The following is a 138,880-nucleotide window of genomic DNA, read 5'->3' as shown; positions in this document are numbered from 1 at the left end:
AAATGGGTCGTGTTCGGGTTAGGCATTTTTGACACGATTATTAAACAGGTTGACACGAACACGACCCACCAACCTGAATTGCCAGGTATAATATGTAGTAATTGGAAGACTTACCTGATTTATAGAATCCCAATTCAAAGACCTCATTACCGGAGACAATGGTTTGATCACCGGAGAGGGATTGATTTGCAAAGATTGTATTAGGACCAAGGCATATATGCGTCTTGAGAAATAAGCACGAAAATAGTGTTTGCAAATTTTAAATTATATTAATTAAATTTTGAAATTAAATGGAAATTTAAAAGGTGTTTTTTTAGAAGACATAAATTGCATAGATTTACAAAAAATGCTATCTTTTGTAAGGTATTAATTCACAATAATACTACATTTAAAAAAGCATCCTTCATTGATCTATAGTAGCTCTACTTATAAAAAAGATATCTTTACATTAAAAAGATGTATATATAAACAAATATGTCTATTGGTTATATATTTTTTAAAATTCTATAAATAGATTTATTCTATTTAGTTTTATTTAATCAATTCAATTATTATTCAATTTTTGTACTGACAATATTAGAGAGTATAAATGTTGCATGTATAGAGAAGGTCAAATCAACTGTAATTCACTAACTTTGATGATTAGAAATATTATTATAATCAAAAGAGATAATTATATTTTGAAAGATAATTGCTATAAAATCATGAGCTTCTAAGTGGGGGCAACTTCCTAAAAATATAAAGTGCAACTTTAGCCTTAATCTAATACTGACTTTTGTATAAATTTTACTTTTATTATTATTATTATCATTATTTTGTTATTTGCACAACACTTGAATAAAAATTACATTTGCATCCATAGTATTGATTGGTTATACAGATGTTTAAGGTAGATATGTGTCTTGAGAAATAAGCATGAAAACAGTGTTGGAAAAATTTAAGTTATTATAATTAATTTTTCAAAATTCAATGGAAATTTAAAATGTATCTTTTAGTAAAATATAAGTTGTATAGTTTCACAAAAGTTATTTTCTTATATAAGATACTAATTCACAATAAATGCTATTTTTAAAAAGATATTTGTGTATTAATTTATAGTATTTTTACTTATAAAAAAAGTATTTTTATATTAAAAAAAAATATATATATATATATATATTTATAAATGGGTATACTTTCGGTTAGATTTTTTTTTTAATTCTATAAATAGAAATCTATTTAGTTTTATCCAATCAATTCAATTATTGTTCAATGCATATATTGACAAAATTTGAGAATATAAATGTTGTATATGCGTGGAAGTTCAAATTAACTTTGGTTTGCTTTGATAATGTAGAATGCTATTATTATGAAAAGAAATCATTATATTTTGAAAGGCAATTACTATAAAACCATAAACACATAAGCATGATAAGTTCGCCTTAAATACATAAAGTTTAACTCTAATCTCAATTTAATACCAATTTTTTTATAAATTTATTATTATTATTATTATAATTATCATTATTTTTATACTTGCATAATACTTGAATAAAAATAACAGTTTCATCCATAGTAGTCATTGGTCATACATATTTTTACTACACCCTAATTTTCTTATCGAAAAGAAAAGCAAGCATTTATATCGGGTTGTTCTTCATATACATGGCCGCACAAAAATTTTGCAGAAAAAAAGAAAAAAAAAAAAAAAAAAAGCCTTGCTGCTTCAACGTCGTTGAGAATTGCTATATATTAGTCTAATGAACTAGAAGATAGACAATTAACTAATTAAGCTAGATCTTAACATGTTGCCCAGGTCATGCCAAGATTTAAGATTTTATTTTTGTAATTTTGTATTTATATCCGTGGCATTGTCATCTGATCAATTTGGGCCATTTCTTTTTCTTTTAGTAGTTGTACTCCTTACCCCACGGAAAGGGGAATCACTAAAGTTTTATACATCAAACAGGAATAAAAATGATTGGAAGAGGTAGTGATCAATAAAACTATAATAAATTAAATCTTGCATATTTTATGGGAATTTGGGTAATTCTCTATTGAGTCCTTGGAATCTCCTTATCCGGTTTCCACCATTGCTGAAAAGGTCTCGCAGACTTACAGTGACTTCAAACTTCCAAGGGCTCCGATTTTACTACCTGCATGTAATTAATCAAAAATTTCCTTGTAATGCTGTAGAGGACCTAATAAACTATAGGTCGATGCTTGAATATAATTTGGCTGGTACCGTTGAATGTCTCATGGTACAGTGGCTGCATGATTCTTTTATGTTCGCAGAATAAGGCTAGCTAGCTTTCAATGACCGTGCCCTTCCAAGTGGCCAATACATTATTCATGTCCCTGTTTCCCAACTTACGACTGTAACTTTTCATTTAGATTTTTTTTTTTTTTTTTGGGGGTCTATTTCTTGTGTTCTCACTCCCAAGGTTATTTTTTATTTTTTATTTTTTTGTGTCATTATTTTTTATGTTGTTTTCCTTCTTAACACAACTGATTACATAGTAGCAATTCAACATGAACATCAATAGAGTTAAATACATTTAACCCTTTTCAATTAGAGTTAATTTTATTTACTTCTCTTAAAGTTTGGTTTAAACAATTTAATTTCTATGGTTTAAATATCATTTATTTCATGATCAGATTTCAAATAGTTTTCATTTTTTTCTCATGTTATTTTATTTACACTTCTCAAAATAATTTTATCTATTCCTTTTGTAAAGGTGCCTGCTATAATTTTCAAACCATAAGAGATTAAATTGAAATTAATACAAATCTTATCAGATCTAGATGGAATATTCCCTTTATACATTTTCCATTTTACATTTAAATTTCAAAAAGTGTCACATGGTCTCCTCTATTATTATTATTATTCATTTTAGTTAAATTCTTTAATTGTGTTTAATAAATTTGACAAAATTAGACTTGCACGTCAGTTAAAAATAAAATAAAATAATTTTCCAATTGCCCCCTATTGGTTGCGTATGACCAACTTTATAAAATTCAGTTTTCAAAAATGCAAAATTAGATCAAAGTGACTGAAAACATATTAGTTCAGAGAGAAAAAATAATAGAACTCGTTGGCTTAGTTTGGTTATAAATTTACTTAAAGAGTACACCTTCATGTCCAAGTTTCAACCTTGACTTGGATGAAAATCTCCCTCTTCTATTTGTAATAAAAGAAAGGGCAATATAATACTTTTTATAATATGAGAGATAAAATGCAAAACATGTATACTTCAGAGTGCTAAGTGTATTAAACCTTAATAGAATATTATATACCGTTTTCCTTAAATTTTACAGTTTAATTTTGGACTTCCATTTCTTTTCATTGTGAATTTCGAGCAACATGAATGTGATCGGTAATGCCATCAGTCAAACGCAAAAAGGCCCTTTAGAAACCAACGTATCCAGCGCTCGTTCGGTTGTGCGTTTCATTTGAAAAGTAGTATTAGGATGGAGCATAAAACCTGATTGTGAGAGCTTCATTGTACTATGCTGAACTTGGCTTAGTCATCGCCCAGCTCACCAGCTAATAGTCCAATAACTTATGTCCAAGGTCTGGTGCTACAGTATTCCATCCCAATTAATCTGAAAAATGGTAGTTTTGCATTAAAAAACCTCGACCTTCGATGCTAAGAGCAAAAGGCCAACATAAAATTGAATTGGATGTGTAGGTATAACAATACACCATGGACCAACTGGATTGAAATATTTTAAAGTACAAAAGGCATATTTCTAATTCATATCTGACAAATCTGTTTGATTTTGCCGAAACATAGTCTTGCTTGGCTTATATATATATATATATATATATTTTTTTTTTTTTTTGTCGTTTGCTTATATGTACATATTAGAATTCCACGAAGTTAAACTCCAATTGATGAAATATGTTTAGTAAAATTTTGGCAATGGAACATATTCAGGATTTCAATTAATTGGTGGAAAATTTAAATTACATTAATTATTTTTTTCAAAATTGAATAGAAATATAAAATGGTGCTTTTTCATATACTATAAGTTGTATAGCTTTATAGTGGTTGTTACCTTTTATAAAGTATTAATTCACAATAACTGTTACTTTTTAAAAAAATAGCACTTTTTGATGGGGAAAAAAAAAAAAAAGTAGCACTTTATTACTTAAAAATATCTTTATAGTTAAAAAAAAAAAAATTATCTTTACATTTAATATTTTTTATGAATAGATATGTTTTTAGTTATATATTTTTTAAAACTTTATAAATAGAGATATTTAATTTTAATTATTATTTATTTTTTAAATTCAATATAATTTATACATTCATAACATTTAGAAAGTTAAATGTTGTATATGTGGGAGAGTTCAAATCAAATTTAATTCACTGATCATGATGATTTGAAGTGCTACTATTATCAAGAGAGATTTTTATATTTTGGGAGATGATTGGCATACAACTATGAGCATCTGAATGCTGTAAATTCATCTCAAGGACATAAAGATTTAACTCTAGCCTCAATTTAAACTGGTTTTTCTATAAACTCTACTTATTATTATATGTCATTATTTTATTTGCATGCTTGTTGAATAAAAGTTTAATCACATTTATGTTTAAACAGTATTTAATTTAAAACTTAGTTTCATACACACTAATTTATTCCAACATTAACAATATATTGAACTAAGATCATATTATGGGACAGAGTAGGTTATGCATAGAGAAATATAAGAAAATATATAATTTACATATATTCTCATTTGAAATTGAAATCTTTCCAAGGCTGACTCAAGATGTAGTAGTGGCCATCCCTGTTTCCAAGCCGAGAATGCTCTGGATTGAGGATGATTCTGGAAAAAAGATATCACTGGGGTCCGAGTTGTCAAGAAGAATATCGAAAGATCTTGTAAGTGGAGGTAAGTTCACATTTATAATTCCCTCTAGGATTTGAACAATCTGGCCCATTGAAGGCCTTTGAGTTTCTTCATATTGGATGCACCAACAAGCCACTCTACAAACTCTTGTTAGCTCTTCTGGATCAGCATTTCCCTGCAACCTCTGGTCTAAAAGGCTAAAAACATCACATCCTTTAATTATTTTGCTTGCAGCCCAAATCGGGAAGAAACTTACTTCACCTTCTACATGGTTTTTTGAATTTCTCCTTCCTGATATTAATTCAAAAAGCATCATTCCAAAGCTGTATACATCAGCTTTTGCTGTTATGGCTACCCCTGAAATCCACTCTGGTGCAATATAACCTCTTGTCCCTCTCATGGTTGTCAAGACCCTGCTAAAGTCCCTTCCCACAAGTTTTGCCAGCCCAAAATCTGACACTTTTGGACAAAATTCAGCATCTAAAAGAACATTGTCAGGTTTAATGTCACAGTGGATTATGCACTCTCTGCACTCCTCATGGAGATAACATAACCCTCTTGCAGTCCCCAGAGCTATTCGATACCTTGTTTCCCAGTTCAACACCTCTGAATTCTTAGTTTCGAAAATGTGAGAATCTAAAGAGCCATTCGGCATGTAATTGTAGACCAGCAACTTTTTACTACCTTGTGAACAAAATCCATGGAGCCTAACAAGATTAACATGTTGGATTGTCCCAAGTGTACTTACCTCTGCCCGAAATTGCTTCTCTCCTTGGCTAACGCTATCAAGCTGCTTCACTGCAATGACCGTTGAATCGTTTAGTTTCCCCTTGAAAACTGAACCAAATCCTCCTCTTCCTAATTTTTCCGAGAAATTGTTTGTTGCAATTTGCAAGTATCTGTAATCAAAAGCCACCAACGAAGCCTCCGCTACTGCTTTTCCAGGCCCAAATATTTTCTTTCTTTGCCTCAATATTACTAAAATAATTAGGCCAAGCAAAACTGTTGATCCTACAGCTCCACCCACAACCTCAACAATAACTCCTCCATTGCTTTTCTTAGGACTTCGTAGTTCTAAAGCTGCTAGCCTAACATACAGAGTTTCTCCTTTTCTTTCATCTACCGAGACTTGTTTCAGATTCAACAGTTCTCCTATCCAAATTGAACATCTATCGCTGTCGAAAGCATATGCTGTGCAAGAGCAGTTATTCAAGCAGGTTGATTCACATTCTGCTTCACTCCCTGCAGTTACATATTGTCGAGCTTCAGGCAATGACATGCTAGACATTTCTACGAATTTGTCCCTCTCACCGTTACCAGTACCATTGACGTTGTCGCAGTTCAATTTCGATTTCCTCTGGCAGCCATTGGAATAATCTTCCAAATCCCAATAGCTCTTCGACTTTGGCACAAACCCCATCAAACAGTTACAGAAAGGCAGAGATTTTTCGTTGCAGATTCCATACGCCCCACAAAAATATGGAACTTCACATTGTTGTCTCGGTTGGGACCAAAACGCATCCCATCGTTTTGTTGGCGACAAATTCAGCAGCTTAATCTGTCCCGAAACATCCATGACAGCTCGAGGGTACTTAGTAGAGCTACCCTTGACATAATAGATGAAATAGCTTTCATTGATATTGGAAATATATGTACATTCGAAGATGGGACTGTCGGTCATCTCGGGGACCAGATCGAAAATCTGTCCAGTCCAGGGTCCACTGGTCCAGTAATCCTTAGACCTATTCCATAGTATTGTGTACGCGCGGTTAGATGTGTCGAGCTCAAGAGAGTATAGTCCTGGGGATGGATCTTCTGCATTCTTCCATGAAATTAGACGTTGACTTGTTTTGGTTATGTTGTTGTATCCGAATTTACAACCAGGTAACCAAGTGTTTGTTGGATGTTCAAAACTCTGCCATAGAATTCTAGGCGAATTAGATCCATCTTTTAAGACAAAGTTCCCATCATCTTGAAGAACAGCGTTTACAGAGACAGAGGTAGTGGAATTCTCAATATTTGTTGACCAAATTGGGATTTTGGACTCATCGAACAGTACTAAATTAACATCTGAGATTCTTAACACTGAAGAAAATCTGTCGGAGATTGGTCTCTCTCTGTTTGCCACCCAAACTGTGGTCGGCTCTGAAATTTCTTTGTACCAAATGCCAATGTAATAGGAGTTTGAAGAATTACCTGGTTTGAAGAATCCCAATACAAATACCCCACCAGCGGACTCGATGGTTTGGTCACCGGATATGGATTGGTTTGCAGAGATGGAATCAGCTCCAAGGCATGTATGGGTGTTCAGAAATAGGTACGCGAAAAGAACAAGTACCATGTGTCTTGGAATGTTTTTCTTATCCATGGCCACAACAAAATTCTGCAGAAAAAATTAATACTTCAACGCACCAGAACTACTCTTATCAGACTTTCCAAAAATAAATAAAAAATAATCTAGTCAACAAATGTTACTTGTCCAGGTTATCAAAAATATCATTTTTTAATACTTTCTCCTCTTAGTGGCATATCATTCCAATAATATATATATATATATATATATAATGGTTTTCTTTTTTTCCAAGTAATTGTAATTTTGTGCAACTTCTTTTCTGGCTATTGCTTTCAAATAATGATTTAAAAACTAGACAATTATTAGTTAATGAGGCTCTAATTCAACAAAATCCGCATTATATATGTTTTTTTTATTTTATTTTTATTTTATTTTATTTTTTTTTAAATGAGTATCAGCATTTTGGTCATCTTAATTTAGAAAGAAAAAGAAAAAGAAAATATATATATATATATATAGTCGCTTTCAATGAGGTCGGAACCCTTGGCATCCAGGCGTCCAGTAGATCAGTATCCAGCATCGCTGAAAAGTCAAACTTGGACATGCATTGTAGAGAAGCATTTTTTCTCAAACACCTTTCTGTCTTTAAATTCCAAGGGCAGCGCGTTACTAAAACAGAACAAATATGATTTATCAAAAATATATATATATATATATATGAGAAAAAAAATTTAAAACATAATTAAAAAATAAAAAATAAAAATACTACAAGTTTATAATGTTTTTGTTAGAAAAAAAATAAAATAAAATAAATTCAGCGTTCATCTGTACAACAATTCCTAAAATTTATCTTCTCCGCAGGCTTTCCCTCGCAAGTCAAATAAATTTCAAACAGAACCTTACCAACATAAGCCTACATCGTTACGCATATAAATTTAAAAATATAGATTAGCAAATTTTCAAATACTAATTTACCAAGCCACATCAATATAGAGTTCCATCTCTCCCCTGTTATTACATTTTTAAGAATACTCTATAATATTAATAATAATAATAATAATAATAATAATAATAATACAGAAATATATCCCACCAATTAGAAGCCACATAGCAACAACAATAATTGTATTTACAAATAAGGCATAATAGATGCTTCAAAGCTGTTACACATCTCAAGTTGTTCATAGTTTTCCACATAATTCAATTGTACTATCAAATACTGTATGCAAGGCCGAGAATAATTACACAAGCATTATCTACCAAACCATCACTCACACACAAAACGAAAGAAAAAAAACGCAAAGGAGATGATCAAGACAATGAGCTCAACATAGAGGATGCGCTCTTGGCCTGATAAGAGGAAGCAGTTGATGTGTTGCTCTGTATTTGTCAACTCTGGCTTGAGGACGACTCTCCGAAAAAAACTAGAGTCTCTTGGTTGTCTACGAAAACTCGTAGAGATCTCGGAAATGGTGGCACTTTCACATCTATGATCCCCTCGAGGATTTGAACAATCTGACCCATTGATGGCCTGCGAGTTTCATCATCTTGAATGCACCAACAAGCCACTCTACAAACTCTAGTAAGCTCCTCCAAATCAGCATTTCCCTCCAAACTGGGATCTAAAAGGCTCTGAACATCACCACCATCGATTGTTACGCTGGCAGCCCAACTTGGGAAGAATGCAACTTTTCCATCTGCAGATGGCTCTGAGTTTCTCCTCCCGGATACAAATTCGAAAAGCATTATTCCGAAGCTGTAAACATCAGCTTTCGGAGTTATTGCTACACCTGAAATCCATTCAGGTGCAAGATAACCTCTTGTCCCTCTCATTGTTGTCAAGACCCTGCTGAAATCCCTTCCGACAAGTTTTGCCAGTCCAAAATCCCCCACTTTGGGACAGAATTCAGCATCTAAAAGAATGTTTTCGGGTTTAATATCGCAGTGTATAATGCAGTCCCTGCACTTCTCGTGGAGATAAAACAATCCTCTCGCCATCCTCAAAGCAATTTGATATCTTGTTTTCCAGCTCAAGATGTTCGAATTCTTTTCCCCAAAAAGGTGAGAATCTAATGAGCCATTTGGCATGTAATCGTAAACCAACAGCCTTCTCGTACCTTCTGAGCAGAACCCACGAAGGCGTACCAGATTAACATGTTGGATTGTTCCAATTGTGCTGATCTCTGTCCGGAATTGCTTCTCTCCCTGGTTAACACTCTGCAGCTGCTTGACCGCTACGACTGTTGAGTCCTGCAATGTTCCCTTGAAAACTGAACCAAATCCTCCTCCTCCTAACCTCTCTGAAAAGTTATTTGTTGCATTTTGCAGATATCTGTATTCAAAGGCCACCAATGAGCCTTCCACTTCAATTCCTGTTCCCACCGTCTTGTTTTTTGGTCTCCAAATTAAAATCACAACAAGGACAAGAAACACTGCCAACCCTGCAGCTGAGCCCACAAAAACACCAATGTATATTCCTCTATTTTTCTCATCATTCCTTGAACTCCCAAACTCAGAAGCTGCCAGTCGGACATAGAGAGTTTTTCCTGTCGTTTCATCCTGTGAGAGTTCTATAAGATTTAGGAGATCGCCAATCCAAATTAAACAACCACTGCCGTTCAAAGCATAAGCTGTGCAAGAGCAGTTCTTTAGGCACATTGATTCACATCCTGCAGAACTCCCTAGTTGCACATATAGTTTAGGGTCTTTATATATAATATTACGCAATTCTACAAATCTCTGCTTCCGATCATCATTTTCATTAGTCAGAAGACTTTCATTCTCACAGTTCACATTGGTTTTCCTTCTGCACCCACCAGAATAATCTTTCAGATCCCAAAAATGCTGTGACTTTGGCTCAAACCCCATCAAACAGTTACAAAAAGGCAAAGACTTGTCATTGCAGATTCCAAATGCGCCACAAAAATTAGGAACCCCACATTGTTGAGGCGGTTGAGACCAAAACGAATTCCAACTATCCTTAGGCAGCCAACTTAGCTGTTTAATCTGTCCCGAAACATCCATTATAAATCTAGACATGGTAAAATTATCTTTGACATAGTAGACGAAATAGCTTTCATTAGCATTCGTAACATATTGGAAATTAAAGAAGAGGTTGAAACCCATCTCGGGTACCATTTCGAAAATTTTTCCATTCCAAGCTCCACTGGTCCAGTAACTCTTGGAACCATTCCACAGTATTTTATAAGAGTTGGTTCCAGATGTGTCCAGCTCAAGAGAGTAGAGGCCTGGTGCTGGATCTTCTGAGTTCTTCCATGAAATCAGACGTTGGTTTGATTTTGTCCTGTTGTTGTATCCAAGTTTACTACCAGGTAACCACGTGTGAGCTGGATGATCAAAACTTTCCCATAAGATTTTTGGTGAATGATTTTCATTCTTCAATACAAGGTTTCCATTGTCCTGAAGAACAGCATGTACGGTGCTCGAGTCGGTGGAATTCACATTTGTGGACCAAATTGTGATTTTCGACTCATCAAAGAGAACTAAATTACCATGTGAAATTCTTAACGCTGACAAAAATCTATCAGAGACTGGTTTCTCTCTGTTTGCCACCCAAACTACGGTCCTCTCAGAGATATTTTTGTACCAAATGCCGATATAGTAGTTTGAAGAATTACCTGGCTTGAAGAACCCAAGCTCAAAAACTCCACCAGCCGAGACAATGGTTTGGTCACCAGATACGGATTGGTTTGCAAACATGGTATCAGCTCCAAGTCCAACACAGAAATGGTTCTTCAGAAATAGGCACAGCAAGAAAACAACAAGCATGTATAATTGGTTGTTCTTCATTTCCATGGTCGAACAAAAAGTTAGCTACTGTTTACATACTAAAACTTTCAATCTCATTAAACGAAGAGAGAGAGAGAGAGAGAGATGAAAAGTTTCAATCGTCAATATGTTGTCCAGGTCATGTTATAAATGGTTTTACAGAGCTTTCATTTCACGTTAATGTTATTTCTTTAATTTGGTAATTAATTTAGTAAAATCTTTTATTAATAAATATTAAATATCCATGTCATTGAAATTGTTGTGGTGGTCTGCTGGAGTGTGGACCACTACTTTTCAAGTTGTCCTGTCACCATAAAAAAAGCTGTCAGTGATATCAACCACCCCGATATTAAAAATTAAGAAAAAATATATCTATCAACCACCCTGCCGAGTAACCGATTGAAGCAGTTTGTACATATATAATTAATGGAGACCGAATTCAAATTCAACTAATTAAATCTGTATTTTATGTTGTTTCTAAATGAATCAATATATATATATATATATAGTAATTTATTCTAAATGAATCAATATGGTGTTACCAAAAATAAATAAATAAATATGAGCATTTGGGTAATCTAGATTTAGATAGCACTAACTAACCGTTGTTCGAGTCTCTTTTTTTTTACGAGCATGCATTGAGAAAAATTGTTATTTTAATAATTACAACGACCAAAAGTAAATTGTAACTTACAATACAACTGATTCTTTTTTAAATGAATTAACAATATAACTGATTCTGTTTATGTTTTGGTTTTCTTTCAGTATGTGATTTTGGCACTGTTATATCCTCTCTTGATAATGTTTCCTTTTTGGTAAAATTAAAACATTTCAAGAATTAGAGATACATGATGCGCTCGGATATAAATGAACCATATATACATTGTTTTAAGGCCATTATTATATTCAATATAAGGTAGATCGATTCATTTTCAAATCTTAGCATATAATCTTTTGAAATATAAATTATATAATATTAATAGAAAGAATCACCATATGAGGTTTGACAAAAAAATACATTGTTTTAGGAAGTTTGAAAAATAATCTTCCAAAATTTGGAAAATAATCACTTGACGCCTATGAGTTAACCATGGTTAAAAAAAATATATCACTTATTAACTAAATTTAACTTGTAGAAAATCTTTTTTTTCCCAAAAAAAAAAAGAAAAAAGAAAAAAAAAGAAAAGAAAACTTGTAAACAACCTTTTTTTGATAATTGAAAACTTATAAAATATCTTTGTTTGATAATCAACTTGTGAAAGCCTATTATACCATTATGCAACAAAATAAATATTAAATTATTGCTTTGCCTTTTATTTTATATAATAATTAACATACATCAAAACGGTGTCATTTACTAGCTTTTTTCTATTTAAATTGTGTACTTTTCTTCTTACAAAGATCAATCCAATGCTAAAAGCTATTGTTTCCTATAATAATCTAAATCCTCCCACCCCAATATTCAAGAAGAAGAAAGGAGAAAAAAAAAAGAAAAAAGAAAAAACAATGTACGGTCATTATATATATATATATATATATATATATATAAATATATATCTTGCAATTTAAAATAAATAATAAAGTATATATATAAGGTAATGGTTTTTCAAACTTAAGGGGCCAGTTTTCGTGTATTTTTAAGGGTTTAGTTATATTTTTCCAAATATTTTTGGTTTACTTTTCAACTTTAAAATATATAGTAGGAAATTCATGCAAATAAATATATATATATATATATATATATATATGGTAGGAATTAAATATGATTGAAATTTGATTACTCTTTTCTTAATTTCGTGATAATCTCTTTCTTTTCTTTCCCTTTTTTATTTCCTGTAATGGTTAGATTTTGGAGTTCATTTATTGACGTTGATTGTGGGCCTTCGAGTAACATGTGATCTGCACATACCAATTAGACGGAGCATTAAATGCCTAGTATTTTGTTTAAGGATTGGGAAATATATATATATATATATATATTGATTAATTTTTCTAAATTGTGGATGTACAACATATGAATTTAAACACGTTTCTTGATCATATCCATAAATAATTTACAGGTGCATCGCAAAAATAATTTCAGAATTTTTTTTTGATGAAAAATAATTTCAGAATTATGTCAACTGAATAACATATACACTTTATATTCTTAATGAGTTGCTATATTTTTATTTTGAATTCATCAAAATCTAATTGGCCAAAAAGTTAAACTTCATAATTCCAACAATACAAGTCTAGTTTACAAATTTCAGTAAAAGCCATGAAATATAAGGAAGCTATTGCAATAAGAGCCATTACATGATTTCATTAAATTTAATTTTGGAGTTTATGGAAAAAATTGGGAAAAAAGAAGAAGAAGCAGAAAGATGTTCCTGCTATTGGAGTGTGGCTGCTAGGGACCATTGGAGAAATGCTTTAAAAATATGGCCCAATAAATTTCAAAAATCCAATGTTGAAGTTGCTGAATGTTTTGCTTTAAATGGATTGTTGATGTTTCAATCTCTCAAGGATGGCATGAGGTGGTTTTTGAAGGTGACGTTTAACAATAACACCTGATTAATGCAATCTTATCTGGTAAATTCTCATCCCCATTGCATGATATATACAAAAAGCTTTCTAATTTTAGTTGTTATAATTATTAATGTAGGGTCGGTTCCAAAGAAATGTAATTCAATTGCTCAATTTTCGTACACGTGGGCTGATTTTTGTATTCTTTTTCTCTCTTCTTCTACAACAACTTTTGTTTAGTTGTTTTAGAAGTTTTTATTTTTGTTTTTTTTTGAAACATTTTGTTTTGGAGATAATAATAATAATAAAAATAAAATAGATGAATTAGATATTTAGGGTGACCAAGGCTAATTGAGAAGGGACCAAAAACCAAACCATACTTTTATATAGAGTCACGTGGCCAGGTATTGGTCAACGATGTATGTAATTTGAATACAAGGCACACATGACTACATGAGACTTTAAACGGTCTGGTCTGATTAGCAGCGATTCACACATTAGCGGTCCACACATTGGTTTGTTTGTAGAGACCTCACAATGGAATTCTAAAGAAATTAGTATGAAGATCTTTGGGCTCTTTAGGAGGGAAAAAAGTGGAAACAATCATATTTTATAATATTAAAATGAAATTTTCTTTGAACTCAACAATAAAATTGGAAAAAAAAAAAAAAAAAAGGAAGGGAATTCAACCTTTAAACCTGTAAATTCCGTTCGTTTTGCCTCAAATGATCCTATGCTACTAAATCTGTATGGTGTAGGATTTCGACCTAACTTGACATTATTAAAAGACATCTTTTTTATTTAAAAAAAATAAATAAATCAATTTTAATTTAATCTAAACCTAACAGAAGAAAAAAAAAAAAAAAAAGACTTTAGAAAAGATTTGCATGCAAAATCTCCGTAAAGATGGCTCATTGTAGGCGGTGGGATGGTTTTTTACTGGCGATATAATCGTTTTTTGCCGAATACAGGATAGTTAATTTTGAGGCAACGGTTGGAATTTAAAGCCAATTTTATATTCTTAAAAATTATTATTATTATTATTATTATTATGTATAAATTTGAATGTTTAGAGAATTTTTTTCATTGTTTTCATGAAAATCGCTCCCAATCATGTGTGTGAAAAAATTTCTAGCGAGGTTAAATTTTCTTATAATATACATCAACAATGCAATAGAAAGAATTAATGAAGTAATTAACTTAAATGTTAAGCAAAATTATTGTTTTAAAAGCTAACAAATAGTTGATCTACAACTTAATTAAATAGTTGATCTACAACTTAATTAAGTTGTGAATGTCCTTACTTGAAAATTATTATATTACCCAATAAAATTATAGCATCTAACATAAATTGGATCGCCAAAACTGTTATAAATAAGTTCTTTTAAAATACTAAATTGATAATAATTATTAATAATAATTTAAGATTCTGGATTTAAGTACCAGGATGAGAATCTAGTTTACCACTTGATTTCATTACTATTGTAAATACTGATTTTATGTAGCCTACAATACAGATCAACTCTTAGCATGGTTGAAATCCCATAGTTGAAATGTTGATCCAAAAATATTAAAATAATAATAATAATAATAAAGTTATGTACGCAGTGGTCGGTTGACTGAGTCCTCACAATGATCGCTATTTAATCGCCACTAATGATGCATTCGAGGAACGCTGAGTATTGCTGACAAGCCTTTAACATTCAATGCGGCACCAGATTGTAGAAGGAATAGCCCATAGTTATGATGCTGTACTGTGGCTTCGGCTATAAAGATCATCAGCCACAAAATACTAGTTGCATAAAAATGAGAAATAAATTATAAACAAATAAAATAAAATTTCCAAATAATACCACTTAATTATAAATGAGATATAAAGCTCTAGTACACACAAATAATATAAGTTTTGCAAAAATACTAAAATTTTACTTTTTACTAAACAGGATAGTTTACAAACAGAAACTACTTTAATGCGTTCGGGACAGATAGATAATTAACAACAATAATGCTATGGGGATAGCTATAAAAAAAATTCATAATGTTACATTATTAATTTAAATATTTAATTATATTTATTTGCTTCAAAACGTTTTGAAAGAATTCCATCACGTCAGAATCGAAATAAGCTATCGAAAAGGAGGAAAAAGTTATGAAACCCCCTGCAGAAAACCGATGAAATAATACTTGTAACATTTTTGCATTGGCATTAGGTGAGCTATAGATACTTGGAGCTTAACTCATGCGCTCACTGCCCGTTAAATCTTCGGCTATCTTAGGCTATACAAAGATTCTGTAAAGAAAATAATTTCATCCCCTTTTAAAATAAAATAAACTTGGAAAAAAATTTGGAAGTGGCAGCAAGTTCACGTTTACAAGTCCCTCAAGGATTTGGACAATCTGAGATTCTGACCCATTGATGGCCTATTAAGTTTCATCATCTTGCCATGGATGCAGCAACAAGCCACTCTACAAACTCTAATAAAGCTCATTTGCATCTGCATTCCCTTCCAACATTGCATTTGCCGCCCAAATTGGGAAAAAATTCACATCCACTACTGCATTGTGCTCTGAATTTATCATCCGTGATACAATTTCAAAAAGCAGCATTTCAAAGCTGTAAACATCAGCTTTTTGCTTTTACGGCTACTTCTGAAATCTCCTCTGATGCAAGAGTTAACTCTTCTCCCTCTCATGGTCATCCGCACCCTGCTGAAATCCCTTCCCACAAGTTTAGCTAGTCCAAAATCTGACACTTTTGGACAAATTGGCATCTAAAAGAATATATTCTGGCTTAATATCACAGTGGATTATGCATAATCCCTTCAAAGGATTTGAACAATCTGACCCATTGATGGGCTGTGAGTTTCATTATCTTGAATGCACCAACAAGCCTCTCTTACAAGCTCCAATGAGCTCGACTTCATCAGCATTTTCCTCCAACCTCTGGTCTAATAGGCTGAGAACATCACCCTCCTTCAGTCATGTATAACGCTTGCTGTCCAAAATTCAGATTTGGGTTCTAAACTCTAGTGCAAGATGACCTCTTGGAACAAAAACCACAAAACCAAGCTAAAAAATGAATAAATAAATAAAAATTAGAAACTGCTTTTATACTATATTTATCCTCATCTAAGAAACCAGGCTGAAAGTCTTTTTATTCCAATATTTACTGCTCCAAAATCTCTAAGCTATACCTATTCCACAAAACCAAATACAAGTTGGTTCCAATTAAGAAACTCTTATTAGTAGTATATCTTATTAGGCTAGGCGATGTAATCTTGAAAGATAATTGTGTAAAACAGGTTGCTGATCAGAGAAAACAGCAACCACAAATTAGCCCCAAGAATATTTGATAAAAATTCTTTATACATTTTGTACCATTTTTCACTATCATCTCAGATGATATTCTGAGTAGAATTGATGCTGCGTGCGGCTTATAATATGTTACGCTTTTCAAGCTATACCCAAAGCATTTATAGCTAAGAACTAAGAAGCATAACAGGTGTCACTACAGACCTTTATTCTGAGCACATTTGAAATGTGAAGCAAAACATCATTTCCCCTAGTATCAATCCCAATGATGATATTGTGGTCAGAATGGGAGGCAATGATATCAACTGATGCAGACAGAAAAGGAAAATTTAACCTAAAGAGAAAAAGTCATGAGGAAGAAACTTTCTGTATTTATTGAAAATGCTTCTATGATCAATCTTATTGATGGAAAGCTATTTATCCAAGATAAAGAAAGCAAACCCACTTATCCTTCCTTAGCCGACAAAGCACTTAACAGCTTAACAGCTTTAGACAACTGACCTTGCCAACTCAACACAAAAACAACTGTCATAACAAATAGTATAGCTCATTAGCTGTGTGAAGTTTAATCCTCAAACTTTATTTGTGATGCTGCTGTGCTGCTGTGATGTGCTACCGAGGTCTGGTGCAGAATCTGGTTTGAAGCTTCTAATGGTCAAAACGGTGCACTTCATTAATCTGAAAATAAAGAGTGGAAAAATGGTTATTTTACTCTTATTTTAACAACTAATAGAATAGCTATGTGCTCTAATGTCATTGGTGCAGTAGTTAAGTTGAACTACGTCGATTTGAGGAAGCATTCATTATAAATAGCTTTCTTCTTTACTAAAGAGCAGAAAAAGTCTGGGAAAACCAATTTCTGGAAGTTGCAGAGAGCGGGAAAATTCCTGAAAATTGAGCTTTTCTTTTGAGTGTTCTTTATTGTTGGGTTTTGTGGTTCTTGGTGAGAGTTCTGAGTGAACAAAATAAAGAACAAGAAGAAAAGAGGTGTAATTGGAAATTGGGTTCGAGAATGTGTATCTGTGTAGATTCATCATTGTAGTTTCGATCTGTACACAGTGGTTTATCAATAAAATAGTAGAAGCTTTCATTGGAGCAACGAGGACATAGGCAATCTTGGCCGAAACCTCGATAAATCTTGTTGCTGTTTGTGTTAGTTAGTTTTTCCTAGTTTTGTTCTCTGATTTTCCAACAGTGGTATCTGAGCTATTGGGTATTTCCAATTCTCAGTAACTTGGGTATTCTTCCTTTTAATTCTTGGTGAATTGGGTATTTTCAATTCTTGGTGAATTGGGCACTTTTCGGTTCTTGGTGAGTTCTTGATTAAAAATCTTGGAAGAAAGATTTGGTTCTGGCTAATTCCAAGGATGTCTATGAAATTGGAGATTGAGGTCTTCAATGGCAAAGGAGACTTCTTGCTCTGGCGCAAGAAGATGAGGGCTGTCTAGGTCCAGATGAAGGTGGCAAAGGCGATCGATGGGTCACATGCAGCAGATGTCATCGAAGAAAAAGAGCATGAGATTGATGAAATTGCAATGAGCACAATAATCTTTCATCTCTCTGACAATGTGTTGAGGCAGGTTGACGATGTGAGTACTATTTCATAGATATGGCAGAAGCTTGAACAGCTTTACTTGGTCAGATCTTTACCTGACATAATTCTTTTACTTGATCAATTTTTTGGTTTCAAAATGGATAGCATTAAGGACTTAGATGCTAACCTTGATTCTTTTAATCACTTAATACTGAGTTTTGCAAACTGTAATATTGTTTTTGATGATGAATATCATGCTATGGTATTGTTAAACTCCTTACCTGAAACTTATAGAGAAGTGAAGAATGCCATCTCAAACTCGATATAGGGAAAAGGGCATTAGCTTATACAATCACTTCCTTGATGATAGGGATAATGCTTAACTTCGTAATTACATAGACTTTATTTAATTAATATATATTATTATTGATATAGATAAGTAAGGAGTTCCAACCAATCTTTCCACTTCGTACTATGGAGGGTACAGGCCAGCTGGTTCCTACACTGGTAGTCTCTAGCATAGATGGGCCGGATTCGATGAGTCTGCAGTAGCAGAGAAAAAGACCTACCTCTTATTATTGAATATGGTAGAGACTCTTTGTCCTTAGAAACTGTAGTAAGTGCCCTCAAGTCTCGAGACTTGGAATTGAAATCTGAGTATAAAGGGGAAGGTCTTATAGTAAGGGTAGAAATACCACACTAACCTGGGGTCAAGGTGACCATAAGAGCAAATCTAGGGAGAATCCTAGATCTAAGTCTAGGACAAGAGTTAGGAGGTGTTATTATTGTAAAAGATAGGGACATTTCATTAAAAATTGTTTTAAGAAAAAGAAAGATGAAAAGGATAAAGGCTAAGAAGTAGGTGACTTAGCAGTAGCTTATACAGGTTTGGAACCTTCAGAAGTCTTGGTTATGTCTTCCAGTCAAGACCAATCTGAATGGGTGTTAGATTCTAGTTGTTCTTTTCATGTGTGCCCTGATTTAAGTTGTTTCTATTCATATACTAAGTGTGATGGAAATCAAGTTCTCCTTGGAAACAACCGGTCATGTCAAGTAGTTGGTATTGGAAATGTACAACTACAGATGTTAGATGGTACTGTTAAGACCCTTACTTCTGTACGACATGTTCCTAATTTGAAGAGAAATTTAATTTCTCTTGGCATGTTAGATGAATCTGGTCTATCCTGTAAATATGAAAATATACTATGAAAGTGACTAAAGGCTCTCTTGTAGTTATGAAGGGTGTAAAGAAAAATGGCCTATATGTCTTACTTGGTAAGACAGTGACTAATGTGAGTAATGCATCTGTTAGTTCTTCTATAGACAAAACTGCTTTGTGGCATAAAAGGTTCACATTTGTGAGAAAGGCCTGTATTATTTGGACAAACAAAATATGTTTGGTAAGGACTTAATCAGCAATTTAGAATCTTGTGAAACTTGCATTTTTGGCAAACAACATAGACTTAGTTTTAACTTGGGTTCGAGCAGAGCTAAATCTATGTTGGAATATATTTATGTTGATTTGTGGGGTCCTGCAAAGGTTCAAACATAGGATGGAAATAGGTATTTTTTATCCATAATTGATGACTTTTCTAGAAAAGTCTGGGTTTACTTCTTGAAGACTAAAATGAAGTGTTTACCAAGTTTAAGGAATGGAAATTGCTTGTTGAAAATCAAACTAATAAATCTGTAAAAACCTTGAGAACCAATGATGGCCTAGAATTTTGTAATAGAGATTTGATAATTTTTGTAAGTCCCATGGTATTATGAGACATAGAACTGTAAAGTACACACCACAACAAAATGATGTGGCTGAAAGGATGAATAGAACTTTGCTTGATAAGGTGAGATGTATGCTGATTTCATCTGGTTTGCCTAAATTGTTTTGGGGTAAGGCTGTTATGATAGCTATACATTTAGTAAATTTATCACCATCTACTATTTTAAATTTTAAAACTCTTGAACATGTGAGGCTTAGTAAGAAACCTGAATACAGCAAGCTTAGAATTGTTGGTTGTGCTGCATATGTACATCAATCTGAGGGAAAACTTGAACCTAGGAGTATAAAATGTGTTTTCTTAAGTTATCCTTCAGGTGTTAAGGGCTATAGACTTTGGGATAGAGGAAGTCAGGGTTATAAAGTCATTATAAGTAGAAATGTGATATTTGATGAAACTTCTATGACTTGTAAAGTTATTAACAGTGCAAGAAATGAAATGAGTAACAAGCTGGAAACAAGGAGTCTTAACTTACTTCCTGAGGTGGAGAGTCATGAGGATGAAAATCTAAGTGATAAGTCATATGATGAAGCTGTCCTTGAACCTGCAAGTGTTGATGAACCAGAAAAGCATACACCTGCTCAATCAGATGAAGATTTAGAAGATGAACAAGCAAGGTAACAATCCTTAAGTCCAGGACACAGAAACATAGCGTTACCAGGATATTTGTTAACTCGAGATAGAGCAAAAAGGCAAATGAAGCCTAATAGGAAATACAGCTATGTAGATTTCATGGCTTTTGCCTTGGTGGCATTTCAAGATCTTATAGATAATGAGCCAAGAACTTATTTGGAAGCTATGAAATCAAAGAAAGCTGCACAATGGAAATAATTTATTGTTGAAGAAATGGAATCTTTATATAAAAATGAGACTTGGGATCTGGTACCAGCTCCTAAAAATAAGAAGATTATAGATTGTAAATGGATCTACAAAGTCAAGGAAGGAATGATAAAGTCTGAACCAGTGAGATTTAAAGCCAGATTAGTGGCTAAAGGGTTCACTCAAGTGGAAGGCATAGACTACAATGAAATCGTCTCACCAGTTGTCAAATATACAACCATTAGGGTCATGTTGGCTTTGGTAACTCAGTTTAATTGGGAGTTAGAACAGATGGATGTTAAGACTAAGTTTCTTCATGGAGAATTAAAAGAAACTATATACATGAAGCAGTCTGAAGGTTTTGAAATTAAGGAAAAAAGTGGAGATCTTGTGTGTTTCCTTAAGAAATCATTACATGGACTTAAGCAGTCACCAAGACAGCGGTATAAAAAGTTTGATTCATTTGTGGTAAAAGCTGGTTTTGTGAGAAGTAATTTTGGCAGCTGTTTATATTTTAAGGACACTATGACAGACAAAGCAGTGTATCTTTTATTATATGTGGATGATATGCTGCTGGCAGGTCCAAATGATAAAGTTATACATATTGTGAAGAATTTACTCAAGTCTGAGTTTGACATGAAGGATCTTGGACAAGCCAAGAAAATTCTGGGAATTGCAATTGAGAGAAATAGATCAAGGTATCAGATGAAACTAGCTCAATCTTCATACAATCAAAAAGTGGTGTCCAGATTCTCTATTGAAGGTGCAAAACTTGCTAGTGTTCCCCTTTGTGGGCATTTCAAATTGTCAAGTGAGCAATGTCCAGCTACAAAGCAAGAGAAGGAAGATATGGTGGCAGTACCATATTCAAATGCAGTGGGATCAGTAATGTATGTTATGATCTGTACTAGGCCAGATTTAGCTTATACCATTAGTGTCTTGAGTAGGTACATGGCCAATCCTGGTCGAGATCATTGGGAGGCTGTGAAATGGCTACTAAGATATTTGAAGCACTCTGCAAGTGAAAGATTGGTTTATAAAGGAAATTCGAGTGAAGTTGAGTTAAATGGGTATTTGGATTCTGATTATGCTGGTGATAGAGATAGGAGGAGATCCATATCGGCTTATATGTTTACTTTGAGTGGGAATTGCATAAGTTGGAAGTCTCAATTGCAACCTGTGGTGGCCATATCAACCACTGAATCTGAGTACATGGCAGCAACAAAGGCTGCAAAAGAAGCTATCTGGCTTAAGGGCTTACTAACAGAACTTAAAGCTCTAAATCAACAGGTTGTTTTATACTCAGATAGTCAAAGTGCTATTCACTTGTGTAAAAATCCAGTTTTTCTTAATAGGTCTAAGCATATTCAGGTTAAATACCATTTTATCTGAGATGTGACAGCTCAATAGGTGATTAAGTTGAAGAAAATTCCTAGTGAGTTTAATCCTTCTGATATGGGTACAAAGGTGCTTACCGTTGGCAAGTTCAATACTTGCAAGAATCTGCTCCGAATTGGAGCAGGCTAATTTGATGATGGTTGTTTTTTGCTAGGATAGTGATGAGTTTCTACTAATTTTGAATTTGAGGATTAGGTGGAGATATGTGAAGTTTAATCCTCAAACTTTATTTGTAATGCTGCTGTGCTGCTGTGATGTGCTACTTAGGTTTGGTGCAGAATCTGGTTTGAAGCTTCTAATGGTCAAAACGGTGCACTTCATCAATCTGGAAATAAAGAGTGGAAAAATGGTTATTTTACTCTTATTTTAACAACTAACAGAATAGTTACGTGCTCTAATGTCATTGGTGCAGTAGTTAAGCTGAACTACGTCGTTTTGAGGAAGCATTCATTATAAATAGCTTTCTTCTTCACCAAAAGAGCAAAAAAAGTATGGGAAAACCAATTTCTGGAAGTTGAAGAGAGCGGGAAAATTCCTGAAAATCGAGCTTTTCTTTTGAGTGTTCTTTATTGTTGGGTTTTGTGGTTCTTGATGAGAGTTCTGAGTGAACAAATAAAGAACAAGAAGAACAGAGGTGTAACTGGAAATTGGGTTCGAGAATGTGTATCTGCGTAGATTCATCATTGTAGTTTTGGTCTGTAAATAGTGGTTTATCAATAAAATAGCAGAAGCTCTCACTGGAGCAACGAGGACGTAGGCAATCTTGGCCGAACCTCAACAAATCTTGTTGCTGTTTGTGTGTGTTAGTTTTTCTTAGCTTTGTTCTCTGATTTTCCAACAATCTGACATGGCAGATAATTAGAGACCTCAATATTCCTCCTCAAACTCAAGTTTTACTGATTGACTAATCGGATAACAAAGAGCTCCTCAAGTTTTGGTGAAAATATTTGCAATTTGTTTCTCAGTTGGAACATATCTGATCTCCATTGGCTTATCTAGAACCTTATCTCTTACAAAGTGACTGTCTATCTCAATGTATTTAGTTTGTTGATGAAGAACTAGATTTAATGCTAATACTGCTGCACTCAAGCTGCCTCTCTTGTAAACGTGCAGCAAATACAAAATTGGTATTTGGTAACAAAAAATTCTACTTTAGCAGTAACTTAAAGAGTTCTTTCATTATCGAGCAAACAAGTGAATTTAATTTTAACTGTTAAAACTTGCAAAAAGATGTTGGGTGCTGGAGCCAACAAAAATTACTACATTTTTGTCATAATATTATTGTTTAATCTCTCTCATCCTCATGGATTGCAGTGGGTGCTTTAATGCCAATAGAGCTCCTTGTCTAAGCTCTGTCAGTCCCTTTACTTCCAGGCAGTACATAACTCCTCAGATTGCTTAAACTGATACTGAATCTCTGCAAGTAAGCTAAATATGCATGCTACTCATTTGCTCAAGAAATGTTTTGAAAGAACGCCATCATAGCTAGAATTGTAATAAGCCCTTTGGAAGGACGAGGAGTTATGAGACTCCATATTGACAGGCTAACCCATAAACTTAACAATATATGTAAAACAAGTTTCCATTGGAAAACATAGGAAATCTTCCAAGTCGTCAAAATAATACTATGTAAGATTTTTGCATGGTATTAGGAAAGCTAATGATAGATAAACAGGGTATCAAGTGACTGGTAACGCATATATTTATTATCTAACCACACAAGTTTTAGTCATGCAAAGAAAATTAAAAAAATGGCAAAATGATATTCTTCGGTGGAATTGCAATGTCCTTTATGACATCAATAATGAAGAAGATTCGGTGCTTTTTACTCTAGATGAAGCTGTGGACATGCCGCTGCCTGCTTGTGAACTCTCTGGGCTAGAGGACAATTTGGTAGAGGAAATAATTTCATCCGGGTTATCAACAAAAGCCTGGAATAACCTTGGAAGCGGCGGCAAGTTCACGTTTACAAGCCCCTCGAGGATTTGAACAATTTGACCCATTGATGGCCTTTGAGTTTCTTCATATTGGATGCACCAACAAGCCAATCTACAAACTCTGATTAGCTTTTCTGGATCAGCATTTCCCTCCAACCTTGGGTCTAAAAGACTGAAAACATCACCTCCTTCAATAATTATGCTTGCTGCCCAAATCGGGAAGAAACTTACTTCATCTTCGACATAGTACTTTGAATTTCTCCTTCCTGATATAATTTCAAAAAGCATCATTCCAAAGCTGTAAACATCAGCTTTTGCTGTTATTGCTACTCCTGAAATCCACTCTGGTGCAAGATAACCTCTTGTCCCTCTTATGGTCGTCAAGACCCTGCTGAAATCCCTTCCCACGAGTTTTGCCAGCCCAAAATCTGCCACTTTTGGACAAAATTCAGCATCTAATAGAACATTGTCTGGCTTGATATCACAGTGGATTATGCACTCTCTGCAGTCCTCATGGAGATAACGTAACCCTCTTGCAGTCCCAAGAGCAATTTGATATCTTGTTTCCCAGTTCAATACCTTTGAATTGTTAGTTCGGAAAATGTGAGAATCTAAAGAGCCATTTGGCATGTAATCGTAGACCAACAATTTTTTGATGCCTCTAGAGCAAAAACCATGAAGGCGAACAAGATTAACATGTTGGATTGTCCCAATTGTGCTAACCTCTGCCCGAAATTGCTTCTCTCCTTGGCTAATGCTATCAAGCTGCTTCACTGCAATAACTGTTGACTGAGGCAATGTCCCTTTAAAGACAGAACCAAATCCTCCTCCTCCCAATTTCTCTGAGAAGTTGTTTGTTACATTTTGTAAGTACCTGTACTCAAAGACCACCAGCAAACCCTCCATTGATTTTCCAGCTCCGACCATTTTCTTTCTTCTTCTTCTTAAAGCTACAAACACAAAAAGGCCAAGAAAACCAGCAAAACCAGATGCTGAGCCCAACACAATACCAATATGTATTCCGTTTTTACTTTTTGGACTCGGAAACTAAGAAGCTGCTACTCGAACATACAGAGCTTTTCCCCTGCTGTCATTCAGTGCCAGCTGGTTTAGATTCATAAGATCTCCATTCCAAATTAAACAACTATTGCTCTCATAAGCATAAGCAGTGCAAGAGCAGTCATTTAAGCAGGTTGCCTCACATTCTGCAGTGTTTCTAACTAGCACAGTTTTTTCTGCTCCAGACAATGACATGCCTGGATTCTTTGTAAATCTGTCTGTGTTCCGGCACTGCAGTTCAGCTTTCCTCCCGCACCCCCCAGAAGACTCCGTCAAACTCCAGTCACTTGGCGACTTTGGTTCAAACCCCGTCAAACAGCGGCAATAATCGCGCAAGCTATTCCCAATGCAGCTGCCATATGCCCCGCAAACAGCATAAACTTCACATGGGTTTTTTGGCTGAGACCAAAATAAAATCCATCCACCATCCCGCAGCCAACTCATTTGCTTAAGCTGCCCCGAAACATCGATTATAAACCGAGAAATTAAAGAAGAATTATATAAATCGTAGGTGAAATAGCTTTCGTTTGCGTTTGAAACATAGCTGTAGTTAAAGATATAATTGAGCCTCATCTCAGGAACCAAGCTGAAAGTCTTCCCGTTCCAAGTTCCAGTGCTCCAGGAAATCTCTGAGCTAGTGCGACTCCGCATAACAAAATACACTTCGCTCCCAATTAAGAATTGCTCGAGAGAGTAGTCACCTGGGGCAGGATCCTCAGAGCTCTTCCAAGAAGTGAGAACAATTTTATGTCCTTTGTTTATCCCTGTGTGTCCAATTCTACCACCGGGTAAAAATGTATTACATGGATAATCAAAACTTTGCCATAAAAGTGTTGACGGACGAGACCCATCATCTACGACAAGGTTTCCATTATCTAGAAGAACTGCCTGAGTGGTGGCTAAGGTTGTGGGTTTTACATTTGTGGACCAAATTGGAATTTGGGATTCATTAAATAGAACTAAATTACCATTAGAGATTCTTAACGCGGAAGAAAATCTATCTGAAATTGGTCTCTCTCTATTTGCCACCCAAACTACTGTCCTCTGAGGAATTTGTTTATACCAAATACCTATATAGGAGTTCAAAGAATTACCTGGCGTAAAGAATCCCAGTTCAAAAACCCCACCTGCTGAGACAATGGCTTCAGCACCGGAGAGGGATTGGCTTGCAGAGATGGTATTAGCTCCGAGGGAGACACTGACTTGGAGAGATAGGCAGAGGACGGACATGGCAGTAGCAACCAGTAACCTCGGTTTGGTCTTGGTATCCATTAAAAACATGCCTCCGAATTCGTTACAAAATTAATTATGAGCTCCATGAGCATCTGAACTGGCGGCTTTTTGTATTGGTCATACCATCACTAGTTTTTCAGCAACTACAGTCAACGGTCCAGTGCGCGGCAGGCATGTAGAAGTTTCAATTAATAATTTAGCTTAACAGCAGCTTTTTTGCATTTATTTGCTTTTACGTATTTGATTTTGCTTTAAGTTGATGGTGTTGTTTTATTTTATGTATGCATTTATTATTATTATTATTATTATTATTTGGTGTGCTTTGAGGTAACTTGTTTTGACTCATTCAATATAGGTACTAGTATTGTATTGGCATTTCTAAATCCTGAATCAGAGATTTAAATTTTTAAAAATATTTTAAAACTCTGTATACAAAAATTTTCAACTTTGCAAATCACTACAAAACACTTTGTTTTAAAATCAATACCGAACCAAATATACAGGTATTTTCAAGTCACATATCAAATAGAAATAGGTAGAGGTAGAGAGATATTTATCTTCTTGAAAATTTGTTATATTTTGGTCAAATTTATTGATTTAGTTCTTGAAAATAAATGAGAAGAGTCAGTTCTACATAATAAAATTGTCAAATGTTGAGCATCTTGAAGATAAAGTACTTTTTTTTATTAAAATTTATGGTGAAAAACATTTTTTTTTTTTATGGATTTATAACAATTTTTTTTTTCCCATTCCCATTAAATTGCCTATTTGCTTTTTATTAGTCAACTTGCCCGCTATACATGGGCATCAAATTCGAAATCCCTTACTTTTATTTCTCTCATTTTTTTTGTTTATTTATTAATTTTTTTCCCCATTCCCATTAAATTGCCTATTTGCTTTTTATTAGTCAACTTGCCCGCTATACATGGGCATCAAATTCGAAATCCCTTACTTTTATTTCTTTCATTTTTTTTTGTTTATTTATTTATTTATTTTTCTGAAAGCCCTACCGTTAGCTTTAGGAGGATGGCTATCACCATCGGATTGCGCTTTCTCCGCAACTAAGCATCCCAGAACCTTCAGAGGTCTATATGATTGACTACGTTTCACACCTCCAGGCCGAGCAAAGGCATTTGTCATGAAAGAAGATGAGTTTGGCCCAAGATATGATGTAGCCCAAATAAACAACCAAATCCAGGCCCAAGGTGGGAGATTGGGATTACCTTCCAATAGGGGTGTGGATAGGTTGGTGCGGTCGGTTTCGATCAGTTTGAACATGTTTACCGGTGAGTCGACTAATGGATCGAAAGTTATATCTTATTAGCTATAAAAACCGAAAAAGTCGGTTTTCCAATCGGTTCAGTCAATTTTTCCAGTTTAGGCCAACTTGTATTGGGCCTACAATTTGAATTTTTTTCAGGATAGAAATTTTATTTTGGGCTTTATTTTTTGTTTGAACACAACTTAATTTGGGCTTTTGGGAGATGTTGTCGACTTAATTTCTTTGGGCCTATGTGTGTCATATAAATATAATAAGAAGCTGCATTTCAAAATATATATATATATAATAAAGAATAAAGATTAATTTTAATGGTTGAATATATATATATATATAGATTTTGAATAGATTCTAATTTAGATAAATGGTTAAATATATATATATATATTAACTTTATCAAAATATATATATATATATATATATATTATCTTGTTTAATTATCAAAAAAAAAAATTGAAAAAAGCTTTTTTATATTACAAAAATAAACAAAAAGAAAACAGAAACGAGATTACAGACACACCAACCAACCCCAGATCTCAAAAACCGGGAAGAGAGAAGACCAAGCAAAAGACGAGATGATCAGGCAAAACAAACTTAAAAAATTAAAAAAAAGAAAAATTAAACCTAACTCTAAACTTATTTTTGAAGCTGAGACCAAAGACCGAAAAGAGAGAAGGCAAGCAGCAGAGATGATCAGTGAGAGGGAGAAAGGTGATCATAGAGTTGATCAAGTTGTGGCATTGTGGGAGATAGATCTGAGAGTGAATGAAATGTTAGACCTGATCTAAGTTTAGATTTTAGAGTGAGAGAGAGGTTGGATCTTATCTGAGTCTAGATCTGAAAGTGGGAGAGAGGTTAGATATGATATGAGTGAGTGAGATGGGATTAGAGAAGAAATACCCAAAAAAAAAAAAATCCTTATTGTATTCGGTCGGTTTCTGTCACCGACGGTAGTCGAACCATGGAAACTGCTACTGACCAAATGTCTTACATCGATGCCGGTTAACCAATCGATCAGACATCGGTCACCGGCACGTGCTGGTCGGTCCGGTCGGTTTTCTGCACAGCCATACCTTCCAAGGTCTTACAATCTATTCCACGTGCGAAATAATGCATGAAGACAAATTCAGAATGTCCAAAACAACTGCTAGCAGCATGTCCAACGCCGAAGTTTCCCTTCAGTCTAGGGATATAACACTAGTGAATCTACCTCAAACCTTCCTCGAGACCATAAATCCCATGCATATATGCGATGGAATGGCCACAATAAAACAAAAAATCCAAGGCTTGCTACTGGCCATGAACACTAATGCCAAGTATAAATACGGCCATCTTTCATCCCGTGAGGCAAGTTCTCTTCTCCATCTTCATATCATCTAAAAATCCATCTCTATCAAGCCCTCTAATTTGAAGCAGTGGCAGATCCAAAATTTTTTTCTAGCGGCACTGTGTTTTATTAACATTTGACTATCTTCCAATTTATGATGAGAAATAAAAACATATAAAAAAGATGCAACATTTGTTTTACCATGTTGTAATCTAATTAATTAGATTATTCACTAAACAGCAAAGATTAAATCTTTTATTTTCTTTTTTTTTTCCAATTTCTTTTCAAGAATATATGATTTTAACACTTACACATTACGCAAGAAATTGATTGCAAATATACATATATATATATATATATAAATTCGTCCAGGCAAAACTAAAAAAATAACAATTTGGTTAATTTTAGGATTTAAAAAACTAAAAAAAATAAATAAATAAAGGCCAAAATGTGTAATTAAAAAAAAACATATTAGTTCCTCCAAATTAATACAAAATTTAAATAAAAATATTATTATAAATATTGTTTTATAAAATAAATATTTTGGTTATTAAATAATTACACTTCTATTATATTAAGAAACTTAATTGAATAGCTACTATATTGTTGAAATATTATTTAGATAAATAAATAGTTATAACCATTACATCATATAATAAATATGAATAAAAATATAAAAATATAAGTTAGAAAAAGAAATATATATATATATATATATATATATATATTAATAAAACAAACATAAATGTAAAGGAAAGTGAAAATTCAAAACCCAAAAATACACCTGGCTTTGAGAGAGAAGGAAGGAGCAATAAATGGAAGAAATGGTAAATGACTATACAAGAGAGAAGGAAGGTGGGATAAGGGGGGCATATATATATATATATATAAATATAAGATCAAAATAGTAAATAGACAAATATATATTTTTTTTATTTAAAAAACCAAAAATCTAAGGGCCATTGTTGAAAAAATATCACAGGGAGGGGGGCACATATACATATATATATATATATATAAGATCAAAATAGTAAATAGACAAATATATATATATATATATATATATATATATAGAGTTCTGCTGCAGAATGAGAAAGTCCACAGCTTATGGAGTGAGATTCGTGAGATTCAACGTTTCCCATTAATTTTACCTGCAGAGCCTTCCATTTACAGCTTAATGAAACGGTGTGCACCCATTTAACCAAAAAAAAAATAATAATAATAATAAAACTGCAAAGTCTTCCTTTTACTGGTTTAGTGAAATAGTGCATGGCATCCATTTTCAACAAATAGTGCATTGACTCCTAAGTCAATGCTTTAGAATCTTTTCCAATGTTGTAGCACGTTAAGGAACAAGTATAGGTAATTTTATTGCAATTTCTATATAAGTGCCCAACAATCAAAACCATCAATTATTTGCTTATCTGCTAAGCATTCTTTCTTCTGGTCTATCATCAGCATTTAATTTTTTTGGTGATACTCAAAAATAATAATAATAATTTGAAAAATAAAAGGATGGAAATTCAGCATCAAAGTAGAAAAAAACATACGAAATTAATCACATCAGTCATATCCTATGAAATTAATCACACGAAATTAATCTTTTCTGTGTTCATATCTAAGCATTATTTTCTTTCTGCGTTCATATCTAAGCATTCAGCACGAAAAAAAAAAATCTAAATATTCAAATCGAAAAATGAAGAGTGTGAGATGAAGAGAAGGAACCTAAAAGTGGCTATGTTGCTAGAGGTGCTAGACGGCTACTGGAGGTGCTGGGCGGCAAAAAGGAACACGCTGGCAACAGAAAAGAACGAGGGTGAGCTTGAGCTGGAGCTGTTTTAGGGATTTAGGAAAGGTGATTTTGGAGCTGGAGCAGCTAGACTTGCGGGTTCTTCTTTGCTGTTTTTTCTTCTTTTTGTTTTTTTAGTTGAAAATGGGTGCCATGCACCGTTTCATTAAACCAGTAAAAGGAAGTCTCCGCAATTTTTTTTTTTTTTGGTGGTAAATGGGTGCGCACCGTTTCATTAAGCTGTAAAAGGAAGGCTCTGCAGGTAAAGTTAACGGGAAACGTTGAATCTCATGAATCTCACTCCATAAGTTGCGGACTTTCTCACTCTACAGTAGAACTATATATATATATATATAATAAAAATTTTAAAAACCAAAAATCTAAGGGGCCATTGTTGAAAAAATATCACAGGGAAGAAATATTTGCTAATATAAATATCACCATAAATAAATAACAAACAAATAAACATAATTAAATAAAGCATAGCTTGTAAATAATGGATTGAAGCACGTATAATGCACTATCTTTAAAGAAGATACACATATTCTGCACTGACAATATTAATACATTTCTCTCTAGAGATATAATGATCTTCCATAAATTTTTAAGATGCAGCAATAAAACTTCTCATAAATTATTTTTAGCATCCATGTAGTGCTCAAAGTTTATATTAAAAATAATAAAAATAAACGTTTAACATACACAAAAATAATAAAAATAAACATTTCACATACACAAAATAATGATGATGATGATAATAATCAAAATTTGAAAGAAAGAAGTTTCTCAGCATAAAAGCTTTTGTCGTGTTTTTCAAAATGGAAAGGAGCACCTATTATAGAGTTGTAAAATATAGCCATTGTTTACTTAACAAAATTTTAAAAAATAAGCTACACAAATTTTGCAACCAAATTAACATTATAAAACAAGAGAGTAGGTGCTAAAACATAGAAGAATTAACTTGATGAAAACCCTAGTTGATATCTAACAATGCTAAAAAACCATACGTACTATTGAATATGACTTGTCTTCTAAATTAAAACCCAAGATTTGTCTTCTAATTTAAAATCGTCTCCTTCTGTATAAAATATATTTAGAAAAGAAAATATACAACTAAAATAAAATGTTAATTAAAACCAACATTAATATTTTGAATTTATACGTTAATCTACATGCTTAAAAAAATCTAACAAAGCAAATAACTATTATATATTCAATTAACAAGAAAATGATTTGACTGCAGCTATAATTCTTAGTCAAAATCTATTTAAATATAATTAAATCCATTTAAGGTGTAAAGAAAACATAAACAATATAATTTTAAATAAATTCTAACAGGCACGTCCTCCCCGGCCCAACGTCGGTCTAGCCATGATTAGGAGAGACGATAACCAAACACCAGACTTAAGGGTGCCCAGGTTATTATGCTTTTGCAGATATCAAACATTGGGACCTCAAAGAGAGATCGATACACGAACATTGGTGCCATCTGTGGGAACGACATGTGTTACTGCCATTTCTAAAAATTTAAATAATTGTTTTTTGGCTGATACAAGCCACAAATTCTACCGCTGTGGTAAAAACTGACTGCTGCTAGCCGCGTTGAAAGATAGCCACATATAATACTCTCAGGTGAGCTTTTAGCTAGTAAGCAGTAACTGTAATTAATCTAGTCCCAGCTTCTACAGCGCACCTTGACAATTGATAAGTATATTCTGGATCATGAATTTATTTTAATGCAGTATTTTGCAGCTCCTATTTCAGAGTTTTTATTTTAAATTAATCTTGAACACAAAAAGTTCTGGTACTCTAATCACATTCTGGCCATTTCTTTAGAAAGTTAAATTTATATCTCTACTTGCTTTCAATAACTAGCGAAATGCTACTTCTGCAAGACATAAGCAGAATTATAAATCCACTTGGCATAAATTTTCACACGTATGCTGCATCAGTGTTATATCAATTGCTATTGCACCGGTCATATCTGAAAACGCATGACATATATTTTTCCTATGACTCATGTATCATATATAAATCACTACTACTACCTATTTATATATATACATATAATAATAATGAAGAAAAAAACAGAGCCCCCTGTGTAAGCTCTCCATATGCATCTAATTGGAAAGTTAAAGAACCAAGCTCAGAAAGCTTTTAAGCTTTTGCTGTTATGTTACTCCTGAAATCTACTCTGGTGCAAGAGTTAACTCTTATGCCTCGCATGGTCATTAGGACCCTGCTGAAATCCCTTCCCACAAGTTTAGCTAGACTGAAATCTGCCACTTTTGGACAGATTGCATCTACAAGAATATTTACTGGCTTAATATTACAGTGGATTATGCATAATCCCCTTAAAGGATTTGAACTATTTGACCTATTGATGGCTGTGAGTTTCATTATCTTGAATGCACCAACAAGCCCCTCTTACAAACTCCAATGAGCACGACTTCATCAGCATTTCCACCAACCTCGGGTCTAATAGGCTGAGAACATACCAAAATTCAGATTTGGTTGCTATACCCTAGTGCAAGATGACCTCTTGACGCAAAAACCACAAAACCAAGCCCTAAAAAAAATTTTCTTTAGGACATCAGTAATGAAGAAGATTCGTTGCATTTTACTCTAGATGAAGCTGTAGACATGCCGTTGCTTGCTTGTGGACTCTCTGCACTAGAGGACCATATGGTGGAGGAAATAATTTCATCCGGGTTATCAACAAAAGCCAGGAATAATCTTGGAAGCGGCGGCAAGTTCACGTTTATAAGCCCCTCGAGGATTTGAACAATTTGACCCATTGATGGCCTTTGAGTTTCTTCATATTGGATGCACCAACAAGCCAATCTACGAACTCTAATTAGCCTTTCTGGATCAGTATTTCCCTTCAACCTTGGGTCTACAAAACTGAAAACATCACCTCCTTCAATTGTTATTTTTGCTGCCCAAATTGGGAAGAAACTTACTTCGCCTTCAATATGGTACGTTGAATTTCTCCTTCCTGATATAATTTCAAAAATCATCATTCCAAAGCTGTAAACATCAGCTTTTGCTGTTATTGCTACTCCTGAAATCGACTCTGGTGAAACATAACCTCTTGTCCCTCTTATGGTCGTCAGGACCCTGCTGAAATCCCTTCCCACAAGTTTTGCCAGCCCAAAATCTGCCACTTTTGGACAAAATTCACAATCTAATAGAACGTTGTCTGGTTTAATATCACAGTGGGTTAGCACTCTCTGCACTCCTCATGGAGATAACATAGCCCTCTTGCAGTCCCCAGAGCAATTTGATATCTTCTTTCCCAGTCCTATACCTTTGAATCGTTAGTTTGGAAAATGTGAGAATCCAAAGAGCCATTTGGCATGTAATCGTTGACCAACAATTTTTTGGTGCCTCTAGAGCAAAAACCATGAAGGTGAACAAGATTAACATGTTGGATTGTCCCAATTGTGCTGACCTCTGCCCGAAATTGCTTCTCTCCTTGGCTAATGCTATCAAGCTGCTTCACTGCAATGACAGTTGACTCTGGCAGTGTCCCTTTAAAAAGGGAACCAAATCCTCCTCCTCCCAATTTCTCTGAGAAGTTGTCTGTTGCATTTTGCAAGTACCTGTACTCAAAGACCACCAGCGAACCTTCCATTGATTTTCCAGCTCTGACCATTTTCTTTCTTCTTCTTCTTAAAGCTACAAACACAAAAAGGCCAAGAAAACCAGCAAAACCAGAAGCTGAGCCCAACGCAATACCAATATTTATTCCTTTTTTAGTTTTTGGACTCGGAAACGAAGAGGCTGCTACTCGAACATACAAAGTTTTCCACTGCTGTCATTCAGTGGCAGCTGCTGTAGACTCATAGGATCTCCATTCCAAATTAAACAACTATTGCTCTTGTAAGCATAAGCAGTGCAGGAGCAGTCATTTAAGCAGGTTGCTTTACATTCTACTGTGTTACTAACTAGCACAATTTTTTGGGCTCCAGACAATGACATGCCTGGACTCTTTGTAAATCTGTCTCTGTTCCGGCACTGCAGTTCAGCTTGTTAGAGTTGGGCCTAGGCCCACAAGTGTGAATGATTTGGGTTTTTGGTTGTTGAGTTTTGTTATAATAATTTTAAATCAAATAATATTTTGATAATAGTGGGAGAGAGTTTTACGGGAGAATAACTCCTTATGAGAGTTTGAAGGTTGCACGAACTGCAACGTTCTTTTCAATTTTAATTATTGGTAGGAAATACAGGAAAAAAAAATAGTGGAAAAGTGAAGGTACACAGAGAGTTCGAAGAGAAAAGCTTCAGAGGTGCTGAATCTGAAAACTTTTATAGCCGTTGTATCCTAAGAGACGTTCGCTACAAAACTCCTGCACCGGTGGGCGTAAAACGTCTTAAGGACACTGTGGTATCACACAGGCCTCGGTCAACCTTTCTAGAAAGTAGATCAATTTTAAAGACCTACAGGTTCTAAAATGCTTTATTTATTCTGTATTTATTTTTATTTATTTTTTATTAAATTGTCCACATGTATTTACATATATTCATCTATGATATTTTTCCAACAATCTTAAGACGTTTTATTAATTTTTATATATGTAAATATAATGTGGAAATTTAAGTTGTTTATTATGTTATTGTTTACTGTGTATATATTGCATTTTTATGCTTATATATATATTGATTAAATATTTCCATGTGTGTTTCACCGTTGAAACAAGAGAAGAAAAAAAAAAATTATTAAACCCGTGGGTATAAAAATTTATGGGTAATTATTAATTTTTTGTTTTTGATCAAAAATCTTTCCAAAATTGAATTGCCCATAAATTTTTAAACATTTTGGTGTATTTTTGGTAATTTTTTGGCCACTGGGAGAGTGGAAAAGAGAAGAAAAATTGTTGCTGAGTCGTATGACTCGTTTACCAGAGAAACTGGGTCAAAATGACCCGGTTGAAAGTTGAAGAAGAAAAGTAATAGGGTTTGGGCTATATCTAAAAGACTGGGCCGGTTTTTCTAATGTTATTGGGTCAGGCCCAGTTCGAAAGCCCAGACCAGGTTAGAACAGGCTACTGTTCAACCCAGGACCCAGGCCCGATTGAGATCAAGGCCCAAGAGAACCGGTCCAATGGCAAATGGGCTTACCACTTGTCGCCAAAACAATGAGCCACGTGTCGCCCAACGGGTGGAACACGTGTCGACCTGAGACAGATGACACGTGTCTCATTCTCGAACGGCCACGTTTCATGCTCTGGACAGTCCACGTGTCGACCTGCTACAAGTGACACGTGTCTGTCTCTAGTAGAGACACGTGTTGTAAATAGTGCCAACAAGATCGCCACGTGGCATATCCACGTCATCAATGTGATGACGTTGCCTGATGCCATGTCAGCATGGTTATGATGTGGCAGTGACACATCACCAAGATGATCACGTGGCGGGGCACCACGTCAGCGGTCTGATGATGTGGCATGGTGCCGCGTGCGACGAGCGCTGATGTGGCGTGGTGCCACATCAGCACTGTGGTTATGTGGCGGGTACCACGTCAGTGGCATGATGACGTGGCAGGGGTGCCACGTCAGCATGGTGACACATGGCATGAACAGTACTAGTGAATAGTGACTATGAATAGTATTTTTGGGGTGTATACAGTAATTTTTTGTTGTGTATTCAGAAACCCTAAAAATCACTTTTTATGTGTTTTCCTTATGAAAATTGCATATAATTAGTTTGTTAATATAGAAAATAACAACTAATTGATTTCTATTTTGTGATGTTACAGAAATGGCAAGTGGAGACAACAGGACTGTGCCCACTCAGACTTCTAGAATTCAGATGTCTCCTTCTGCTAGTCATGTAGAGAAACCTGAGAAGTTTAATGGAGCAAACTTTAAAAGATGGCAGCAGAAGATGCTATTTTATTTGACCACCATGGGACTTGCGCGGTACTTGACTGAAGATGTGCCACCCAGTAATGAAGAGAGTGATAAGGAGACTCTCATGAGGGTGGATGCATGGAATAATTCCGATTACTTATGTCGAAATTATGTCCTAAATGGCCTGTCTGATGCCCTGTATGGTGTATACTGTGGCACGAAATCAGCAAAGGAGCTGTGGGAAACACTGGACCAAAAGTACAAGACCGAGAATGCGGGTTCAAGAAAGTTTATTACAGGCCGATTCTTGGATTACATGATGGTGGATGCAAAGCCAATAATGAATCAAGTACATGAGTTGCAAGTGCTGATTCAGGAAATGCTTGCTGAAGGGATGATAATGAATGAAGCATTGCAAGTGGCCTGCATGATTGAGAAACTACCTCCGAGTTGGAGTGACTTCAGGAATTATCTGAAGCACAAAAGAAAGGAGATGGATATGGAGGTTCTTATTAGCAAGCTTCGCATAGAAGATGACAACAGGAAGTCTGATAAGAGAACTTCGAAGGCCGTGTTGAAGGCTAATGTTGTGGAGCATGGTCAGGGCTCCAAGAATAAGAAGCAAATTGGAAAAGCTTCTAAGCTAGGGCCAAAACGAGGAATCTCCAAGAAGGCCAAATTTCAAGGCAGATGCTTCAACTGTGACAAGATAGGTCACAGAGCTACTGAATGTAGGTTGCCAAAAAGAAAGAGGAACCAGGCACAAGTGATGGAGGACATCACTAAAGAGGTTGACGATATTGACCTAAGTGCTGTGATATCTGAGGTGAACTTGGTGGGATCTAATCCTAGAGAGTGGTGGATGGATACTGGTGCGACCTGCCACGTGTGTTCGGATAGGAGTATGTTCACTTCCTTCGAACCAAAGAAGAATGGGGAGAAGCTATTTATGGGTAACTCTGCTACCTCAGAAATCCAAGGTGAGGGCAAAGTAATCCTGAAGATGACCTCGGGGAAAGAGCTGACTCTGAATAATATATTGTATGTTCCAGACATTCGCAAGAATCTAGTATCTGGATCACTGCTAAGCAAACATGGTTTTCGCTTAGTGTTTGAGTCAGACAAGGTTATTTTGTCTAAATTTGGGATGTTTGTGGGAAAGGGCTATGTAGTCAATGGTTTATTTAAGCTGAATGTAATGACTGTAAAGCCTAAAGAAATGAATATAGCTAGTAGTTCTTCTGTTTACTTGCTTGAGTCTTCCATTTTATGGCATGGTAGACTAGGACATGTTAATTTTAATTCTCTGCGGAGATTAATTAACTTAAATCATATTCCCACATTTGAAATTGATTCCAATCATAAGTGTGAAACTTGTGTGGAAGCAAAATTAACGAGGTCATCATATCAAACAATTAATAGAGATAACGAACCTTTGGATTTAATACATAGTGATATATGTGATTTAAAATTCACACCGACTAGAGGTGGTAATAAGTATTTTATCACCTTTATTGATGATAGCACGAAATACTACTATGTATACTTGCTTAAAAGCAAGGATGAGGCTATAGAGAAATTTATTCTCTATAAAACGGAAGTTGAGAATCAACTCAACAGGAAAGTTAAAGTGATCAGAAGTGCTCGTGGTGGAGAGTATGTAACTCCTTTCGGAGAGTATTGTGCTCAACATGGCATAATACATGAAGTTACTCCACCATATTCGCCACAATCAAATGGTGTGGCTGAACCGAAAAATAGAACCTTGAAAGAAATGATGAATGCAATGTTGATAAGTTCTAGAGTACCTCAGAACTTGTGGGGGGAAGCCATTTTATCGGCAAATGACCTTTTAAATAAGGTGCCCCGGAAAGATAAGGTAAAGACACCTTATGAGGTATGGAAGGGAAGACAATCCTCCTACAAATATTTACGAGTGTGGGGGTGTCTAGCTAAAGTAGTAGTACCTACACCTAAGAAGGTGAAGATAGGTCCCAAAACTGTTGATTGCATCTTCATAGGATATGCACAGAATAGTAATGCATATTGGTTTCTCGTGTATAGGTCAGAAATTTCTGATATACACAAGAACACAATAATGGAATCAAAAAATGCATCATTTTTCGATCATATTTTTTCATATAAAGTGGAAGAAGGACCGAGTACGTCTAAACGAACTTATGATACTATTTATGATGATAATCATGATAGTGATCAAGAACAAGAAACTGAAGTTGAGCTTAGACGTAGCAAGAACTGAAAATTCCTATGGTCCGGATTTTCTTACTTATATGCTAGAAAGTGAACCTCAAAGCTTCCAAAAGGCCATAAATTCTCCTGAAGGGAATTTATGGAAAGAAGCGGTTAAAAGTGAAATTGATTCCATCCTGCAGAATCACACTTGGGAGTTGGTAGATCTTCCTCCAGGTTGTAAACCTTTGGGTTACAAATAGATTTTTAAAAGAAAGATGAAAGCAGATGGAACAATAGATAAATACAAGGCAAGACTTGTAATTAAGGGATACAAGCAAAAAGAAGGCCTTGATTATTTTGACACTTATTCTCCAGTAACGAGGATAAATTCCATAAGGATGGTACTGGCAATCGCAGCATTGCGGGATCTTGTAGTACATCAAATGGATGTGAAAACAGCTTTTCTAAATGGAGATCTAGAGGAAGAGATCTACATGGAGCAACCTGAGGGTTTTACTGCTCCAGGACAAGAAAGGAAAGTTTGTAGATTGGTAAAGTCCTTATATGGACTTAAACAAGCTCCAAAGCAATGGCATCAAAAATTTGATAATGCCATGCTAAAATATGGGTTCAAAATAAATGAATGTGACAAGTGTATCTATGTAAAAGATACAGAGAATGGATATGTTATTCTATGTTTGTATGTAGATGACACACTCATAGTAGGTAGTGATGACAATATGGTTCGAACTACAAAATCCATGTTAAATTCTAAATTTGACATGAAAGATATGGGGCTTGCAGATGTGATTTTAGGTATGAAAATCACGAGAACTTCGAATGGAATCATTCTTAGTCAAACTCATTATGTAGATAAAATACTGGCTAAGTTTAGTAATGATGATACTAGTATAGCCAGAACACCCATAGATATGAGTTTACGCTTATCCAAAAATAAAGGAGAAGGTGTATCTCAAGTAGAATATGCTAGGGTGATTGGAAGTCTGATGTACTTGATGAGTTGTACCAGACCAGACTTAGCCTACGCAATAAGTAGACTAAGTAGATACACGAGTAATCCAAATGAAGATCATTGGAAAGGGATCGTTAAAGTACTAAGATATCTACGATATACTTGTGAATACGGACTGCACTATACAAGATATCCTGCTGTATTAGAAGGATACAGTAATGCAAATTGGATATCAGATATAAAGGATTCAAAATCCACTAGTGGCTATGTATTCACATTAGCAGGTGCAGCTGTGACATGGAAGTCCTCGAAACAAACTGTGATAGCTCGATCCACTATGGAATCTGAGTTTATTGCTCTAGATAAATGTGGTGAAGAGGCAGAATGGCTACGCCAATTTTTAGAGGACATTCCGAGGTGGCCTAAACCTGTGCCAGCAATAAGTTTACAAAATATTATGTAAATATTATGTATAAATATTATGTATTATGTGCCAGCAATACCTGTGATAGTCAATCTGCGATTGGCAGGGCACAAAATATTATGTATAATGGAAAGTCTAGACGCATTCATCGTAGACACAATTCCATTAGACAATTAATCTCAACTGGAGTTATCTCAATAGACTATGTAAAGTCAAAAGATAACATTGCGGATCCGCTAACCAAATGGTTAAATAGAGAACTAGTTGAGAAGTCATCGAGGGGAATGGGATTGAAGCTCGTGAATAAAGTCAATACGATGAAAACCCAACCTAGTTGACTGGAGATCCAAGATCTAGGTTTAATGGGACAACTCAATTGTAAAGACTAGTATGGATAACTGTGGGGGATTAATCCTCTGCCCATTCCTATGATGAAACAGTGATAAAAAGAGGTTAAGCATAAAAGTATGCTTTTAATGATTCCTATAAGCGTGTGTTTAGTAATCTATGCATAGGTATGCTGATTATAAAAGAAATAGGAATCACCTATGTGAGAGAGAAGAGTGGTTGCTTCAAAGGAGAATTGTTTAGGGCACAATTCTTTAGAAACTCTCGTAGAACCAGGGAGGTGTTCAGGGCCAAAAATGAACACAACAGTGAGAACTGAAGTGTATCAGGAAGGAATCATGTGTGGGCTATGTTGTCATTTACACAAAAGACGAAATGGTTCAAAGATATCGCTTCTACCATAAGTCAGTAAAGAAAATGTAGTCTCTCAAGGGAAGGTTCAAAGAGTAACATCTACCTATCCTATGCAGGTTCCAACTGTAGAGCTTTACTACTAGAGTCATGTTTGTATTTTTAAATCAAATCATTCATGTGGGGGATTGTTAGAGTTGAGCCTAGGCCCACAAGTGTGAATGATTTGGGTTTTTGGTTGTTGAGTTTTGTTATAATAATTTTAAATCAAATAATATTTTGATAATAGTGGGAGAGAGTTTTACGGGAGAATAACTCCTTATGAGAGTTTGAAGGTTGCACGAACTGCAACGTTCTTTTCAATTTTAATTATTGGTAGGAAATACAGGAAAAAAAAAATAGTGGAAAAGTGAAGGTACACAGAGAGTTCGAAGAGAAAAGCTTCAGAGGTCCTGAATCTGAAAGCTTTTGCAGGCGTTGTATTCTGGGAGACGTTCGCTACAAAACTCCTGCACCGGTGGGCGTAAAACGTCTTAAGGACACTGTGGTATCACACAGGCCTCGGTCAACCTTTGTAGAAAGTAGATCAATTTCAAAGACCTACAGGTTCTAAAATGCTTTATTTATTTTGTATTTATTTTTATTTATTTTTTATTAAATTGTCCACATGTATTTACATATATTCATCTATGATATTTTTCCAACTTTCCTCCGGCACCCACTAGAATACTCCGTCAAATTCCAGTCACTTGGTGACTTTGGTTCAAACCCCGTCAAACAGCGGCAGGGGCACCAGCGGTTCTCAATGCAGCTGCCATATGCCCCGCACAAAGCATAAACTTGACATGGGTTTTTTGGTTGAGACCAAAACATCGACCATCCATCACTCTGCAACAATATTAATTCCTTAAGCTGCCCCAAGACGTCGATCATAAACCGAGAAATAATAGAATAATTGTAAACATCGTAGGTGAAATAGCTTTCATTTGCCTTTGAAACATAGCTGTAGTTAAAGATATAATTGAGCGTCATCTCAGGAACCGAGCTGAAAGTCTTCCCGTTCCAATTTCCAATGCTCTAGGAAATCTCTGAGCTAGACCGATTCCGCATAACAAAATACACTTCGCTCCCAATTAAGAATTGCTCAAGAGAGTAGTCACCTGGGGCAGGATCCTCAGAGTTCTTCCAAGAAGTGAGAACAATTTTGTTGCTTTTGTTTATCCCCGTGTATCCAATCCGACCATCGGGCAAAAACGTATTACATGGATGATCAAAACTTTGCCATAAAGGTAGTGTTGGTGGATTAGAACCATCATTTAAGACAAGGTTTCCATTATCTAGAAGAACTGCCTCTGCCTGAGGTTGTAGGGTTTACATTTGTGGACCAAATTGGACTTTGGGACTCATTAAACAAAACTAAATTACCGCTAGAGATTCTTAACGCGAAGGCAAATTTATCTGAGACTGATCTCTCAGATAAATTACCGCCGGAGAGGGATTGGTTTGCAGAGATGGTATCAGCTCCAAGGGAGACACTGACTTGGAGAGATAGGAGGAGGAGGAACATGGCAGTAGCCACCAGTAACGTCGGTTTGGTCTTGGTATCCATTAAAAACATGTCTCAAAATTCGTTACGAATTGAATATGAGCTCCATGAGCTTCTGTCTTGGCAACGTTTTGTATTGGTCATGTTATCACTAGGTTTTCAGTAACTAATTGCAACAGTCAAGGGTCTACCACGTGGCATGCATTTTAGAAGTTCCAATTGATAATTTAGCTTGACAGTGACTTTTTATATTTGATTTTACGTATTTGATTGCTTTAAGTTGTTGGTGTCGTTTTATTTTATTTATATATTTTTTTGGTATGCTCTGAGGTAACTGGCTTGACTTATTCAATATAAGTATTATTGTAGCATTTGCATTCTAAAGGCTGAATCATATATTTAAATTTTTAAAATTATTTTAAACTTCCGTATACAAAAATTTTCTAACTTTACAAATCACTACAAAAAAAATTGTTTTAAAATCATTACTGAACCAAATATACAGGCATTTTTAAATTACATGCCAAATAGAAAATAGATGCAGAGAGATTTTTATCTTCTCGAACATATCTTATATTTTGGTCAAATTTATTAATTTAGTTCTTAAGAATATATAAATGTGAACGGTCAATTTTATATAGAATTGTCCAATGTTGATCATCTTCAAGAGAAAATAATTTTTAATTAAAATTTATGATGAGAAACATTTGTTTTTTATGGATTTTATAACAATTTTTTTTCTTTTCTATTCCAATTAAATCCTTCGATTAAAACTCAGTTTGTTTTTTGTTTTTTGTTTTTTGTTTTTTGCTTTTGCTTTTTTTTTTTTTAACTGCCTATTTGGTTTTTATTAGTCTACTTGCCTGCTATACATGGGCTGAGCATCAAATTCGAAATTCCCTACTTTTACACTTTCTTTTCACAACTTTCATATAGAATTTACTTTTACAGTAACGTAAAGTTCTTTCATTATCATGCAAACAAGTGAATTTAATTTTAACTGTCAAAACTTGCAAAAAGATGGGTGCAAAGCGAACAAAAATCACAATATATTTTCATTATATTATTGTTTAATCTCTCTCATCCTCATGGATTGCAGTGGGTGCTTTTATGCCAATATAACTCCTTGTCTAAGCTCTGTCAGTCCATTTACTTCCAGGTAATACAGAACTCCTTAGATTGCTTAAACTGATTTGAATCTCTGCAGGTAAGCTAAATATGTATGCTACTTTTTTGCTCAAGAATGTTTTGAAAGAACGCCATCACAGCTAGAATTGTAATAAGCCTTTGGAAGGACGAGGAGTTATGAGCCTCCATATAGACAGGCTAACCCTTATAACTTAACAATATATGTAAAACAAGTTTTCAAAGGAAAACATAGGAAATTTTCCAAGTCATTGAAATAAGACCAAGTAAGATTTTTGCATAGTATTAGGAAAGCTAGTGATAGATACACAGGGTATCGAGTAACTAGTAAGACATATATATATCATCTTACCACACAAGGTTTATCGACTAATTAGTAATACATATATTTATCATCTTACCACACAAGGTTCAGTCATGTAAAGACAATTAAAAACTGGCAAAATGATATTCTCATATGAGATTGCAATGTTCTTTAGGAAATCAGTAATGAAGAAGATTTGTTAGTGTAATGACATTTTTGTTGGTGTCTTAGTTCCTTTTTGATGTTTAGTTACTTTATATTTAGCTTTTTGGTAAAACACTGTTGTATTACCAAAGTATGACTTGTCTTTTGATGATATGATTACTGCAATAGTAAGTGAAAAGTAGGTGATTTACTGTTGTAAGCTTATGTTTATATATTTTTGTCCAGAAATGAATGATGCAAGTTTTTCACACCAATTTAAGCTCCTTGTTTTCTTTCCTTTCCTTTTGCTATGTTTTTTGTTCCAAAAATCCAACAAATGGTATCAGAGCTCTAATGCTCTTAGTGGGGCTGTGAGTGATAGCAAAAAGTACAGAAACCTTCCTTCTACCGTTCCTTCCTTTTTTAATGGCTTCAACTCATTTTTCTGTTTAATCACCTCCTATATTTTCTGGAAAAAATTATGCCATGTGGTCTATAAAAATGAAAGCTTACCTTCAAGCTTTTTTGACTTGTGAGAAGTTGTAGAGACCAATAGAATTCCTCCCCCTTTGACGGCAAATCCCATTATTGCACAAATAAAGCAACATAGTGAGGAGGTTGTAAAAACATTTAAGGCTTTATCTGCTTTACATGCTGGTGTTTCAGATGTGATGTTCAACAGAATTATGGCTTGCACTACAACCAAAGAGGTCTGGGACAAGCTGAAAGAAGAGTTCTAGGAAAGTGCAAGAACAAAACAGATGCAGATATTGAATTTGAGAAGGGAGTTCGAAACTTTAAGAATGAAGGATTCTGAGTTGGTAAAAGACTTCATTGACAGACTAATGAAGGTAGTAAACCAAATCAGAATTCTTGGAGAGGAGCTGAGTGACAGAAGAGTTGTGGAGAAAGTGCTGGTCAGCTTACCAGAAAAGTTTGAATTAAAGATTTCATCCTTGGAGGAGTCAAGAGACTTGAATCAGATTTCTTTGTTAGAGCTTGTTAATGCTTTACAAGCAACTGAACAAAAAAGATCTATAAGACAAAAGAGGCTTCAGAAAGTGTTTTTCTAGCACTACAAAAAGACAAGTCTCCAGCAAACAATAACCAAAGGAAGCAGCAAGGTGGAGGAAGTAATGACAAAGGACAAGATGGTGTTGGTACAAACAGAGAGGGTGAAAGAAAGAAGTTTGTGATGTGCTCTCATTGTAAAAAGGACAACCATTCTGAAAAATATTGCTGGTTTAGGCCTAATGTTCAATGTAGAGCATGAAAACAACTTGGACATGTTGAAAAAGTTTGTAAAAATAAAGGAGAGCCAATACAACAAGCACACCAAGTACAAGTTGCTGATGAAGCATGGCAAAGTGAGGAAAGGCTGTTTGTTGCTACATGTTATGCAGAAAACTGTAGCAAAGAAGCTTGGTTGATGGATAGTGGTTGTACTCAACACATGACACATGATGCTGATCTCTTCAAGTGCTTAGACAAAAGCTTTGTTTCCCAAGTCCAAATTGGAGATGGAGACTTTATTCTAGTTCAAGGCAAAGGAGATGTGGCTGTGAAAACTTCAACAGGTACTAAACTCATTTCAAATGTGTTATATGTACCTGAAATTAATCAAAGCTTGTTGAGTGTGGGACAAATGCTTGAAAATGGATATTCTCTTAATTTTCAAGATAAGTCTTGCACAATATATGATCAACATGGAAGTGAAATTCTAAATGTTGGAATGAAAGATAAAAGCTTTGAAGTAGAATGGAATTGGAAAAAGAGGAAGTTCAAGCCTCAGAAGAGAATTTTATCCAAGAACATGACGAAATTCAGGAGGAGGCTGATTCAGATGATGAAAATGTCATTGGAATCAGAGGTAAAAGATCCCTGTCCGATGTATATGAGAGATGCATCCGAGGTACAAGACCCTTGACTGATACATCCGAGAGATGCATCCGAGGTACAAAACCCTTGACTGATGCATCCGAGAGAAGCATCCAAGGTACAAGACCCTTGTCTGATGCATCTGAGAGAAGCATTCAAGGTAGAAGACCTTTGACCGATGCATCCGAGAGAAGCATCCGAGGTACAAGACTTTTACTCGATGCAATCGAGAGAAGCATCCGAGATACAAGACCTCTATCCGATGTCCGAGGTAAAAGACCCGTGACCGATATTCGAGGTACAAGACCCCTGGCCGATGTCCGAGGTAAAAGACCCCTGACTGATGTACGAGGTATAAGACCTTTGTCCGATGTGCGAGGTAAAAGACCCCTAACCGATGTCCGAGGTAAAATACCTCTGACCGATGTCCGAGGTAGAAGACCGTTGACCGATGTCTGAGGTAAAAGACCCATGACCGATGTCAGAGGTAAAAGATCCCTGACCGATGTCCGAGGTATAAGACCTTTATCCGATGTCCAAGGTAAAAGACCCCTGACCGATGTCCGAGGTAGAAGACCGTTGACCGATGTCCGAGGTAAAAGATCCGTGACCGATGTTCGAGGTACAAGACCCCTGGCCGATGTTCGAGATATAAGACCCTTGACAGATTTATATAAGAGATGCCACCTAGCATTGTGTGATCCAATTACTTTTTATGATGCAAATCAGTTTAAAACACGAAGAAAAGCCATGGAAACTAAAATCAGCATGATAAACAAAAACAAGACTTAGGAGTTGGTAAAAAAACCTCAAGGCAAAAAGAAAATTGAAGTGAAGTGGGTCTTTAGGACCAAGTTCAATGCAGATGGTACTATAAACAAGCGTAAAGCAAGATTGGTAGAAAAGAATTGTGTGCCGCAATCAGGTATTGATTGTGGAGATACGTTTGCACCAATTGCAAGGCATGAAACAATCAAATTTCTACTAGCTCTTGCTGCTAAAGAAGGTAGGAAAGTTTACCAGTTAGATATAAAATCCACATTTCTAAATGGTTACTTGCAAGAAGAAGTGTATGTTGAAATCAAACCTCCCTCTCTCCCTTACGCTGTGCTACCTCTCGCTGCCTGCCTTCCTTCGTTGCTTCACTCTTCTCTACTCTACCTCGCACTTATCTTCCTCCGCTGCTCTTGCTTCCTTCACGTACTGGCTTTGTTGTTCAAAGAAAGGAAGACAAAGTTTATAAGCTGAAAGAAATGGTGAAGTGAAGCTGGTTCATTGCAAGTCTGAGGTCCAGCTTGCTGATATTTTGACAAAAGCCTTGCCAAGAAAAAGGTTTGAAACATTAAGAATTGATTTTAGTGTTTCCAGCAAAAGTGTCAAGGAAGAGTTTAGTGTAATGACACTTTTGTTGGTGTCTTAGTTCCTTTTTTAATGTTTAGTTAATTTATATTCAGGTTTTTGGTAAAACACTGTTGTATTAGGTAACCAAAGTATGACTTGTCTTTTGGTGGTATGATTACTGCAATATTAGGTGAAAAGTAGGTGATTTACTGTTGTAAGCTTATGTTTATATATTTTTGTCCAGAAATGAATGATGCAAGTTTTTCACACCAGTTTACGCTCTTTATTTTCTTTCCTTTCCTTTTGCTGTGTTTTTTGTTCCAAAAATCCAACAAGATTTGTTGCTTTTTACTCTAGATGAAGCTGTGGACATGCCGTTGCCTGCTTGTGAACTCTCTGCACTAGAGGACGTACATACAGTAGAGGAAATAATTTTGTCCGGGTTATCAACAAAAGCCTGGAATAACCTTGGAAGCAGTGGCAAGTTCACATTTAAAAGCCCCTCGAGGATTCGAACAATTTGACCCATTGATGGCCTTTGAGTTTCTTCATATTGGAGGCACCAACAAGCCAATCTACAAACTCTGCTCAGCCTTTCTAGATCAGCATTTCCCTCCAACCTTAGGTCTAAAAGACTGAAAACATCACCCCCTTCAACTATTATGCTTGCTGCCCAAATCGAGAAGAAACTTACTTCACCTTCAACATAGTACTTTGAATTTCTCCTTCCTGATATAATTTCAAAATGCATCATTCCAAAGCTGTAAACATCAGCTTTTGTTGTTATGGCTACTCCTGAAATCCACTCCGGTGCAAGATAACCTCTTGTCCCTCTTATAGTTGTCAGGACCCTACTGAAATCCCTTCCCATAAGTTTTGGTAGCCCAAAATCTGACACTTTTGGACAAAATTCAGCATCTAAGAGAATGTTGTCTGGCTTAATATCACAGTGGATTACGCACTCTGGATTATGCACTCTGTGCACTCCTCATGGAGATAACATAATCCTAATGAAGTCCCCATTGCAATTTGATATCTTGTTTCCCAATTCAACACCTTTGAATTCTTATTTGGAAAAGGTGAGAATCTAGAGAGCCATTTAGCATGTAATCATAGACCAACAATTTTTTGGTTCCTCTATGGCAAAAACCATGAAGGCGAACAAGATTAACATGTTGGATTGTCCCAATTGTGCTGACCTCTGCTTGAAATTGCTTCTCTCCTTGGCTAATATTATCATGCTGCTTCACCGCAATGACAGTTGAGTCGGGCAATATCCCCTTAAAAACTGAGCCAAATCCTCCTCCTCGTAATTTCTCTAAGAAGTTGTTTGTTGCATTTTGCAAGTACCTGTACTCAAAGGCCACCAATGAACCCTCCATTGATTTTCCAGTTCCGACCATTTTCTTTCTCCTTCTTAAAGCTACAAACATAAAGAGGCCGAGAAAACAAGCAAAACCAAAAGCTAAGCCCACCACACTACAAATATTTTTTGCTTTCCTACTTTTTGGACTTGAAAACAGAGAAGCTGCTACACGGACATACAGAGTATTTCCCCTCCTGTCATTCAGTGCTAGTTGCTGTAGATTCATAATATCTCCATTCCAAATTAAACAACTATTGCTCTCATAAGCATAAGCATAAGCAATGCAAGAGCAGTCATTTAAACAGGTTGATTCACATTCTGCACTGCTTGTTACTAGCACAGATTTTTTGGCTCCAGACAATGACATGCCTGGATTCTTTATAAATCTGTCTCTCTTGGGGCACTGCAGTTTAGCTTTCCTCCGGCACCCTCCGAAATAATCCATCAAATTCCAGTCACTTGGCGACTTTGGTTCAAACCGTATCAAACAGAGGCAAGGGCAAGAGGGATTCCTCGTGCAGCTGCCATATGCACCGCAAAGAGCATAAACTTGACATGGGTTTGTGGGTTGAGACCAATGCATCAGCCATCCATCCCCCGAGGACCATTTTAATTGCCTTAGCTGCCCCAAAATGTCAATAATAAAAACGAGAAATAATAGAAGAATTGTAAATATCATAGGATAAATAGCTTTTGTTTGCATTTGAAACGAGACTGAAATTAAAGATTAAATTGATTCTCATCTCAGGAATGGAGCTGAAAGTCTTCCCGTTCCAATTACTACTACTCCAGGAAATCTCAGAGCTAGAACGATTCCACAAAACAAAATGCACTTCGGTCCCAATTGAGAATTGCTCAAGAGAGTAGTCACCTGGGGCAGGATCCTCAGAGTTCTTCCAAGAAGTGAGTACAATTTTGTTGCTTTTGTTTATCCCTGTGTATCCAATTTCACCACCGGCTAAAAATGTATTACATGGATTATCAAAGCTTTGCCATAAAGGTAGTGTTGATGGATTAGAACCATCATTTAAGACAAGGTTTCCATCATCTAGAAGAACTGCCTCTGCCTGAACAGTGCTGCCTGAGGTTGTGGGGTTTACATTTGTGGACCAAATTGGACTATGGGACTCATTAAATAGAACTAAATTACCGCCAGAGATTCTTAACACTAAAGCAAACTTAACTGAGACTGATATCTCTCTGTTTGCCACTCAAACTACGGTCCTCGGAGAAATTTGTTTATACCAAATACCTATATAGTAGTTTAAAGAATTACCTGGCGTAAAGAATCCCAGTTCAAAAACCCCACCTGCTGAGACAATGACTTCATCACCGGACAGGGATTGATTTGCACAGATGGTATCAGCTCCAAGGGAGACACTAACTTGGTGAAATAGGCAGAGGACGAACATGGCAGTAGCCACTGGAAACATCGGTTTGGTCTTGGTATCCATTATAAACATGTCTCAGAATTCGTTACAAATTGATTATGAGCTCCATGAACATCTGTCTTGGTGACTTTTTGTATTGGTCATGTTATCACTAGTTTTTCAGCAACTAATTGCAACAGTCAAGGATCTACCGCGTGGCATGCATTTAGAAGTTTCAATTGATAATTTAGCCTGACGGTGACTTTTTTTATATTTGTTTTTACGTATTTGATTGCTTCAAGTTTTTGGTGCATTTTATTTTATTCTATTTATTATTATTATTATTATTATTATTATTATTTTTGGTGTGCTTTGAGGTAGCTGATTTGACTTATTCAATATAAGTATTATTGTAGTATGTGCATTCTAAAGCCTGAATCATATATTTAAAATTTTAAAAATATTTTAAAATTATGAATACAAAAATTTTCTAACTTTACAAATCACAACAAAACAATTTGTTTTAAAATCAATACTGAACCAAATATACCGGTATTCTCAAATTACAAACCAAATAGAAAAAGGTAGATGTAGAGAGATTTTTATCTTCTTGAAAATTTGTTATATTTTGGTCTAATTTATCAAATTTCTTAAGAATAAATGAGAAGAGTCAATTTTATATTTGCACTAGGTATCCCACAACCTTCGTCTAGAAGTTCAAAATTTTTAAATTTTCCTTCAAATATCCCCTATATATAATATGTATATATGTATATATGAATATCGGGAAGCATAGTGAGGCCTATATGATTTAGCATATTTCAATCTTTTGCACGGGCCAACCAAGGCATTGTCATGAAAAAAGATGAGCTTGGCTCAAGTTATGATGTAGCCGAAACAAACAATGAAATCAAAACCCAAGGTGGAAGATTAAGATATTACCTTCAAGGCCTTAAATCTGTTCGACATGAGAAATAATGCATGAAGACAAATGCAAAATGTCCAAAATAACTGCTAGCAGCATGTCCAACTGCAAACTTTCCCTTGATTCTAGGGATACAAGCGTACTAGTGAATCAACCTCAAACCTTCCTCGAGACTACAAATCCGATGCATATATGCAATGGCATGGCCACAACAAAACAAATAAACCAAGGCTTGCTACAAGCCATGAACACTAACGCCAAGTATAAAATACGGCCAACTTTCATCCCGTGAGGTAAGTTATCTTCTCCATCTCCATCCCATCTAAAAATCCATCTCTACCAAGCTCTCTAACTTGGTCGTAGGAGAGTCGATAACCAAACCTACACCAGGGGTGCCCAGGTTATTGTCCTTTTGCTGGTATCAAGCATTGGGATTTCAAAGGGGGATCCACATACGAACATTGGCTCCGTCTGTGGGAGCGACATGTGTTACTGTCATTTCTAACAATTCAAATTATTTATTTATTTATTTATTTATTTATTTTGCTAATACAAGCCACAAATTCTACTGCTGTGGTAAAAATTCAAATAATTGTTTTCTGGCTTAATATCACAGTGGATCACGCATAATCCCTTCAAAGGATTTGAACAGTCTGACCCATTGATGGGTTGTGAGTTCCAACAAGCCCCTCTTACAAACTGCAATGAGCTCGACTTCATCAGCATTTCCTCCAACCTTGGGTCTAATAGGCTGAGACCATAACCCTCCTTCAATTACGTATAATGCTTGCTGCCCAAAATTCAGATTTGGGTGCTAAACTTTAGTGCAAGATGACCTCTTGGTGCAAAAACCACAAAACTAAGCTGGAAAAAAAAAAAAAAAAAAAAAGAAAAAAAGAAAGAAGAAGAAGAAGAAGAAGAAGAAGAAAGCATTTAGATAACTGCTTTTATACTATATTTATCCTCATCTCAGAGACCAGGCTGAAAATCTTTCCATTCCAATATTCACAGCTCCAAAAATCTCTAAGCTATACCCATTCCACAAAACCAAATACAGGTTGTTTCCAATTAAGAAAATCTAATGAGTATTATATCTTATGAGGCTACGCGATGTAATCTTGAATGATAACTGTGTAAAACAGGATGGTGAGCAGAGAAAACAGCAACCACAAGTTAGCTCCAACAATATTTGATAAAAATTCTTTATGCATTTTGTACCATTTTTCACCATCATCTCAGATGATATTCTGACTAGAACTGTTGCTGCATGTGGCTTATAACATGTAACACTTTTCAAGCCATAGCCAAAGCATTTATAGCTAAGAACTAAGAAGCATAAATACAAACCTTTATTTTAAGCAAATTTGTAATGTGAGCAAAAAATCTTTTCCCCATGGTATCAATAACAATGATGATAACGTGGACAGAATAGGAGGAAATGATACCAACTGATATAGACAGAAAAGGAAAATTTAACCTAGAGAGAAAAAGTGATGAAGAAGAAACTTTTTGTATTTTCTGAAAATGCTATGATTAATCTTATTGACTAGAAAGCTATTTGTGCAAGATAAACAAAGCTAACTCACTAATCCTTTCTTAACCGACAAAGCTCTAAACAGCTTTAGACAACTGACCTTGCCAACTCAGCACAAATACAACTGTCATAACAGATAGAACTGTCATAACAGATAGTACAGCTCATTAGCGTCATAACAGATAGTACAGCTCATTAGCTAACATGGCAGATACTTAGAGACCTCAATATTCCCCCTCTCACTCAAGTTTTACTGACTGACTAATCAAATAAAAAAGAATTCCTAAAATTTTGGGGAAAATATCTGCAATTTGTTCCTCTGTTGGAACATATCTTATCTCAATTAGCTTCTTTAGACCTTATCTCCCACAAAGTGACTGTCTATCTCAATGTGTTTAGTTCTTTGATGAAGAACTAGATTTAACGTTAATGCTGCTGCACTCAAGCTGTCTCTCCTGTAAACATGCAGCAAAATACAAGATTGGCATTTGGTAACAATAAGATTTACTTTCGCAGTAACTTAGAGTTCTTTCATTGTCATGCAAACAAGTGAATTTAATTTTAACTGTTAAAACTTGCCAAAAGATGGGTGCTGGAGCAACAAAAAGCACAACATATTTTCACTATATTATTGTTTAATCTCTCTCATCCTCATGGATTGCAGTGGGTGCTTTTGTGCCAATACAACTCCTTGTCTAAGCTCTGTCAGTCCATTTACTTCCAGGTGGTACAGAACTCCTTAGATTGCTTAAACTGATCTGAATCTCTGCAGGTAAGCTAAATATACATGCTACTTTTTTGCTCAAGTAATGTTTTGAAAGAACGCCATCACAGCTAGGAAGGACGAGGAGTTATGAGACTCCATATAACCCATATATAACAATACATGTAAAACAAGTTTTCAAAGGAAAACATAGGAAATCTTCCAAGTCATTGAAATAATAACCGGTAAGATTTGTGCATAGTATTAGGAAAGCTAATGATAGATACATAGGATATCGAGTAATTAGTCAGACATATATTTATCTTACCACACAAGGTTTTGTCATGTAAAGAAAATTGAAAAATGGCAAAATGATATTCTTCACATGAGATTGCAATGTTCTTTAGGACATCAGTAATGAAGAAGATTCGTTGCTTTTTACTCTAGATGAAGCTGTGGACATGCCGTTGCCTGCCTGTGAACTCTCTGCGCTAGAGGACGACTCGGTGGAGGAAATAATTTCATCCGGGTTATCAACAAAAGCCTGGAATAATCTTGGAAGTGGAGGCAAATTCACGTTTATAGGCCCCTCGAGGATTTGAACAATTTGACCCATTGATGGCCTTTGAGTTTCTTCATAGTGGATGCACCAACAAGCCAATCTACAAACTCTGATCAGCCTTTCTGGATCAGCATTTCCCTCCAACCTTGGGTCTAAAAGACTGAAAACATCACCTCCTTCAATTATTATGCTTGCTGCCCAAATCGGGAAGAAACTTACTTCACCTTCAACATGGTACTTTGAATTGCTCCTTCCTGATATAATCTCAAAAAGCATCATTCCAAAGCTGTAAACATCAGCTTTTGCTGTTATGGCTACTCCTGAAATCCACTCTGGTGCAAGATAACCTCTCGTCCCTCTTATGGTCGTCAGGACCCTGCTGAAATCCCTTCCCACAAGTTTTGCCAACCCAAAATCTGCCACTTTTGGACAAAATTCAGCATCTAAGAGAATGTTGTCTGGCTTAATATCACAGTGGATTATGCACTCTCTGCACTCCTCATGGAGATAACATAACCCTCTTGCAGTCCCCAGAGCAATTTGATACCTTGTTTCCCAGTTCAAAACCTTTGAATTCTTAGTTTCAAAAAGGTGAGAATCTAAAGATCCATTTGGCATGTAATCGTAAACTAACAATTTTTTACTACCTTGAGAACAAAACCCATGAAGCCTAACAAGATTAACATGTTGGATTGTCCCAATTGTACTTACCTCTGCCCGAAATTGCTTCTCTCCTTGGCTGACGCTTTCAAGCTGCTTGACTGCTATTGCAGTTGAGCCAGGCAATGTACCCTTGAAACTGAACCAAATCCTCCCCCTCCCAATTTCTCCGAGAAGTTCTTTGTTGCATTTTGTAAATATCCATACTCAAATACCACCAATGAACCTTCCATTGCTTTTCCTGATCCTACAGTCATCTTTCTCCATCTCAAAACTATAAACTTGATCAGACCCAGAAGAAGTGCAAATGCACCAGCTGAGGCCACAACATTAATAACTATTTTGTTAGGACTAGAATCCGAAGCTGCAAGTCGAACATACAGTGTCATTCCCCTGCTGTCATCTGCTGGGACTTGTTTGAGATTAAAGAGATCTCCAATCCAAATTAAACAATTATTGTTTTCATAGGCATACGCAGTGCAAGAGCAGTCATTTAAGCAGGTTGATTCACATTCAGCACTATTACTTGCTTTCACAGATTTTTCGTTTCCAGAGACCATGCCGGGGTTCGTTGTAAATCTGTCTCTCTTACCGCTATGTTGACATTGCAGTTCAGTTTTTCTCTGACACCCATCGGAATAGTCACTCATATCCCAATTACTCTGTGACTTTGGCTCAAACCCAGTCAAGCAATTACAAAAAGGCAAGGACCTGTCGTTGCAGCTGCCATATGCCCCACAGTAAGCATAAACGTCACATTGCTCTCTTGGTTGGCTCCAAAACAACATCCATCCATTTCCTAGCCAATTTTGCTGCTTAATCTGCCCCGTAACGTCAATAACCAATCGTGATATAGTAGAATAATTATCATAAACATCATAGGTGAAATAGATTTCATTTTCGTTTGAAACAAAGCTGTAATTGAAGATATAATTTAGCCTCATCTCAGGGACCAAACTGAAAATCTTTCCATTCCAATATCCACTGCTCCAGTAAATCTCTGAGCTAGACCTATTCCACAAAACCATGTACGAGTCGGTTCCAATTAAGAATAGTTCAAGAGAGTAGTAACCGGGGGCTGGATCCTCAGAGTTCTTCCATGATGTTAGAAGAACTGAGTTATTTTTGGTTTTTTTGTTGAATCCAAGTTTACTACCAGGTAAAAATGTATGAGATGGATAATCAAAACTTTGCCATAAAGGTGTTGACAAATTAGATCCATAATTTATAACAAGGTTTCCTTTATTGAGCAGAACTGCCTGGACAGTGCCTGAGGTTGTGTGATTCACATTTGTTGACCAAATTGGTGCTTGTGACTCGTTGTATAGGACTAAATTACCATCTGAAATTCTTAAAACCGAAGAAAATCTATCTGAGACTGGTTTTTCTCTGTTTGCCACCCACACTATGGTTTGCTTAGAAATTTGTTTGTACCAAATGCCAACGTAGTAGTTTAGAGAATTACCTGGTGTAAAGAATCCCAGTTCAAAGACCCCATCCGCAGAGACAACAGTTTGGTCACCGGAGAGGGGTTGATTGACAGAGATGGTATCAGCTCCGAGGACAACACTGACTTGAGGGACAAATAGGCACAGAAAGAATAGCAGTAACCATGAATCTTGGTTTGGTCTTGGTATCCATGAAGATTGTAGAGCATGCCTCAATCCTCTTCCCCCTGCCAACATCGTTTATGATAAGACCACCTTAGCAGAATAACCAAAAAAATAAATTAATTAATTAAAAATAAGTTTAATTATAGCAGCCGTTTGCCCCATTAAGTCAACCCTCGTTGTTTTGAACAGTCAACTGACTAATATGCCTGGCAGTATTTCACCATTTTCATATTACCATCTGTAGGCATTCTCAGCAACTTCGAATCCATCTTTCACCTAGAATTTTTTTTTTTTTTTTTCAAACTTTCTTAAAATATCGGACTTGTAAAATCCAAAGTACTCAAAACTCTTGCGAATCATAATGAGGTACATTTTCATTGAGTACATCGAATTGACTCTAATTTCTATAACATGATAAAGTTTGAGCCCAACTTTAAAATTAAATAAGTTTTGACTCATTCAAAAAGTAGTATTGTTTAAAGAGAAAATCTTCAGTAAAACGGTATAAAGTACCAGCTGATGATCTGGTACCACTCCAAATAATTGCATGCCATCAGTTAAAATTAATCATAATTTAATGCCATATGTTAAATTTGGCATGTCATTTGAAAATATCCAACTTACTATATTAAATTGATTTTTTTAAAAAAATAATAATAATAAACCTTTATAGAAAAATAAATAAATAAATAGAAAAGGGTGAATATCTTATCTAGCAGTCACTAGCGACTGCTGACTGCTATGAGAACAGTGAAAATTTTTGAGAGAGCAGGACTGCGGCGCCGACAATGGGCTCCACTCTTTAAGCCCTACTAGTTCTGTATGAAATTTGTGGTGCTGGTGTTGATTCGGTGAACCAAAATGGAGGATTTTGGCAAAATCAGTGGGCATTTTAAGATGTAATTTCTATGTGTCTGATTTTGAAAAGAGAAGAGAGAAAGGGGTTTTCAGAATCGGGGTTTATCCTCCAAACTCACAAACAGCCGGTGGCAGGCCATAATCGTTACTTTTGTTACTGATGAATGTTGGTAGGAGAGAGAGAGATTTGAAATCTAAAAATATATTGAAGAAAATTTTCCAAAAAAAAAAAAAATATATAGATCTTAATTTGAAAAGGAAGAAGAAAATAGAAGGCAAAGGTATTTGAGTAAATTAAAATAAAATTAAAATATAAAAGAAAATAGAATGGTAATTTATAAAAAGAAAAAAATGATGTGGCAAAATTTTAAAGGATGGCATTAAACCATTTGAAGTGGTACCGGCAATTGGTACCACCGTTACACTTAATGTATAATATATTGGCAAAAATATTATATATCCACATATTTGAAGCTAATCAAAGCATTCACTTACCGAAAGATGATACCATATTTGCACTCACAATATCAAGGAAGATCCTGAACTGACTATTTATTCCTTACAGTTTTACCAAACAGAAATAATAATAATAATAAAAGGACAATTTACTTGTTATAGCAAAATTATAGATGCAGGTTGACAGTATCCCTTTCAAGACAAAGGTAAGGTATGCACTATTTGCCGTACCTTATCATAAAGCCAACAGCAGTTGAGACAGTTGAGACAAGAGTCAATCAAGTTAGTCATTTTCCACCATTTGTTATATGTATTTACCCTTCTCGTATGGTGTTTAATTTTTTTTATTTTTTTTAAATATTATAAATTATTTTAAATTTTTTATTTTTACTATTTATCCATGTTATTAGATAGATGCTCAAAGCTATTATCTTCGTCATAAAAGCTATCACCTTCGTTATAGTGCCTAAAAATTTGACCTACAAATTCCTTCCTCTTTTTCTCATTGATTTAATATTTCTTCTGCCAAAGTGAGAATTCTTCCTCGAATGATTTCATCACCCTTTTCACTCTCATATTTTTTACGCAACCTTTTTGCTAGTTGGTTAACTCCACAGGGCGATCGAAATAGTACAAAGGACCATTATAGCAAGATGAAGATAACACAATGCCTATCACGTTGAGTGGCTGGACAAGTTTTATAAACTGCTCTATCTCATAAAAGCATGAGTGATCAGAGTATGAGACCGAATAAATGTATTTATGAAATCTTTCAACAGATTCCAAACTTTCATTGGGCTTATCTCTCAAGATCCCCTTATGGAAGTCGGAGAAGAACCACTAAGATTTTTGTTTGTTAATACATAGGGTTTAAACGGCAATGGCATACCGGATGACATGATACCAATGGTTGATTGCATTGTATATAGTCCCTCTCAGAAGATGCATGGTTTGCAAGCGTTCCAGCCATACCCAAATCTTAGGAAAACAAAGAAAGAAAACAGAGTGAACAACTAAATTGTATTTCATAAAGAAGTTGTTACGAAATTGAGAGAAAAACAAATAGCAACGGAAACAAAGAAAGCGAAGAACAAACATACAGTTTACGTGGAAACCCTTGACGGGAAAAACCACGGGCAGAGAGAAGCAAATTCAATATCGAAAGATTTGTACAAGGTGAGCCAAATTTCGAGATACCCTAAAAACCCCCCAATGACGGCCGAACAAAAATACAGATATATATATAGTACAGAAGAAACCCTAAAATTGAACAGGTCCATACCGCGGGGGCGCTGCCCCCGCACCCCCATCGGGCTCAGTGGTGGGCTATGGTCTCGGGCCTATCGGCCCGAGACCTCCGCTTCCACCATAGAGCCCCAATTTTTTCTCTAAAATTTAGTTTCACCAAATGGGTCGCACCGCGAGCTTTTCGGGTCGGGTCAACAAGAATTCGGGTCACAAACTCTAACAGAAGTCATAGATGAATTACCAAGTTTTGAACTGCACCAATGCATATTTGTAGGAAAACAAACAAATGCAAATTAAAATGTGTATCACACCTGAAGAGGCCACTTATGATCATGAATGATAAATGAGAAAAACCCGATGCTCAGCAGAGAAAACAGCAATCACAAGTTACCCCCACCCATATAATCTTTGATAAACATTCTGTATGCATTTAATCTATTGATAAACCCATTTTCATATAATCTAACAATGATATTCTGAGTAGAAATGATGCTGCATGTGGCTTATAGTAGGTTATGCTTTTCAAGCTATATAGCCAAAGTACTTATAGCTAAGAACTGAGAAGCATAACAGGGGTCACTACGGACCTTTATTTTGAGCACATTTGAAATGTGAAGCAAAAGATCTATTTTCCCCAAAGTAACAATCTCAATGATGATGTGGTCACGATGGGGGGGAAATGATATCAACAACCTATAAGGTGTGGCAAAATTTTATACTGGGATGTGGTAACGATAGAATCTACTATTGCAGTAACTTAAGAGTACTTTTATTGTTGTGCGAACAAGTGATTTTAATTTTAATTGTTAAAACTTGCAACAAGATGTTGGTTGCTGGAGCAAACAAAAATTACTACATTTTTTCATAAATATTATTGTTTAATCTCTTTCATCCTCATGGATTGCAGTGGATGCTTTTGGTAGAACTCCCTGTCTAATCTCTGTCAATCCCTTTCCTTAGTCCTCGGATTGCTTTAACTGATGTGAATCTCAATAGCTAAGCTAAATATGCATGCCACTTATTTGCCCGAGAAATGTTTTGAAAGAACCCCATCACAGCTAGCATGGTAGTAAGTTTTGAAGGACGAGGAGTTATGAGCCTCCAAATAGACAGACTAACCCATAAATTTTTAACAATAAATGTAAGACAATTCCCAAAGGAAAACCTAGCAAATCTTCCAAGTCGTTGAAATAATACTAAGATTTTTGCACAGTACTAGGAAAACTAATGACAGATATTCAGGATATCAGGTATAGTAATACATATCTTTATTGGCTTACCACACAAGATTTATTCATGTAAAGAAAATTATAAAAAAAAAAAAAAAAAAAAAAAAGGGCAAAATGATATTCTCACTGGGATTGATCTTATTTAAGACTTTAGTAATAAAGAAGATTCGGTGCTTTTCACACTAGATGTGGCTGTGGACATGCTGTTCCCTGCTCGTGAACTTTCTAGCCTTGAGCATGATTCGGTAGGGAAGATAATTTCATCCGGATTACCTACAGTAGCCTGGAATAATCTTGGAAGCGGCGGCAAGTTCACATTTGTAAGCCCATCAAGGATTTGAACAATCTGACCCATTGATGGCCTTTGTGTTTCTTCATATTGGATGCACCAACAAGCCAATCTACAAACTCTGATAAGCTCTTCAGCATCAACTTTCCCCTCCAGCCTCGGGTCTAAAAGACTAACAACATCACCTCCTTCAATTATTACTGTTGCAACAAAAATAGGAAAGAAACTTACTTCATCTTCAACATAATACTTTGAATTCCTCCTTCCTGATATGATTTCAAAAAGCAGCATTCCAAAGCTGTAAACATCAGCTTTTGCTGTTATTGGTAGTCCTGAAATCCATTCTGGTGCAAGATAACCTCTTGTCCCTCTTATGGTCGTCAAAACCCTGCTGAAATCCCTTCCCACAAGTTTTGCCAGCCCAAAATCTGCCAGTTTTGGACAAAATTCAGCATCTAAAAGAACATTGTCAGGTTTGATGTCACAGTGGATTATGCACTCCCTGCACTTCTCATGGAGATAATACAAACCTCTTGCGGTCCCCAAAGCAATTTTATATCTCGTTTCCCAATTCAACACCTTCAAATTCTTCGTTTCGAAAAGATGGGAATCTAAAGAGCCATTTGGCATATAATCGTAGACCAACAATTTTTTGGTGCCTCTGGAGCAAAACCCACGTAGCCGGACAAGATTAACATGCTGGATTATCCCAATTGTGCTGACCTCTGCCCGGAATTGCTTCTCTCCTTGGCTAATGCTTTCAAGCTGCTTCACTGCAATCACAGTTGAGTCAGGCAATGTACCCTTGAAAACTGAACCAAATCCTCCCCCTCCCAATTTCTTTGAAAAGTTCTTTGTTGCATTTTGTAAATACCTATACTCAAATACCACCAATGAATCATCCACTGCTTTTCCCATTCCTACAATCTTCTTTCTTCGTCTCAAAATAACAAACACAATAAGGCCCAGTACAACTGCAAATGCAGCAGCTGAGCTCACATAGGTAATTATTTTCTTGACGCTAACTATTTTCTTAGAACTTGGAAACTCAGAAGCTGCAAGTCGAATATACAATGTCTCTCCCTTGCGGTCATCTGCAGTGACTTGTTTCAGATTAAGTAGATCTCCACTCCAAATTAAACAACTACTGCTGTTATCGTAAGCATAAGCGGTGCAAGAGCAGTCACCTAAGCAGGTTGATTCACATGCTGCAATATTCCTTATTTGCAGAGAATTTTTGTATCCAGACAATACCATACTAGGGATCTTTGTAAATCTGTCTTTATCACCATTAGCAAGACCATTGTCCCCACACTGCAGTTCAGTTTTCCTTTGGCACCCACCAGAATAATCCTTTAAACTCCTATCTCTGGGCAACTTTGCCTCAAACCCAATCAAACAACTACAGAATGGAAAGTTGTTTCCGTTGCAAACACCATACGCCCCACAAAAACCGTAGACTGCACATTCTTGTTTTGGTTGCAACCAAAACAGATTCCATTTTTGTGCTAGAGGAAGCCAATTCATCTGCTTAATCTGCCCCGAAATGTCAATCATAAAACGAGATATGATAGAAGAATTATAAACATCATAAGTGAGATAAGTTTCATTGTCGTTTGAAACATGGCTGAAATTATACAAATAATTGAGCCCCTTCTCAGGGACAAAGCTAAAAAACTCTTCACTGCTCCAATAAATCTCTGAGCTAGACCTATGCCGCAAAACCAAATACACTTTGGTTCCATTTGAGGATAGCTCAAGAGAATAGTAACCTGGGGCCGGATCCTCGGAGTTCTTCCAAGAAGTTAGAAATGAACTTCTTTTGGTTTTTTTGTTGAATCCAAGTTTACCACCAGGTAAAATTGTATCAGTTGGATAGTCAAAACTTTGCCATAAAGGTGTTGATAAATTGGATCCTTCAATTAAAACGAGGTTTCCTCTATTAAGTAAAACTGCCTGGACAGCGCTTGAGGTTGTGAGATTCATATTTGTAGACCAAATTGGTGCACGTGACTCATTGAGTAGGACTAAATTACCACTTGAGATTCTTAGTACAGAAGAAAATCTATCTGAGACTGGTCTATCTCTATTTGCCACCCAAACTATGGTCCTTGGAAACAATTCTTTGTACCAAATGCCTATGTAGTAGTTTGAAGAATTACCTGGTGTAAAGAATCCCAGTTCAAAAACCTCATCAGCAGAGACAATAGTTTGGTCACCAGAGAGTGACTGATTGATAAAGATGGTGTCAGCTCCGTCGGAGACACTGACTTGGAGAAATAGGCACAGAAAAATAGCTGCAACCATGAATCTTGGTCTGCTCTTGGCATCCATGAAAATCGAAGAACATGTCTCAATCCTCTTTCCCCGTTTAAAAATTAAATGTAATAAGAGCATCTAAGGCCAAAACAAGTCAACCCACATTGTGAGTAGTCTGCGGACTATTATGCCCGGCATTACTTGGCCACTTTTATTTTAAACAGGGTATCACATCGATTTGCTTTCTCAGCGACTACGTATTCCCATCATCTTTCATCTGGAAGATTTTAATTTTTATAATTTTTTGAAGTACAAGTTTCATAAAATCCAAAAAGCTCAAGACTCTAGTGATGTATAATATAATGAGGTTTATTTGATTGACAGTTTTCTTTTGGTAAATATTATTTGATTGCATTGATGAGTACATTGCAATTTCTTTAATGTGATAAGGTTTGAGAACAACTTTGAAATTAAATAGTCTTTTTTACAATAAATTAAACAGAGTTTGACTCATTCAAAAAGCAGTCTTATTCCATCGCAAAACTAATTCTATATTTATTCTAAAAAATAAATAAATAAATACCAACCTTTTAGAGGTTTAGGTTTCGAACCACAAACGGTTAGTGATGGATGAAAGCTATTAAAAAAGGGTTTGCTTCTGAATTGGCAAAAAGATTGCTGTGTGACAGTACATTGGGGAATGAACAGGCAAAAGTGTTAGATCAGAGATTTGTTTTTGTCGAGAAAAATGACACGTATGCACTATTACACACCCGTATCCATAAAGCCAAGACAAGAGTCAATCAAGGTGCTCATATTCCACGATCTTTGCACCACACCGTACCCGTCTGTATGTATTTACCCTGCTCACTTGAGCGCCTAAATATTTGACCTTCAAATTCCTTCCTCCTTTTCTCACTGATGTAATATTACTACTGCCAAAGTTGGATTTCTTCCTCGGCGTAGTTTCATCTCCCTCTTCATACTCATATTTTTTGTGTAACCTTTTTGCTGGTTGGTTAACTCCACAGAGGCGGCCAAAATAGTACAACGGATCAGCATAGTAAGATGAAGATGACACAATACCTTTCACGTTGATTGGCTTGACAAGTTTTATAAACTGCTCTATCTCAGAAAAGCACGAGTGATCAGAGTATGAGACTGAAAACATGTATTTATGAAATCTTTCAACAGATTCCAAATTTCCATTGGGCCTATCTGTCCAGATCCCCTCATTTCCAGTTTTGTTGCATTTGTTGTAATGAGGAGTCACAGAAGAACCACTAAGATTTTTGTTTGTTGCATAGGGTTTCAACACCCATGGCATACCAGATGGCATGATACCAATGGTTGGTCGCATTGCATTCAGTCCCTCTAAGGTTTCAATGCTAAAGCTATAACGAGGAACAGCACGTACTCTAGCGAGAGAAGTTTTAGTTGTGAATATATCATGGTAACCAAGAAGATGCATGGTTTCCAAGCGTTCCGGCCATACCCAAATCTTAGGAAAACAAAATAAGAAATTAGAGTGAACAACTAGATTGTATTTTTGCGGCGAAGTAACAGACGAACCAAATTTTGAATTGCACCAATGCATATTTGTAGGAAAACAAACAAGTGCAAGTAATTGCAACTTAATGTGTATCTGATCTGAAGAGGCTACTATGATCTTGAATGATAAATGTGAAAAAAAATGCATGCTCAGCACAGAAAACAGCAATCACAACCTATAACCCCCAACCAGATAAACTTTGATAAAAACTCTTTATGCATTTTGTCCATTGATAAACCCATTTTCATATAATCTAAGATGATATTCTGAGCAGAAATGATGCTGCATGTGGCTTATAGTGGGTTATGCTTTTCAAGTTAGAGCCAAATGATTTATTTAAAAAAAAAAAAAAATTTAAAAAAGTCTACTAAGCACAATCGGTGTCAATGCTGACCTTTATTTTGAGCACATGTGAAATGTGGAGCAAAAGATCTTCTTTCCCCAAAGAGTCAATCCCAATGATGATATCATGGTCAGGATGGGAGGCAATGATATCAACAATCTGTAACATGCAGCAAAATACAATTTTGGTGAGAACAAAATTTACTCTCACAGTAACTTAAAAGTCTTTTTTTGTTGTTGTTGAGCAAACTACTGTGATTTTAATTTTAATGGTTAAACTTGCAACAAGATGTTGGTAGCTAGAAAACATAAAAAATACTACATTTTTCCATCATATTATTTGCCCAGTCTCTCTCATTCACTCTCAAGGTTTGCAGTGGGTGGTGTTGGCTCAATAGACAATGTATTGGATTTTGACTCTTTACCATTCATATGTATATTTATATTTGTGTTAGGCTGATGTTCATAGTTTGACTCACTCACTTACTTATTGCTACTTTAACATAAATAATATCTATTATCCACAAAATATGAAATTTTTTTAGTGAAAAATATGCTAAAAACTGTTTAGATGTACCAAGTGGAAAAACTGTTTGAAAGAAAAATATATTAAAATCAAAGAATTGCTTTTCACATGGTTTATAAGAACTGGGTATTGCTTAGTAATTTACTACTGCAAATTGTGTGGACTCTACCATATTATCTTAGGAACCTCTCGGAGAAGCATGTAGGTGCACCTGCTGAGCAGCAACTTCACGAGGAGGGAAATCATACGATGGATTGCAGTATGTATTATCCAAGTAAAGTAAATCAACTGAAACATCGTCAACAGCATTCAAGAGCATGGCCATCCCTATCTTAGCCCTCTCGTTCGTTGTTTCCCACCGGAAATCACCAGTGTACAGCAAGCATCCGAACTCTCCACGGAACAAGAACATAACTGCACCTGGTTACAAACAGAGCATAATAATTTGAGCGATTTCATCACAGTTCCCAACAACAATTTCAGCCCAATTGAAAAACAAAAAACCTCTAGGTAGCTATTTAATTCAATAGTCCTTTATCTATCCATCGCCATTCAAACTGCTTTCACTGAGGACTTAAAGCAAACAGTTGGTGAGCAATCAAACTCGCAGTTTTGAAACCAGAAAAAAATACCGGGACAATGGTGAGCGTCAATGGGCATAACCTCGACAGAGGTCTCCAAACCGGTGGAAGGAGAATGGACAGGGATTGAGTGCCAAGAGCCGATCTCAAGGACGCGAAGCAAAGAGAGGTTGAAGCAGGGGAATTTGGAGGGGAAGATCTTGGCTGTGAGACGGGAGCAGAAGATAGGGCCTTTGGACCAGGAAGAAGACAGGCCTTTGGTGTGGTCAGAATGGAGGTGGGTGAGGAAGTAGACCTGGCTTCCACCTGTCCACCTGTCCACTGCTATCAGACCTTTTTCCATGGTAGAATTCGTGGAGGACTACTGCATCACAATTGGTTTTCCATGGAGATTGCTAATTTGGGATTCAACTTCTGGAGAGACGAGACCGTTTCTACTCTTTTTGGCGCCCAGATTTCATTTTAAATTTTGTTCCACTATAACGTCAGAATTTTAATTTATATTATACTTTTGGCGCCCTGCTGCAAATTACGTGAGCACTTCCTTGTCTGGACCCTGGAGTCCGCCGCCCTGGGGAAAAATTTTCAAGGTTTTTTATTTCTTTTTTTTTTTTTTTTTTTTTTTGGTGATAAAAAAAATTGAAAAAAATAAAATAAAAAGGGGATGTATATTTGGATTTTCACTAGTTTTGCATAAATAGGGTGATATATATAGTTTTTTGCATGGACATGTTGAGCCCACCTTAGACTGGGCTCCCACCTTAGACTGGGCTGAGAACAGAAAAGATTGCATTAAGGCCAATTGGGCTCACGCTAGGTCCATCCCAAACTCATTAATTTTAAAATTTTGACCAATTAACTGGGGTATCAACAATATACGTACATACATACATACATACATATATATATATATATATATAATTTAAAAATATATTCGAAAATTTCTACTATTATAATTTTTTTTTTTTTTTTTTTAGTTTAAAGGGAAAAAAAAATAGAACAAAACAAAAAGACAAAGCTCTGTTACACACATGCTATGACACGGGATACTTGCTGATCAATCAATCCACAGCGGCAGTTTCATTTTGAAAGGAAAAGATTCATGCATTTGATATTCCTTTTTATATACAGCAACTCATATATAGGAACAACTGAGAACAAGAAAACTAAACTCGGTCGCAATCGCTTAAAATTAGGGTAAGACTAAAAGTAATGAAAGCCCAGAAAAACGCACATATGTCCATCAACACGTCGGGTTTAGAAAAAGTGTCACCCCTTCGAACACGACCCTCACAGCTAATTTCCAGCTTATTGTGATTGAGATCTATCGTACTCTTCAAACCCATGCAGTATACGCCCTTCATATCCATTGGTATGGTCTTCCACAAAATAACTCAAAACACTTTCCAACATAAAACAACAACTCCCATCATCATCAACCCTTTTGCACCCATTAATTCCCCTCTCGTTTTGTTCCTTTTCATAATTTCTAATCTTTCAAGCTGGCAAAATCTTCTTTTTCAACCTCAAACATAACACTCCAATGCACAACGACATTTTATCCATACATGTTTTATCTGTTTTATTATTATCATTATTGGTTTACATATATTGTAACAAACGTAATTACTAATTATGAATTTTCTTGTTCGTACACGAGAAAGCGAAAGACTTTGATATCAGTTTTTGGTTTTGTATGTGAAAAAGAAAACCCATTTTGATATTTGGAGTTTTATGCCTTTTTCGTCATTGAATTTTCGCACATCTATCCATCAGCATTTATTAAACGCAACAATATCTGTCTCCCATCCCACGAATAAGTTCCCTTTGCTAATATATTTATAACATAACGACAAATATATATATATATATATATACCTTTTTTTTTTTCTTTTTCTCTTTTCAATTATAATAAAAATGAGAAAATTCAAATTTAATTAGAATTATTATCTAACTGAACTGTAACTTTTTGCTAATCTGCTATACTCCATAGATTAACATCTTTCTATCTTTTATCGGGAAAAAAAATGATTAGTATTTGAACTATCTATTTCTATATGATTTTTTTATAAATTTTTTATTAATAAAAATGGATTTACATAATAATAAAATAATAAATATAATTTAATATTTTAATTGCCAAAGTATTTTGTGTAAAAATCATATAAAAATATGTAGTTAAAAAACAATCTGATTTTTATCTCCTTTTGTTTGAGCAACAAAAGCTATTAGATACAACACGATCATGTAAATTCAACAAAATAAAAACAAAAAGAGCGACGGAGACAACGAAGACAGCTCGTGAGCAACGATAAGGATAATTCATAATAAAAGAGTTATCGTGATGAAACAAAGACTTTGGGCTGGGCTTGAAGTTGATTGAGATTGAGATAGAGATATTGGGCCAAGAAAACTAACGAGACCTTTTCTGTCTTCGGTGGAACGTCCATATCCACTGTTGACAGCTACACAAAAACAGCTGCACCTGTCAGTGGTGAGAAACGAACCCAGAAAGAACGAAAGAAACGATTCCCACTTTCTCCCTTTTCATAAGTATTCATTTCCCGTTCAAAACATTGTCACAATTTCCCCCCCAAACTCTCTTCGGTCACGATTTTCTCTCCCAGTCAAAACCCAAAGCCACAATTCCATAACTTCACTCCGCCATGAACCCACCCAAACAACCACCACCGCCGTCGAATCCTCAACCGGTTGCGCCCGTTCACATCCAACCGTCATCACCAGGCTTCTCTCTCAACTCTAGCCCAGCCTTCGGGCCCCACCGGAAGATCGCGATCGCTGTCGACCTGAGCGACGAGAGTGCCTTCGCCGTCCGATGGGCAGTGCAGAACTATCTCCGTCCCGGAGACGCCGTGATCCTCCTCCACGTACGGCCCACGAGCGTACTCTATGGTGCCGACTGGGGCTGCGTTGACCTCAGCCTCGGGAACTCCGGCTCCGTTTCGTCTGACGCAAACACCACAGAAGAATCGAAGCGGAAGCTGGAGGACGACTTCGACACCTTCACAAGCATGAAAGCCGCAAACATGGCTCAGCCTTTGGTGGAGGCTCAAATCCCGTTCAAAATCCACATAGTGAAAGACCACGACATGAAGGAACGGCTTTGCTTGGAGGTGGAGAGGCTGGGTCTCAGCGCTGTCATCATGGGGAGCCGCGGCTTCGGCGCCTCCAAACGAGGCTCCAAGGGAAGGCTCGGCAGCGTAAGCGATTACTGCGTTCACCATTGCGTTTGTCCCGTCGTGGTTGTTAGGTATCCGGATGACAAGGATGGTGCTGGTGGTTGTAACGACGGCGATGATGTTCAAGCTGTGGCGGGCAGTGGCGGTGCAGTGGTTGGGCGGCCGGTGGAGCTGCATCCTGTGCCGGAGGAAGACCAGGAGTATCATGACGCTTCCGATGAGCCCAGAGGTACTCTCTTTCTATTTGGCTAATTTATGTTTATTTGTTACCTGTATATTGATGATTAAGCCATGCATCTTGTGGTCTGTTTCAATTCAATTTAGGTAATTATACTTTGTTGTATATATATATTATTCTTTTCCTAATATAAAGGTTCTATAATTGGTGCTGCTAGTCCTATTGGTGTCAATGTCCGTTTGTTATTTGCTTTACCAAATCAACTGGATGAGTTTCGGTGCATGTGGGTTTATAATCATGATGTTTAGAAATTCGTTTTGTTCTTTGAGAAAGCGAGGAGAGCATGTGGAAATATAAGCCATTTTTATCTTGAAAAGGCGAAGATACTCCTTTACCAACGAAAAGAGCAAGTTTTAAACTTATAAATGTTGGTGCCAGTTTCTGTGGGTTCGAATTTTAGATTGGTTTCATTTAAATGGGGAAAAAAAATGTTGTTTTGGTTACTGAAATGCATCCGGAAGTTAAAAGTAACATGTTACTGAAGATTGGTAATAGTGGAATTGAGGATGTCACAGGCAACAAGATTAAGTTGGATTCAAGGTAAGCATTCAGGAACAAACTGAGGTCAATAACCATGTATGTTGGTCAGAACTATTTTGTAGCGTGCATGATTAAATATGACAGCCTAACTGATTATTGGAGTCATGAGCTTATAGGAATCTAACTAGAGAACATGGATTTAAAGAGTATGGCCCCTGTGGTTAGGACTGCAAGATAAGAATCATTAACTTTGAGACTGAAATGAATTGAGGACTTGTTCTTACATCTTTAAACAGATATGTTTGACAATTTGAAACTATAATGTCTAGCTGACCATGGAATTTTGGATATGACTTAGTTGATTTGAATCGTAGGTTTTTAGTTTGGTTGATGCCTCTGGAGTTGTTAATGCAAGGTGACTTTTAATGAATGATTTGAATGAATAGTTTCAATTAGGAATAAGAAACAGGTTAAGACATGAGATTTAAAGGCATGTTCACATGTTTGCATGGGATATGACTTTCTTGATCTATTTTTCTTGATGTGATTGAGCAGAATTGGCATTGCAGTGCCATCACTTGATAACACTGGTTTTAGAATTTTAGATAAAGCATTCTCGTTTTCATAAATATGGGTTTGAATTTCATGAAAACATCTAATTCTTATAATTTCTTCTGTCAGCAGATGTTTAATGATAGTCCAACACAATGGCAAGATCCTCCTGATTTAAGGTATAACATAAATGAATTGTCTGCTGTTGTTATCTTTATTGCAGTTTTGTTCCTGTTGTATTTATTTATTTATTTTGGCGGATAGAAGGTTCCAACTTGTGATTTTGATGTCTATTCTCTTCCAAATTTCCCTCCCATTTTGATTTAATATGCTTTTAACAAACAAACAGCAAACCTCCAGCTTGGTTACACATAAGATTAAGGTTATTCAGCAGAAATTCTGCCTATTTCATGTGTCTTCTATAGTTTTTGGAAACCGGCTTATTATTCAATGTAATTAGCCATTTCATGTATTCGTCCTAACTTCTGAACTGGATGATGTGTCCAGAACGGTATTAATAACTATTTGTTGGATGATAATTCACCTCTCATCTCTTTGCTTTTATCGCAGACTGAAGCAACCAGGAAAAAGTTTTGAGGATGCAGGTTGCAACTTGCAAAGAATTGTTTAAGAATGTGTGTTTTCTTGTCGTCACGCAACTGTTTATGCCTTGTAGATATGTGGTGTCAGTTCTCTGTTTCTTCTTCTCAACTGCCTTTCTCAAATATGAAGTGATGGTGGATATTTGTGTATAATTATTCTACATGTAAGGGATTCATTGCTCACTCGCTGCATTCTGCCAATGTTATACTAAAACCAGTTTGTAAACTTTTTGAGCATTCATTTGCAGCTGTGTAGTCAGCTTTCTACTCTATTTTGAATATAGACTGAATTGGAGTCTCGAGAAGCCAAATTGCATACTGTATGTGTTTATCATTTATTGTTTTGCTGCTGGATGAAAGCAAAAGCTTTAATAGCTGGTAAAGTTGGAGCTTGAGGGTGAAAATGGTAACCGAGGATCACCAGGGTGCAAGATTGGCTTTGCAGAAATCTACAGGTAAGCACGGTCAAAAAAATATATGGTTTGCCCATCAGAGCATATATTATAGTTATAATTCCACTCCCCTGTCTCTTATTCTTTTGCAAGCACAAGTTTGTAGCTTATAACAGGAAGACAAACTACAAAGAAATAATCTGAAATGCTTACAAGTCTAATTCAAAGCACAAAGAACAATAAACTCGGTTTGTGGAGGCACAAATCAAATGGCCATTAACAATGAAAGAAAATTGGGAAACCCACATGACATAATCCATACCAAATCAGGAAACCCACATGATATAATCCATACCAAACTGTGCTCGAAAACATGAAAACGACCTCAAAAAGCTCCCAAAGTTCCCTCACTTCGGCTCCTGCGCATGGAGAGATCTTCTGGTCTGAAGTTGAGAATTTTGCTGGTAAAGTCATAATATTGACTACGATTGTAGGCCGTTGCTTTAGTTCCACTTGAAGGAGGCAGACGTCCATGCCTGGCCCTAATCCGTTTTGGTGACTGTACTGCTTGACTTCCACGACCATGGCCTGATGAAGAAGATGGCCTCTGAGTAGAGTGGCTAGCCTTCCTTGTAGCCTTATGATCTGGTCTAAGGCTACGATCAAACTGATAGGAACTGCTGCCTAACCGAACTGATCTATCTGCAGCATCCTTCAAAGTGCTGGCTTTCATAGGTTGCCTGTTGACATAAGCCAAATGAGGAAGAAGGCCTTGAAGATATTTCTTCAACTGGTCATCTCCAACGTTCTTTTGCGCTGGATTCCCTTCCAAGCTTATGGCTTGCAAAGAATTGTAGTTAGCAGCAAGTTGGCCAAGACATTTAGCAGTTGAGATTTTGTTAAAGCGCAGATCCAACACAGTCAATTTTAAGAGGCGGTGAAGACCCTCTACCTCACTGATCTTGTTTCCAGCCAAGTACAACTCCTTCAACGATGAACAATAAGCTAGACCTACAAAAGTATTTAAGCTACATTATTAGTGATGGTTCAGCCAGATTTTAAAAGTACAAGAACTTTAAAATAACTTAACAATGAAAATAATTCAATGCTCATTATTCATAAATTGTAACTGAAAATTATGCCATACCATGTCCAATTCTGAAAATTCTGTTGTAACTTAAGTCCAGTATGCGAAGCCTTGTGAGTTCACGCAAACCCTCAATAGTGGAAATATTGTTTTTCGAAAGATTCAACATATGAAGTCCGCGAGGAAGAGCACCGGCACTTATTCTCACTGAAATAAGTACACAAAAAGAAAACTAATCAGAATGCAACATCATTAACAAAGTTCAATGGGACAAAATGTCAAACCACTAGCATTCCCAAAATAAAACAAAAGAAAAAAATAATAATAATAACAAACAGAGCAAGGTGCTGCCAGAGTTGCAAACCTATGGCATTTCCTGATAGATTCAGCACCTTCAGACCTACAAATGCACTAAGAAATGGGATTACAACCAATCCAAGATTTGCCAGCTGAGCTGTAGTAGCAACTGCATTCAAAGAAGATATATATCTTTTTGCCGCTTCCATGCCAGGAATGATCTTATCTTCCATCTTTCCTGCAGCCAAACCATTTGAATCTCTCTTAAATTGAACACTAGATTGGGGTGATTCATTTGTTTCCTCCAACGGGCTGCAATACTGAAGTTCATTAACCCACTCTTCAATACGCTTAATCTTAAAATCTTTATTTCGCAATTCAGCCCAATGGTCATTTGAGGATTCTCGTTGGAGGTTTTTCCCCGTCTCTTCCTCTTCTAGAACTGGCATTATCCAGTCCTTTGCCAAACCAGAATAATTACATGAATCATAACCATCATCAACAGAATTTTCAAAATAATTTTTCTCAGCTTTAACAACATTGTCATCTATGACTTGTTCCCGCTTGAACTGATTTTCGACCTCATGAATTGAAACTGCTTTGTGCCTAGAGTCCAAAACATGCAGATCCTCACAAGATCTTGAACGAGGAGCTAAATGCAATAAATGTCCAGAAACTGGTGTAGAGGTGCCAAGGTTGGGTACAGAACATGATTTAACAATCACAGGTGTGGTTCGAGGACTGTGGTCACCACACTCACCAGCACATTCGCTAGATAATGGAATCTCACAATTCTCTAGGCCTTTTTCTGAATGCAGTGGATCCCCAATGGAGAAAATGGATTCATTGTGCACAATTTCAGAACTTCCTTGAAAAGAGTCCAAGATAGGAGCTTTCTGATATGGATCTGATGGGATTACTTCTTGATCTTTGTTTCCATCTTTTGACACAAATCCATTATGATTTGGGGAATCATCACAAGATAATCCTTGATCTGTCTCATCTTCAGTGTCATTGTCTGCAGAAAACCTCCCCTCCTGAAACAATCCACTACCCAAAGACTGGCTTTTCTTAAGGCGCCCTACCTTATCAACCTTCGACTCACCATCAATGATAAATTTGCTCTTTATGTCCTCTGATTTCCAACCACGCTCAATAGAAGAAACATGCTTGCTGTTATTAACTTGGGCATCTCCTTGCACCTTCGACAATAAGGGGTTTTCTTGGTTATAAGAATCCTTCAATGGGTTCTGAGAACAATCTTCCAAACTTTTATGCATTGCTTCAGTGGAAGATTGAACAGTTTTCTGTTTCAGCAAAAAAGAATAGAGTCAGAATCACCCATGACCAGTTAACCTGACTACAAAAGTTGAGTGTTAGCTAGAAAGCAATCTTTGACTTACCCTAGCTTTGTGGGAATGGATGTGACCGTTGAAACACGAAAACCTAACCATTGTGGAAGCAAAGCTACATCCACATGGTCTACTTTTTCTCTTGCATAAATAAAAAATAACAACAAAGTAATCTGCTCATTCGTGTCTATAACCTTAGAAAGGAAGACCTAATATTTCTAAATACAATGACAAGCTACCATCAAGCTTCCAAAAACTTAACCCGAACTGGCCTTAGCCATAATCAAGTGATAAACCCTCTGAAACACGGCACAATCTCCAAACATGTGATGATCTTGATCTTCTTAAAACACACAGCAAAATCACTCTTTCTCTGTCACCCCACACCCTTTTAGAGGTGCGAGAAAGATATGATTTTGTTGATGCGGCCAGAGTGAAAGAAAATCTTCACCAATTAGGAGAACCAAAACTAAATCATGCATAAAAAAAGCTGGCCTGATAAACAGAAAGAAAACAAAGGGTCACAATGGCTTGAATGCATATGTAGATATCCAGGAAACAAAAATCCCCCACACACATGCAACTGACACTTACTTCTAACCGAGTAACAAACAAATATAATAATTGAACCACCTGAAATTCAAAAGATACAGCACAATGGAAACTTTAAGAATTCAAACCAAGAAAGGACAGAGTATATCCACAGGGTCACTATCATTTATTTATCATCTCCTATCATCTTTCCTATTTGGACGCTAATGATCCAAAACGTTAGTTAAAGAATGAAAAAATATGGTTCATCATATAAATCTTTTGTAAGTAATTAGCAATCTCCTTTTTTTCCTTGTCATTAAGTGGAAATTCACCCAAAACTCAATATATAAATATATTAATAAACTAACAACCATGTATCAAGTATTCATGCAAAAAGAAATTCAGAAATTTCACATTGTATTCCTCAAATGCAATCAGGACATCAAATTTCCAATCTTCTTATAAAATCTCAAAATTCATTAATCAGTCTCTCTTTCTTTATTAGCAATACAGAACAAGATTTGGCATTGACTTTAAATAGAGGGGAGGTAAAACATTAACATAGCTGTGGATACCCAAAAAAAACGTAATCCAAATAATCAAACAGCTCTTTATGAATTACGATAAGGGTATCATTTCAGAATCTTTATAAACTCAAGAAAAAGATACGAACAGAAAAAGCGTGCAAGATAAAACCACGTTGACAAGATTTAATGCAGCCTATTATCTGAATGGACGTTAAGAAAATTGATTTGATTCAATCCAATCTTATATTTCATTCAATAAATATAAATCAACAGCTCTTTCTCTGTTTCCAATATGTATGAATTTGGATTGATGTGCAAAATGTTGACCCAAAGAGAGGCTATTAATTACTTGTACCCCCCAAAAAAAAAAAAAATTACTTCTTGCAAACAAAATAATAACAATAATAATAAGCATTTAAACAAACAGAACAGATTAATAAAACAAATAATTCGACCCAAAGCAATAATGAAAACTGAAACTGGTAACGAACAGATACATACCAGAAAAACTGATAATGAAGAATCCAAAACAGAAAACATGATTTTTGTTTTCAAAAAACAGAAACCCAACTAAGAAAATAAACGAATGAAACAGGGATGGGATCTGGGTTCTGACCTCTCCTTAGCCAGATTGTAAATGGCGGACTCTTTCCACAAGGATATGAAAAAGCCTCTATTTCCTGCAGACAACATAACAATACTACCTTTGATTTTAAATTATATGAATTATTTAATTTTGAATATACGGCGTGCAACACAGCTTTAACACCAACCCTAAACGCTTGGATTGGCTGTGATTTATAAACCCCCATCAACGGCTCAGGATTTTTTGTAAAAATTATATATTCTTATTGAATAAAGAATTCAAAAAATAAATAAATAAATAAATATTTTTGTGAACCGAACGAAATTGAAAAGGAAAAGGAATTAAATGAGGTTCAGATTTTGTTAATTTGTGGCTAATAAAAGAAATTGCGCTTTACTTCTTTTCTTTTTTTCTCCTTAATTTTTTTTCTAATGAATTAATTTATTTACATTCAAATTAAAGAAAAATAAAAAGATAAAAAAAATAAAAAAATAAAGAACAAAGATGAGAATTTGTGTCCACAAATAGCGTAGAGGCGTGACCTGACCAGCGCGTTTTCTTCACGCGCCTTAAGGATTTTAGCTATATGGTCTCTTATTTTCTTCTATATTCGTTGGTTAATTTTGTTTTGTTATACTTTTCTGTGGGAATGGAATCATAAGTTTATTACTTTTCTTTCTATTTCTCTCGTCGGTTGGTGCGGTGGCCCGGAGATAAGAATTTTCCAATTGGGAATAGGAATGTCCCTAGCTTTTTCTTTTTCAATTATGACGATGTAATTGTTTTTTTTTTGAAGGTTTAGTTTAAAATATTAGATTATATTAGATTAAGATTTATATCAATGGAATAAGTGGGAAATATATTTGGTAGGTGAAACACGTGATGGATATTTATAACTTGCTATTTTTTTCACATTGATATATATAGATAGAGAGAGAATTTTTTTTTGTCATTGAATGACTTCATACTAATGTTATCAGAATTGTTGATTGTCTCTCTAGTTGTCACACATAAGTTGATGTTAGCATTTTAAATCATTACTATGTTGAGGATAAATCAATGTGGATGCTCTCTCGTTCATTTTCAATGGTTAACACTCCATCCTTTCATTAAAGCATTTTATATCTTAGGGTTAAAATACTAGCTTTTTATACCTCAAATCACGGAAAACAAAAAATTAATTGAGGAAATTTATGGTTAATTGTACATACTCTAATTAAAAAAAAAAATTCACAATTAACAATAAAAAATAAAATTGCAACAAATATTCAAATAAACGTCATATGAAATATTCTTGATTAATGAATCAACTAATATTTAATCAATTAAAACTAATGACCACTGCATACTGCTAAAATAAGATACATTAGGCTTTGTTTGATGTAACTTTTATTTCTATTTCTTTAAAAGAATTTTATAAGAAAGTCATTTTACACTAGTTTATTTTGATTGTCAAAAATTTTGTTTAAAAAAATAATTATAAATGCTCTTAAACGTTTAAAATGTTTTTTGAAAATTATCTAAATATCTCCAACATCAGTTTTTTGAATTTAAAAATTTGCTTCTTATTTTTCAAATTATACTAAACAGGACCATAACATTGGTCAGAAAAATGATGTCAAATGAGGCATATGTATAAGAACCCAAAAAAAAAAAAAAAAAAAAAGGAAAAAAAATTAAAAAAAAAGGAGAATATAAAGACAAAGAACAAAGGAAAAAGGATTAAAAAGAAAGGCAAACCCAACGAAGAGCATTGAAGATGCTTTTCACTCCTATTATGCCTATGCTAATATTTATTGCTTCCCCACTGGCATCGCCAATTTAGATTCTTCTATTTTGGGTCGGTACTTAAGTGTTTGGTGTGTGTGTGGGTGTGTGGGTGTGTGTGTGCGTGTGTGTGTGTTTTCTTTTGCCTCCTGCATTTGCGAGCTAATTATGCTAGCTTATTAAAATGCCAAATGAATGTTATATAACTAAAACAAAAGCTAACAAACCTATATCATATATTTTATGCCTTGTTCTTTTACAGGAATTTCATATTTTTCTTTTCTTTATTTTTGAATTGAAACTTTTGGATCAATTATCAGATTTGATACATTAATATAGAAGACCATAGCTATATTCTCAGAATCACAATAGGTATGCGTAGATGGAATAGGAAATAGAAATGCAAAGTAGCTTACACACCGCTCCTTTTTAATACTAGTGGAGCTTACAAACAAAATCACCTCAAAAGTATTAAAATTGATTTATTTGGTATAATAATCCTTTTTATATGTTTCGTGTTTTTTAGCCTCCACGTTTCGATTCTTTTTTTTCTTTTTTTTTTTCTGACTATTCCAATCTTCTGTATTTAACTTTGTTGTCCACTACAAGTTTTTTAGATTTTTTTTTATACTATTAATTAGTATTAAAGTAATTTCATATACCAAATTTTTTTAATCAAATTTTAGTCACCGCACCAAAAAAAAGAAAAAAAAAATTCTTTTATCGGCCAAATTTGAATTTATTGGATAGACAATCGAACGGAAAAAAATGGTACGAATAAGAATTTGAATGAACACAATATTGACTGGATGCCGGCTTAAGGCGCATGCCACTAAAACCAATATCTAAGCCCCTACTAAAAGGGGTCAAAAAAAAATTTCAAACATATTGTATTATTATTATTACAAAAATATCGATAACGGCGGTTATCATCCTATATAATAGTAAATTCTATATATATATAACTAAAAAGAGTCTAAATAACAATAAATTTCATATATATATATATATATATAAAATAACTATATAAATATTGAATTTACTACCATATAAAATGGTAATGTTACCATTGATATATATGATAATATATAGCGATATTTTTATTATTATTATTATTATTATATATAACAATTTTAATTTAATAAATAAGATAGAATAATTTTACCACCCAATCATCCAAAAAAGAGTCTACAAAACGTTTCTAATACTCAGAAGCTAGTATATGTTGTTCAACTCGCATGGTTCTTGACCAGTCATCCCCTTCGACACCACGTTCTGGGCAGCACTAACCCAAACCACATTGTCCCATCCCCTATCCTTTGCAATTGAAGACGCCCAATTTAAGGAACCAATACCTCCTTGGCTGCTTCTTCTTTATCCTTCTTCCTCCTCTGTTCTCGATTCCTCTACGATAGAATTAATAGGAAGGAGCAGTTGCTCTAGGAGGCTTCTTTGAGTTCCTGGTGGCTGTCATCATCTTGGATACGTAAAGTGGGTGGTGAAGAAGATGAGTTAGACGGTGCATTTAGATATTAGGTTTTATCGTTTATTTTCCCTCAAATTAATTCCAGAAATTATAAGAAAAATCCATAAAATCATTTTCTCAGTCACATGATCACTATTATAACTACGTTTTGACAGTAAGTGTTAATATTTGACGATCTTAATAATAAAGGATATTAAATATTAAAATTATTTTTATAATCCTTCATTAAAAATAGAAAATATTAAAGTGCCATTTAATTATTTTTTAAAATATCAAGTCCTACACTTATAAAAATGTGTTATTTATCCGATTACCATCAAAAATAAAATCATAATCATTAGAAATAATAATAATGGAATAATAGGTGGTCCGAACACAAAGTTTTAGCTATTCTCTTGTAATAATTAGCTGTTCGGTTATTGTTTTATGTGTCTAGTTATGTGTACTTATGGGGATTTTACTCATAAATACAATTGAGCATTTTCCTATTGATTTTGTTATCTTCTTTATGGCTCATATCAGGGCAATCATTCTAATTTCTTTTCTTCTTCTTTTTTCAAATAGATACTGTTCAAAGTTTTTTTCTTTTTTTTTTTTTTTTTTTTACCTACCTCCTTTTGTTCATAGCTAGGGCTCGAACTTAGCTTCATTTTAGCTCATTTAAATTCGATTTGTAAAAACAACGAACTCAGTTTGAACACAAAATGAAGTTTATGAACCGATCATAAGTAATAAATCAAGCTTATTAGAGCTTTTAAGTAGCTTGAATTTATTATTTATATATATTTATATAAAAATTATATTATAAATTTAAGTACATTGAATACATATAATGCAAAAACAATATTTTTCTATTTTAATTTTTAATTTTTAAAAAATAAATTAATTTTATAGTAAAATGAATAGAATAACTTAAATTTATTAATAAATAATGTTAAAATTTTTATTTTAAAAAAAATAATATTCAAATTTTTAAGTTTTTATATTGTAATGAACTCAAAAGAAATTTGAACTTTTTATGAACGAACTGAGCCAAATTTGAATTAGGAATTTCAAAATTTTGTAAATTTGAACACTCATAGAACATACTAACTGAATTTGAGAATCCTAGCATTTAGTTTGACTCCGCTCGTTTATACCTTTCATTATAGTTGAGCAAACATCCAAGTGAAACATTTTTATTTTTTATTTTTAAAATTGACTTTTGTTATCTTCTTTATGAAGATGACGAAGAGATTAATGAATAAACATCTTTTCATTCTAGAAAGTAGGAGTGTGGACAAGGATATAGCTCAAAGGGTCTAATTATAAGATACATCAAATTTGCTTAGTGATTGGAATCTGCCAGGAAGGAAGTAGGAATGCAAATGTCACATAAAAAAGCTTAGACATGGACATAAGATTTCATTCCAGTTTCTACGTACGCCTTCTTTTACCATATGTTATTGTCTAATTTCTTTCGTGCAAAATTAAAATAAGAAAGAAAGCGTACTGGCACAATATTCTAATTCATAAATACCAATAAAATTTAGTTGAAAAGAAATACTAATAAAATAATAATTCGGTAAATTATTCACGCAAGTTATATTATTGATGCAAGTTATACATAAGAGTTAGTTTCAACTGCATTGTTTGGACTAATTAAAAAAAGAAATCCTTGAGCTTTGAAGAAATTCAACTGCAGTCCCTTTTTTATTTATTTTTTTTTTAAAGAAATATATAAATCCGTGTGAATGTTTGAATTTTAGCATTTTCTCTTTTCATATAACAGTTGAAATTACTTTTACGGCACGACATGTTTGGATAAAGATAAAGTTAGTGGAAATCTAATTCTCTTAAGAATGTGATGATTTTTTTTTTTTTTGGATATTTATTATAAGATAGAAAAGTATGGGTCCATAAAATTATATTTCTATCAATATGGGAAAATATGTGGAAAAGTTGTTCTTATCTATATAGGTATCATTTTGAAAATTTCAGAGAAAATAGTTTTGAATTTTTTTTAAAATACATATTTGCCTTTAATTTATTATACAATATTAAATTTAATTATTTATAATTCCCAACTTTCTTATTACTCACCAAACAGATCAAGAAAAAAATTAATTATCAGGAAACAAAATTTCGAAAATTAATTTTTCTTTCAACTACGAGGCCTTATATCCTTTACTATTCATATAAAAGATACTTATACCTTCAATTAATAATGAGAGTTGAAAATAACTCAATTATTATTTTCAAAGCACAACAAAAATAAAATATGCATATAAAATGAGTAACCTAACCAAAGAGTAGCAGTAACTATAAGTAACTGAGTATATATTATTAAATGAGTAGACAATAAGTAGTTCGTAGTAGCTTGTAGCTTACAAGGATAAGGATTGATTTTTTGTTTTTTAATATCACTAAGCCTCCCTTTGGGAGGAAGGATAGAAAATAGAAATGGAAAAGGGAGAAGGTATGAAGAAATGGAGGGATGAAAAATTCCAATTTATCCCTTTTCTTATTTGGTATGACATGAAGGATGGAAAATAGTTTTTCATTTTTCATTTGGAATAGAAAAAAAATGAAAGGAAAAAAAAAAAAACTAAAATTTTATCTTATCAACTAATTATAACATTTTCAATTGTTAAAAATTAGGAATAGTATAATGAAATTAATAAATTACATTTTTAATCATTGATTTATAAAATTATCATTTATTAAAAATTTTATATTACTTAAAATAGTATGAGGATCATCGCTTAAAAAAATAATTTTCTTTTTAAATTACTTATTTTTTTCCCAAGATCAGAATTAATTGTATTTCACAATCTATAAGTTAAATGCATTTTTTAACAATATTTATGTATTAGAATTAAATGCATTTTTACCTATATTTGTTTGTTTATTTATTTTGCATTTGATACCTTTTAAATTTTAAAAATTTACAATTTGGTGACAAAAATGTTAAATTCTAATGGAACATTAACAATTCCTCAATTTTTAAACCTAAGTCTTTTTCTTTTCTTTTTGTATTTATGATTTAATCATTAATCCTTACTAGATAATTCAAAAACTCACCATTTAAAAAAAAAAAAAAAAAAAGAGAGAATGTAAGATTAAAAATGAAAGAACCATTCGGCATTTGTTAGGATTTAAAAGCCTTGACACCAAATTGTAGTTTTTTTTTTTTTTTTTAATTTATAGGGTATTAAATTCCCCAAAATAATAATAGAGACCTATAAGAAACTTTGTTTCAACGAAAGGGTAGTAAAATGCATTTAACCTTATTTTTTGTGATAAAAGTCTTTTTAATTTTACTCATATTTTTCCCCTTCAAAATTCATGCCTTCTCCTTTTTCTTTATTTTTAATTTTTAAATACAAAATATATATTATAGCTATTTTGTTAATCAATTGTGTGTGTGTTTTTTTTTTTAAATAACTCATATTAATTCTTTATTTTGTGATATCTTCTACCTTTTTCCCCCTTTTACTCGGGCTTTTATTCGTTTTTTTAATTTATTCATGCATTCCAATTTTCATTCCTTTTTTTTTTTTTTTGGGTACCCTTTAGTGTAAAAGAAAAATAAAGACGAAGAGTACGAAAGTAAAACAAAGGATTTGAGTAAAAACAAAATAAAAGCGTAATACAACAACAGAAATTATGTAAAAATAAAGAATATAAATGATAAAATCATAATTACATAAAGACACATCAATAAATTTATTTTTTTTTAAAAAAATGAAAATTGGTATCAGTTGCGATAGTAAAAAATAAAAAATGAGAGTAGATAAGATAAAATCAATACTGAAAATATAAGAAATATTTTTTTTTAAAAAAAAGAAAGAAATAAAGAAAATATCTTTAAGTCAACTATAAAATGGTATAGTTTGACAAAAAATGAGTAAAAATACCCCAAAAAAAAAATGGCTAGAGGAAGAATAAAAAAGGACATGATAAAAAAAAAATAAAAAAAAATGAACACAGACAACAAGCTAATTAAAAAAAAAAAAACAAAGATATTGACAGCCATTTATCCCAAACTTTGTCGACGTTGACATATTGCATCCTAAACTTTTTTTTCCTAGTAATTTATACTCTAAACTTCCATTGTATTTGCACCGTTAGTTGTTTTTTATTAAAAATGTATAACGGAATAATCATGTGTCATGTACGTACTTGTCAAATAAGGTTAAATTATGTAATTTTATAACTTTTAGACTTTAACTAATGGCCTTTGCAAGAAAGGGAGGCTTCCAGAGGAAAAAGACGAGGAAGAGGAGGAGGAGGTTAAACTCCTCTTCATTCTCTATCAGGATGCAATCTCATATGGTCGAAAAGAGTTTTCATAGAGAGGAAATTATTTCCATGCAGGCAACAAACCGGCAACGTCAAATCATTAGAGGCGTTGGTTGTTGTTGTAATCAGTGAAGCAAATGTCGTTGACACTAGTAAAAAGTCATCGATACTGTCGGTTGTCGACCACCTCCGACACCGAAAAGGGGGGGGGGGAAAGAGTTTCTGTCATGGGTGTTGCTGGAATGTCGTCGGATTCGATGGGTTTCGCCTGGAAACGCAGGAGTCGGTCGGGATTTTGTTTTTTGGGTGGATATGGTGGAAAATCCGGTGGAGAAGTCGGCGAAAAGTCGTCGGGTTTCGGTGAATTTTTCGAGGAGATGTCGGTGGCTGTGATTCTGAGATCTGATATGTTATGAATTTATTTCCCTGGTTGGGTTGGTTGTGATCTGGCAAAGAAGAGAGGGAGGGAAGACGAAGGGAAGAGAGGAAAAAGAAAAAAGGATAAGAAAGAAATCTTTCTTCCACGTGGGGGGAAGGAAAGAGAAAGAAAAAAATAAAAAAATAAATAAAATATGATAATATTTTATAATAAAATAATATAAAATATAATAGGATAATATTTTATAATAAAATAATATAAATAATAATATGATAATATTATATCATATAAAAGATAATACATGATTTTTTTATATGTAGTATTTTAATACACATCTCTTTATTTTTTTATTTTTTTTATTTTTTTTATCTTAGTGTTTAATTTAATTTTATTTATTTTTTTAATAAATTTGATTTTATCTATTTAAAAATAAATAAATAACATTGTTAGTTTTTTTGTTATATAATATATAAAAGTTTAGTATATATGTTTAATTGGAGAGTATTTTATTATATTTTATTATTATTGTATTTTAATTATTGAATTTTTATATTATTTTATTATATTAATTATTGTATATCTCAAAATTTGTATTCTAAATTAAAAATTTACAGTTTCCGTAATCTTATCGATATATATCGACATTTCCATCGATATTTCTGTAAATTTATACCTTCGATATTTTTATCGACATCGATATTTTCTTCAATGGTTGTAATAGTGGTGGTGGTAGTCGTAAAGTGAGTGGCGGCGGCGGTTCTACACTTATTACTACTCCGATTCTGATCAGTTGGTTGAAAGTATTGAGAGTGCATTCTCATGTGTCCGTCGAGTGCTTTTCCAGATTTGAGAACCTGGCTGCGTAATTCACACACTTGAGTTCCAACAACTACTCCAACAGTACCAACACCTTATTCTTCTTCTTCATCCTTGATCTTGCTGTTAATTTTCTTCTTCTTGATTTTGCTGTTGCTTTTCTTCCTCTCCCCTCTTTCTCTTATAACTCTCTGCATGTCTCTCTCCTCCCTCTCACATCTTTGTCTCTCTCTTTCTCTGTCTCTATCCTCTTTTTTTTTTTTTTTTTTGTACTCTTTCTTTCTTTCTAACGGTCTAATCTTCTCTGTCTCTCTCCTCTTTCTTTTTTTTTTTCTCCTTTTTTTCCTCTTAACTTTTTTCCTCCATGTTTTTTTGAGTTCCAAACAAAGCCTAAAACTTATAAAATTACTGATTTAACCTTGGTTGGCAAGCACGTGCATGACACTTGATTATTCCGTCATACATTTTTAACAGAAAAATCAACTGTGCAAGCAAAATGGAAGTTTAGGGTGCAGATTGACAGGAAAAAATGTTTAAGGTGTAATTTGTTAACCTCAATAAAATTTGGAATCCATGGCTGTCAATATCTCTAACAAAAAAAGATATGAGTGGTAAAAAACTTGAATTTAAAAATAAAAAATGAATAAAATAAAATTAATTAAGAAATATATATATGAGTATATGTGTGTGTGTATATATATATATTTATATATATATATATAGAGAGAGAGAGAGAGAGAGAGTAAATCTCTTATGCAGGAATCCTGAGCAAATTTTTGGCTTAGAAATACAAGAAAAAGGAAAAACATATGGAAAATATAGAAAATGAAAAGAAAAGAAAAAAGAAATAAAGATTTAAGAATATGTATAAAATACAAAAATTAAAGGAAAAATAAAGACATACAATATATAAAAAGGAAAAAAAAAGAGTTAAAAAAAAGATGAATAAAAAAGAGAAGGAAAATAAAAAATTGAAAAAGAGAAATGGATAAAATTGAAAATACATAAATGAAGAGTGAGAGAAGAAGAACTAAAAGGCATGCTAGATAAGATAAAATCAATAATTAGAAAGAAAAAAAGCTTTGAGTTAAAAATATGAAAAGATATAGTTTGAAAAAAATGAGTAAAAATGCCAAAAAAATATGGCTAGACGAATAATAGAAAAAGAAAAAAAAAAAGAAAAGAAAAGAAAAGAAAAGGACATGATAATAAAAAAAAATAGATAACGAGTTTAATTAAAAAAAAAAAAGAGATATAAGGAATTAAAAAAATGAATTTAAAAATGAAAAATAAAATAAAATTATATATGAGTATATATATAGAGAGAGTAATTCTCTCATGCAGCAACCTTGAACAAATTTTTGGATTAGAAAGCAAAAGTAAAAGGAAAAAAATATGCAAAATATGGAAAATAAAAAAAATAAAGCTTTAAGAAAAAAAAAAAAATATATATATATATATATATACGTAAAAGCTGAGTAAGAAAAAAAGATGAGTAAAAAAGAGAAGGAAAATAAAAGATATAGAAAAAAAAAAAGGGGATAAAATTGAAAATTCATAAATAAAAGGAATAAAGAAAAGAAGAAGAGAAACTTTCCGTCCAATAATCCATCTAATATAGAAGGGAGTGATTTGGATGAAAAGTTTTATATCCTTTCCTTTTTTTCCTCCACAGCAAACAATCATAACATCTTCTATACTTCACTTTTCTATCCATCCCTACCGTTTTATCCTTCCATTTTTCCATCATACCAAATAAAGCCTAAATGTGGGCAACTTGTTTCCCATGTTTGCCGAAACACTAATTGCATCTATATTATTATTAAAAATACAAATATCATGAGATTACATTATTGCATTTTTTTCGGCTAAAAAAAAAAAAAAGAAAATCCTTATGAGTTGACATGTTTTTAAAAGATACAAAAAGAAGTATATGTATTTTATTGAAAGTACAAAAATTATAAGTTTAGTTAACATGTTTTGTTAACATTTAGTCTTATGCATTTAGATTTAAGATTAGAAATTAAGGCCAAAAAAAAGAAAAAAAACAAATGATCTTGCTGTATCAATTAACATGATGTGATTATTATTCTAACTTTTATTTCTAAAAAAAAAAAAATATTATTCTAAAGAAGCATTTTGCTACAAAGATTTTAAATTTGAATAAGAACAAAATAAAAATAAACATAAACATGAGCGTTTTACCAAATGATCCTCAAGGAAAAGTACTTACCTTGGGCCAATAACAGATTCAGAACCCAAATCCATACATGATGGGCTTGTAGATTAAGATGGTAACAATTTAATCAGCCCAGAATTGCGAACAATTATCCAGATCGGGCTTGCTCTATACGAAAGCCTTATCAAAGACGAGCCTGCTCTTGCACTGAAACGCCATGGCTTCGAAGCTGCTTCAGCTGAGAAGGCTACGGAGGCTCCTCAAGCTTCCACCTTCTTCATCTTCTCCGTCTCATCCTTCTTATTGCTCGAATTACATGTCGCTTTCTTGTATTCCACAAGCTTCGCGATGTTTCGACATTTCTGTGAATACGCATAGACCTTGTTATTCGGTCGCTTCTAGAAGCTTCTGCTCCCGACCTCTGAATCTCGATGGAGAATCTCAAGGCCCTGCTGCCATCGATTATCGGTATGTATTCTTCTATTAGCAGATTCTCTTTGTTTTATGGAAAAGAAAGAGAAATTTTATAAGGAACTGTGTTCATTTTTTTTTTATTTTTTTTTGGGGGGGCCGAGAATGACAAATAAAAGAAATAAAAATATCAAGAATATTTTCCATAAGAAATGAAAATTGAGGTTCAAATTATATAAAAGTTTCGCACTTTTTAAGGATTGGTATGGAAATTATATGAGCAATCGAATGAATTTGTAATTACTAAGAAAATGTAATTATGAATTTCTGCTAATGATTAATGTGATACAGTTCTTTGCTGCAGGAGGATGAATTTCACAAGCTAGCGGATTCAACTATACATGATCTTCAAGAGAAACTGGAGGTAATTCTCTTCGTTGGTGTCCTTTTTTGCTTTACTTATATGTTCATCTTCTTGAAATGATTCGTCCCATTAGTTCAAGTGTTCAACATTTGCTTACTTTAAGATTCGTGATTTTTGTTTAAGCGCTCTAAGTTTAGAAATATTTGTTGTTTGGTATATTTCGCAGTAAATACTAGTTCTTCTGCTTACCCATTTCATGCTTTCTAAGAGTTTTTAAACACGTTTTTTTATTAGTTTGATTCAAGCTTATAGTAGCTAGAAGATGTGTTCCTTATATTACTTTTGGTTAATCCGCAATTCATATTTTTAAAGTGTATTGCAGTAAGAGCTTCATAGGTACTATGAATCTGTGATCTTAATTCTCATGTTTTAGCTTTTGGGGTGCTTGACAGGAATATGGGGATAATGTACAAGCCGATGGCTTTGACATTGATTATGAGGTGAGACTGACTATACCCTTCAGAATGTTATGGAAGGTAATCTGCTTAAACTAATAATAGTGCTCTGAATTTGGCAGAATGAGGTGTTAACTTTAAAACTCGGGAATCTTGGAACCTATGTGTTGAACAAACAAACACCTAATAGACAACTTTGGCTATCTTCCCCAGTGAGGTATGCTCTCTATTGTAGAATTATCTCCAAATTTTTAAGTTTTGTAGTACTAGAGATTCACTATGTAACTGTGTTTATAAAGTTTCAACATGGATAGTTTTTCCAAGTGACACTTTTCATACTGTGGTCTCATGTCTTTCCATTATATGGATTGCATGTTGTTAAAGTTTACTTTCTTTAGATGTGTACAGCTGAATCAAAAATTTTTTATGCATTTATAGCATAGCCGGAGATATGGTCAGCACAAATTTATTAATCCTGAAAATAAAATATATGTCTAAAAAGGGCCTATATTTAAAATTTTCTTGTAATGTTAAGTTCAGAAGTTCGTGGCCTTGTGCTAAGATTTTTGGTTGTTTTGTTGACTGGTATAAATTTAGAATCACATAGTTGGCGAGAATAACTTAATGATTTCTTGAAACATAGGAAGCCATGATGTATAGAATTTAATTGTAAAGGAGGCATTAAAATTCTACGTAAGGGTGAAGTTGGGTGATTTCTGGTAACAGGTAAAGATAGTGCTAAAAGTGTTCAATGATAAATAATTTATTTATGTATTATACATATATGGTAATGTAAGCTCAAAGCCCATGTCTGTGGATGTTATATACTTGGAACACAATTAACTGCTGAAAACATGTTTCACCTGCAAAAATTGATTGAAAATCATAACCAATTAAGGGATCATAAAGTGAAAAGGATAATACAAAGGTTGAACAATTACATTTTACCCATCAAAGTTGGCCATATGTTATATTTTTTCAAATGTATATGTACGTTGAAGGAATTTTGTATATCAGAATATTTGAACTCTGATACTGAAGATAAAAAAATTGAATAAACTTGTCCTAACAAGTCATGCTGTTCAGCAGTCCTCTGTCTCTTTATCTCTTTCTTGACATCTGTGTGTGTGTGTGTGTGTGTGTGTGTGTTCCTCTGTCTCTTTATCTCTTTCTTGACATCTCTGTGTGTGTGTGTGTGGTGTTCCTCTGTCTCTTTATCTCTTTCTTGACATCTATGTGTGTGTGTGTGTGTGTGTGTGTGTTTTCTCCATTACAATCAGTAGGTCGAAATCTATTATTAGTTGTGTGTTTTCTCCATTACAATCAGCAGGTTGAAATCTATTATTAGTAGTCATCTTTGGGACATTCATAGGGCTTGTATGTACCTTTAGCTGTAGGTAATAGGTGTGAGCATTGTTTTCTTAGTACATTCAATATCAAAGAGACATTTACAAAAGTTGTTGTTTCTTTCTTCTTGAAGAGGACGATAGCTCCTTGTAAACTTCCTATGCAGAATAAATATAACATTTATTAATCTGGCACTAAACCTCTTCTTGGTTATTTTCAGTGGCTTTTAGACTTATATCCATTGAGGGATGCTTTATAAACATCAGAAATATTATGACAAACTGTATCATTAAGATGTGAATTTGGTCGTATGTAATAATGGCCTTAAACTCTGTCTTGACAATCTTAATGTTCAATTATTTATTTTTTATCAAGATTATGTTTTTTCATGCAGTGGTCCTTCCAGATTTGACTGGGATCGGAATGCCCAAGCTTGGGTTTATAGGCGGAACAAAGCAAATTTGTTGAAAACTTTAGAGAGTGAGTTGGAGCAACTGTGTGGTGAACCCATAAAGCTTTCTTAAACCGTCCATGCTATGAAATATATCAAAGTTACTTCTTGGAAATTTAATATTTCTGAACTTCTTCACAGTTTTATAGGGAATGAACACTCATTCCATCTACAGTAAGAAACTAGTTTTCCAATTACCACTAATGGGGATGTAATCTCTTTATGGGTCGTTTTAGAAATCCTTGTTCAGTTCACTCGTTAATTGTTTTATTATTTCCTGGTGAAGATGGGGTGACCTATTGCTCTTAGTTGCTGTGTTATTTTTATTTTTATTTTCATTTGATATATGTGACGACAATAATTGATAAACAAAATTTATGCTTATGTGGAATGGAAGTTGCTCATAATTTCTTGTTTAATTTTGGAAGTACCATTAGTTGGGCAATGCGTCATTTGATGTATTACAGACTAGCAGATAGAAAAACATGTTCTCCAATTGGGATAGGAGATTGAGACACTCATATGTGTCAATTAAATCGGGCTCTCTCGAAGAGGGGTCTCAATCTCTCATGTTATTCGTGGTTATATAATTCAATTAGGTGATGGAGCGGTTTGTCTATTGCCAAATTTGGACCAGCAACATTGTAATTTGAATACTAAGAATTATTGAAAGGAATTCAGATGGCACCAAAAATGCCGCTTGTCATCCACATGTATTAAGGAATAATGTAGCAGCTATAGACGAAAATAGCATGGTGGAGCATCATTTGGAAATGGCATAATATTTTGATGATTGGACTAGGAAGCTGCGATTTTAGTGCGCGCTTCTCTTTGTCCCTTTCTTCACCCCAAGACGTTATTTTGGAAAATGAGGTGGCTCTTTCAAGGTCTCCAGGGGGCTTTAGAAGCAACGAGGATTATAGACCTTTTCTTTTAGTTGGCCTCATTTCAAACCTATAATTTTATATAATTTGACAAGCTATTTTGAATATGACCTATTCACTGATTAAATATTATATAATTCTTGTCCATGTTAATGAGCAGTGAGTGTCTCCATGAATTATTGATTTGAACAATTTTTGAAGCTAAAAAAGGAATTATTTTTTTTTTTTTTTTAAAAAAAAGTGAGCATGGTCAATAATTGGACGTGAGTGCTGTTATTAAAATTGATCAACATTTTGAATGTAAAAAATGTGATCAATAATTGGGTGATCCATAAGTCTAAAATTATTGCATTTTTGTTATTACGTGTTCCACTTTTTTTTATCTCTGTTATTCCATAGGTTCAATTATAAGATTAATAGTGCTTAAGTATTCTCTAAATAGGAATAATGAGCCGAAAGTAGCAACCAAACTGTGTAAGAACATCTTGTATTCACTATTCTGCTATTGTCTCTCAAATATGAGACGTGGGAATTTAGATGAACCTCCATCGTCCAAGGCTCGAATAAAACCGCGTCGCATTAAAAACTTTAAAAAAACGAATATATATGCTTTATCGCATTAGGAACCAATTTAGTAATAAATTCTTGTGTCACTGTCACACGTATCACGAAGTCCAACAGAATGCTAAAGACTAACCAGAGGCCTCTCACAATATCTTCCTGGTGGTTTAGAAAATTTTTCTTCAGAAGCGTATAGCTCACCACCACACAAAACCATTCCTCAAAACACTCAACAATTCTCAGCCACAAGAAGCAAAAACCCACTTTGACTCTTTTCTTTCTGTTTTTTCAATATCATCCAATTGATTAAAAACGTTCCTTGGTAACATCTCTAAAACAAACTTTGATTTTTTTATTTTTATTTTTATTTTATTTTTAAAGAAAAGATAATTAGACAAATGTATTGGTCGCCGAGCATGTGGTATACATACTGAGAGCTTCCCTCAGCCACAATCTCTTCTGAGGTAGGTAAAGCTCTATCAAATCATTTTTCATTAAAATAATAATCCTTGATCATGATCTACATAGACTCTTCCCAGTTTCAATAAAGTTGAATTCCTATATCCCCATAGTTGATGTGATGGCCGGCCATAAGATATACATTATTTTAAACAAAAATAACATAGAAATATACTAAAAAATTTGTTCCTATTAATTTAATCACGGAGAAGGCCATTAGCTCCAAGATATTTTCGCTAACCAAAGCAATTTTTAAAAAAAGAACCACCACAAAATATCTCCTGAACCATTATGAAACACATTCATAATTAATTAAGCAACAAGAAAAAGCAGAATATGAAGAACCCAATCAGGATTCATCTTATCAACAATTAATGTTTATCTGCTTAATAAGCCAAAGCTAATCCGTATAATCAACCAGTCTAAGAAAAAGTAATCCACTAGCTGAAGTAGCTACCATAAAAAACCATTCAGTCTCCATAATAGACCAGAGAGGTGCAGGAAAAAGTGTGGCAAATGAAACAAGCACAGTATTCCCATAACTGGTTGGATGACTCACTGGGATATAAGGCTACAAGGGATGACACGCATTGTAAAATATCACAATAGTAGTAGTGTTACAGAGACGACCTCCGTCCACATGCATTACCAGAGGTCCCCCCACCTAGAGCTTTATGATAGACTTGCGTGCCTTAAGGTTAGCCATGGCATTCTTCTGACACCTGCCATTTTTAGAATTGGTGATCACGCTCCATACATCAATTGGACGGTGTCAAGTCTTTTCTAGACTCAATAGCAAAGCTTCACTGACTTTTTTGGGATAACCCAATTGCATAATCGAGGAAGAGGAACACAGTGATCAAATTCAAATTTGAAACCCCTTTGGGTGAAAGAATCACAAACAATATCAAGAACATTGATTTTTCTTTTGCCTATTTCGAAATTAGGCCAAGTCAAAATCGCCAACTAAAAAGTGCAAGTTATATTGTATATTTATCCTAACACAACGTAAAACTAACTAACAAACACTACGTCTTCAAAAGATTTCATTCTTACATTTTTACACAGCAGAATTTAGAATAATTCATTATCGCATACTTTGTCAGCCAAAGCAATTAAAACTTACATGATTCTTGAAAATTAGGCCTGAACAAAAAGCAATAAGAATTTACTTTCCAAACTCGGATCCCACAAAAATATACAGAATATATGTAACAATAGAAATCACAAAATACAATCTCAGAAAAAGCATATGTATCAAATTTAAATGTAAACGTTCTCTTGATTTAAATACATATTTAACTACTTGTCAAATCAGGATCAGTTAAAAGTTAAGCACTGTGTTATGTCAGAAAGAGAGCAAGGTACATTGAAGAAAGAAAAAAAAAGAACCATCAACGTACTACCTCAGATCGAACGGTTTGGAGACGCCGGAGAATTAAGATCAATGGCTCCAGATTGTCTGCTCAGTTCTCCGTTATCTTGCCGGTGAAATCTCTTTAGCGAGTCAACAACAGTCGGAGCTCGCAAACCGGTTTGGGCTTGACCGGGCCGATCCGTTCCGGTTCTACGGTCTTTCAAGGGCCTCGTCATCGTGTAGTCTAAAGGAGTGGTTGCTTCGCCGTCAGTTCCAGACGAATATCTCCGTTGCGAAGATGAACGACCGAGATCTTCCTGCGATATTGATACGCATTAATCATACTGATTCATTTTGTTCCAAGGAAAAATATTCGGATTCATAAATTTAACTCATCGAAGACAAACACAGTCTATTTCTTTCCATTTTTATTTTTATGTAAAAAAAAAAAAAGAGCATAAAAGAGAAGCCAAATGTTTCGCAGAAGCAAAATAGTAAGTTGAAATTGTGAAAATGCAAATAAAATAAGGGAAAGCAAAAGAAATCTAGCAAATAGAGACCTGAGGTGGAAGAAGATCGGTCTCTCGCAATCGCTTCAAAGAAAACACTTGAGCTGTTTCAGAAACTTCGCCACCGCCATTGTTAAACCTGCTCACGGACTCTTCGCTACTCGAAGAGCTTGCAGCCGGTGGAGGCGGCGTCGAAGTGGAAGACCACGGCACCACCTGATTATCCGCGTCTTCTTCATCATCATCGTCACCATCACCAACCGCCTCTTCTTCATCCTCTTCCCCATCATCAGCACCATCAACATCATCATCATCGTCATCGTCTCCATTTAGATCATCATCATCATCATCATCGTCTCCAGTGTCAATCTCATCTTCATTGCCTCCTTGGCTCTCTTCCTGTTGACCTCTATTTCTGACTCCGACAACGCAGTTTTCGCAAACCGAAACTGTAACGCCGAGTTCGGCACCGGAAGCTTTCCATGGCGTCGGAGCCTGACAGGCGTGGCAGAGAACGCTCCTGGTATGTCTAGCCACCAGGAAGTTTGCTCCATGGACCTTAACGTCGCAGGTCCAGCATAGGCTCGCCTGATCCGATTCGCAGTAGGTCCTAGCCAGACCTTTGCACAGTTCGCAGTTCTTCATCTCTTTTGTAATATTCCTTTTTTCTAATTTTCTTTTCTTTTTTTTTTTTGGCTCTCTGTTGCAAGGTCTTAAGAGTCCGCTTGGAGTCTTTGGAATTTCTCTCTCTTTCTCTCTTAACTATTTTCTCTCTCAACTGCAAGTACAAGATGAGTGGAAACGGAGGGGAAAAACAAAAGGGGGCAACTTGCAGCCATTTATAGAAACATCCCTGCTTTTCCTTCAAATCACGAAATTACTTTCCTGGGTTCAAGCCCTCGACACCTCAGTTCCCCTCTTATTTTCCTCTAATTTTTTCTTCTTTTTTGTTAATTCTTATTTAAGAAAATTTAATAAATGCGGGTCAGTTCCGCGCTTGTACAATAAATTTTAGAAGCAAGATAAAAAATAATAATAATAATAAATAATAAATAAATTATTATTATTATTATTATTATTTTATCCTTAACGAGGTAGATATTAATGGAAAATATGCCATTGACAAACTCAGTAAGACTTTCTTGTAGTGGAGTGGCTTAGTAATTAATTTCAGGCTACATTTGCTTGTATATAAAACGCTCTTTCTTAAGAGTTAAGAGTCTATACATATCCAATCACTAATTTGAATTTCTAATTAATCAGATGTTAATAATTAAATTAATATGGAATTTGTTTAGTTTGATAAGAAACTTTTAATTTTTGACAAAGAAAGCCTAAGTTCAAATTCCACTATTGCTTAAATATATATTTAATCTTACCTTCCATATTATCCAAAAATAAAAAAATATTAAAAAGTTGTAGTTATACTATCAAATAAATTTTATACAATTTCATTATAAATTTATTTTTTTCCATTTAAAAATACTATTAAAGATAATTAATAATTAAATATATTTGTATTCAGATATATATATATATATATATATAATTGAATATTTCAAATATATTAAGAAATATATGATTGATCATCTTAAATATATTTAAAACTACAACTCGAACGTTTTTATATATAAATATTTCAAATGTGTTTAGAAATATACATTGAACTTTTTAAATGTATTCAGAAGTATGCAACCAAATGTTTTTAAATACGAACATCTTAAATATATTCAAAAGTTTGTAACTAAGCATTCCAAATGTGTTCAGATATATATGACCAAACATGTTTAGAGACGTTTATAATTTGAAGACCGAATATTTGTATAAATAAATATCTCAAATATATTTAGAAGTATGCAGCTGAACATTTTAAATACATTCAAAAATATGCAATCAAATATTTTCAAATACAGACATCTTAAATATATATTTAGAAGTTTGTAACTGAACATTTCAAATATGTTCATAAGTATACGACCAAATATTTTTAGAAATGTTTATAATTTTAAGACTGAATACTCCAATGAATGTATCTTTTTATTGTTTAAAAGTGTTATAACTGGAAATAAAAGTTTATGAAATTTTAATAACTATCAATTTTGTCCAAAAACACTATGAAAAGTTTTCATGGAGTAGTGCTTGATTTATGGAAAAAAAAAATATATATATATATATATATATATATATATATGTATTTTTTTTTAACTTAGTTAAGTCTCTATGAATTATGAGTATTTTAAGTATTAGAAATTTTTATAAAATTATTTAATATTTTTTATATATTTAAATGATAGTGTATAAATAATGATATTGAATAAAACTATTTTAGATTTATAAAAAAATTTCTCAAAATAATTCTTCAATAAAATAATAATTAATTTTAATTATATATATATATATATATATATATATATATATATATATATTTACTACAATACATGTATCCTAGAATTATTAGTATTACACACTTTGCTGGAGTTTAAAATATAAAGCTACGATAATTTAGAATAGTTCAAGACTTTTAAGGCTTAGTTTGATAATAATTCAAGGGTTCTAGATTTAATCATGAAATAATTTGTTATTATTTAAACCTATGGTAAAAGTATAATAGGGTTGATTATTCGAGAAGTTTGGATAATAATTCTAAAATCAGGTTCTAGAATGATTTAAAAAATCCAAAATTTTTATAATAAAGACATACAAATTTAAATTTCTAAAATACTCTTAATTAATTAATATAATACCATATCATATTTACCTTACAAAGAATCATACTTAAATTAAAACTTTCTAAATAAAAACCCAAATAAAAACTGTAATAAAAAGTATACAAATTATTGATGATTTATTATATATTATTTAAGTTTAGTATAAAAAGTATCAAAACATTATTATATATAAATTATTGTATTTTTGTTTAAAAAAAAATCTTATATACACTATACGCCTATTTTAATAATTATAGAATTTATAAGAATTCAATTTAATAAATTATCAAATGTTTACTTATAACTTTTACATGTAATAATATTTTTATTAATATCAAATTTTATTGATTCTTTTTTAAGTATAGCAGAAGTTGATTTTTTCTTAGCAATTTAATTTAGTTTTAGGTTGCCAATGCCATTTAAAAAATATATATATGTATATATATCTATAGAGTGATATATATATTAACTAAAACAAAAATGGAAAAGGAGTGAAGGGGCATAAAAGTAAAAGTAATAAAGAGTCGGAACGCTCGAGAGAGGAAGGAGGGTAGGGGTGAGAAAAACAGCACCAAGGTGGGGGGGGGCTGCTTCAAAGGCTGTGGTTGTTGGTTCTGCCAAGTGTTGGTTCGTGAGGGAACCAAAGCTTTCTGTGGTGTATATATATTATACATATATAATAAATAGCCCCCAACTGGGCCCACTCGGGCCATCGGTTTCTCGCCTCCTTGGTTGGGGCAGGATATTTCTTCTCTTTGCCTCTTATGAAGTTGACGTGTCTTCTACGTGGAAGAGGGGCTCACTGAAAGAGATTCTGATTCGCTGACGTGGCTAGACTCCGTTCAGTGAAAGGCTGAATGCCACCCTACCGCATGGTCCGCACCTGGATTTCTTATTGTTTACTACGTGTTCGGTAGGGAGAAGTGGGGCCCAGTTATTTTTTTGTGGCCGTGATTTTGCGCCTTGCAATTTTGGCTCCCAATACTCTCTCTCTTATCGGTTTGTAAAGAAACAAAAGATGAGGTCCACGTCCACCAAACCAAACGCGTTTTACCTTCTTCTTCTTACACTCTACTTGCTGAATTGGTCTTTTATGAATTATGGGCAGTTATACCACTCCACCCATCGTATCATGTACCTCTCTCTCTCTCTCTCTCTCTCTCTCTCTCATCACACTCGAGTCCCGTGATTCTAGTCATTCTATACTTTTTTTTTTTTTTTTGCTTGTTATTTTTTATTCATCATTTTTTATAGTAATGTTTAAAGAGTCGCTAATTTAGTTTTATTTATTATTCACTCTTTTGAATTTTCTAGTATGTGTGAATGAATCCGCATAAGAGGTTTCAAAGCAACCTACCAAGAGATTTTTTTTTTTCTTTTCTTTTTTTGGCGACAGAAGATGATATTTGATAAACTTTCACTAGTTGAAAGCTTTATGTTGCAAACTACAATTAAAATCCATACGACTTGGTAATTAAAATTTAATAAATAAAGTGGTTAATAAAAACAAGGAAACGCTTTTTTTTTTGTTTGGTTGAACAATTTTGTAACCATTCAATCTTTCACAAGAAAAAAACCCATATGTTACTCTTTTTTTTTTTTCCCCATAAAAAAAAAAAACCTTCATGGTAATGTTTATATTTCTTTAATTGCACTAATTTATGACCGTTAAATCTAATAAAATATCAAAAAAACATACCATTCGGATAACATGTCATTTGGAGCTTTTAACTTGTGGTTGAAATGACCCAAATATTGTAGTTGGATCATTCATGGATTTTCTAACTAAAAAAGGCAAAGAATTTAGATTGAAAATAATAGAGTTACACCAAACTTTTTGTTTGGTGGAAGGACTTCCGTAACGGTGAAATATATAAGTTGTTTAAAAGAGAGAGAGAGAGAGAGAGAGAGAGAGAGAGAGGTGATCCTTGGCTAAAACTTGATGTTTTTCATTTTTTTGAGAGTGAATAGCAAAAAATTAAAAATAAAAATAAAAATTCTTGAAAGAATGATATTAAAGTAGCATGATTTTATTGTTAATTATTGATATATTCTTTGTTTAGTCCTGAAACAGTACTATGGGTTCTTTGAATAAGATGGGAGTGGTAAAAAAAAAAAAGTTGTGAAAGAAGAAATGCATTGTTTTTGAAGTTGAAGTTGACAGCTGAACTGTTCAGTAGAAGACAATCTCAGCCCACTCCCCAGATAATATCATTTTGGGGGTTGATATTTGGATTTGTACATTTTATTATGGGCTGCGAGCCTACTTTTTATCGGTGTGGTGTTTTTCGTTTGAGATGGACCTGATGTCTTTTCTATTTCTAATTTTTGTTTAATTTCAGATAAAAAAAAAAAAAAAACTGGAGGAGGAGCAACTAGCAAAATGCATCGACAGCAGGGTTCGAACCTGCGCGGGCGTAGCCCAACAGATTTCAAGTCTGTCTCCTTAACCACTCGGACATATCGACGGGTATGCCAATTCGGACATTAATTTTTTTTATTACAAGTCACATGAAACAGTCAACTCAGCACATGTGGTGGTCAAAACACTTTTGGCCACTAAAATTCCACCGTCAAACATTGCACCACGATGAAAGCATCATGTTGAAGAAGGAAACTATGAACTTTCTTGAAACATTGACTGGCATGTGAATCCCGAATCCCATCTGGTAAGTTTCGAAGAATTGAAACCCCTTAATGAAGTTTCTAATAATCACTTTTGGTTTAAAAATTTCTGTATAATTTTCAGATAAAAATATGAATCTATTTTTTTAAAGGTTTCTTCAATTATATTTTTGTTTAATCTTTCTTTTTAAAAATTTATTTAGTTAACAAGTCACTTAAACTAATTAAATTTATAAAATTGAACCTAAACTAATTCCTATAGATTGAATTAGGGTTTAATATATGATTGAAGTGCTTCAATTCATTCACTGAGTAGATTCAAAGATGATATTATCAATTTAAAACTATATGGATGAGCAAGTTTGTGTTGCCATATATAGTTCTTTTAAATATTCCTTGTATTACAGTTTGAGCACGTTTGTGTTGCCATATATAGTTCTTTTGAATATTCTTTGTATTACAGTTTTTCTCTCTGATATTTCCATTGGCCAGATTAGGTTTGAGACATTCAATGCCAATGGCACCCACATCAATTTCTAAATAATAATAAAAAGAAGACTATTTGTCATTTTGTTTCAACAATTGGCCATTCAACAAGGAAGGACTAGGTACTATCTGTATATGTCGTACAGATTTTCAATTTATATCAGTTTTAATATGAAAAACCAGGTAACTATGGAAACTATAGCTCGTTAACTACGGACGACAAAAATACATAAACAATATGTAAGTGTATAAATTATTTTATTTATTTAAAAATACAGAAAAGTTAGCAAAAAATATATAAACAGTAAGTTTATCAATTTATTATGCATATGTATAATACGTTATAAAATAAAAAATACCCAATGAAAAATGTGGGTATTAAATATATATTAAAATTAATTATTTTTAATACATATAATAAAAATACAACATTAATAAGATAACAATAGTTTACTATATAAAAAAATCAAAATAGTAAATAATTAAAAGAATAAAAATAAAATAAGAAATCTTTTTTATACACATTTTTTTTATGTTGATGTAAAAGAGAAAAAAATAGTTGAAATTATTTATTTTTTCTGAATACATTTTTTTTATTTGTATAATACAATAATACGTTTAATGTGTGTTTTTAACTTTTCCTTTAAAACATACATGTATTTTTCTGTACATTTAAAATCGATATAGAAAATGAAAGTTTTTCTTGAAAATACATACGTATATGTATTATTCATGAATTTACTAATTAGGATGGAACTATGATTTTTTTGTCTAATTATTATTTGCAAGTTATTCTTAAAAAAAATTATTATGTATGAAACTATGGTTTTTCTTTTGTCTAATTAATATTGGCAAGTTATTCTTAAAAAAAAATTATTATGTAAAAGTAATGTTACAAATAAAAACATGTATTATAACAATCTGTTTTCATTGGTGTATTTGTCATTTTTTTGCTGATATTGTTTTCAATTTAGCCATTAGGCGAGCATGCTTAACATTGGTATTTTTTCGAACCCTAAAGCCAACTGTTTTGAAAAGATATTGGTGGTATGAGAGTAGTTATCATTGCATTTGAATCAAGATTAGACACCAGATAGCCTGCCAGTACATTTTACATTCATCTACATTCGTGGTCACAATTCATCCCTTCCGGTCCAACATTTGGCACACTGTCGACCGACCACACTGGTGGTCATGATCCAACCCAATGGGGTCCAACGTTTTAGTTGACACATTTCTAATTGGATACAAGTTCTGATACCATTTATAACACTCACCTTCACTAGCAGACCTATCACTGTTTGACGATATTGTCTCTAATTTAGGGATTGCACTTGGCAAGAGGTTTTTTCTTTCATGTTTAACTTTGAAATTCTTTCAAATCATAAAGCTAATTGCTCCGAAAAAGCTTTATTTTTATGAGAGAGACTATCATTATATTTAAATTGTCTCCTATACCATATACCCAAGCAATAGGGGATTTGATACCACATGGCCTACCAATGCGCATGCACCTGCCCACACTAGTAGTCATAATAAGCACGCTTCATTTTGGAATTTTTTTCCAAATGTTGAGAGTAGCTATCAACATATTTGAATCATCTTCCATTTCATATTTGATATAGAATTGAACATCAGGTACCTTGCTAATGTGTCTTACATCTGCTCACATTAGTCATCACAAAATACGTAAGATAATAATTTTTAAAAAAAATTCTTTAAAGCTCATAGAATATACAAATTAATATTTGATTAAATTTTATAAAAAATAAATAATATATATAAATATTTACCATACGTAATAAGAAAATTTTATTTAATAGATTTTATTCTATTTTTTTCAATTTAGCTTTTTTTTTTTTGGTTTGAAATATGCATCTAAATTTTTTTTTTCAAGATGTACAAGAAAATGAAATAATATTTGAAATAAGAACTGATAAATTGATCCATATTTTTTTATAAATACAGGTAAACTAATTAGTCAACTCAACAACCTTTTTGTTTGTTTGTTTGTTTGGTTTTTTTTTTTTTTTTTTTTTTTTTTTTTTTTCATTTATCAATGGAATCCTTCAATAGGATTCTTTGTATAATGAAATTCTTTATTAATTCTTTTTTCTTTCTCAGTTAATTCAGTAATGGTAAATCCCGTGAATTTAGATTTGATCAATCCTAATGGATCGTTTTCTTTTACTAATATATATTATATAGTTAATAAAATTATTTAAAAAAAAAGTATAAAATTATTTTTTAAATTAATAAATATTTGTTTATTGATAAATTAATAAATTGTTCATTTATCTATAAATAAATAATCCCTTTAAACGAATACATTTTTTTTAATAGTTTTATGAATATTCATTTATAGATGTTTTACTATAATTTTTTTATACAAAAATATCAATTTTGTTTTGGTTTTTAAATATTATATATGTAAATCTTTTTCTTTTTAAATGTTATTTCTATTATTGAACTATTTTATATTAAATAGAAAATATAAATTATTAATCATGTGTTAAAGAATAAGTAATTATTTTTTGTTTTATTATGAACAATTATAATTTGAATTTTTCTTTTTTAAATGTTTTAAATAGTGCCCCATTTGACCAAATTTTCTAGAACTTTTCTGTATGAATAGTTCTTGTTACAATTTTAAAAAAATTCTATATAATATCATTATTTATACATTACTATTATAATATATAAAAATATAAAATAATTTTATGTAATATTTTTAATAGCTAAATTATCCATAATTCATACCGTCTTTAATTATGTCAAAAAACACTTTTTTTTTTGCCCACAAATAATTTACAAATTAAATATCACTCCACAAAAACTCTTCACAACATTTTTGAAAGAAATTGATGATCATAAAAAGTCCACAAATTTCTCTTTCTGGTTAAAACATTTTTAGGTAACGAAGAGATGTATCCATTGGCGTATTCGTTCTCAAAATTATAAACATCTTTAAAAATATTTGATCGTATACTTCTGAACACATTTGAGATATTTAGTCATATATTTTTAAATATATTTGAGATGTTTGTCTTTGAAAACGTTTAATCGCATACTTCTGAATGCATTTGAGTTGTTTAGTAGTATATTTCTAAACACATCTATGATGTTCATATCTAAAAACACTTGATTGCATAGTTCTAAATATATTTAAAATATTTAATTACATATTTCTGAATACATTTAAAATGTTCAATTCTATATATCTAAACGCAAACATATTTAATTAGTAAATATTCTAAATAATAATTTCAAATGAGGGTAAAAATATAAATTTATAATGGAATTATATAGAGTTTATTTGGTAGTGCAACTAAAACTTCTCTACATTTATATATATATATATATATAGGTTTAGCCACCAAAAAAAAAAAAAAGTCAAAATCAATATTTTGTGATCTTTCTTTCTAGAAGTTCCCTAAGTTGACAAAATCACCCAATCTATTCACTTATAAGATTGAACCTAAATCAAATTTCTATGGACTAAATTAGGGTTTAATACATGATCCAAGTGCTTCAATTCATTCACAGGGAGGATTCAAAGTGGATATCAAGTTGTTACCATCCCCATGGGCAAGTTTATCTTGCCATATATAGTTTTTTTGAATATTCTTTGTATCTCTTTCAATATTTTTCTATACATCTCCAATGTCAGGACTAGCTTTGGAACACCAAATGTCAATAGCACCCATATCAATTTCTAAATTGAAAAGAAAAATGCTATTTGTCATCTTAATTCAAAAATTGCATGTTATTCAACGACGAAATATTAGATATTATCTTTGCATGAAGTACAAATTTTCAATGATATTAGTTTTAATATAAAAAATTAAGCAACACTATAGGAGAGCAATGCTACATGTATCAAATGTTTTTACCAAAATTTTGGTAATAAATTATTTGGTAGTTTTTTCATGGTGTTAAATTAATATTACCTCATATATATTGATAGATAAAGCATTTAAAAGTTGTCAAACCGTAGATATTAAAATTTTGATAAAAAAATTTGATTACTCTAGATTTATCCATTTTTTAAACACCAATGACAGATAAAATGGTTTGAGAAGTTAGAGTTCCTAGGAACCAAACGGAAGAAACTTCCTGAAACTAGCGTCGCAGCCTCAAAACATCAAGTAAAACTCCTTAAATCGCCAAGTGAATGATAGGGAGACTTGGATTATTCAAACCAAGAATAACATTCCTGGCATCATATTCATATCATGCAATGTGTGTATATATATATATATATATATATATTATAGTTTCACATATATGACCAAACCTTCTATTCGATGGTGAGACTTCAACCTTTAGTTTCTAATTGTTAATAAACACGTAAAAACTATTAATTGAAACTATTATAAATTTAGCTGTAACTTTAATCAAGATTAAAATATTTCATTATATTTTAAAAGAAAACAATTAAAAAATAATCAAATTATTAATTTTTTTTGAATACAACTATTACAAATTTGCGAGGTTTTTTTAACAAAACGCACTCTTAATGTTTTATTTTGAAATTTTATTTATTATTTTGTCCATGGGGCAAATTATCTTTCTCTACTTAATTATAAATTTATAATCCCCAAAAAAAAAAAAAAAAAAAGCCTCTCTATAATTATTAATTGACAGTGCACCGCGGCTACTTCCTTGTTGGTTCGTAGTTCATGAGTCAAGCGTGGTTTATTGACCTTTCCACTTCGCTGTTAGATTGCGACACATTAATTCTTATCTTATTTATTATTCTTTTGTTTTTGGTCATCATAGTATTTTTTGCCTTTTTGCCATGCAAAGTCTTGGTCATCGTGGCGTTGCAACAACAAAGCCATCGCCCTCATGGCCCTACCATTTCCATTTGTAATTTATAAAATATATATAAAAAAAAAAAAAAAAAAACAAACAAACATGGCCATGTAAATGATTGTGGGATTCATCAGTCGTCATGATAATATCATTGTGTTCTTAATTTAGTCCATCATGCACCATCTGTTTCTTTAATTTCCTGGAAAATAGAAAAAAAAAAAAAAAAAAACAATGGTTACTCAGTGGTCTGATAGTCAGTTTTCGTTTACCATTTCCATTTCCGTACACATAATATTCTTCTTGTTGTTGCAATTTTCAGTTTGCTATACTACTAATGATACCATACTACCGGGAGGTTTCATCAGTGACAGCCGAACGGAAGTTCTAGTTTCAGCGGGAGAGAGATTCCAACTTGGTTTTTTCACCCCTGATGGAAGCACTGAGAGGAGATATGTGGTAATTCAGTATCACAAATTTAAATCAGAAGTTGCATGGGTTGCCAATCGAGACCACGCTCTGTCCAATAACAGTGGAATTTTGGTCCTTACCAAAGATGGACAACTCAAGCTATTGGATGAAAATAACCGCAGTAGTGAGTATTGGTCAGTGGGAAACAAGGGATCAAAACCTTCTTCAAACAGGAAAGTGACGCTCATGGATTCTGGGAACCTGGTTTTGAGTGAAAAGGATGAAATCAGTGGGTTGTGGAGAGTCGTTTGGCAAAGCTTCGATAATCCCACTCATACATTTCTTCCTGGCATGAGAATGCATAAAAATATGACGTTGACTTCATGGAAGAGTGCATCTGACGCAGAAGCAGGGGAATTCACTTTCAAGCAAGAGCAAAACAGAGAAAACCAGTACATCATAGAGAAATCACCAGGTAACATATATTGGAAAAGCCAACTGTATGCGGATTTGTTTAGATCCGGTGATGATGGCATTATCCGGACCATGTCCTACTTGTTATCAAATTTCAGCAGCCAAAGAAGAACAAAAGAAGATTTTAGTTCTGATTTGCCGAACCAGAAGATAGATTTCAGAAACTTGTCGAAGCGTTCCGATTATAGTAACACAAGACTTGTCATGAATTATGATGGTCAAATTCAATTGTTTCGGTGGAACGATAGGACAACTTCATGGTTAAACGTATGGTCAAAACCAAGTGATTACTGTGACATTTTCAGAATTTGTGGGGATTTTAGTAGCTGCAATAGTGAAAACAAAATTCCGTGCAAGTGTTTACCTGGGTATAAACCCAAATCATTGGATAGATGGAACACTAAACAATTTTCAGATGGCTGTGAAGGAAATACTCAAGTATGCGATGGGAACAACTTCTTGGACTTGATTGTGAAGATGGGAGGAGGTGTTGGTTTTGCTGTAAACAATGCGGAAGACTGCAAAAACAAGTGCGCTGAGGACTGTTCTTGCAACGCATACGCATGCGGGAATAGTACCACAAGAAATGCAAACAGGTGCTGGATTTGGTCAAATGAACCCATTAATATTCAACAGTATGCTGATGATGGGCATACAATCTATGTCCGTTCGGCGCAATCTGATATAGGTAAATTTCTTTTGCTAGATTATTCCTGAAATAGACTAATCACCATCAAGCATGTTAGAATTTGATAAGTTAGTTTAATATGTACAAGGCAAATTGAGCATAGCTCAAAATCAGGCCAGTTGATAGCCTTGTTTGAGGATGACACAAGTTAAGTAGTCAGGATTAGACAGATTACAAGTATAGTAATTAAAAGCCTTTACATGATTGTTTGATTACGTGGGTTTCATATTCACATTTTAATTTTGCAGTAGTGAAAAAAAGAGATTGTGATATTTGTGGCACTGACATAATCCCCTATCCACTGAGTACTAGACCAAATTGTGGTGATTCCATGTACTATAATTTTCACTGCGACACCAGAACTGGGCAAGTTTACTTTGATGCACCCAACAATGACACTTACAGAGTCACAAATATCAATAAAGAAAAACGGATATTCTCCATCCATATCGATGAAGGACAAACTTGTGGAAATATTGATGAAATGACAAACTTTCTGCAGCTCAACCAACCCCAAGTGTTTAATGTAATTGAGGAATGCTCTAATGACCTGAAAGATACTAGTCCAAACTTTATGCTTCAAAATACCAGTTTACAAGAACTCAAAATCCAGTGGCATCCACCACCAGAACCAGTCTGTAATTCATCCACCAACTGCATCGATTTGCCAAACTCTGATTGCACTGCAACAGGAAATGGAACAAGTAGGTGCCTTTGCAATGCACCATTCCGTTGGGATTCTATGAACTTCGCATGCACTTCAGGTGAGGTATCATATATTTGTATTTGCATTATTTGTGGGGAAATAATTTGACTCAATGGAACACTAGAAGCAATAATATGCACAAAATTATTGAGAAAAAACACTTTCTCCTCTTGACACACCATGAAAATGAAAAATAAACGAGCCGCAGTCTACTGGAATTTCTCTTGTCCTTCCGCCTTTTATTATTACTATTATTATAATGCTATTTTCTCACATATATTGTTGTTTGTTTTACTATCGAAGTTGGCAAAGGTAAGCAACCTAAAGGATCAACACAAAGACATATGCTTTATGTTGCCTTGGGGATTCTTGGAAGTGCTATTTTCATCTTGTGCACAACTTGTTCTATATTATATTTCAGAAGAAAAAGGGTGGCCAATACACTAGGTAATTACCGAGCACATGGACATGCGCATGCATTCATAGTGAAGATGTAATTTACACAATCTTAATGATAAGATATTGGTTCTTGCACGTGAATAATAAGTGATTTGGTATAAATTACCTTTTAAATCAGAAAACAGAGGAAGCGTTCAGGGAAATATGGCAGTTCAGATGTATGACAATGAAAGACACATCAAAGATTTGATAAATTCATGCCAATTCAGAGAAGAAGATAAGAAAGGCATAGATGTACCATTTTTTTCCTTCAAAAGCATACTAGCTGCTACAGATGACTTTTCAGAAGCAAATAAACTTGGACAAGGAGGGTTTGGCCCTGTTTATAAGGTAAGAAAATTCACTTAATACTCACTTGGCTCCTTTTTTCTAGCAAATTTATGACCAAGGAGTGGATTATTCTTGTGTGGAATTTTCTTACAGGGTAAATTTCCTGGAGGGCAATACATTGCTATAAAGAGGCTCTCAAGTGGTTCAGGGCAAGGCTTGGTAGAGTTCAAGAATGAGGTTTTGTTGATTGCCAAACTTCAACATCGGAATCTTGTTAGACTTTTAGGCTACTGTATTGCAGGAGATGAAAAAATATTACTTTATGAATATATGCCTAACAAAAGCTTAGACTCGTTCATATTTGGTAAGTCTCTCCATCCAAAACTTAGCAACTGATTTTATGGTAAATGTGTTATCTTAACTAAGAAATAACTTAAGATGGTTACTAAATTGTTCTCTCAAATTTTGCATGGAACCTTTCAAGATCGAACGTTATGCGTGCTACTTAACTGGGAGATGCGCTTTAACATCATATTGGGAATTGCTAGAGGGCTTCTTTACCTTCACCAAGATTCTAGGTTGAGGATTATCCATAGAGATTTGAAAACAAGCAATGTTCTACTAGATGAAGAGTTGAACCCCAAAATTTCTGACTTCGGGTTGGCAAGGATTTTTGGAGGCAAAGAAACTGAAGGGAGTACAACCAGAGTAGTTGGGACCTAGTAAGTTCATATAGAAGAATCACCATATAATCAGTTTGTCTGCATTTTGTACAGGAAAATACATCACCAAACTATAACCCCTAAATCCACTAATAATTTATTGCTGTTATGTAGTGGCTACATGTCTCCAGAGTATGCATTAGAGGGGTTTTTCTCAATCAAATCTGATGTATTCAGTTTTGGTGTTGTTGTGCTTGAGATTATCACTGGAAAAAAGAACACAGGATTTTACAAGTCAGAACAAGCATTGAGCCTTCTAGGTTATGTGAGTATTATATAATGTCGTTATATATTGAACCTGCTACTACCCTTTCTATTCTGCACTAAGATTTTAGTTTCTTCTTCTTGATGGTTGCAGGCATGGAAAATGTGGAAAGAAAACACATCATTGAATCTGATGGATGCGGCATTGGGCGAGACTTGCAATGAAAGTGAATTCATGAGGTGTGTTAATATTGGACTCTTATGTGTGCAAGAGGACCCAAGCGAACGACCCACCATGTCGAATGTGCTTTTCATGCTTGGCAGTGAATCTGCAAGTCTTCCCAGTCCTAAGCAACCGGCCTTTGTTGTCAGGAGATCTCTTTCTAGCACAGCTTCTTCTAGTAAACCAGAAGCCATTAATGAGTTAACAGTTACAATAGAAGAGGGAAGATAGAAATCTTGCCGGAAGGGGTTTTGTTTTGTCACCACAATTGGTGTTTGCTTGTTCGAGCTTCATTTTTTTTTTTTTTTTTAAATGGTAAATCAAAAGCATTTCCTTGGTGTTGCTGTTATTTATTATTTGTTTTGACTCATGGTTGAATAAGATACGTGTCTGAATTAGGGAAAAAAAAAATAGAACATTGGCTGTATTTTAATTTGTAAAGATGAAGCTCTTGTTCGTACAAGAAAATCAGATTTTGTCAAGTTTGTAAAATATTAGGCTCTTATTATGGGTCTCAACTCACACCTCTTGAAAAAATATAAATAAATAAAAACATGAAGTGATTGAGTATGTCAAGTTGAAAAATCAAAGAGTATACAAATAATATACCAAATAGCTCCAAGACTTAATATTGAAATATGGTAAGTCAAGTCAAGCTCCTTTAATGTCCAGGACAAAAAGATCCAAAAAATCATGAGGCTGAGGCTCTCAGAGTTCGCCAGCCACGTGGAAATTATATTTTTCATTGGACTTGGACATTTATATTGCATGCAAGAAGTTGTATCCACATCTTGTTCATGGATAGATAAAATGATTATCAACAGTTGGAATTTATATGTACACTTTCTACATTTATATATGATCTGAGCATACTTTTAACCAAGTGAAAGTCCCGCCATGTAAAATGTCAAATCCTGTGCATTGGATTTTTATTTTGTTCTTTTATCCTCTCTAAAAACCAGAGAGATGAGAACAAGAAGAATACCAGGATCACGATAAAGAGATTAAGGTGCAAACGGACTTGACCCTGGTAGTGGAAGACCAAGGCCAACTTCTATTCAATAATTGAAAATTGACAAGAAACAACTAATACCACTGAAATTGTGTATTGCTGCAGAACTGGTATTAACTCTTTTCTACAAAAGCAACAATAGTGATACTTAATCCGGGTTTAAATTGTTAATAATTAATGTGATTACATCTGTGCCAGGTTGCCAGTTTTTGCTAACTATTGTTTAAAACAAGAAAAATTTGCAGCTATTTTGGTAATAGTAACAGAAACATGATGGGTCGAAGAACAAGCATCATTACATGAACATCGGATTATGTACAGTGCAGACTCTTGTTTCCGCCGGAGGAAGATGAACTGGGATTCTTTACTCCTAATGGAAGCTTTGGTGTTGATGAGAAAAAGTAGAATCGTTAGAAAAAAAATTTATGTTACACTTTTTTATTATTATTATTATTTTAATATATATATATATATATATAAATTCCATGGCAACGTTTATATTTCTATAATTTGACTGTTTTATGACTGTTAAATCTAATAAAATATCATAAAAGCGGACCCTTAGGATAACATGTCATTTGGAGTTTTAACTTGTAGTTGAAATGATTGTTGGTTGGTCATTCATGGATTTTCTAACTAGAAAAATAAGGCAAAGAACTTAAATTGAAAGAAAAAGAGTGACACCAAACTTTTTGTTACGTGGATATATATATATATATATATATTTGTTTTTTTCGGTGGAAGGAATTTGATAACGGTACATTATATAATGGCTAAAAGACCCTAAAGAGAGAAAAAGAGAGGTGATGTTTATTTAAAAAAAAAAAATAAATAAGGAGAGGTGATCCTTGGCTAAATCTTGATGTGTTTCATTTTTTTTCAGTGTGAATAGTAAAAAATTAAAACCAAAAAAATATTTTTTTTTTTGAAATAGTGTTAAAAAGTAGCATGATTTTATTTTAATCATTGAAGTTGAGTGATAAACATTACTTTTGTTTTTTTTTTGTTTTTTTTTGGTCTCTCGCTTTTAGGTTGAAGTGGACGTGATGTTTTTTAACGAATAAAATGGGCCGACAGAGGGGGTTCCAACATGAGTGGGCAAGGCCCAACAGATTTCAAGTCTGTCTCCCTAGCCTCTCGGACATAGTAAGGAGCCTGTCAATTTGGATTTTCAACTTTATTGTTCAATATTTTCAATTATCACATTATTTTTTAGGAAGTAGCAAACTCGGCGCATGTAGTGGTTTCTAAAATGGCACCATCAACGCTGCACCACAATGAGAGCATCATGTTGAAGAAAGAAAGTATGAACTTTGTTGAAACATTGATCGGCATGAATAACGAATCCCATCCGGTAAATTCCATTGAATTGAAAGGCCTTCATAAAGTTTCTAATAATCACTTTATGGCTTAATAATTGCTTAATAATTTCCACCGTGTAATTTTCAGATAAAGATATGAATCTTTCTTTTTTCTAAGAGTTTCCTTAGTTTTTATTTTTTATTTTTTATTGTTTAATCTTTATTTCTACAAATTCTCTCAGTTAACAAGTCACCTAAGGTAAATTTATAAGATTGAACTTAAAACTCATAATCATGTAGACTGAATTAGCGTTTAATACATGATTCAAGTGCTTCAATTCATTCACTGAATCTGGGCATGCAAGTTTGTCTTGCTGTATATAGTTCTTTTAAATATTTCTCGTATTACAGTTTTTCCCTGAGATATCTGCAGTGCCCAGGTTAGGTGTGAGATACCCAATGCCAATGGCACCTATATCAATTCATAAATCGAGAAGGAAAAATAAAATTGCTCATCTCGATTCAACAATTGCATGCCATTCAACAAGGAAAGACTAGGTGCTAGTCTCTGCATGCGCCACTAATTTTCAATGGTATCAGTTTTAATATGAAAAACCAAGCAATTATGGGAACTATGTTTTTTTTTTTTTTTTTTTTTTTTTGGGTCTAATTATTATGTGCAAGTTATTTTTAAAAAAATTATTATGTGTAAGTAATATTAACCCAAAAAAGAAGAAGAAGTTAAAATCAAGGTTTAATGGATGATGGCATTAAAAAAATAAAATGAAATTCTTCTACATTTTGATGTACATAAACTAAAAGTAAACTAAAGTATAAATATATATATATATATATATATTATGAATATAAAAGTTAGAAGAATAGATATTGATATACCTTCGTAACTTTGAGTGATGAATCCATCTATGTCTTTTAGATTTATGATAAAACCATCATGGTGGTGATATATATATGTATATGTTATAGTTTCGTATATATGATCAAGCTTCCCATCCGATGGTGGTATTCAACGTCTAGTTCCTAATTGTTAAGAAACTCATAAAAACTATTAATTGAAACTATTTTAAATTTCTCTATAACTTTGATAAGATAAAATTATTTCATTGTAGTTTAAAAGAAAACAGTTAAAAAATAATCAAACCATTACAAAACGCAATCTGTATCTTTTATTTGAAAGTTTTGTTTATTATTTTGTCCATGAGGCCAGGTAACTCTCTACTTAATTATAAACCCCTCCCCCTCCCCCCAAACCAAAAAAAAAAAAAAAAAAAAAAAAAAAGAAACTTTACCTACTTATCATTAACAGGTCGTCTTGGTCAACGGCCTGTAACGCGGCTGTTCCCCTTCTGCTTCGTAGTTCATAAGTCCAACTGGGTTTTATTGACTTTTCCTCATTGCTATTAGATTGTGTGGAGATAAACCTCTTTTTATTTTTTTATTTTTTTATTTTTTTTTTGGGGGCATAAATCTTTGTCATGCATTCATATTTTTCTTGCCTTCTTTATTATTTTTCTATTTTTGGCTCAACGTGCTTTTTCCTGTCTTATTGCCAAAAGTCTTGGTCATCTTGTCATGTACTTCAGTGGGAAACCATAACCATATATATGGTCATCCCGGTCAAAAAAAGAAAAAAAAAAAGAAAAAAAAAAAGGAAGAATGTTCCACCATGCTCATGTGGGATTCGTCAATGTGTCCATAAGATTGTTTTCTTTACTATTCAATCATACAATCTATTAGTTTCTTTTCCAGAAAATACAATGCTTGCTCCATTTTCCTGGTCTGCAAGTCATTTTTGGTTTAGCATTTCCATATTTGCTTGCACGTTCTTGTTATTGTTGAAATTTCCAATTTGCTATACTAGAGATACCATACTGGTTGATGATGGCTCCATTAGAGACAAGGAAGATGAAATTCTAGTTTCAGCTGGAGAAAAATTCCAGCTGGGATTTTTCACCCCTGAAGGGAGCAGTGATACTGATAGCAGGAGATATGTGGGCATTTGGTATAATGACAAAAATATTAAACAACGAGAAGTTGTTTGGGTTGCCAATCGGAACAAACCTCTGTCCAGTAAAACTGGAATTTTGGTCCTTGCAAAAGATGGACAGCTCAAGCTGTTAGATGAAAGTAGCAGCAACAGTACTGCTAGTGAGTATTGGTCATCCAGAGTTAAAGGAATCTTAGCTTCTTCAAGCATGAAAGCGACGCTCATGGATTCTGGGAACCTGGTTTTGAGTGAGAAAGATGAAGTTGTTTGGCAAAGCTTTGATAATCCGACTCATACATTTCTTCCTGGTATGAGGATGAAAAAGCACATGAGGTTGATTTCATGGAGAGATCCAATTGACCCAGGAACAGGGGAATTCACCTTCCAGCTAGAGCAAAACAGAGAAAACCAGTACACCCTAGAGAGATCAGGTAATATATACTGGAAAAGCCAACTTTATGTAGATTTGTTTAGATCTGGTGATAATGACATTATTCGGACCATATCCTACTTGTTATCGAATTTCAGCGGCCAAAGGAATTTTAGTTCTGATGATACAGCGAAAGGGAAGTTAAATTTCAATAATCTCTTGTCCAAGCCGTCTGATTATAACAAGACAAGACTTATCTTGAATTATGATGGTCGAATCCAATTGTTTTTGTTGAACAATGTGACATGGGCTAAGTTTTGGTCGGATTTACCAAGTGATTACTGTGATGTTTTTAATCTTTGTGGGAACTTCAGTAGCTGCAATAGTAAAAATATGAGCCCCTGCAAGTGTTTACCTGGGTTCGAGCCCAAATCATTAAGTCAATGGAACAAAAGTGTATTCTCAGATGGCTGTGTAAGAAAGACTCCAGTATGCAATGGGAATATTGGTAACGATGACAATTTCTTCAGTTTTATTGATATGGTGAAAGGAGGTGTTGGGATTGATATAGACAATGCAAAAGACTGCAAGAAGAATTGCATTGACGATTGTTATTGTGATGCATATGCATACGGGTCTAGCACCAAAAGCAATGAACAAAAATGTTGGATTTGGTCACGAGAACCCATTAATATTCAAGAGTATGATGATGGTCAGCAAATCAATGTTCGTGCGGTGAAGTCTGATACAGGTAAAAATTTCTTTTGCTAGATTCCTGAAATTCACCAATCAATGACCATCAAGCATGTTAGAATTTGATATTTGTACAACCCAAATTGAGTACAACTCAAAATCAGGCTTGTTGATGGCCTTATTTTAGAAATAACACAAGTTTAAGCCACTATCACAGGATTAGCGACAGATTACAAGTCGTAAAAACTAAAAAACCTCCATTGAATTTGTTTGATTATGTGGTTTTCACGTGCACATTTTAATTTTGCAGAACTGACAAAAAGGGATTGTGGGATTTGTGGCACTAACATAATCCCCTATCCATTGAGTACTGAATCAAATTGTGGTGATCCTAAGTACTACAGTTTTCGTTGTAACGACACTGCTGGGCAAGTTTCCTATGTTACACCCAATAATGACGCTTACAGAATCACAAACATCAATAGAGAGCGACGGATATTCTCCATCCATATTGATGAGGAACAAAGTTGTGGAAATATTGATACAATGAAAAATATTCTGCATCTCAACAAATCCCAAGTGTTCAATGTAATTAGTAATTGCTCCAATAATCAACGGATGAATTCTATTCCAGGCCTTGTGTTTAGCAAAACAAGTAATTTACAAGAACTAGAAATCCAGTGGGAAGAGCCAGAACCACCACTCTGTAATTCATCCATCAGCTGCTCCGATTTTCCGAATTCTCATTGCAACACAACAGGAGATAAAATTGGTAGTTGTCAATGCAATGCGTCATTCAAATGGGATCCTATGAACTTCAATTGTACTTCACCTTCAGGTGAGGATATCATAATTCGTATATTTATATTTGTTACGGAATTGGGAGAAAAATAACTAGCAACGGAAACAAAGAAAGCGAAGAACAAACACACTATTTACGTGGAAACCCTTGACGGGAAAAACCACGGGCAGGGAAAAGCAAATCCAATATCGAAAAATTGGTACAAATGTGAGCTAAATCTCGTGATACCCTAAAAAACCCCAAATTACAGCCGAAAACCAAAAATATATAGTACAGAAGAAACCCTAAAATTGAACAGGTCTGTACCGCGGGGGCGCTGCAAAACCCTAAAAAACCCCTAAATCTCGTGATACGGTATCGGGCCTATCGGCCCGAGACCTCCGCTTCCACCACTGAGCCCCAAAATTTTCTCCAAAATTAGTTTCACCAAATGGGTCGCACCGCGAGCTTTTCGGGTCAGGTCAACAAGAATTCGGGTCACTAACTCTAACAATCTCCACCTTGACACGAATTCCATATAAGGAATGAAAAAACATACAAAACTCCAATCTTCGATAAAAGTTGCCATCCTCTTCCACAAAAGCCCCTAAAGGCAAAGCTCAACAACAAACACCAACCAAGTCCAAGCAATGCTCAAACTTGGCTACTGGAAGTGCCTTGGTCATCATGTCAGCAGGATTATCATGAGTACTCACCTTGCTGACAACAATATCTCCACGAGCAATAACATCACGTACAAAATGATACCGAACATCTATATGTTTTGTCCTCTCGTGAAACATCTGATCCTTAGTGAGATAGATAGCACTCTGACTATCACAATTGATGACCGTACTCTCCTGCTCAGAGCTCAACTCACCTATCAATGCCCTTAACCAAATAGCTTCTTTCACCGCTTCAGCTATAGCCATATATTCAGCTTCTGTAGTTGATAGTGCAACTGTTGCTTGCAAAACAGACTTCCAACTGATAGAAGTATCTCCAAGAGTAAATACATAACCAGTAGTGGACCTCCTTCTATCAAGGTCCCCAGCAAAATCTGCATCAACATATCCACTTACACCCTCCTTACTTCCACCAAACTCTAAATAAGTGTTAGTAGTGCCTCTCAAGTACCTTAGAATCACTTGACAGCTTGCCAGTGTTGTTTGCCAGGATTAGTCATATACCGGCTCACAACACTAACAGCATGTGCAATGTCAGGACGGGTACACACCATAGCATACATCAAACTACCAACAGCACTAGAATAAGGAACATGTGACATATACTCAATATCTCTATCCGACTGTGGTGACATATCAGCAGACAATCTAAAATGAGTAGCTAATGGAGTACTTACAGGTTTAGCGTTCTTCATTCCAAAACGCTCCAGAACTTTCTCAACAAAAGATCTTTGAGTCAAGAAAAGTTTACCTGCAGATCTATCTCTCTCAATCTCCATACCAAGAATCTTCTTTGCCGCTCCCAAATCTTTCATCTCAAATTCACCACTCAATTCTGCTTTCAATCTGTTGATATCGGATTTCTTCTTGGCCACTATCAGCATATCATCAACATAAAGCAACAAATAGATAAATGAGCCATCTTCCAACTTCCTAAAATACACACAGCTATCATATTGGCTTCTAGAATAGCCATGGCTAACCATAAACCCATCAAACCGCTTGTACCACTGACGAGGGGATTGCTTCAAACCATACAAGGACCTTTTCAACAAACACACATGATCCTCTTTTCCTTCAACCTCGAAACCTTCGGGTTGCTGCATATAAATTGTCTCCTCAAGCTCACCATGCAAGAAAGCGGTCTTCACATCTAGTTGCTCCAACTCTAAATCATGCATAGCAACTAGCGCTAACAAAGCACGAATAGAAGTATGTTTAATGACAGGGGAAAATATATCATTAAAATCAACTCCCTGTACCTGTGAATACCCCTTCGCTACTAAACGTGCTTTGTACCTCGCATCTTCAACACCAGGAATGCCTTCTTTCTTTTTGTAGACCCACTTGCATCCCACAATCTTCTTACCCTCTGGAGGTAATGCCAACTCCCAAGTGTGGTTCTTATGAAGCGACTCCACCTCTTCCTGCATAGCAATTAACCACTTTGCAGAATCCTCACATGAAATGGCTTCATAATAGTTGCAAGGATCACTGGGACTCTCGATCTCCTGTGCTGCAACACAAGCAAAAGTGACATAGTCAACTAAACTAGAGGGCTTCTTGATCTCCCTGCGAGGTCTATCCTTGGCAATCGAATGCTCCTGCACCTCCTTAATTCTCTCTTCTTCCAGATGAGTGGGTGTCTCAAATGGGCCTGAAACTGAACCATTCTGTGAAGTAGTTACTTCCTCCACCCTAAACTCCACCTGCTTTGGCATACTGTCTGAAACAACGAGCTCCTTTTTCGGATGCAGCATTGCCATCTCATCAAACACAACATCCCTGCTAATCACAACCTTAGATGACTTTGGATCAGGAAGCCAAACTCTGTATCCTTTTACACCCTGCGGGTAACCAAGAAATATGCCCTTCTTCGATCTAGGCTCAAGCTTACCATCATTAACATGAACATAGGCAGGGCATCCAAACACCTTCAAATCTAAATAATTAGCAGGTTTTCCAGACCATACCTCTTCAGGAGTCTTGCAATCGATTGCTGCCGATGGACAACGATTCACCAAGTAGCAAGCTGTAGCAGCTGCTTCTGCCCAAAATTCCTGTGCTAACCCAGAATTCGACAACATGCATCGCACTTTCTCCATAAGAGTTCTGTTCATCCGCTCAGCCACACCATTTTGCTGCGGAGTTCCTCTAACTGTGAGATGTCTAACAATCCCTTCATTTCTACAAAACTCATTGAAAACACCATCACAGAACTCCAATCCATTATCTGTACGAAGGCGCTTCACCCTTCTTTCCGTCTGCTTCTCTACCAAAGCTTTCCATTGCTTGAAGATAGCAAATACGTCATTCTTGTGCTTCAAGAAATATACCCAGACCTTCCTGGAGAAATCATCAATGAAGGTCAACATATATCTGCCACCACCCTTAGAAGCAGTACGTGCAGGTCCCCAAAGATCTGAATGAATGTAGTCTAGAGTACCTTTGGTTTTGTGAATTCCAGTACTGAAGCTAACTCTCTTCTACTTCCCAAACACACAATGTTCACAAAACTCCAACTTCGAGATACTCCGATCACCAAGCAAACTCCGTTTGCTCAACATCGCCAAACCTTTCTCACTCATATGGCCCAATCTCATATGCCACAAACGAGTAACATCCGAATCTGACATGGACACTGAAACAGCAGCCGACCCCATTACCACAGAACCCTGTAGCCTGTATAATGTACCAACCAGGCTAGCTTTCATCACCACCAAAGCACCCTTCAGAACCCTCAAAACTCCACCTCCACCAGAAAAAGAACAACCAGACTTGTCCAAAGCAGATAAAGAAATTAAATTTTTAGACATATCTGGAACGTGACGTACCTCAGATAGTGTTATGATAATTCCATCATGCATCTTCACCCTTACAGTTCCAATGCCGATGACACAGCAAGGATGATCATCTCTCATCAGCACAACACCTTTATCCACCGGAACATAAGAAGAGAACCAATCCCTATGGAGACAGATGTGAAACGAACAGGTTGAATCCAAAATCCATCCCTGCTTGCCCGAACTATCCTCAGTCACTGAATAAACATCTCTATCTTCAATTTCCTCATGTGCGACACTGGCTTCGGCATGTTCCTTACTCTTTTCATTATTTTTATTCTGAAGCTTACGACATTCAGTTTTGATGTGCCCTTTTTTCTTACAGTAGTGACAAATAAGGTTTCTGAACCTTGACTTCGATCTTGGCCGACCACCACCATTGTTATTTTGATCTCTAGATGATGTTCTACCTCTAATAATCAAACCCTCTCCTCCGGAACTCCCAAAATTATTGTTATCTGAACTGCTGGTCAACTACTTATCAAACAACTCCTTAGAATATAAAGAAGCTTTCACGTCCTCCAATTTTAGGGTTTTATTACTGTAAATCAAAGTCTCCCTAAATTGTCACTACGGTCTCGGGCCTATCGGCCCAAGACCTCCGCTTCCACCACAGAGCCCCAAATTTTTCTCCAAAATTAGTTTCACCAAATGGGTCGCACCGCGAGCTTTTCGGGTCGGGTCAATAAGAATTCGGGTCACTAACTCTAACAGTATTTTCTTTCATTATTACTATGATGCTATTTTCTCGTGTATTGTTGCTCCTTTTACTGTAGAAGTTACAGAAGATAGCCCCCCTGCACAATCTAAAGGATCTTTAGAAACAGAGAAGCTTTATGTTGTCTTCTTGGGGATTCTTGCAAGTACTATCATTATCGGGTGCGCTGCTTGTTGTATGTACAATTTCGGAAGGAAAAGGGTGACCAATAGTTAAGGTAATTATTGAGCACATTGACAAGTCGATGACCACAATTATTCAAAATGACGACTCAATACACTCAATGAAAACATATTGGTTCTTCCACATGATCGTAGCACGTGATTTGATATAAATTATCTTTTAAATTAGGAAACAGAGGAAACATTCAAGGAAATATTGCAGTTCAGATGTATGACAATGAAAGACACATTAAAGATTTGATACATTCTTGCCAATTCAGAGAAGAAGATAAGAAAGGCATAGATGTACCATTTTTTTCCTTCAAAGGCATACTGGCTGCTACAGATAACTTTTCAGAAGCAAATAAACTTGGACAAGGAGGGTTTGGCCCTGTTTATAAGGTAAGAAAATTCACTTAATACTCACTTGGCTAGTTTTTTCTAGCAAATTTATGACCAAAGATCGGATGATTCTTGTGTGGAATTTTTCTTACAGGGTAAATTTCCTGGAGGACAATACATTGCTATAAAGAGGCTCTCAAGTGGTTCAGGGCAAGGCTTGGAAGAGTTCAAGAATGAGGTTTTGTTGATTGCCAAACTTCAACATCGGAATCTCGTTAGACTTTTAGGCTACTGTATTGCAGGAGATGAAAAAATATTACTTTATGAATATATGCCTAACAAAAGCTTAGACTCGTTCATATTTGGTTAGTCTCTCCATCCAAAATTTAGCAAATCATTTTATGGTAAATGTTATATCTTAACAAAGAAATAACTTAAGATGGTTACTAAATTTTTCTCTCAAATCTTGTATGGAACCTTTCAAGATCGAACATTATGCGTGCTACTTGACTGGGAGATGCGCTTTAACATCATATTGGGAATTGCTAGAGGGCTTCTTTACCTTCATCAAGATTCTAGGTTGAGGATTATCCATAGAGACTTGAAAACAAGCAATGTTCTACTAGATGAAGAGTTGAACCCCAAAATTTCTGACTTCGGGTTGGCAAGGATTTTTGGAGGCAAGGAAACTGAGGGGAGTACAACCAGAGTGGTTGGGACCTAGTAAGTTCATACAGAAGGATCATTTAAATTAATTTGCATTTTATACAGGAAAATACATCACCTAACTATAATCTCTAAATCCACTGATATTTATAGACAATTGTTGCTTTGCAGTGGATACATGTCTCCAGAGTATGCATTAGAAGGGACTTTCTCAATCAAGTCTGATGTATTCAGTTTTGGTGTTGTTGTGCTCGAGATTATCACTGGAAAAAAGAACACAGGATTTTACAAGTCAGAACAAGCATTGAGCCTTTTAGGTTATGTGAGTATTACATAATGTCGTTATTGAACCTGCTACTACCCCCATTTTTATTGGTCAATTCTGCTCTAGGACTTTACTTTCTTCTTCTTAATGGTTACAGGCATGGAAAATGTGGAAAGAAAACACGGAATTGGATCTGATGGACGTAACATTAAGTGAGACTTGCAATGCAAGTGAATTCATGAGGTGTGTTAATGTTGGACTCTTGTGTGTGCAAGAGGACCCAAGTGAACGTCCAACAATGTCGAATGTGCTGTTCATGCTTGGCAGTGAAACTGCAAGTCTTTCCAGTCCTAAGCAACCGACCTTTGTTGTCAGGAGATCTCTTTCTAGCACAGCTTCTTCTAGTATACCAGAAGCCAGTAATGAGTTAACAGCAACACTAGAAGAGGGAAGGTAGAAATCTTATTGGAAGGGGTTTTGTTTTGTCACCACAATTGGTGTTTGCTTCTTGATCGACCTTCATTTCTTTTTTAGGGCAAATCAAAAGGATTTCTTTGGTGTTGCTGTTATTTGTTATTTCTTTTGGCTCATGGTTTCATAAGATACGTGCCTTCATTGGGGAAAAAACATAAAAGAACATTGTTCTGTATTTCAGTTTGTAAATATTAAGCACTTGTTCGTACAAGAAAATCAGATTTTGTCTAGTTTGTAAAATATTAGGCTCTTATTATGGGTCTCAACTCACATTCTTAAATTAAAAAAAAAATGAAAAAGAAAGAAAAAATATGAATTGCTTGAGTATGTCAAGTTGAAAAATCCAAGAGTATACAAATAATATACCAAATAGCTCCAAGACCTGAAATTGAAACATGTTAAGTCAAGTCAAGCTCCTTTATGGTTCAGGACAAAAAGATCCAAAAAATCATGAGACTGAGGCTCTCAAAGCAGACACATGGAGACTATTCATTGGACTTCGGACATTTATATTACAAGCAAGAAGTTGTATCCACCTTTTGTTCATGGATAGATAAAATGATAATAAAAAGTTGGAATTTATAAATATATTTTGTTCATTTATGATCTAAGCATGCTTTTAACCAAGTGCACGTCCCGCCATGTCAATGTTAAATCCTGTTCATAGAGGTGAGAACAAAAAGAAAACAAGGACCACAATAAAAAGATCAAGCAGGAAACAACCGACCCTGGTAGTGGAAGACCAAGACCAAGTTCTATTCAATAATTGAAAATTGACAAGAAACAACTAATACCACTGGAATTGTGTATTGCTGCAGAATTGGTAATACCCCTTTTCTACTAAAGCAACAATAGTGATACCTAATCCTGGTGGTTTAAATTGTTAATAATCAATGCGATTACAACGGTGCCAGTTTGCCAGTTTGCTACTTATTATTTAAAACAAGCAAAATTTGCAGCTATTTTGGTTATGGTAACAGAAACATGACGAGTAGCAACAACAAGCATCATTACATGATTTGCAAATCGTTTTATATCTTCCACCTTCCAATCCTTGCACACGTATTCTTGTCATGCTCTCCTTATTGCTTTGCCAGAGATACTTTGAGTCATGAAGATCGGATTGTGGACGGTGGAGAGACTCTTGTTTCCGCCGGAGAAAGATTTGAACTTGGATTCTTTACTCCTGATGGAAGCTTTAGTGGTGATGAGAGAAGATATGTGGGAATATGGTATCACAAGTTGACTTCACAGACAGTTGTATGGGTTGCCAACAGGGGAAAACCACTTACCAATTCTGATGGAGTTTTGGCAATCAAAGATGGTAACCTTGAGGTATTGGATATGGCTGGAAATCTTTATTGGTCAGCACTTCTTGAAAGATCCGCGTCTACAAACCTGACGGTGAAGCTAATGGATTCTGGAAATCTGGTATTATACAACAATAATGAGTTGGGGGATCAATACCTTTGGCAGAGCTTTGAACACCCAACGGATACATTTCTACCACATATGAAGATGGATAAAAACTTGAATTTGAGTGCTTGGAAGGACAAAAATAATCCTGAAAGTGGGGACTTCACGTTTAAGGTTGAAGAAGAAGATGAAAAACAATATATCGTAACGAAAAAATCGACTATTTATTGGAGAAGTAGAGAGCGTGGTGAGATGCGTGATGAAGTAACATCCTTGTTATCAAACTTCAGTACGGATGCCAAGTCTAACACATCTATAAACCCTGGGATCAATACAACATTGTATGATGATACAAGGTTGATGATTAATTATACTGGACAGATTCAGTTCCTGAAATTGGATAAGGAGAGAAAAACTTGGTCTCCGTAGTGGTCAGAACCAAGCGATCCATGCAGTGTGTTCAATGCTTGTGGAAACTTTGGTGTCTGTAACATTGAAACTATTAAGCCGTGCAAATGTTTACCAGGATTTGAGCCAAGTTTCCCACAGCAGTGGGATTCTGGAGACTACTTAGGGGGTTGTACCAGAAAAACAATGGTATGTGGTGAGGACTCGTTCTTGAGCCTGAAGATGATGAAGGTGGGCCTCGAGTCCTCGCTTCTGGTTAATTATGACACTGAAACTCAATGCAGGAAGGAGTGCCTTGATAATTGTTGGTGCCAGGCTTATTCATTTGAAGAAGCTAAAAAAAGCAGTAGAAGAGGACGCACCAGTGTTAGTGGTCCCTCATGCCGGATATGGGAGGAGCTAACTAGTCTTCAAGAGTATGAAAATGGTGGCCGCAACATATCTGTCCGTGTAGCGTTATCTGATTTAGGTACTCGTCTAATTCTTCTTTAATTTTAAGATTCTGAGTATACCGCAAAATCTTTTTATTTTTTTCTGTTTGGAATCAGTGACAATATTTGTTCTAATGCATTACACACTTTGCAGAACCAAATGGAAGAACTTGTCAACCTTGTGGGACAACAATGATCCCTTATCCCTTGAGCACTGCACCGGATTGTGGTGACCCTATGTACTCCCGCTTCCTTTGCGATACATCCAGTACAGGCTGGGTTAGTTTTCGGGTACCCGGTGGCGAGTACCGAGTGATATGTGAAGTCCAGCCGCACCAAGCACACCAACCTCACCAACCACAGCCGCACCAACCACAGCCACCATTGTTGACAGCCATCATTGTTGACACCAATGCTGCACCGATCAACAATTGTGGGCTAAGATGTTGAAAATTGTGGCCTTATAAGCCTATAAATAGGCTCCTTACCGTTGCATGAAAACCAAGCCAAGTGAGCAAGAGAAAACTCCGAGAGAGAGAGTTGTTTAAGCTCCAGAGAGAGCTTGAGAGAAGAGTGAGCAATTCCAGAGAGAATTGGAGAGTGCAGAGAGAGGTTCCACGTGAGAATCCTCCATGAGAGAAGTTTTTATTTTTGTATTCTATTTTTAAGAGATTAATAGAATTCTTTTATTTTTCTTCTCATATTTCTTCTCTAAAGTGGTCAGAGAACCACAACAAGTGGTATCAGAGCTCCAGGTTGAGAGCTTGGGTTCAAAATTTGAAGAAACAGAGCCACTGTTCTTCAAGTTGGTGTTTCGGAAAGTTGCTCAAATAATTAATTTGACAATCCCAGGTGAAAGTACCCGACGAGAGGAGAACAACGAAGTTCGCTGGAGAGAAAACGGACGTTCCACGCGCCCGCACGTGCCGACTGAAATTTTTCTGCAACTGTTCACGCGCGCACGCGCCGCACGCGCCGTCTGGAGGTTGAAGACGACCACGTCAGCAGACACGTCAGCAGCCACGTCAGCGAACCCCTGCCACGTCATCTGCCACGCAAGCCGACACGTCGTCAGCCACGTCATCAGCCACGTGTCGCCACGTCAGCACATCTGCCACGTCATCAATATTTTCTGAAATTACGGAACAGCCCCTGAAGTATTGGAAATTACAGATTGACCCCTGTATTTTCTGAAATTGTGGAACAGCCCCTGATTTATTGGAAATTACAGAGTGACCCATGTCGTTTTCTGAAATTACGGTGCAGCCCCTGAACTATTGAAAATTACAGATTGACCCCTATAGTTTCTGTATTTGCAGGTTGACCCATATATTTTGTGAAATTACAGTTTTGCCCCAAAATTTCTGGTAATTATATTTTGACCCCAGAAGAGTCAAGTCCACCATTTTCGGCCGTTCTGGACGCAACGGTTAACTCCGTTTTGCCAAATTCAGCTCCATTTTTGGTCAAGCCATAATGTCAATGGAAGAATCATCTTCGGGAGCTATGGTTAAGCTCACTGCCACAAATTATACACTTTGGAGACCTCGGATGGAAGATCTCCTCAATTGTAAGGATCTGTTTGATCCTATAGAAGCTAAAGGAGAAAACCCCGATCCCAGCAAAGTAGCAGAATGGAAGAAATTAAACAAGAAAACGATCGGTCAGATCAGACAATGGATCGACCACAGTGTCTTCCATCATGTAGCAAAGGAAACGGATGCATATGCCCTCTGGACAAAATTGGAGGACATGTACCAGGCCAAGACTGCTCGGAACAAAGCCCTGTTGCTTAAGCGATTGGTACATCTAACATTACAGAGTGGAACTTCTGTAGCCGAGCATACCAGTGAGTTCCAGAGCTTGGTAAATCAACTATCTACTGTGGATTACCAACTAGGGGATGAGGATCAGGCCCTCCTACTTCTAAGCTCTCTTCCAGACAGTTGGGAGACATTGGTAGTCTCTCTCAGCAATTCGGCCCCGAATGGCAAACTTACTATGGCTATGGTTAAGGATGCCCTATTTAATGAAGAGGCCAGGAGAAAGGACATTGGCATGGATCAGTCACATGCCCTCGTCACAGAGAGAGGAAGACAGCAAAGAGGTGGTCGAGATAGGGGGAGAGGCAGGAGCAAGAGCAGAGGCAGATCTACAGACGGTAGAAAATCATCGTATAAGTGCTATCATTGTGGCCTGGAGGGTCACATGAAGAAGAACTGCAGAAAGTTGTTGAGAGAGCAGAGACTCCAAGGTAATCAGCCGAAGAAGGATGGAGAGACACTAGTCACTTGTACAGGAGAAGTGGCGCTCTGCTCCACCGAAGAAGAGACATGCCTTCATATATCAACCCAAGATGTTGAGTGGGTAGTCGATACTGCAGCATCCTACCATGTCACTCCACACAGAGATTTCTTTAAAACGTACAAAGCAGGAGACTTTGGTACGGTAAAGATGGGAAATTCCAGTTTCGCAAAGATTATGGGAACTGGTGATATTCAGATAAAAACGAATGTTGGTTGTACAATCACTTTGAAGGATGTCCGTCATGTTCCAGATATTTGTGGAACGTTGTACAAGACTCATGTGAAGATATGTGCAGACAGCCTCAATATTGCAGAAGGAGAGGCGTCTCAAAATCTGTGGCACCAGAGACTCGGTCACATGAGTGAAAAAGGATTGTCTACTTTGGCAAGGAAGAAGCTTATCACTGTTTGCAAGGATGCTGCGCTAGATCCTTGTAATCACTGCTTGTTTGGTAAGCAACATAGAGTCTCCTTCAGTTCCTCTGCATCGAGAAAATCAGAGTTGCTTAGTCTGGTGCACTCTGATGTTTGTGGTCCCATGGAGGTGGAATCATTAGGTGGCAACAAGTATTTCCTGACCTTCATTGATGATGCTTCTCGGAAGGTGTGGGTATATTTCTTGAAGACAGAGGACCAGGTATTGGATTACTTCAAACTGTTTCATACCATGGTAGAGCGTGAAACAGGAAAGAAGCTGAAATGTCTCCGCTCAGATAATGGAGGCGAGTATACTTCCAAAGAGTTCGATGCCTACTGCAGAAGACACGGCATTCGACATGAGAAGACGGTCCCTCGCACCCCACAACATAATGGAATAGCCGAAAGAATGAACCGAACCATTATGGAAAAGGTCAGAAGTATGATCAGTATGGCTAAGCTGCCAAAGCCATTCTGGGGAGAAGCTGTTCGTGCCGCCTGCTATTTAATCAACAGATCACCATCAGTACCGTTGAATTTTGAAATTCCGGAGAAAGTGTGGTCGGGTAAGATTCCCTCCTACTCTCATTTAAGAGTGTTTGGTTGTTTAGCTTATGTACATGTATCCAAGGAGCTCAAACAGAAGCTCGATGCAAGATCTACTCCATGCATCTTTATAGGATATGGAGATGAAGAATTCGGATACAGGTTATGGGACCCGAAAACAAAGAAGGTTATTAGAAGCAGGGATGTAGTATTCCATGAAAACCAGAAAATGGAAGACATTGAAAAGCCCAGAATGTCTCCTAATTGTAGTTCTAGTGCTGAGAATTTTTGTCCTAATCCAGCACCAGCACAAATAGCCACAGAAGATAATGAGGTGCATGAAGATATACCAGAAGCAGACCAGGAGGAAGAAGGGGATATTGAGCAAGGGGAGACTCAATCCTCTCAAACAGCTGCAGGGCCATCACAGCGGTCAGATGATGGTACACCTCCTGAAACCAGTGGTTTACAAGTTCGGAGATCTGAGCGAGGCCGAATTCCATCAAAGAGATTTCCAGAATCTGAGTATATTCTGCTTATTGAAGAGGGGGAGCCAGAGAGTTTCCAGGAAGCTGTTTCTCATCAAGAGAAGGAAAAGTGGCTGCAAGCAATGCAAGATGAGATGGAATCCTTGCAGAAAAATCATACTTATGAGTTGGTTAAGCTTCCAACAGGAAAGAAGGCACTAAAGAATAAATGGGTGTTCAAGCTCAAGAAAGATGGCAGCGGAAGGGTGGTGAAACACAAAGCCCGATTGGTGGTCAAAGGATTTCTTCAGAAGAAAGGAATTGACTTTGATGAGATTTTTTCACCAGTGGTAAAAATGACTTCAATTCGAGTCATTTTTGGTTTAGTAGCAAGTCTAAACCTAGAGCTCGAGCAGATGGATGTGAAGACAGCATTTCTTCACGGTGATTTACATGAAGAAATCTACATGGAGCAGCCAGAAGGATTTGAGGTTTCAGGGAAAGAAAACCTCGTATGCAAGCTAAAGAAGAGCTTGTATGGCCTCAAGCAAGCACCAAGACAATGGTATAAGAAGTTTGACTCGTTTATGGTGAGTCAAGGTTATAAAAGGACTGCAGCAGACCAGTGTGTTTATATTCAAAAATTTTCAGGTGGAAACTTCATTGCACTTTTGCTATATGTGGACGACATGTTGATCGTTGGACAAGATGCAATGAAGATTAGTAAGCTGAAGAAAGAATTGTCTAAGTCTTTTGATATGAAAGACTTAGGACCAGCTCAACAAATTTTGGGAATGCAAATAATCCGAAACAGGAAAAATAGAAGGTTATGGCTATCTCAAGAGAAGTATGTTGAACGGGTGATAAAGAGATTCAACATGGATAAAGCCAAACCGGTCAGCATTCCACTTGCAAATCATTTCAAGTTGAGTAAGAGATTGTGCCCCTCATCCAAAGAAGAGATAGAGGAGATGGCTTCAGTACCATATTCTTCAGCGGTAGGAAGTCTGATGTATGCAATGGTGTGTACCAGACCAGACATTGCTCATGCAGTAGGTGTTGTGAGCAGATTTCTTTCAAATCCTGGAAAGAAACACTGGGAAGCAGTCAAATGGATTCTCAGGTATCTTAAAGGTACATCGAAGCTGTGCTTGTGCTACGGGGGAGGTGATCCAATCTTAGAAGGCTATACAGATGCAGATATGGCCGGAGACCCTGATAATAGAAAGTCTACATCAGGTTATCTCTACACTTTTGCAGGGGGAGCTGTGTCATGGCAGTCAAGATTGCAGAAGTGTGTTGCTTTATCCACTACTGAAGCAGAGTACATTGCCGTAGCGGAAGCGGGTAAGGAAATGTTGTGGTTAAAGCGTTTTCTCACAGAATTGGGCATCAAGCAAGAAGACTACAAGATACATTGTGATAATCAAAGTGCCATGGATTTGAGCAAAAACTCAATGTATCATTCCAGTACAAAGCACATTGACATCCGCTATCATTGGATACGCGAAGTAATAGATCAACAGTTGCTGAAACTGATGAAGATCCACACAAAAGAGAATCCAGCAGATATGCTAACAAAAGTTGTTGCTCAAGAGAAGCTGAAGCTATGCAGAGACATAGCTGGAATAGATGGCAGATGACCATCAGTTTTAAATGCGGCTGGAGGGGGAGAATTGTGAAGTCCAGCCGCACCAAGCACACCAACCTCACCAAGCACAGCCGCACCAACCACAGCCACCATTGTTGACACCAATGCTGCACCGATCAACAATTGTGGGCTAAGATGTTGAAAATTGTGGCCTTGTAAGCCTATAAATAGGCTCCTTACCGTTGCATGAAAACCAAGCCAAGTGAGCAAGAGAAAACTCCGAGAGAGAGAGTTGTTTAAGCTCCAGAGAGAGCTTGAGAGAAGAGTGAGCAATTCCAGAGAGAATTGGAGAGTGCAGAGAGAGGTTCCACGTGAGAATCCTCCATGAGAGAAGTTTTTATTTTTGTATTCTATTTTTAAGAGATTAATAGAATTCTTTTATTTTTCTTCTCATATTTCTTCTCTAAAGTGGTCAGAGAACCACAACATGATAAGCATCGATCCTGAGAAACGAAGATTTGTCATCGATACCAATTTTGCAGATAATTGTAATTCTAGAGGATCTGTTGTGCAGCTCGACCCCTTTTCGCCATTTAAAGTAACCAATTCATGCTATGCTGAGCCTGAGTCAGAGACGTTTCGTTATATTTCTCAAGTTTCATCTATGGGCCGTGCATTTAAGCTTGAAATATCTTGGGAGCCCCCGAAATTGGAGCCGACCTGTGCTTCATCTGCAAACTGCAAGGGATGGCCTCATTCAACTTGCAATGTAGCAAAAGATGGATGGAGGAGGTGTCTTTGTGGTGCAAACTTCAGATGGAATGACAGTACCTTAAACTGTACTCAAGGTGGGGATGACAATTATTGTTAAACCTGCATTTTGCATTCTCATTGGAATTTTTAGCACAAATGTCCTTGGAATGCTATACCAAATTTGCACTTTTCTTTCCCCTTAAATTATAAATTTATTATAATTTAGTCCTTCAATTATAATGCACTAACTGCAATGGAAAAATGTCTGCCTTATTCGGAAAGTGCACCTCTATGGCGCGTGCTTTGCTTTCTTGCAATAAGGACTGCATTGAATTGCTAACGTATATAGTTCAAATTATTTTTTGGTAATATAAATCGTTCAGATATTCGTGCTATAATCCTCATATTTTCCCACCACGCACACGTACATTTTCCATTCAAAGTGTGACATGTTTTCATTCATATATATATATACATATATATTTTGAAAGGATCATTCATACAATATAAGGGGCTAAATCATAACAAATTTTTAATTCTAAGGCTAAAGTATTAAATAAGATACAACTTAGGAGGCATTCATGCTGATCAGTGGTTCACATTTCAAAGCAAAAATAAATAAATAAAGAAATAAATCACATTAATAAACTGTAAATAGTAGTAATCAAAACCCAAATTCCCCTGCCCTGCTGATAATGTCATGCTTTCTCTTTGTTCAGTTTTGAAATTTTATCACAAAGACTGTAACCTTTTCCTTTCAGTAGAAGGAGTTATTGATAAACCAGCAGCAGAGCCTTCGAGAGAATCAAGACAAGGAAGGCGATTATTGATATGGATTACTTTGCCAACGGTAATACTTTGTATAATTTTTGTGGCGTCTGTTGTATCCTTCACTATATGGAGAAGAAAGGCGACCAGAAAACAAGGTAAATGATTATATTATTATGTAATGACTCAATGTTTAATTTATAATGTTTCTCTTCTATTTATAGATTTTTTATTTATTTTTTTTTTTTTTGTTTTGTAAAAGATCTTTAATTAGAAAGTTTTTCCATGCACATGAACATTTTTAAAACCTACATGCTATTGCCTTTTGAATTCAGAAAGCAGAAACCCTGATAACAGAAACAGAACACTCCACACATTAGACAGCCAAAGACGTATCAAAGACTTGATAGACAGTGGTGACTTGATGAGTGAAGATGATCAGAAAGGCATAGATGTACCATTTTTCAATTTGGAAAGCATACTAGAAGCTACAGATGACTTCTCAGGTCTAAACAAGCTCGGCCAAGGAGGTTATGGACCTGTTTACAAGGTAACTAATTTCTTCTCTTCTTTTGATTTGGTCATTTGGTCACTAAAATTGTATATATATAGAGAGTGAAATAATGCATATTGGGTCGCAGGGCAAGTTTCCAGGGGGTGAGGATATTGCAGTGAAAAGGCTGTCTACTTTGTCTGGACAAGGCTTACAAGAATTTAAAAATGAAGTGGTGTTGATTGCAAAGCTTCAGCATCGAAACCTTGTTAGACTCAGAGGATTTTGCATCAAAGGGGATGAGAAGATTTTACTCTACGAGTACATGCCCAACAGAAGCTTGGACTCCTTCATATTTGGTACATTTTTTCTTTTTAACTACTAATTGCTTCACTTAATATATTTTTCTGTCTTGCTAAATAAGGATAAGAAATCTAACCTAGTAGAATGTAACAAAATTTTTGTTAAGATCAAACACGAAGTGTGTTATTGAACTGGGAAACCCGCTTTAATATCATTATGGGGATAGCTCGAGGGCTTCTTTATCTTCATCAAGACTCTAGATTGAGGATCATTCATAGAGATTTGAAAACCAGCAATATTCTTCTAGATGAGGAGATGAATGCAAAAATATCGGACTTTGGGTTGGCAAGAATTTTTGGAGGCAAACAAACTGAAGCCAACACCAGCAGAGTAGTTGGAACTTAGTAAGTTACTTTATTTATTTATTTATTTTTGTCTATGCAATACCATTATCAATATGCCTTCCTAGTCTATTTACCATCATCATCTATCATTGTCATACAGTGGCTATATGTCTCCAGAATATGCACTAGACGGATCGTTCTCTATCAAATCTGATGTTTTTAGCTTTGGAGTTGTTTTACTTGAGATAATCAGTGGAAAGAAGAATACAGGATTTCATAAGTCTGAAAGACCTTTCAGTCTCCTAGGATTTGTAAGTCAAATTCCTCTTTCATTTAATCTCCATTTATTGATTTGCCCCTTGCTTAGCAAGATTATGTTTTTGGTTTACTGTTTTTCTTTTTTGTTAGAGAGATTAAACATATATGCATGAATGATAAATGACTACTATTTATTATATGATAAAAAGACAAGAATGCTTGTAGTAACAAATCTACTTCACCTACTGGCAAATCACTACTTCAATCCAAGATGTATCTAGAGTTAAAACCTTACATCTTTGACATAAAAATAAAAAAAAATAAAAAAAAAAATAAAAAATAAAGAAAAATCCGAAAACACAGAATATTATCGAAGGAGCAATTCGTTTCTTATATAAATATATATATATATATATATATAATATAGTTTTTCATTTAATTTCTTCTATTAATATTTTTCACAGGCATGGAGTCTCTGGACCGGGGAAAAGGTGTTGGAGTTAATGGACGAGGCTTTGCATGAAAGCTGCAAGGAAGATCAATTTGTAAAGTGTGTAAATGTTGCGCTATTGTGCGTACAAGATGATCCCAGTGACCGACCCGCCATGTCAAATGTTGTCACCATGCTTGACAGTGAATCTGCGTCCCTTCCAACTCCCAAAGAACCGGCTTTTGTAACACGAAGAGGCTTCTCTAGCACAGCTTCTTCTAGTTTACCAGAAACAAATACTGAAATTACACTTACTCTACAAGAAGATCGATTAGTTTAGCCAAAAGCATAGGAAAAAAAAATGTGCATGGTGGAGGGCGTTTATAGGCTGGCTGGAGATTTTCAAGGTAGAAAGATGGAAAGTAATATTATTTTATTATCTAATAATTTTTTTTTTCCAATATATAATGTGTTAAAATTTGTATTACAACAAATTCATATCATAATTCTGGCCTGTTTTATTTAAGACCAATTATTTTTTAAAATTTATTATTATTATTATTATTTGTTTACACATTAGGTAATGGAGTGAGCGGAAGGGAACTAGACGACTAATTACCCAAGGTTGGTAGTTTGATCCGTGGTATTGGCCCATGAGCTTCTCGTGTGCACAATGGTGATGCTAAAATTGCTGTGGTAGAAAAGGTTAAAAAGACTGTATGATGTTGGATTCAGACTTCCACTATTAATGGTATAGAGATCCAAGTAGTATATCCATTAAGATCATTTTTTATTTTTATTTTTTAAATCATTCAGTTTTTTTTTGGTATTATTTAAAACCAATCATTCAATTCTAATGATATTGATTCAACAATTACCCAAGAAAGATATTAATGCGGCATCTAATTCCAAATTCTAATAGGTAGACAAAATTAGAAGGTACCTCATTTGGGCTTGGTTGCATCAACAATAACAAGAAGAAGTTTTGTGAGCCTAGTGTCACGGGCCTCCCATGCGGTATGGGTGGTGCGGAACAGTAGGCTAATGCATGCAGGGGATTTTGGTCCGATACCCTTATTTTAAACACCTTAATGAGAAATACCCTCCCTCTTTTAAATCTTTTTTATCTACCCACCCTCTTTTCATTATTCCAACCTTACCCTTACTCTATAAACCACGTACAATTTCTTTCTCACTCTTATCAATTTCCCACCTACCGCATTTCATATCCAATTTCCCTCTTTCTTTCTTTCTTTCTTCTCTTAGTGCTTTCTAATGTTGGATTCGAAGGACGATCTTGAAGCTGTGGAAGGAGGTTTTATGCTTAATTTCAGGCGTCCAAATGGTGGACCATAACACACACGACATTGATTCTGAAGCAGTGGGGAGAGAGAGAGAGAGAGTTGCAGGGGGCTTTTGTGTGATTAGTTTGCTGATTTCTTTCTTCGACCATAGGCTTGGAATCGAATTATGAAATCACTTGGACCGCTGAGTTCATTACCAGTGGCGGCTTCACCAGAGTCGCTTTACAGGTGATTACTCCTCTTTGATTCTCGTGTCTGTTTTGTTTTTTTTTTTCGTTGGAAAAACTAAAACATATGAAGTAGCAGAAATAGATTATTTTGCGCCGCATTTTTACTAAGTTTTTAGGGCGATTGTGTTTTGGTTTGTGAATAGAACTAAACTAACCAAGTTTGTAAAGTTCATTTCCCAGATGAGCTCCTAAATGAGTCGGTGATAGTTGGGAGTGTTTTACTGGACAAGCTTTGGTGTCTACGAGAATCTCAATTCGATAGCGATTGGAATGGCAACGTAAAAGATGTATCTTTGTTTATGATGGCCGACACAGCGTACAGTAGCTGTTGCGTGTATGAGGTCGGAGCATCGCACATCAATGCTGATTATGCCGTGCACCACGGCCACGCGTGCTTCAGCTGGTGAGTTCTCGTTAATAATACCTTTACTAAAGCCTTTTTTTTTTTTTTTTTTTTTAACAAACTATATTATAGGATTGTTTGTTTTAAAGCAAAAAAAAAAAAAAAAAAAAACAATGAGTTTTTGTACCAAATTGATAAGACATTATTCTGAGAAATTTTGTCTTAGCTGTAAATTGTTTTGTCTCAATCTGTTTGCGTTCTTTTTTGGCATCAAGATTAGGTTTTGAAGCCAATGAAGCTTCTTCTTCTTTTTTGACCTTTTGAACTTAAAAAGTGGTTATTTTGTTTCTGTATATTATGCAACAATTAATTTTGGTTTCATAGTTTCAAAAGCCTTTTCTTTTTCATTATTGGCAGGACTACAATTCTTCCAGCATTCTTGTTTTTGGAAAAGCTTCAACTGGTGTGTCCAATTGTGTAAAAAATTTATCAGATCATGCTGTGAGAAACGGCAAACCTGTCCTGGTAAAGTGGTTTACTAGAGAATTATTATTATGAACTTCTATGCTTTACTAAATTTGCACTAAGCATGCTTTTTTTTTTTTTTTTTTCACCTTTAGGAGGATTTAGTACTGAGATCATGTCGTTTCACATGTAGCCAAAACAAATTATCTCAGCTATCCAATCTCAACATAGTTCATTCAATCTAAATGCAGGTCCCCTTTGGGCTAGAATATGCACATTTGATACAGCATATAAGAGATGAAGTGGTAGAAGCATGTATGAATAGCTCTAGATTAGAAATCCAATTTGCTGAAACTATGTCTTCGGACATGAATCCATCAGAATCTCGTAAGATCTCCAATGGGAACTTGGAAGCAGCTAGTGTCTTCTCTGATGATAAATGTATCAGGACAGTAGTTGGTAATAGATATACCATCGGAGGCTTGGTCTGGGAATTACATGAGGAACACAAAATGGAGGACTACTTGTTTTTTTGGATTGGTTGTGGAAATGCTGCATTTGCAACTGTTGTACTGACGTTAAATGGTTGTGAAATAGGTATACATATAAGTTACCTGGTTTTGTATGAAATTTATTGTGTCTGCATGTAATATTGCTTGAGATATTTATTGTGTTATTAAGTTTACTTTTCCTTTTGCCAAATTCTTCTAGTATATGCAAGTCCTTGTTCTAGTTCTCTCTCTCTCTCTTTCTCTAAATTAATAAATCTTTCTTTAATTATGGTATTACTGGTTTTAATCAGATATGATGCAAAGTCAAATTGCATGGTGACAGACTTATCTCAACAAAGAAGAATTCTTAAGCATAGGTATGGTCTCAAATAATGGTACTCTCTTTTCTCCTTTCTAAAAATCCACTCTCCTACTTGTATTAATGTACAATTTGTTTTACTAAAAAAGTGATGATGTTTGTACAGATGTTACCTGGTCAAGAGAAGGCAAAGGATGTGAACATTGTTGGTTTTCTGGTTGGAACTCTTGGTGTAGGTGTGTTCCTGTAGGCTCCTTTAATATTTCTCCTGTAGTAATTTACTCTGCATTTTTCATCTTTAGATAAGGCATGGCTTTTCACTGTGTTGGGATTCTAGTACATTTTTATGGATCTTATCATGCACAGCTTGCTAAAAGAAAACTTTGTTGAATGATTTATTTTTTCCCAATTCCGTAGTAATTTTTTTGACATACATTATTTATTTATTTGTTTTTCTAATTTCCACCATCATAAGTTTAGCATATGTATGTATAATTCCACATCTATTGATGCAGCTGGTTACCTACACATGATTAATCTGCAAAATGATGGTTTGGTCATTGATTATATATGAATTTATTGTTCATAAACTCATCAAATTTTTTGGACGTTATTTGGTTTGAAAGTGGTCAAAAGATAAGAATCTTTTATGGGATTTATATTACAATTATTTAATTTTCTTTTTTCTTTTGTCATTTTTAATATCCATATGTCAATTAGTCCATTTGAGTGTCTTGTAAAAGCTAATTTATTCCATAAGACCCCTGCTTTAATGGATTTCTAAAGGTATATGTGGAGAATAAAATATTTTTCTATATGTGGAGAATATAAGATATTTTTCTTTCCATCGTTTGGTCAAGAGGCTCAAGCTAATATTACTGAGAAGTTCATATTCTAAAATGAGATTGAAATGTACACATAATAGAAATTTTAACTTTTTCAGGAAAACGTGTTAGGAATTGTTTTCTCTTTCTTTATCCTTTTTTTTAATAAAATTCAAACTCCAAGCATGGCAATAAGTTGGGGAAATTGTTTCGTTATTCAATATTAATGTGATGGTTAATAATGCTCCTAACAAACAACAACTTCCTCAAGACAGTTTATTTCCACATGTAATTATCAATGTCAGACTAAGAAGACAAGATCAAAATTTGAATCTTATATGTATATAAGCTGAAACTTCATGGAGAAATTTCCAAATTATCATTGCTTTCCTTTGCCACCTTTGCCAAAAAAAGAAGCACACTCGAATGCCTTCTATTATATAGATTCTACAATTTTATGTCCTCATAAATTACGTGCTGTAGAAACGATTCCAGATTATGATCCATGTAGAGAGGTAACTATCCATCCAGTGCCATAGTTCCTTTCAAATTCTTATTAATACAAAAGGGTCCTTATAGAAATGAAAGAGAAAGAAATAAATTTTGAAGTATTTTTAAAGGTTCCCTATGTGCATAAATTGTACGTAACAAACTTTTGCTACTTTGTGAGTGTGTGAGAGTGAAGGTTGAAAGTATATAAAATGTGCGTACAATATGAAATATATTCATGTATTGGCATAGCATTTCTGGACTTGAATTTGTTGGATAAGTTTTAGGAAAAAAGTTTATTGTGATATGCAGCCTCTATGTGAGCTTTTGTTTCCATGAAGAGCATCTGTTTTCTTTGAAATTATATACTTGCTATTACTTAAATTTTAAATGACATGCAAATAGCTTTCTTGATTCATGCTATATGGTTAATAGTCCAATGCACTTGACAAGCTGCAAATATACCTCTCGAAACTCACTTGCTTATGAGGATAATCCAAATGGTTGGACAGCTTTCTATTTTCAATTGATGCGTGCAGAATTCCCTCACCTCAATGGCATGAAGAAATTGCTTAAATATTTGGTAAGATATGAAAATTGACGTAATTTTTTGTAACATTGTCTCTTTTTTATTGTGTCATTTTGATCTTCTAATAATGCTCTGAATTGTCAGACCACTTGAATATTTTATATTTTAATTTAAAGCTTTTTTTTTTTTTTTTTTAAATGAAATTTATGATTTTCAATTGAATACTTCATACATGAAACAGGTAAAATTGAGTCTTTAGATCCAAAAACAACTATTCTTGTACTTGAAGACAGATATGGACTTCATGCAATTGATACATTGGACCCTGACATGGTAAGGCCTAAATTCTTTTCTTTAAATTTATTTAAGTTATTATATTATGAAGCTAATTCTTGCATCTATTTTGCTACTTGTATGAATTTTTTTAAGGAGAAACTTCCAGATTTCCTTTGCAGATATTTCTTACTATCCTAGTTTTGGAGGATTACCTACATCCTTCTAGAATCCCAAACCTGTTGTTGATATCCTCAACAATTCCTTCCTTCTATCTTGCCAGTTTTGGTGTTTGTGTTGTTCAAAGTGTAATCTCAAATATTTATTCCAGTTAAGCTCAAATAACCAATTCTAATGGCATCTTATGGACTATATGTAGGCAACATCAGGATTTTTTATATTGTAATGAGCGGTCCATCCTATTAAGTGGCATCTTTAACAATGTATTTATTTGCATGCTTTTACTAGTTGGCTTATGCAGACAAGTTTCACTTTGAAATATATGTCTCTCACAATAACTTCATGTAAGATTCTCTAATAAAAATTTTCAATCTTTCACACTTAACATGGTAATGTTGCCAACCTGTTAACCTCAGTAGTATATGTAGGAAATTGATAATAAAGCTCTGCCTCCTAGAGTTGATTACTTTACATTTTGAAAGGCAGAAGATGTGGTTAGCTCTCAGCAACATGCTAGAAAAGAGTTTTGTCTTAGGCAAAATTGCAATCAACAAAGCAAACAACTTTGATGACAGACACCTATTGTCTTCAACATGTTGCCTTCTTTTGATTAAAATAGAAAAAAAAAAAAAAAAAGTTCACTGACAAAATAAGTGATGGTGATTGAAGTGGATCAGAAATTTCAGGTGTTCAAAGAAGAAAAAAAAATTGAACAGCCTTTGCAACTGCAGAGCATAAAAGTTATTAGTGCAGGTTTTGCCTTAACGAAGAATGTTTTATTTTCTGGATCTTCTTGGGTTGTAGGTGGTTTAAATAAGATTGTGAAACCAGCCAGAAGATTGAGGAGAACGTAGGAAAGTGATTGAATAGGAACACATAGAAGAAAAATGGCATAAAACTATGCTCAAGCTTATCCATCCGAGTCTACACCAAACAAGGATCAGCCATCTAAGGATGAACCTGCTCAAGGTTTGATGCTGAGATATGGTCCTGTAAAGTAAATACTTTTTAGCATTTGTATTCAGTTCTATTTAGAAGTGGCCCTTTTCTAGGCCATTGGGTGATTGATGAGAGTTCATCTATGCCTTTGTATGTGACAATTTCCTATAATTTACTGATGTTTATGGAGCTATCTATTTCTTTTTTCATACATTCTCAAATGGTGACTTGCAAGTGGCATAATTTTGCTTTTATAATTTCAAACCTTTAATTTTTTTCTTCTCCTATTGCTTGTTATGCTTTCGCAGCGATGCATTGTGCAATGGATTTATGCTGTTTGTATTATTGTGTTTTTTTTATTTTTTGACTGATTGCTTCAAAATGTTTGTACTCTTGGAATGTATGTCGAGTTATGAGTTGTGAAATGGAAGTTCAGCCAACATAATGAATACCTAGGATACCGCAATTATATTTTAGGTTAGAGATGTGCAACATAACATTAGTTGGATGTCGAAGTCACAAACGTACGATCTACATTGAAAATTTATTAAAATACACATCAACAACGTATTTCTTCCTAAACCAACTTATGTAATCCGGGCCAAATAAAACGTCTTCTTCACTGCTTTTGTACTTAATGAATTTCAAAGCAAAGACATCACAATCACCCTTGCAGAATTACATTTAATGAAATGGCATCAAATATGTTGATAATGAAAACCAACCATGTGTATTTCCACATGTAAGCACAATAACAAAGCATCAATAAAAGTTAATTTCACATGACAGACACATTCATACTCATTATTTTGGTGGGGTGCATCTTTGATCATAGTCATCCTGAATGGATCTAAATTGGGAAGCATGTTTAGATTCTTATCGTAATACTCCCCAAACACCACAATTCCATCCGATAGCTTTGATAGTGTGAGTTTCCACCAATAACATGCTAAATCTAGTTTTATTAATGATAACCGTTGACCAAATAAGAGAAAAAAAAGACATTAAGAAATGAAAACATTTAAATAGTATTTATCCGAAACCAAATAAGAGAGAAATAGACCTTAAGAAGTGAAAATATTAAAAAAAAAATGAATATGGATGGTGCATTGGTAATTACTGATGCCGATGGTTTCATCGGTAATTATCGAAGGTCCTTCGGTAATTACAGTTGACAAATTTTTTGACTCTCACAAGTCTCCTAATGTGTGTTCGTGCAACAACATACAAAATATACATTCATCAATGATCCTAAATAGAAAAATCCCCATAAAGTTCAGAAAAAGTTCTAAAATTGCCAAAAAAATTTGATCACCGTAGGGCTTTCGATAATTACCAATGAAACCATCGGTAATCAAATTGAACTTGCTGGAAAAATTACCGGAGGTTTTATCGGTAATTATCGAAGGGCCTTCGGTAATT

General features: G+C 34.7%; 10 protein-coding genes, 1 non-coding gene and 4 pseudogenes across 16 annotated transcripts; 4 read left to right on the top strand and 11 right to left on the bottom strand.

The window, feature by feature from the left end:
- Nucleotides 1–4,602: 4,602 nt before the first annotated feature.
- On the bottom strand, nt 4,603–7,289 carry LOC107416940 (G-type lectin S-receptor-like serine/threonine-protein kinase At2g19130). Its single transcript, XM_016025488.4, has one exon. It carries the CDS (start codon nt 7,209–7,211, stop codon nt 4,758–4,760), a length of 2,454 nt encoding a protein of 817 aa, XP_015880974.3. The 5' UTR covers nt 7,212–7,289; the 3' UTR covers nt 4,603–4,757.
- A 1,034-nt stretch (nt 7,290–8,323) lies between these two features.
- LOC107416956 (G-type lectin S-receptor-like serine/threonine-protein kinase At2g19130) lies at nt 8,324–11,055 on the bottom strand. Its single transcript, XM_016025506.4, has one exon. The coding sequence runs from the start codon at nt 10,950–10,952 to the stop codon at nt 8,526–8,528; it is 2,427 nt and encodes an 808-aa protein (XP_015880992.3). The 5' UTR covers nt 10,953–11,055; the 3' UTR covers nt 8,324–8,525.
- A 12,829-nt stretch (nt 11,056–23,884) lies between these two features.
- Nucleotides 23,885–26,775, bottom strand: LOC107416947 (G-type lectin S-receptor-like serine/threonine-protein kinase At2g19130; annotated as a pseudogene).
- Nucleotides 26,776–33,483: 6,708 nt separating this feature from the next.
- LOC107416939 (G-type lectin S-receptor-like serine/threonine-protein kinase At2g19130) lies at nt 33,484–34,882 on the bottom strand. Its single transcript, XM_060816812.1, has 3 exons — nt 34,702–34,882; nt 34,209–34,579; nt 33,484–34,131 (listed from the first exon to the last, which is right to left on the bottom strand). The coding sequence occupies exons 1-3, from the start codon at nt 34,880–34,882 to the stop codon at nt 33,484–33,486; spliced, it is 1,200 nt and encodes a 399-aa protein (XP_060672795.1).
- Nucleotides 34,883–47,684: 12,802 nt separating this feature from the next.
- Nucleotides 47,685–50,221, bottom strand: LOC107416938 (G-type lectin S-receptor-like serine/threonine-protein kinase At2g19130; annotated as a pseudogene).
- Nucleotides 50,222–53,506: 3,285 nt separating this feature from the next.
- On the bottom strand, nt 53,507–57,199 carry LOC107416935 (G-type lectin S-receptor-like serine/threonine-protein kinase At2g19130; annotated as a pseudogene).
- Nucleotides 57,200–58,045: 846 nt separating this feature from the next.
- LOC132803577 (uncharacterized) lies at nt 58,046–59,749 on the bottom strand. Its single transcript, XM_060816810.1, has 4 exons — nt 59,745–59,749; nt 59,241–59,389; nt 58,338–58,426; nt 58,046–58,288 (listed from the first exon to the last, which is right to left on the bottom strand). Exons 1-4 carry the CDS (start codon nt 59,747–59,749, stop codon nt 58,046–58,048), a joined length of 486 nt encoding a protein of 161 aa, XP_060672793.1.
- LOC107416953 (G-type lectin S-receptor-like serine/threonine-protein kinase At2g19130) lies at nt 59,682–66,108 on the bottom strand. 2 transcript variants are annotated; one of them, XM_048471505.2, is made up of 4 exons: nt 65,398–65,668; nt 65,105–65,313; nt 64,420–64,527; nt 59,682–61,750 (listed from the first exon to the last, which is right to left on the bottom strand). In XM_048471505.2, exons 2-4 carry the CDS (start codon nt 65,303–65,305, stop codon nt 60,068–60,070), a joined length of 1,992 nt encoding a protein of 663 aa, XP_048327462.2. In that variant the 5' UTR covers nt 65,306–65,313; nt 65,398–65,668; the 3' UTR covers nt 59,682–60,067. The 2 variants fall into 2 exon arrangements, with proteins under 2 accessions (XP_048327462.2, XP_048327461.2); XM_048471504.2 differs by having other exon boundaries at nt 59,730–61,750; nt 65,526–66,108.
- A 1,862-nt stretch (nt 66,109–67,970) lies between these two features.
- On the top strand, nt 67,971–70,851 carry LOC107416971 (universal stress protein PHOS32). Of its 2 annotated transcripts, none has more exons than XM_016025522.4 (3): nt 67,971–68,903; nt 70,074–70,123; nt 70,515–70,851. In XM_016025522.4, the coding sequence occupies exons 1-2, from the start codon at nt 68,141–68,143 to the stop codon at nt 70,082–70,084; spliced, it is 774 nt and encodes a 257-aa protein (XP_015881008.1). In that variant the 5' UTR covers nt 67,971–68,140; the 3' UTR covers nt 70,085–70,123; nt 70,515–70,851. The 2 variants fall into 2 exon arrangements, with proteins under 2 accessions (XP_015881008.1, XP_015881009.1); XM_016025523.4 differs by having other exon boundaries at nt 67,974–68,903; nt 70,077–70,123.
- A 159-nt stretch (nt 70,852–71,010) lies between these two features.
- Nucleotides 71,011–75,519, bottom strand: LOC107416969 (uncharacterized). 3 transcript variants are annotated; one of them, XM_016025520.4, is made up of 5 exons: nt 75,237–75,518; nt 73,726–74,169; nt 72,390–73,629; nt 72,086–72,232; nt 71,011–71,949 (listed from the first exon to the last, which is right to left on the bottom strand). In XM_016025520.4, exons 2-5 carry the CDS (start codon nt 73,774–73,776, stop codon nt 71,324–71,326), a joined length of 2,064 nt encoding a protein of 687 aa, XP_015881006.3. In that variant the 5' UTR covers nt 73,777–74,169; nt 75,237–75,518; the 3' UTR covers nt 71,011–71,323. The 3 variants fall into 3 exon arrangements, with proteins under 3 accessions (XP_015881006.3, XP_015881007.3, XP_048327310.2); XM_016025521.4 differs by having other exon boundaries at nt 75,352–75,518; XM_048471353.2 differs by lacking the exon at nt 73,726–74,169 and having other exon boundaries at nt 75,352–75,519.
- A 10,889-nt stretch (nt 75,520–86,408) lies between these two features.
- LOC107416895 (frataxin, mitochondrial) lies at nt 86,409–89,679 on the top strand. The gene is made up of 5 exons (XM_016025446.4): nt 86,409–86,700; nt 86,995–87,067; nt 87,460–87,507; nt 87,585–87,679; nt 89,204–89,679. Exons 1-5 carry the CDS (start codon nt 86,450–86,452, stop codon nt 89,331–89,333), a joined length of 597 nt encoding a protein of 198 aa, XP_015880932.3. The 5' UTR covers nt 86,409–86,449; the 3' UTR covers nt 89,334–89,679.
- Nucleotides 89,680–91,501: 1,822 nt separating this feature from the next.
- LOC107416946 (ATP-dependent RNA helicase DRS1) lies at nt 91,502–93,958 on the bottom strand. 2 transcript variants are annotated; one of them, XM_048472640.2, is made up of 3 exons: nt 93,082–93,958; nt 92,571–92,838; nt 91,502–91,974 (listed from the first exon to the last, which is right to left on the bottom strand). In XM_048472640.2, exons 1-2 carry the CDS (start codon nt 93,673–93,675, stop codon nt 92,572–92,574), a joined length of 861 nt encoding a protein of 286 aa, XP_048328597.2. In that variant the 5' UTR covers nt 93,676–93,958; the 3' UTR covers nt 91,502–91,974; nt 92,571. The 2 variants fall into 2 exon arrangements, with proteins under 2 accessions (XP_048328597.2, XP_015880980.3); XM_016025494.4 differs by having other exon boundaries at nt 91,502–91,886.
- Nucleotides 93,959–98,124: 4,166 nt separating this feature from the next.
- On the bottom strand, nt 98,125–98,206 carry TRNAS-UGA (transfer RNA serine (anticodon UGA)). The gene has a single exon. It is a non-coding gene; the product is annotated as a tRNA-Ser (tRNA).
- Nucleotides 98,207–103,766: 5,560 nt separating this feature from the next.
- On the top strand, nt 103,767–119,754 carry LOC107416934 (uncharacterized). Its single transcript, XM_060816809.1, is given in 16 exon segments — nt 103,767–105,237; nt 105,486–106,001; nt 106,247–106,390; nt 106,521–106,732; nt 106,826–107,036; nt 107,157–107,394; nt 107,509–107,659; nt 107,753–108,069; nt 112,017–113,263; nt 113,516–114,043; nt 118,292–118,447; nt 118,551–118,553; nt 118,585–118,796; nt 118,891–119,101; nt 119,222–119,459; nt 119,574–119,754. Coding segments are annotated over 16 exon segments (5,889 nt in total). The 5' UTR covers nt 103,767–103,898; the 3' UTR covers nt 119,740–119,754.
- Nucleotides 119,755–120,865: 1,111 nt separating this feature from the next.
- Nucleotides 120,866–136,699, top strand: LOC125421222 (G-type lectin S-receptor-like serine/threonine-protein kinase At4g03230; annotated as a pseudogene).
- The last annotated feature ends 2,181 nt before the right edge of the window (nt 136,700–138,880 follow it).

Source organism: Ziziphus jujuba, chromosome 4, assembly GCF_031755915.1.
Source record: "Ziziphus jujuba cultivar Dongzao chromosome 4, ASM3175591v1".
NCBI classification, from domain to species: domain Eukaryota; kingdom Viridiplantae; phylum Streptophyta; class Magnoliopsida; order Rosales; family Rhamnaceae; genus Ziziphus; species Ziziphus jujuba.
The sequence above is the reverse complement of the archived record's forward strand: the minus strand, read 5'-3'. Positions and strand labels throughout refer to the sequence as shown.

Excerpts from the sequence above, each read along its gene's own strand:
- LOC107416969 (XM_016025520.4), bottom strand. The coding sequence starts at position 73,776 with ATGGTTAGGTTTTCGTGTTTCAACGGTCACATCCATTCCCACAAAGCT. Across the intron at positions 72,233-72,389 it reads TCTATCAGGAAATGCCATAG|TGAGAATAAGTGCCGGTGCT; the intron begins GTTTGCAACTCT and ends TACTTATTTCAG. Across the intron at positions 71,950-72,085 it reads AATTTTCAGAATTGGACATG|GTCTAGCTTATTGTTCATCG; the intron begins GTATGGCATAAT and ends ATACTTTTGTAG.
- LOC132803577 (XM_060816810.1), bottom strand. Across the intron at positions 58,427-59,240 it reads TTCTCAGTTCTTAGCTATAA|ATTTGGGTATGGCTGGAACG; the intron begins GTACTTTGGCTA and ends TGTTTTCCTAAG. Across the intron at positions 58,289-58,337 it reads CATTGGTATCATGTCATCCG|TGGTTCTTCTCCGACTTCCA; the intron begins GTATGCCATTGC and ends CAAAAATCTTAG.
- LOC107416946 (XM_048472640.2), bottom strand. The coding sequence starts at position 93,675 with ATGAAGAACTGCGAACTGTGCAAAGGTCTGGCTAGGACCTACTGCGAA. Across the intron at positions 92,839-93,081 it reads CCGATCTTCTTCCACCTCAG|GAAGATCTCGGTCGTTCATC; the intron begins GTCTCTATTTGC and ends TCAATATCGCAG.
- LOC107416953 (XM_048471504.2), bottom strand. The coding sequence starts at position 65,817 with ATGGAAAAAGGTCTGATAGCAGTGGACAGGTGGACAGGTGGAAGCCAG. Across the intron at positions 65,314-65,525 it reads TGACGCTCACCATTGTCCCG|GTGCAGTTATGTTCTTGTTC; the intron begins GTATTTTTTTCT and ends GTTTGTAACCAG. Across the intron at positions 61,751-64,419 it reads CACATGTGCTCAAAATAAAG|ATTAAGCAGATGAATTGGCT; the intron begins GTCAGCATTGAC and ends ATTTCGGGGCAG.
- LOC107416939 (XM_060816812.1), bottom strand. The coding sequence starts at position 34,882 with ATGTCATTGTCTGGAGCCCAAAAAATTGTGCTAGTTAGTAACACAGTA. Across the intron at positions 34,580-34,701 it reads TGACAGCAGTGGAAAACTTT|CTTTAAGAAGAAGAAGAAAG; the intron begins GTATGTTCGAGT and ends TTGTGTTTGTAG. Across the intron at positions 34,132-34,208 it reads TCCAAACTAACGATTCAAAG|AGAGTGCTAACCCACTGTGA; the intron begins GTATAGGACTGG and ends TGAGGAGTGCAG.
- LOC107416956 (XM_016025506.4), bottom strand. The coding sequence starts at position 10,952 with ATGGAAATGAAGAACAACCAATTATACATGCTTGTTGTTTTCTTGCTG.
- LOC107416895 (XM_016025446.4), top strand. The coding sequence starts at position 86,450 with ATGGCTTCGAAGCTGCTTCAGCTGAGAAGGCTACGGAGGCTCCTCAAG. Across the intron at positions 86,701-86,994 it reads CCTGCTGCCATCGATTATCG|TTCTTTGCTGCAGGAGGATG; the intron begins GTATGTATTCTT and ends AATGTGATACAG. Across the intron at positions 87,068-87,459 it reads ATCTTCAAGAGAAACTGGAG|GAATATGGGGATAATGTACA; the intron begins GTAATTCTCTTC and ends GGTGCTTGACAG.
- LOC107416940 (XM_016025488.4), bottom strand. The coding sequence starts at position 7,211 with ATGGATAAGAAAAACATTCCAAGACACATGGTACTTGTTCTTTTCGCG.
- LOC107416971 (XM_016025522.4), top strand. The coding sequence starts at position 68,141 with ATGAACCCACCCAAACAACCACCACCGCCGTCGAATCCTCAACCGGTT.